The sequence below is a fragment of the Episyrphus balteatus genome, chromosome 1 (genome assembly GCF_945859705.1).
Source record: "Episyrphus balteatus chromosome 1, idEpiBalt1.1, whole genome shotgun sequence".
NCBI lineage: Eukaryota > Metazoa > Arthropoda > Insecta > Diptera > Syrphidae > Episyrphus > Episyrphus balteatus.
In genome coordinates, this window is record NC_079134.1 from 161,112,770 (window position 1) to 161,254,802 (window position 142,033).

A 142,033-nucleotide genomic window follows, 5' to 3' on the forward strand; every position below is an offset into this window, starting at 1 on the left:
GTAGTTAAAAATGGTTCGAAGAAGAAGGTGGAAAGTGAGAGTTTGGTAGAATACTTCGATTCGAACGCTATGAACTACATTATGTAGAAAAAGTCACCAGTTTTCAACTTAACCCCCGTTTTTCGCATCAACAACTGTAAAATCAGTTCTGGTTGCATTCAGTATTCATCAATTTATTTAAATGTTTATTAGTTTATATGAAATTGAATTTGTAGTCAATTATGAAACAATTCATTAAAAACAAGAATCAGGTCTAATTGATTTTTAAAGAGCACTGGTTTGTTCAGAATTCCAAACATGGTGAAATTGAAATTAAAACAATCAGCATTTAATTAATCTTTTAAAAACAATATTAGAAATAAATGATAATTGCCTCATTCACATTCATCGCTTTATTTCTAAAATTTTGCAATTTCATTTCAAGTGAAGTATGAAAATAATAAAATGATTTAAAATGTTAAACATCGACAAAATGGTACTTCAACCATAAATCACACCCTGCCAGTTGTATAGAGTATTGTTTAACACAAAGCAAATAATGTACATTTAAATTGTAAGTCGTCCTGGCCAAGCACAGAAAGCACACACCATCAATATAATCATGTTTACCTTTAAAGCTTCTTGGTTGGCCATTAATTAGTGAAATACATTACCGTTCTGGCTGTCTGATGTTCAATTTGCCACAGACATCTCGCCACCACTCGCTGCTACCATGAACAACATCTCTAATTAGTTTGAACATCCTAATTTTTTGTTTATGAAAGCAGAGAGTAACCTGTAAATTGTGTTTACACTAAAAGCAATAAATAACAATTCTGTTGAGGTGATTGAGGTGTTTGCCTTAATTAATGGGAATAATATTACTTGGAAAAGTTAAGTCTACATCCATCCAATTGTTGTTATACAAATGTATAACTGGCAGTCGTAAAATATCCTTTTTTGATTAATATATTATTTTTTTTAATGAAATATAAAGTGCTCATAAAAATTACTAAAAATTAAGAAAGAAAAATCTGATTCATTACAATTTTAAATCAATTAACTGGTGTTCTTTAAACTTTAGAACCTTGAAAATACAAACACCTTTTTTTATTATTATTGATTACAATTTTTATTTGATGTTCACTTGAAAGTGGTTGGACAGCGAGTGCCCATTATGCCGATCATTTAAAGGTACTTTGCCAAAAATGACAAGTCAGCATAATGAACACTCAGCGCGTGAGACTAAACATTGAACTTTTATTAAATGATCTTATTTCGTCTGGTCTCACGCAGAAGTAGGAGTTGGGTGGAAATATGATATGGTAGGAAAGGTAAAAATGGGTGATAGAATACAAAAATACATAATTATACTTAAAAAGAACACAGTGGGAACTGGTAAGAAATCATTTCCCATCGTGTCAGCAACAATGCAATGTGATAATACTATTGGTCATATGGTTACTTAAAATGATACTAAAAATGTTTACTTAACATACTCCCCCCCTTTGAGGGATCTAATCCCTCAAAAAAAAAAATTTAAAATTGTGTGTCTATTTCAAAACGAGGAGCGCTTCTTCTAGGAAGTGGTTTGGGTTTTCTTTTTTTAATAAAATAAAAAATAATGAAGCCAATCATTGTAAGGAATAATATGAAGCTCATGCTATAATGATGGTAATCGTGCGTATTTATAGAATTTGCCCAGGTATCATTATCTAGGTCTTTATCAACTTCACTAATTTTGCCTTTTAAATCTTCTATCTCTTTAAAATTAGTCTCATTGCTCGGGGATGTTATGATGTTCATATTTTTCATCGGAATTTTACCTTTAATTGACTCAGAAATTTTAATAGAGGGAACAAATGAGTTTTTTAAGGTGGTATTGCTAAAGACTCGACCATTTATCACTATGTGTGGAAGTTTTAAAATACATGGTATCAAAAATTCTATAAAACCACTGTCACTTAGGGTAAGACTTTTTGTTATTCCTTCACACACCAATAAACCAGTTACAGCCTCCTTAAGAGCAAATATCCAAGTATTGGAACTTCTTAGGCTTACCCATCGATCTTGAGAGATGGATCTCGTTAAACAACAGTGACTTAAAGCACTACTCAAATGATTCAGAAGCGAGACTTCACAACTTATACCGCTGTCTCGATGAATCATTGTTGGTAGTTGTTGGTTACAGACAAAATTTTTCGTTGAGAGGAAGTGGCATGATGATAGCTGATTTTCTGTTAATTCAAAATACCTATCTCTTGTTGCAGTGACTGCTAAATAAGGGGATGATAATTCTATTATGAAACTTGAATCATTTTGAAATAGAGGAAACTGAACTAAATTAAAAAGCTGAAATTCTTGGTTATCAACCAAAGGGATCATCATTTCAAATACTATTGAGTCATTAAGACTTCGTCCTTTAATAGATGACAGCTTAAAAATATCTAATACAGATGCTGTCGGAATGTTAAGATGGGATGGAATGTTGTTCCGAATAATTTGGAGCTGTTTAGTAAATTGTGACGGCGAAATAAAATGAGGATTCATTTTGACATTATTAAGACTAAGAAGAACGTCAAGTAATGTGTCTTGCACTCTTTCGAGGTTTGAAATTGACAAAATCAAATATGAAGTTAATGCAGAAAAGCGCTGACTGACATCGATTATTTCTTGATGCTTTTCAATGCTGTTTAAGGATTTTTCGAACATGGTTTTAAAACCTTGATATTGCTGACTGAGTTGCAGATTATTTCGTTTAAGCAGATTTACGGTTGAATCTGCGATTGAGCTCTGCTTTTTAAAGAGATGCACGAGATGCTGTTCATCTTGGTTGACCAAAGAGATTTGGTGCTGTATGTCCTTAGCATCATCTTGATCCAATACCCCAAATAAGCTATGTGCCACGTTTCCTATAAAATCGAAAGGAGATCTAGCAATTCTTATCCTTTTATTGTAAGAAGTATGATAATTATGAATGAGGTCATTGTTTGATTCGATTGCTATAACTCTTTGTTTGAGAGCTGTTACTGTAGGCAAACAGTACGGATTAATTTTCAATTCATCTAAACAAATATTATCCATTCTCTGTAAATAAGTTTTCACTTCTCCTAGCTCTAGCCAATATGATGATAAATTATAAAATATATAAATGTTCCAAAAACTATTAACGGTGCTCGCACTACCTATATCTTCAAAATAAATCCCTGTGGGATGGTCAAATTGGGTTATTCTTATTGGTTCGGTATCTGAAGAGGCAGCTAATGGAAACAATAGCAACATGAAGCATAATAATGATGTTAAAGAGTTAAGGAGGTATCTCCCACTTCTTAATCTCATCAGGGGTTGTTTTTTTATTGGGATTTGTGCAGCATCCTTTTGCTGCTCTTTATGGTCAATCGGTAGGGGACAAAGATTTTGAACAGCTCGTTGATATGTGCCGGTTTCAGTCTTAACATATGCCACTCGTACTAATCCGTCTGTTCCCTTGACAACTTCGATTACACGTCCGAGCTTCCATTTCATTGGAGGCTGGTGTGCATCTTTTAAAACAACCATTGTTCCAGGTTCTAGATTTTTGGATTCCACCTTCCACTTTAATTTCTGTTGAAGAAGATGGAGGTATTCATTTGACCATCTTTGCCAAAAATGCTGCTGAATATGCTGAATCTGACGAAATTTGTCTAATCTTGAGATGTTATGATCAGTTATGTCAGGTTCTGGAAGCGATGTCAACGGAGCACCAATTAAAAAATGACCGGGAGTCAATGCCTGCATGTCATTAGGATCTGAGGAGTTAGGTGTAAGTGGGCGTGAATTCAAGATAGATTCAATTTGAATCACAACTGTGGAAAGCTCTTCATAAGTTAAAGACGCTTCTCCTAAATATTTTAACAACAATGTTTTTGCGGATTTAACAGCGGCCTCCCAAAGGCCTCCGAAATGGGGAGAACGTGGTGGAATGTGTTTCCAGTTAATTCCCATTTTTAAACAATTTGAATTAATCGATGATTGAGTTTCAGACGAATCAAGAAAATCTTGAAAATCTTTTAATTGGTTTCTTGCCCCTACAAAGTTTGTGGCATTGTCACAGAATATAGTATGGCATACACCTCGTCTTCCTATAAATCGTTTCAAGCAGTTAATAAATGATTCAGTAGTAAGGTTGCATACAACTTCAATATGAATAGCTTTTGTTGAAAAGCATACAAATACTGCAAGATACGATTTTGTTGGAGTTTTCCCTCGAATATTATAATGTGTTCGTATTGGCCCACAAAAGTCCACCCCTGAATAATAGAATGGGCGAGAAGGTACGATTCTTTCCTTAGGTAGATTACCCATTAATTGATCTATGGATTTGGGTTTCGCACGGAAACATTGGATGCATTTAGAAAGTACCTTTTGTGTTTCTCTTCCTACACTCAAAATCCAAAATTGTTGCCGAGAGATAGATACAAGTGTTCTATGGGAAACGTGTAGATGTTTTTTATGTAAGTGATCTAAGAGTAATGTGGTAACTATATTATTTTTTGGGAGTAATATTTGATTTTTTGCTTGGGAAGGAATTTCAGCATTTTTAAGTCTTCCACCCACATGTATTAACATTGTTGTTTTATCAAAATATGGGCTTAACGAAATTATGCTAGAGGTATTGCGGAGAGGTTTCCCTGCCTGAAGTGCCTTATACTCTTCGGGAAAAACACTTAATTGAACAATCCTCCATAACAAATGCGTTCCTTTCTGGATTTCTTCCGCGGTTAAAGAACCAGTTCTTCTGTTTCCTTTGCAGCGAATATTAAAATTCATCATGAATCTATAGCAATGTGCAAAAATTTTCTGCAGTGTAAAAAACGAGTTTTTATGGTTGATTGAATTTATTATATCATTTTGGATTGACATATTTAGCACTGTCTTTGGCCTTCGATGCCCAGAGATTTCTTCTGGAATCGAATACTCCATTTGTATACTTGAAGTTTGTCTTAAAAACTCAGGGCCATTGAACCAAATGGTTGATCTTACAAGATTGGGCATTCCTAACCCACGCGATATAAGATCTGCTGGATTTAATACTCCCTTTACATAATTCCAATGATTCAAATCTGATTTAGATTGGATTTTTGCTACACGATTTGCTATATATGTCTCCCAAGTATAGGAAGGTGCCTTTACCCATGTTAAAACCGTTGTAGAGTCGGTGTAATAACTGACTGATGTGATCGTCCTACTGATTATTGGAAGGATTTTTTGCACTAATTCCACCATTAGGACAGCCGCCTGAAGCTCTAACCGAGCTATAGTTGTCGCCTTTAAGGGAACGACACGAGATTTTGAACATAACAATTGAACAAAAACTTTCCCTTCATTATCAATAGATTTTAAGTAAATGCATGCGCCATATGCGCTTTCACTACTATCGGAAAATGCATGCACTTCTAATTTCGTAGCTGAGTCTATTAAGATAAGGCGTGGGATATTAATTTCACACAAAGAAGAAAATTCTGATAAATAGTTTACCCACTTATAAGCCTGTTCTTGAGGCAGATTCTCATCCCACAATATCTTAGATTTCCAAAGTTCTTGTAAAAATATTTTTCCTAGTAATATGGCTGGGCCTATCAATCCCAAGGGATCGAAGAATTTTCCCAAGTCGGCAAGAACGCGGCGTTTGGTAATCTTTAAATCATTGGGTGCATTGTACTTGTAGCAAAATTTGAATGTGTCTTCAATTGGGTCCCAAACCAAACCAAGGGTTTTAATGACCTCCGACTGATAGATTGTTAACATTCTTTCTCGATCTTGCATTGGAATATTTTCTAGAATGCGTGGATCATTTGAACAAAATTTGGTTAAATTAAAATTTCCTTGACTTAATAATTTTATTGTTTCATTGAGAAGCAACTTGGCTTCCTCAAGAGAATCTGCTCCTGTTAGGCAGTCATCCACATAGATATTTTTTGTAATAATTTTTGATGCATTAGGATATATATGTTGAAAATCATCTGCTAATTTGACCAAACATCTTGTAGATAAATAAGAGGCAGACGCCATTCCATACGTAACTGTGTTGAGCTGGTATGTTCTTAATGTGCTCTTAGGATCTGGCCTCCATAAAATGTGCTGATATGCTCTATCCTTTGGATGAATGAGTATTTGACGATACATTTTGCTAATATCGCCAGTGAATACATATTTATGTAATCTGAAATTGGCTATAACTGAAAATAAATCTGATTGGACTGTTGGACCAACCATGAGGGTGTCATTAAGTGAATACCCAGATGTCGTCTTTGCAGAAGCATCGAAAACCACCCTGAGCTTTGTTGATGAGCTCTCGGGTTTAATTACACAATGGTGTGGAAGAAAATAATTTGACTTTGGTATGTCAAGCTCTTGAATTGCAGTCATATGACCTAGACGCTCATATTCCTCCATGAAGTTTGTGTAACTTTCTTTGAGGTCTGCATTTTTTTCTAGTTTTCTTTCTAATGAATAAAAACGCTTCTTTGCAATTTCTTTTGAACCTCCTAATGTTTGGTTTGGGTCTTTCTTAAATGGAAGTCGTACTATGTACTGACCCTGGCGTGTTGTTTCCACGTTATCATTAAAATGTTTTTCACATTTAAATTCTTCTTCGCTGTAGACCTTCGATTCAACTTCAAAATTTTCACTTTCCCACAGTGATCGGACCATTTTATCTAGTGTTCTCAGACTAGGTTTTGACACTGAATGACAATGAGAATTTTGGGAAGAATCTACAGCGCTTCCTGCTAAAACCCATCCTAATCTAGTATTCCGCAATAGAGGAAGATTGTTTGAGATTTTAAATTCTCCCGGCAAAAGAAGCTCAAAGAATAACTCTGCTCCAATTAACAAGTCTATGCGGTTGGAACTAATTGTGTTAGGGTCAGCAAGAAGAATATTGGAGGGCAATTGCAAAGTTTGCCTATCCAGAGATGCAGTTGCCATATAATCACTTATTTTTGGCATTATACTGGTCTCAATAGTTCTTTTATATGATGAAGTTCTGGATTCTAAATGAACATTTATTACGAAATTGGCCTGACTTTCCCTGCCTCCAATTCCGCTAATCGGAATGTCCTTTCTTCGCTTTATGCTCCCTAACTGCTGGGCTAGGGATGTTGTAATAAAATGTAATTGAGATCCCGAGTCTAACATAGCACGACAAGGAATACGCGTTCCTTTTGAACTCACGACGTTCACAATCGCCGTGGCGAGATATACCTCGCGACCCTTTAATACGACCCCTAAAGAATTGTTATTATGGGACCCTGAAGGAAACTCACCCACCCGACCAATAATATTATCACACTTACCGGATGCTGGGTTTTTTACGTTGACATCTTTTTTATTTGGATAGTGTAGTAGAGTGTTGTGTTTCCCGTTGCAAACCTTGCATCTACGTTGCTGTTGACACGATGGGAAACGATGTCCTTGCAAACAGTTGGTGCAAAGTTGAAGCTTCCGCACCTGCTGATTGCGATCCTCAACTGAAAGATTAATAAATTTTTTACAATTAAAGATCTTATGATTATTAGTTTTACAATATGGACAATTTGAAACTTCCCTATTTTCAGATGCGGTGGTTACCGCTTTCTTCCTTTCATCTGATTTCACCGTCTCCAGGGCTTGGAACCTGCATTCGACAAATTCCAGTAATTGGGTTAGAGTTGGTGTTATTCTTGGTGCTTGTAGGGATTCCTCGAAAAGCATTCGGGTGTCTTTGTCCATTTTTTCCAGCAATAGATGTACAACTAATGGGTCCCATCCACTGGTGTCATAGCCGAGATTGTTGATGGCTTGAATGACTTCCTTTGTTGTATCATGCAGCCTCTTGAGACTTCTGACAGTGTCTACGATGGTATTTGATTGGAACAATCGGCTTAACTGAGCGGATAACAGCAACCGCTTGTTGTTGAACCTGTCAACTAGAGTGTTCCAAGCCAATTCATAATTGTCATCAGTGGCATGGAAATGTTGAATGAGGTTTTGGGCATCTCCAGTAAGATTTGTCTTTAAAAAGTATAATTTTTGAGCCGGTGCAATTGGTTGGTTGTGCACCATTTGTTTGTATAGATCGAAGAACTGCGGCCAATTAAGATAGCTTCCATCGAATTTGGGTATCTCAATTTTTGGAAGCTTGATTGTTGTTGCTCGTCCTTGATTCATTTGAACTGTTTCAGCTGGCAATGTATTAGTTGGTAGCCAGGTGATCCTCAAATCTAATTCATCCTGGAGCTCAAAGTAAAGCTGTATATCTTCTACAGCTGCATCGCCTCCAAGTCGTCTATATGTTGTTGTTATTTCATCCCAATTGGTCATTAGGGTTTTTGTTTTTTGGTTAAATTCTTGCGGTAAAGTTTCCCGCAATTTCAATGGGCACTTATTAAGACCTCCTTGAAATATTTTGCAGAGTAATCGGAATTTGCTATCCGTAGTCATCCTGTTGACCTTTACACTGGTGTCATCTATTAAAGTGGGCTTTATTGTCAGCCCTGGTGGTATGTTAAATTTGGAAATTGCTGCGGTAACTCCCTCTGAATGCCCTGCTGGGGGCTTAACGGCTGCTGGTCCTAAGAGGGCTTCTTTTAGCTGCCCCGGCTGAGGATGGACTGCTGCGGTCTCCTCTATAGCCCCATCAGATTTTTCTTCTTCCGCTACTGCAAACCGCTTGATGATGTCATCTTTCATTTGATCATGAATTTTTTTTACCCCATCGTAAAAACCTTTAGTGAAGTATTCGTGTTCAGTTACCTGCGGATAATTGTCTCTTATCTCGCTATCAACATTGTCGAATACTTCCCATAATTCATTTAATCTTGTCCACCGCGCATTTAAATAATCCAGGGTTTTCCTTCCTGGACCATCCTTTCCGTAATTGCGAGCAAGTGTACAGATTTCTTTTCCTACAGCTTCTTGCTGATTGGTAAGTTCTTCAATTGTAGCCACCATTTTAATTATTTTTTATATTGAATTGTTAGTAATTGAAAAGAACTTCTTTTCTTTTTTTTTTTTTTCTTTTTTAGTCTTCTTAATAACGACTCACTTCACAACACTGTTTTCTTTTATTTTGTTTTGTTTTATTAATTTACAGGCCACTAAACTCTTTTAGTAGGTCCTGTCACGGTCGCCAAATGTTCTTTAAACTTTAGAACCTTGAAAATACAAACACCTTTTTTTATTATTATTGATTACAATTTTTATTTGATGTTCACTTGAAAGTGGTTGGACAGCGAGTGCCCATTATGCCGATCATTTAAAGGTACTTTGCCAAAAATGACAAGTCAGCATAATGAACACTCAGCGCGTGAGACTAAACATTGAACTTTTATTAAATGATCTTATTTCGTCTGGTCTCACGCAGAAGTAGGAGTTGGGTGGAAATATGATATGGTAGGAAAGGTAAAAATGGGTGATAGAATACAAAAATACATAATTATACTTAAAAAGAACACAGTGGGAACTGGTAAGAAATCATTTCCCATCGTGTCAGCAACAATGCAATGTGATAATACTATTGGTCATATGGTTACTTAAAATGATACTAAAAATGTTTACTTAACAACTGGTTTAAACGGTGTAAAATTGACTTATCCAGCAATCAAGTTGGGGATAGTTAATTTTTTTTTTTTTATTCCTTGGAAATGGCCTTTATTACTGATATAACAGAAAGACTAGACATGACATAATTGAGATGCATTAGCAAAATCCACAAATAAATTGATTTGATTCTTTTATGGGCTAACCATAAAATATAAAATTAATAGACATAAAATAGTAAATAGAAAGGTCACAGTTCTAATATTGCCAAATAATTATTATTAAAGCATTGACATGAAACCAATTTGAGTTTTTACTATCTTTTTTAGGGTTTCTATTTTGTTTTTTTATTGATTAGTGAAATTATTAAAAATTTAATTTTCGTAAGACTCGTAGAAAATATGTACATATGCTCTTATATTAAAATTTTTTATTTTATACACCATCATTTTATTCCCTCTTCAACTGCAGGAAAATTAAAAATTTAAACATATGGCGTCCAATTTCAAACGCTACAGAATAAAGATGCACAATTGCCTTTTTTTAATTTTTAGGTTAGTTTTCGTGTTTTAAATTCTTAAAATAATATTTTGATAACGATACCAAAAAAGTACGTATACACCGTAGTGAATATTTTTGTTGAACGTATTTTTTACATTTATATTTTTATTTATTAAGGGCTTTAAGAAATATTTTTATTGATTTTACTGGTTTTCCCCTCACCCTTTTTGACAGATAAAGATGATTTAAAAATATTGACGAATGAAATATAGTAGAAATATAGCTTTTGACAATAAATAAAATTATTTTGGAATTATGAGTGAAATTGTGCACAACATTCACAATTTCACAATTTTCCTGAAAATAAAATTTAAAAAAAATAAAAATTTTGGAAATTCGAAAAAAAAATATTTTCAATATGGCCACAATAGTATTTATCGCTTATAAGAAACACGCTTATAAGAAAACCTCGCTTAAAAGAAACTCGAACAAAATCACCGTGTACTTTACCATACATTTTAATGTTGAATTATATGTTTATAAGAAACACGTTTATAAGAAAAACACTGATAAAAGAAACATTTTTCAAACCACGGACTTTCTTGCACACCCATAAAGTTGGTTGGATTTAAGAAACTTTCAAAAAAATTACGAAACTAAAAAAACATGAGCCCTAAAGAAAAATTCAAAGCAACCTGTGCAAATGTCATTTGAGTTTGACATTATTTGAAGAGAATTTCAGTTCAGTGGTTAATTTGTTATTTGTTGTGTTTGTGTTCTTCATATCCCTGCTGTGTTTACCTTTGCTAAAAATGTTGCTCAGCAAAGTACTTTTTAGTGCATCTGAATCCATTAAAAGACATTTTTTTTTATTGAAGAAATGGAGTTGAATACAAGCAGAACAACTTAGCAGTAGATACTTCAGGCCAAAGGAACACAGCTAATATTTCACTTAAAACTAAATTGATACATAATCCTTGAATAAATTAAATCGGGAAAAAATAGAAAAGAAATCTGTGAAAAATATAAAATAGCTACATAATTATGTAGTTATATAATTGGATTGAATATTTAGGCGAAGATAAGTTTGTAATACTACTGGGTCATGGTATAAAAAGAGACGGTATGATCATTAGAACAAACTCTGTATCGAGAACTGTCAAAACTTAAAAATGGCTACTTAAGGTTTTGACAGCTGCCTATTGAAATTGTTGTTGTAATCAAATTTGTCTTGGAAATTATTTGTTGCTTTTGACTTTGCCAAGTATAAAACGTCAAAACCTTATTACCCCATTTTGTAAGATGGCGGCTCTAATGATCATACCTTGTCTTTTTATACCATGCTACTGGGTAGTAGATGTGTATAAGAAACTTGTTTCTTATATCCGTATAAGAAACTTGTTTCTTATATCCGTTCTAAGAATATAAGAAACACTCGGTTATAAGAAACAAATATTGTGCAATTTTTGAGTTTCTTATAAGCGTTATGTGCTGTATAACAGTTTTTTTCTACATAGAATTAAATAAAAAATCAAAAGCTAAGCTTTGTAAGGGTTTTTGTTCAGTGGGTGTATATAATTTTCTTGGTGATCATCATTTTGAAAAATATCGATGATAAAAGATACATCAATCCATTTCAAATCAGAGTCAGATTTCTTAAGAAGGACTTAAGAACTTAAGAAGGACGAAATTATTCACTGACTTTGGCAGTGTACTTACTTTTGACAAAATTGAGTCTAAAAAAACAATAGGTATTAGAAATAAAAGAATAATTCTGAAAACTACTCTGTCAAAAAACAGATCTACCAGATTAAACTGAATTAACTTGAAACTAAAACTAAAAAAAGAGGACTCGATCGCATGTACTTGCTTTAATAGTAGAAATTGTAAGGCTTTGCATGCAAACATTCATAACAGAAGAATTAAAAAAATAAATAAAATGAACGTAAAAAATAATTGGTTTTAAAAATGTGAAAACATCTTTTTGACCTCCATTCGCATTCGCATTCGATTTACTGTTTTACAGAGAATTTTTTGATTTCTTTTAAACCGTTTTTTCTAATTTATTAATAGAACTTTTCAAACATTTTTCAAAAAAAAAAAAAATTAATGCCATTCTTAAGAAATTATTATTCTATAGATTAAAAAACAAATCATCGACTAGTTTTCAAAAAAATTACGAATAGTAACTATGTATATTGCAAGTAAAATTTGATTATCAAAAAAAAAAAATTGAAATCTAAATTCCGTTTGGGAAGAAATTTATGTCGTTTTCGATTGGCAGACCGGAAGCGTCCGGAATCATCAGTTAAGGACTTTAGGAGAAAGCCCAGAAATCTAAAAAACGGTTCTATATAGCAGGTACCGTGAATAATGGCTGCAATTTTTTGTTTGTTGTTTTCAAAGTCGGTTTAGGAATGATAAAACAAATTATTGGGCTGTCTTGGGATTTGAACCTCAGGTCTCTGGTTCAAAAGACAAATCGTTCAACGATATAACACCATGACACACCAAAACTAAAAAAAATGTACGTAAATACGTTTTGTTTAAAGTATCCAAAAATGTTTTCAACAATATGATACAAATACCTTAAAGTAAACATATCTTCAATATCAAAATAATGAATCATTTCATGAAATTCGAGATGCTAAAAATTCAACATCGTTAGAAGGTGCATATCCATCTTCACAAAAAATGTCAATTAACATTTTTCGCAATTTCTCCATTTAATTGAAAGCAAAATACGAAAAACTTGTCCTCAATTAGTATACCCATTTTCAAAGGTAAACTCTAACGAAATGTTAAATGCACACAACATTTCCTCTCTCTCTCTCAGGGTGTAGTCAATTAATAATACCAAACCTTTCCACAAATAGCCACTGGTCATCCTCTCTCTATATAAATCAATAGGACAAATACAAGAGAGAATGAGAGAGAATGGCTTTAAATGAACACAACAATTTTTGAGACCCTATAAATCCTGTTCGAATCCTCTTATTCTTCATGATGGATGTGCGTGTTTAATGCTTGGATAGAGCTACATCAATTAATTCACACACAAACTCGGTCGACAGCTTTTTAGCCTGCAGCAACTATGTATAATGAAAAGTGGTGTGGATTCATCCCTGTGGAGTCCGAGTCTCTATATTCAAAAATACCCAAAAATACCATAGACAGAAAATCTGAGAAAGACTTGTATTTGTTTCGTTTCTATGCGCCTCCTGACGCAATTCATACATTTCCAAAACGAGCAGTACAAACAGAATTGAGAATTGCAAAAACCCAAGAGACCAGTCCACCGAAAAGTATCAGGCACTTCCTTGGTTTTAGTGGATGTTATAACATCATCGATAGCTAGCAGCTATCAGTTTAGTACTGAGGTTTGTGTGACTGTCAATAAAGTGCCGCACTCCATGTCACCTCCTCCAATTTGGACGTTTCGTGTGCGTCGTTGGAAAAACCCTAAAGGTATACAAATGAAGCTTCGGTACTCAGAAGTTGTTTATTTTTAGTGCGATGGTCGTCGTTCATAGTCATATCTTGGACTGCGTGCAATAAAAATGAGAGACCTTGAGGACGAACTTATACCTTCTTAGTTTCCGAGTATACTTTTGGGTATGGGACGAGTTTAAGCCAAACAGTTAAGAATCTCTCTGTCTCTGGTGATGATGGTGACAAGTGACAACTCAACGACCGATGACGACGACCGCACATTAGCATGCGCATTAGGGTGGGTCAACAAAAATCGAAATTTTTTTTTTTTTATTTTATACTCCAATGAGTGTAATGAGAAGGTTCTTTGCTTCGCAAAATTCCATTTTAACATCAATCTTCTAGTAAAAATAAATCGACTTTTTAGCAAACTTCTTTACATATTTTTGTACAAAATTTAACGCTCTAAAATAAAGAACTTGTACACTTTTTTCGTTTATCTAACCGTTAAAAAGATATTTGAGGTCCAAAAATCGATAAAATCTTTAAAAATTCGTTTTTTTTTCATAATTCTGTAGCAAATTGAAAAATTATAGTAGTCAAACGGGAAAGACATAAATTCTTGTAGGAAACAGATTGCTCCACAAAAAAGGTCTTATTAAAATTTGTTTTATCAATCTAACCACTTGAAAGATATCCTGATTAAAAATGGAATTACGCTGCATCACCACTGCACCACGTCCGCAATATGACCAAAAATGTGTAAACCGCCGCGCTGCGCCGCACCATTTCATTTTGTATGAAAAAAATCAGTTCACCACCGCCGCACCACGACTGCACCAAGCCTGCGCCATTTCATTTTGAATGAAAAATTCGGTGCACCACCGCCGTCTGCACCATGATCAAAACTTTTACTCTCGTACTTATGCAAATATTTAAGCCGTCTTCAAAGTAATTTTGAGCTAAGCAACAAACATGACTTGGTGGTCGAGTGGTTAACCCATTGGATTAAAAGTGCTCTGGATACTCGGGTTCGAATCTCTTTCTCGTCGGTAGTTTTTTTTTTTTATTTTTCAATAATCCAAAATTATTTAGTATGGTGCACCGAATTTTTCATTCATAATGAAATGGTTCGGACGTGGTGCAGTCGTGGGGTGGCGGTAGTGAGTCGAAATTTTTCTCCAAACGGCGGTGGGGCGGCTGTGGTGCGGCGGTCAAGATTTTTTTGATTTTTTTCTTTAAAAATTCAATTTCTATTTTTACTCGGGATTCGAGGTCAAAGTTACAAAAATTAACTGAAAAGTCATTAAATTATCAAATTGGCAAGATGTATTCTTGTAGGGACTTAAACAATCTACAAAAAAGTCCTTGGCATCAAATTAATTGCCGTTTAGAAGATATTCAATATAAATCGCAAGAAAACTATTGAAATCAGTGAATGAAGAATTTTGATTTTTTTTTTCGACCCACCCTAATGTGTATTCTGTATATTGTGTATGTCAACACGAATAAATTTGACTTGATAATGTCCCGTCCGGTGTCATTAATATTGACCAGACCACAAACAGGTTTCTTTCGTAGAAAAAAAAGTTGGACAAACCGGACAGGTTGTCTTCTTCAAGTTTGTCCTCCTCTTCTAGATTCAACTTTAACTCCGGTAGAAGAAGAAGAAGTTTTAACTTGTTTTTTTTATTTTTTTCGGAACCATCAATTTCCATTCATTTCATTATTTTTAAATTCAATTTTGATGAGATACAAATTGACTTTGTGATGATTTAACTTTAAATTATAGAAACTTTTATGAGTCACATCTAATTTTTGTGCAAATTTTTTTATGGGTGCTATAGGTTAAGTGCATAGAGGAGATACTGGTAAGAAACCTTATAGGAGTACAAAAGTGTCTTAATGAGTTCATAATTTATTTTTATTAGTGCCATAAAAAAAGTTTTAGCTAAGCACTTTTGATCTTGTGGATTAGCAGAGTTGCTGTTGTTCGCATAAGAAAAAACATAACTTTAATAGCTTTACCTATTTACGAGGGCTCTTTCATAATTGCTTGTTGTTGGAAGTGTTCCAATCAACTTTTTGGCTGTAATTCAAACTTTTTGTCACAATTTATTTTCTCTTGGGGTGAGGATAAATGTTAAGTTTTTATGGAGAGGGAGGAATAAAATAATATCTTTTGGAGAGGAAGTTTATGGGTACATTTGTTTTTGTATGATTATAAGCTATGACTTAGAGAAAAGATGCCAGATTTCATTAAGATGTCAATTTATAGAGCTAACAATATGATAGGGGGCATATGGAGGGATATATGAAGATGTTGAAGAAGTTTTTAATTAATTCTAGGAATGAAGAAGTAAAAGTGATAAGTCAAAAAGAAGACATTTAGACAGAGATATAGGTCAGAGTTTATAGGAAGTATATGTTTTATTTATGGTAATTGAGTAAAAATAATGAATATGCAGATAGAGTTTCTTGAAAATGAAAAAAAAAATAATATTTTGGCTTTTGATTACGGCAGAAAGTTAGGCGATAAAGCTTGGATTATGTATGCGAGAATCTTTGATTGGAAAAAATATATTTTCATTATTTAAAGACTCTTTCGAATTGATCCATATCAAGTAAATTGCACTACTCTGTAACATGTATTCTATTTATACGAAAATTTCTTTAATTTAGCACTGATTTTTCAATCATCAGTAATACTATCAATGAATGTCAAAACATAAAAATTGATATTCCTAGTAGAGTAACTAAAGCAAATTATTAGGGAACCCAGCCGAACAGCTCTGATTTTGACGATTTTTTTTTCAAACGTAGGTAATTAAAAGTATTTTAAAGTCTATAAATTAAAAATTGCCGATGTTGCCGTATTGTTTTTAATTTAAATTTTTTTGAACAAAACCATTTTTTTTTGCTTAAATTTCATAAAACAAATGATAGCAAAAGATTTTCTAGGTAATTTAAGGAAACAAAATATAAGGTAGTAAGGGACAATCTTCCATAGTTTAAGCGATAAATGCAATTTTCTCACAATCTGACTTCAAGCACAAAAAAAAAATATTTTGAAAACAACGGCAACACCTACAATATTTTAAAATACATTTTTAAAAAGCCAGAAGCTCATTCTTATCTCTTAAATTTAAATCCACTAAATTTAATTAAGGTTTTTGAAAAAAAAATGGTCCTCAAACTCAGAATTTAAAAAAAAAATGTTATTAAAAAATTTTAAAATGACTTTTTTTCAAACTTTTTCTAATAAAATATGAAAATATGAATTTATTTAAAAAAAATTTTTTACCATAAATATTATCAGTTGAATTTCGAAGCAGAAAAGTTAATATACATCAATATATATTTTTCGATAAAAACTGAATTTCTGCATTGAAATAATTAATTCTCTTAAAGACTTTGGTAAATAAGAACTTTCAATTTTTGCTATTTAACTTTCAACAGTAAGGGTTATTAAATGAATAAAAAATAATTTTATATTTAGATGTTGAACTTTAAAAAAAAAATAATTTACATTTTTCTACAAAACTTCTATTAAAAAAAGTTCTTCGAAAATGAAATACTTTTTAATTTTTTTCATAAACCGTAATACATATTGACATTTTCCTTTATAATTTCAAATTATAATAAATGCGGCCAAAAAATTTTGAAAATAAATGCATTTTATATTACGAAAAAGTTTTAAAAACGACATGCTAAAATTTTTTCAATTATTTTTTTTTTTTTTTTAATCTGAGTTCAGTTACCATTCTTTCAAAAGCCCTTACTTCAATTTACTTAATTTTAATTTTACAAATATGACTCAGCTTTTAGCTTTTTAAAAATGTATATTTAAATATTGTAGGTGTTGCGGTTGCGCTCAAATATTTTTTTTTGTGATTGATGTCAATTAATGAGAAAATTCCAACAACACCGGCAATTTTTAATCTATAGACTTTAAAGTATTTTTAATTTCCGACGTTTAAAAAAAAAGATTATCAAAATCTAAGCTGTTCGGCCGGGTTCCCTAATATTGCCAATTTTTGAGCTTTAGTTACTCCACTATTCCTAGCAATAAGCTCTAACTGAGTTTATCTGACTATTGAAAAATTTGCCCATATGGCCATAATGTAAAACAAACCTAAATTTCTCGAAAAAACCTAAGTTTTGTTGCTAGGAAAACCTTTGTTTTGTTAAAATCAAACTAAAATTTACATATTTCGCTCTAGTTCAATTTCGAAAACTTTTAGACAATGAAAGAGCATTTTTTTAAATAACAAACCAAAGTTAAACCATTCGAGTTGGCTTGATCCATTAACCATAATAAATGACTTGATACGTTAATTTTTCCAACTACTAACCAGTGTTTTAGTGAAAGAGTGGCAAAAATTACAAAATGATAATGTACTCCATAGTGTTGATAAGACTTACATTTCTGAGTTCTGTAAGGCTACATTGAATCAATTAATATTTGATGTTTGAAGAACTGAGGCTTCAAGACAATAAGATAAACATATTTTATTTTTTTCGTTCCCAAAATTATTTGAAATGCACCAATGACGAGCAATTGCTTGATCATTACTCTTATGGTAAAAGTAGCTTAGAATGTTATTTTCATGTAAAAACAAAAGTAAAATAAATTTGAAAACTGTAAAAAATGTTTTAAATTTATAATTTAACGATTTTATGGTCTTTTTTCACCGAATTTTGTGTTTGGAATAAAATATTTTTTTTAAACTTATGCCATTTCTTTAAAAATCAATATTTAAAAAAAAATCCGTACGTACTTCACTGGAGAATAGTATTGTTAAGCTCCACACAAGCTCAATCGGTTAAAAACTGTAGGAGTTAGTTGGTCGCCCGATGGGAGCACATGATTTTGCTATCGTCCTGAACTACGCTGCCATTTACAAAATTTCACATCATTAAAAAATTTCACATTAGCCTATTTTGTTACTTATTGATATACTTTAACAAACTAAACAAACTCCAAAAGAAAATATGTTTCTCCTTTGTTTTATACTCTGATGAAAATGCTACTCGATTTCGTGCTTACAAAGTGTTATTACCCCTTAAACAAAAATTCAAATAAACAACGTTACCACAATACACACAACAATTTTAATCAATATCGTAAAAGCCATTTTTCAGAAAATTTTGTTTTATTCCTTTTAGAGAATCGGAATTTTTTAATTTTTTTTAAATTTTAGGATCTATTTAAATGAAAAATGAATTATTTTAGGAACCTGGATAAAAATTTTCAAAAAAAAATTGGTATGCCATTATGAATAAATTATTTATTATTAATCCACAAAATTTCAAGAAAATTTTAACAAAATTGATTTTTCTACAAAAAATAGTTTTTTTTTAATTTTAAACTTCATAATTTTGAAAATTGTAATTAATAAAAGACTTTCGTACAAAAATTAATTCAAATCGGTTAAGTCGTTTACTAGAAAATCAAAATTCAAGAAAACAGTTTTATGGTTGATACCTAGTTCTAATTTTTTTTTAAACTATGATCATTTGTGTGACAGTAAACGTATTTTTTTAACCAAAATCTTTAGATTAATGTTTGAGAAAACCAACCTTTTTTCATTTTTGTCATCCTACCGCATTCATATTTTTTCGAGTTCGATTTTCTTATGAATCCTAAACATGCCCTATAATACCTTAATCGCAGTCAAAAAAAAAAAATATAAAAAAACAAATATGTAAATGAAAGTCCAAGTCACTCTTTGAGCTGCTTCAAGAAAAACGAACCTTTACTTAATGGTATTTATTTCTTGAAACAATTGAAGGAGTAGGTATTAAATAAGTCTATTAACTGTTTAAATGTTAAATTACAATCAGTTTCATGCTATTTTTTTCTTTCTTTAGTACTGACTTAGTGGCCTTTATAATTAAAATCACAAAATTAATTTATTGAATAAAGCCTGAATAAGTACATTCATACAGTTAAAAGTGTTTGCTGTTAAAGATTTGAACTAAAATTCAAATTGAAAACTTCACTACCTTGCCGACAGATACGATTGCATTGCAGTAAGCACAATCTAGTTATTTCATTGGTTCGAGTATTAGCTTACCATTTTTCGTTCAAAGTTTAGCTTCGTTATAATTCGTTTAGTTTGTATTTTTTAATTTAATTTAAACTTGAGGCCATTCAAAATATATTTTTTTCTTGTAAAACTTGTATCAAATGGAACAAATATTGGATTTTCGTATATATGGATGTTAGGGTGGGTCAAAATACAATTTTTTGGATTTTCAAAAAGGCTCAACGATTAAAAGGTGCTAAATGGTTCTGTTAGCTTATAAGTAAAATTTCATTTCATTATTTTAAGCCTAAGTGCCTCCGGATTGTGGTTTCATTTTTGAAAAAAGCTGATTTTTGCCTAAAAACCACATACGCTTTGCTTAATTTATTATTATCTCATTTCTTATACAAGCTAATTCAAGAGGATGTGCCAAAAAGCTTTAGCGTGTAGGTTGGGTCGGGACAAGAAAAAAATCGTTTTGAAGGGGGTTAATATTTGCCCCCGTTTAGCCAAGAGGGGCAATTTTCTAAAAAAATGATTTAATTAGGAAAAAATATTATTAAAAATCAACCGTTATACCTACAACAACATGTTATACCTTTTTTTTTGAGCCGAAAATCTCTTTTTTATTTTGCTTTCAAATAAAGCTGTTTTATAAAACAAATTCAAAATTTTGAAATTTTTTTTTTTAATTTGCGAACTAATTTTTTTTCAAAATTTTATGTGATTAAGTACTATTTAAGTTTTCAAAATTCAATGCTCTTATTTGTTTTCAAGCGAAAACAGAAAACCGGATGCAAAAATGTTTTGTCGTTTTTGAGAAATTAAAAAAAACCAAAACTACATTTTTCTAAGACTTGTTAATTGATTTATGAAACATTATATATTTTTTTTATTATTTTTAAGGGGATACCAAGCCTCCAAGGCAGAAAATCTGAAGTATGAATATGTTTCCTTTGCATTAACTACAATTCTACCAAGTTTCAAGATTTTAGGGTATTCAGAAGTATACTTTTTAATAATTGATATTAATTCAACCAAAATGGACGGTTACCACGCCCCCTGAATGTAAAATCTCAATTTTTCGATCTTTTTCTTTGTATGTACTTCACGATCCATGACCATTACAAGTTTTTATGAAAACTAGAAGTTTGCCATAATTTTTATCATTTGTTAGTTAGTATGTTAGTGAGTAAATCAGCTACTCTTTTTGCGACTTTGGAAAGCCTTTTTCTCAGAACCTACTAATCCTACGTAGCTGAAAGTTTTTGAGGCTTGATTTGGACTATGTTAACAAATAAAACGAGTTTGAAATGTTTGACATTATTGAAACAAAAGTTAGAATGGTTCGAAAACAGCCTGAGTTGTTTCATAAGGGTGTAGGACCAAAGTTCATAGAGAACTTGGCTAGGCAACCGGAGGCAGAAGATAAAGTCTGATTATAACCAAACTTTATATTATTGTTTTATTTACAGTTTGGCACCTTTTCATCACTGTGCCCGTAAAAATATCAGAAAAAAAATGTTTTCCCTACATTTGTGACCCAGCCTAATGTATGTATTTGTTTTTTAAATTGAGAATGTAAATGATAAATTTACTTACTTTTTAAATGAACGCACTTGGGGTATTTCATTCTCACGGATAAAGCAATAAATGATTATATTCTACTCAGAAATTGTACAAAATTTGCATTAAATTTGATAATGCCAGCAATAGAATTTGTCAATGAATTTAATTATTATTTAAATGAAACAAAAACACACATGTTTTGCATTTTTATAAAATTTATTCAATATATATAAAATAATACATCATAAAATGTATTCTTAAAATTTACATATAATAAAATAATTAAAATTAATAATATAAAATATTGCCAAAAATCCATAAAAATAAAATTTCAAATAAAATAACAAATGTTGAGATACACAAAAATTATGTATTCACAACCCAAAATTTAGTCAAATAAAAAATATTTAAATATTTATGTAAATAAAAAAAAAAAATATTTTATATCACTCAATTTGAACTCACTGAACTTTTTTTTTTTTTTTAATTTGATAAAACTTATAAATAATAAATTTTATTCTTAAATTTAATTCTTTTTTAATTATATTATATTTACATCTTATTCAAATTGTCACAACGAAACATTTTTATTAGGCAAATCCCATCAACAAAATCTAAAACGGTTGATGAGTGTTTAACTCCGCTGTGAATAAGAAGAAGATTTTAAATTTGAATAATTAAAATGATAAATATAAATTAATAATAATAAATATTTCATGAGTTTCGACGATGGAAATTTTTTTTTTTTTGTTTTTGTTTTGTAAATGAATGTCAAGACTATCTGTCTCAAAGTCTGTGATGTTGTGTTTTCTGGCAAGAAATGACGACGAACTTATAAAATATAATTTTGATGTGAGTGTGTTTATTTTTTTAGTAAAATCCATGATAATATTTTTTCTCATTTTGATTATTGTTTGTGTGGGACAAAATTGTTTTTCTCAACCTATCACAAAATTTACGCAGAATATCATCTTTGTGTATTGGGGCCTGTAATTAAAGGGATTTCAATTTTCGGTCAGAAATTGGAACATAAAATTTAGTATTAGCTTGTGTATATTTATAGGTGTACTGTACAAAATTTACAAGTATTACAATTTTGTCAGAGGAAGAGGGAAATTTGTGTGTTGTGTGCTTGAATTGAAGGGAAAATTGTGCTGTATCATTATCTAAGTGTAAATAAAGGACCAAAATATAGTTTATAATATTAAAGAAACGTTTGGAACAGCTAAGGAATAATTACATAAATGTTGAATATCAATATATATTAGGGTGTTACTAATTAAGCTTTTCCTGAGAATACAAAAAATTTAATTTAGTTTAGATGTTAAATATATGGCTTACTCGAACTCGAATGCAACAAAAAAATGTCAAAAAATAATAGTTTTGTTTTTGAAGTGAAAACTTCTTTAGTATCGTAGTGATTTGAAACAAGATGAAACGAAAACGCGACACGACTTTAACTTGTTATAACTTTTTTGTTTTGATAGATAGTTGAATGAAATTTGTACTGTAGATAGGTAATTAAATAAATTTTAATTGTACAAAATTTCATTTAATTTCATATTCAAAATTCTGAGATAACGGTAAAAAGATGTTCTTTTCCTACACACGTTATATCTTTTGATCTAGTGCGCATACAAATTTGATTGAACTTTAATACGCATGCTGATAACATAACCTTTTATTTGATATATCACACATAACGGTACGTGCTCTACAAGTTACACAATCTTAAATTGAAAAAATTGAAAAATACCTCAAAACACCTGTGGAGATCTGTTGCCGATGACCAGCAACCAGTGTAATAAGTACCGTAATCTCAGTCTGGAAATTCGACATGGTTGACTTTAAAAAATTCTAACTTCTCTTTGAAATGAGATTGATACGTCATATGAAAGGTGAAACAATAAGCTTTCAGATGGTATAAAATTTTGTGCTGGGTTAGGGAAAAAATGCATTTAATAGCGTGTTTTTTCGCTTTTTTTGATGAAAATGATTGTTTTCAAAAAATTATTTTTATACTTTTTGTGCATCATAAAAATTTTAGTATGGCTTTATTCTTCAGAATATTTTATAAGCTTTTTAATGGTGTAATTTTTTGAAGTGAAAACTTTGTTAGTATCGTAGTGATTTGAAACAAGATGAAAAGAAAAAGCGGCAGAAAAAATCAATTTATTATAACTTTTTTGTTTTAATAGATAGATGAATGAAATTTTTACTGTAGATAGGTAATTAAATAAACTATTATTGTGCAAGATACCATTTAATTTAATATTCAAAATCCTGAGATAATGGTAAAAAGATGTTCTTTTTCTAAACACGTTATATGGGCACATTACAATTTTATTTAAGTTTAATACGCTGATAATATTAACTTTCATTTGATATATCACACATAACGGTACGTGATTTACAAGTTACAAAATCTTTAATTTAAAAACGTGAAAATACCTCAAAACACGTGTGGAGATCTGTTGCCAATGACCAGCCATTAGTCAGTGCAGGAAGAACCGTAATCTCAATTTTAAATTTCGAGATGGTTGGCTTTAAAAAATTCTTACTTTTTTTGTAGGCATGGTAGAAACATGATAATAGGTGAAATAAAAAGCTTGCAGATGATAAAAAAATTTATTATTATTTAAGTTATTAGGTTGTCATATAAAATATATGGATTTAAAGATGATGGAATAAAATAAGGTACATTTTTTCGATTTTTATTTCTTGCAAAAAAAATAATTTTTAAGGTTTCACTTCTACCACGTGTGAATTGCACACATGATTTTTTTTTTTTTTTTTAGATTTTGAAGCTTTTATTCCAAAAAATATTTTTTTTTTGAAGATAATGATACTCTTGGAGTATGAGGGGCTTGTACCAATATGCTCCAAATCCATATCTGAGATCGAAATACATAACTTTTGGTGGTACTCAAATGAGAACCTAGTGGGGTCAAACGAATTGAGATTCAAGACATCGTGTAGGTCTTGTTCTTTTAACATATACCCGCCAATTTTTTGTTGTATTTTTTTTTGCCGTTGTATAAGGTTTTTCGTCTCTGATTTTTTTTTTTATTTTTAATGTTCGCTTTAGTTCTAGATATATTCAAAGCTTGTTTAGGAAAATGCTTTAAAAAAAAAAACCTGCAATAATCTTTATGTCACTCATTTTCTGCAAAAACGTTCTACCTCAAAAATCCTGACTTTTAAGTTAGCATACTATTGCTGATAAAATTGAAAAAATTGCTTCTTTTTCTGTGAAATGCGAAAAATTACAAATGTTTTTTTTTGTTAAGCATAGTTTTTGTTAAATGGTTGGTTTTTGCAGGCCATGAGCCATGATCTACATTTTCTTTAAAAAATGCATATAATTCTGGTTTTCTGATCTCGAGTTCTTCCACATTATCTGAGGATATTAGACTCTAATTTAGAAATATTGGAATCTTAAAGTAAATATCGAGGCCTTCCCACCAAATAATCGTAAGCGTAAAAAAAAGTCATGTCTTTATGGAGAACATTTGATTGAAATTTGTTGAACACTTTGAGCGAAATGTACACAATTTGTTTTCAAAATTTTATCAACTATTTTCAAGAACACCAACATCGTAGAAAGTAATAAAGATTTTCTGTAAGCTCTGTTGTCGCTTACGATAAAGGCGATTACGATAAACTGGCAGCAAAGGCTCGATATGATACATAAATAAAAACGGTAGTTTAAAAATATTTCGAAAAATTTTAAGCCGAATACTTCGGCAAATCAAGCTAAAAGAACAGTTTTAAAGAAAATTTGAGCAATGTAACTAAACATTGAATTTTAAAGTTTTTTTTTATATTTTCTACGGAGATTAAAGTATCAATTAATATTTTTGGTTATAAGAAGAGTTTTTAAGAATTATGAAAATCAGTTTGCGTTGTTTCAAGATGAAGTTGGAAAATAATACAATACAAGGGTAGACTTGCCTATTTTCGGCCGTCTCCAGTTACCGGCCACCTTTTGAAAAATCGTTATAAATAGTGTTTAAATGGTTTTATTTCAAATTTTCGCTCGTATGCTGTTTTTACATATAAGAGAACAGCATAAGAGCAAAATTTTGGAATAAACCCTACGAAACGATTTTTCGAAAGGTGGCCGGAAACTGGAGTCGGCCGAAATTAAGAATACATTGGGCACGTTCAGGAAATATTAGGGACTAAATATTTAGGCAACGTCATTTTCTGAACGGAAATTTGAGTAAATTGAGTAAATTAGTTTGGATACACCATTATTGTCAAATTTCGAAATTTACTTGAGAATTTTACAGATTTAACTTAACTTTAATAAATAAATATTATTATTTATTTATTTATTTATTTAATTATTTCTTTACTTTCTTGCCTAACTTTCCAGTCAGCTTTCCAATAAAATTACCTAAATTGGAAGGATCTTTTTTGATAGTTGACCAATCATAGACCGAGAAATTACTTGAATATTTAGTCCCTAACGTTTATGAACCTGCCCATTTTCTTGAAGATATAAGTTTTGAAAGGAAAGTATTTTTTTATTTTATTTTTTACGAAGGTTAGAGTAGTACGAGTAGTTTAGAAACGAAGAAATCATGTTGTGATAAATAAATTCTATGTATATTTACATTCATTAACGACTTGAATTTTTTTTTTTTCAAAGCTATTACACTATACCTGTGGCTGTGGCACTGCTCCTCTTAACATTCCTGCAATAAATTCAGCAGTATTGGCAAATTTTTGCGTTATACGATTTATAATATTTAAAACTGGATTTTGTGTTTTCAAATAATATGTTGTTGTTGTACTAGGAGTTGGATGATTATTATGTGTCCATGTGTGTGTTGGATTTGATCCTCCAGATGTATTTTGTGTTGGCTTGGATGAGCCGCCAGAACTTGGTGAATTATTACCATTATTGTTAGACTATGAGAAAATTTAAAAAATAAATTTTGAAAACAATAATTCCAAGAGTGTTTGTCGTTTTTCTCTGTATTTTCAGACGAAACATCAAATGCATAAAAAAACAAATCAAAAATTTTGTAGTTAAGTCTCCGGACTCTTATTTCTCGCTTCTCATTTTAAAGTAGATATTGTTGAGAATGGAATTCCAGGATAAGATATTAAATTATTTAAAGTTAAAGAAAACTATTGAAAACAAAATAAATAATTTAGAATATGTTCATATAGACTTTTTAAAATTAATGTTAGCTATTTTACTTATTATTTTTTTAGTTCTTGAAATTTGTACACCTATTTTTTTTTTGTGATGAAATGAAAGATACAGAGATGTTTTTGAAGGTAGATTTTATTTTAAAATTTTACAATAGTTTATATTTTTGAAATCAAATAGAGTGAAAAGGATATAAATTTACAGCTTTTATTTCATTTTTACAAGAAAATATGATAGAATGCGAATTTTTTAAAAGTTGGTATCAAACAAAAAATGTACAATAAATTGAAATTTAAGCATTACTACATAGAATATAAATTAATTACAATGTTTTAACAAAATAAATGCAAACAGAATTATATAGAATTTAGTCTTATTTTGGCAGGATTTAAATAAAGCGGAAAAGGTCTAACCTACTTAGATATGAAAGATCTCAATAGCATTATTAACTATAGTTTAAGTTCCTACAAAATTTTGTTAAAAAAATTCCAAGAATAAAATGCTCAAAAGTATTTCAAACTTAGCTTGAAGTAAATTTAATGAAATGTTTTTTTTTTTTTTTTTAATTTCTCTGAAAGAAATATAAAATAATAGTAATGTTTTAACTATGAATTTTCGACGGAACATTTGATAACATCACAAAACAAAAACAAGTGTTTAAATGAAAATGTTATTTACGTTCACCTATGTAATTCAAAGAGCAAAATATACAAAAGGAAAGTAACTACATGAATTTTTTTCTCATTTTGCTGGCAAATGGGTTTAAATTCATAAACAAAATTTAAAAATAAATAAAAATCTTTGTAGAGAATTGTTGGCAGTAACTGTCACCTAATGCCTATTAGGGACGAAAGGAAATAAAATCGATTAAAAACAAATCGAAAATTGTTGTCAGTAGGCAATAATCAACAATTTTCAAACTGAAAAAAATTATTGGTGTTATTGAAAAAGCTTCCAGAATTTGTTATTGAATTTTTCTTTTTTATCATTTTTTTGAAGCATTCTTTATAATTCTTTAAAAAAAACATCTTTTAGAACAGAATTTTCCACAATGGACACGAAAAGAATAGTCCGTGGGGTACCACAAGGTTGTATTCTAGGTTCAATATTGTACTTTTTGTTTACACACGATAAACCTTAAACCTTATTTTTCTGTAGTAAAGGAACATTTTGATTAAAGACTGTCTTAAAAAACTAAATGCTCAATACATTGTTAAAGCTTAAGTTTTCTCAGGTGTTAAAAGATTAAAGTTTTTTAAAATATTTTCGACTTGTATAGTAAAATCGATTCACAAAACGTTTTTGTGTGGAAAATATATAACCGTCACTTCTTTTACGGATCCCTTAAGTATGCAATAACTTAACCCAAACCTATTATGTATCAACTGAAAATTTATACAGCTACTTCCGGTGGATAACTATAGTACTAAAATCTAAAACTGTGATCAAAGAAATCAAAAGATTATGCATAGTTTTAGGCCTTTTAAGAGCCACAAATGTTTTGAATTCAAATGCTTCTTGATTGTTTTTTAGAAATTAATAAACGAAAAAGGTGTAAAACTTTTTTTTTATAATATTTACAGACGTAAGAATAACTTTTTTGAAAATTTCAATGATATTAATTGAAAAATAAACTTCTGTCTAATTGAAAAATAAACTTATTTTATTACAAGAAATGGTAGGTTATATAAAAGCAGTAATTTTCATATTTACATGGAATGATTTTAAAAAAATCGAAAGCCAAATCTCTAAATCAGCCTTATCAAAGTAACGGGGAATACATCTAGACGCTTTGTTATCCAGTTTATCTCGTTAAAGAAGCGATCGTTTTCCTGAAACTGGGTGAGTCCTAAGTTTCACGAAAAAGAAAAACTAATTAAACGAAGCAAAATTATTCACAGGCAAATATGGTAACAGGTAAGATAGTAGATACACTGAGAAAAAAAATAAATTGAAGTTGAAACGTCTTTGTTTCAAAGATGAACTATTTTGATTTATGTGACTTTAAGAAACGAAACCATCAAAAATTAACCTTTTTTCCACGTTGATTTTAAAATGTTCATCTTCAACGCAAAATCATTTCGAATAATAGTTAAATCAATGTAGTTTTCATTGATTTTACGTTGTTTTATGGTGGCTTTTCTCTCAGTGTAGATAGTCTGTTAATAGTTTGGCTATGTTTAAAAAGATTTTCGTGAAACTTCTAGAACATCAATTTTATGATGAGTCCTTAAGACTCACCCAGCTTCAAGTTACTTTGGAATGGCCGAGAAAACTTAATTTTACAGAAAAATTTTAAATATTATATTTGCACTCGTTTTAATCAGGTACAAAATCAAAACTATAAAACCAACACCGATAAATTATTTGATATGGCAGTTTAGGGAAGGAAGTGCGACTTATAAATTGATTATAATTTATGGTCGCTAACAATTTTAATAAAAGAATTTATTTACAAATAAGCAATTTTAAGCAGGAAAAGAGAAAATGTTTGCTTAGTTTCAACTTAATCAGCCTCTTTCAGCTCGATGTATTCATTTGTAACAAAAAAAAAATATAACAATAATATTGTGAGAAACCTTAACCTCTCAAAATAGGCTGAACAAAATGCCTAACTTTCAATTCTTTTATAGCAAAAATTGTTGGCAATATGGCAACCCTAAGACGAGGTATACGATTTCTTTCAATAGTTTGTCTTTTATTTGCATTTGATGTTTGATCGGTTTCTGTTATTACGGATGGTCTCCTAGATGGCGCTGAAGTCGCACTTGGAGCCGATGGCTGTTGTTGTGGCTTCTGAGGTTGTTGTGACTTTGATGGCTGTTGTGGTGCGGGTGCTGATGGAGCTTGAGTAGTAGTCTTGACTGTGGGCTTCTATAATTGAACAAAAAATTAAAAATCCTTTACAATATTCACAACTTTCAAAACTTACTTCATAATCATAACCATCTTCGTCATCGGCACCAAAACGGTTCAAGATTGCTGGCAATTCCTTATTGTCAGTTGATGGTGCTGCACTTGGCTTGGCTTCTTGTCCTTGTGTTTGGTTATTTGCACCTTGTCTTGTTGGACGCTGCGTAATATTTATGCTGAATGATGAGCCCTTTTTGTTTTGAATTTTATATTTTTGAAAATGATTATACTTAGTTAATTTGCCAATTGGGGGGATTTTGTGTTAAAAATTTTTGTTATGGGTACAAATTTTGATTTATGGAGGTTGAATTTTTGTATAAAAATGGGTTTGAAGCTGAATTTTTGAAATGAATAAATGAACTAAGCTTAAACCTGAAAAAAATAAGCATGCGATCAAAAAGCTCCAAAACTACATTTTCCTAATAAAAACAATTTCCAAGCATTGAAAATATTTATATAAATTATTTATTATAAAATGGTACCTTAAATATTTACAAAAATCAACATTTCTAAAAAATATAATAACCATATTCCAGAGCCAAAAACTAAAAACTAATATTTTTTTTTTGAAATTCCGCCAAAAAGCTTCTACGAATATATAAATAAAATAATAACTTTATAAATTTAATAACGAAAATTTAACCAATTCATCCGAAAAATGGAATATTTGCCAAAATGCGCGACAGAGGGCGCAACAATAGCGATCCATTATCAGGGAAAGAAATGAGTCGCAGTGATAATGGTTGATTTGAATATGTAAATGGTTGACGAGTCGTTGATGTGGACGAACTCGCTGTTGTTTTGATCTTATTTCTATTTAATTTCTTGTGAACTTGAGGAGGATTTACCTGTGCTTGTTCTCCTAGAAAATTATAAAAACAGGATAATAAAAAAAAATTAATTCGAAATTTTTTCAATTTGTTTGATGATTCTGGGTAAACTTACCAGCTTCAGAGTCACCACCTCCGATTGAGTTGAATTTCTGATCCCGCAGATATTCTTCAAATCGTTTATTGTAATCTCCTGAAGGATCCCATCTTTCTTGAAGAGCCTTATAATATTGTGGATAGTCGAAATATAATGCAGTAATGACCTTCAGAGCTACTTCCTTTTGACTTGGATGGCAACGACCACATTTTGTACGAAGGGCTTCGGGAAGAATTCCTTGAGATTTAAACAGAAATAAAATTAATTTTTTACCAGTCCAGTCTTGTATTTCAATTAATTTTTGTCAATTGGACTTGAGCAAAGAATGTAAGAAAAATCAATAGATAACTGAAACTGAAAAAAATTGAAAATTCATAAAAATCACACCTTTTTTAAAATGCTATTTCAGAGACTTTTTAATTCGAAAGTTACGATTCTTAAAGATTTTTTTAATGGTCTTTTGAGCAGTAGCAGTAGAACAAAAGTAGAGAAGGCCTCTATTAAAAATAGTAATAAAACTCTTTTTTTAAAGAATATATCAAGAGAAATTGAGAAATTTTATAGGAAAATTTCAGCATCCCAAAGACATAAAGATAACTAGATATCAAAAACAAAAACCTACATCTGAACGTTCCACTTTAAAACCAAATTTGAATAGAAATAAGAAAATAAATAAGTCTTTTTGAGACTTTTTCTTTTTAACAATTAATGAAATTATAAACCATTTTGAAAAAAATAAAAAAAAAATAATTTTTTTAAATTTAATTTTCGTTATCAGTTTATATTTCTCATTTTAATAATTCTGTTTTTAATTTTTTTTATAGTATCTCTTTACATAAAAAAATGAATTAAATTTGTGACTTTACAAAAACAGACATATCTGTATAACTTATCCGTAGATTTTTACAAAAGTAATATTTCTTTTTTTTTTCAATTATTTCTTATTGATGTATTTTCTTTAAATACGTGAAAAAAATTTTTACAAAAAAGTTATTTTTAGAAAAATGTTTCAACTTTTAAATTATATATAAGTGTAAGTGTAAAAAAAATTTTAATTTTTGAAAACAAAAATAGAAAAAACTCCGTTTGGTACTAACTTGCGTTTATTTTGAAATGAATTTTAATCTTTTTAATATTTATTGTATTTATTATTTATAACTTTTATTGTTTTCCTGTATATCTTGTTAGATCCTGATGATGGCACTTGTTTGCCGAAATATAGAGATCTTTCACAAGAAAAATATCGACATTGAGTTTTATTTCGGAAAAAAATTGGAGGCTAAACAAAACAGCAACAATAAAATTTATTTTATGAAATAATTTAACTCTTTCTTTGCTGTTTTTTTGTTTACAGCTTTTACGCTGCTGAAGCAAAATCTCAATGAATGACAGCGAAAATTCTAATGAAAGATTTTATCATCGAGTATTTCGTCAATGCGAAAATAAAAAATAACAAAATTATTTTTTAAATCCAGAAAAAACATCAGAATATGATATGCATGTATTTAAACCAAAAAATCATTCCTATAAACTTCTTTGTATGTTGTATGTACATTGTATCATTTTGACATTCAATGAATAATGGTTCGGTATTTAGTTCATTATATGTATTAAGAGGGTCACTGTGGTGTATGTGTGACTTTTTTTTTTTCTTAACCAGGCGGAGAGGCCATTATTATTTTTTTAAACTGTTTAATTGAGTTATTTATGCAAAGTCTTTCATACATATATCATGCATCGCTAAGGGCCAGTTAAAAGTTTTTAAAATAAACTAAAAACTGAAAAATTCCTCGGTTTTGCGTGAACTCACCACGAAGCTATAAATATGGTTTTACTCGACTCATAACTCACTTAACAACATTCGAAAATGCTAGTTCGTATTGTGCAATTCTTTTGCGACCGCAGACAAAAGTTTTCAAATGCATTTCAGTTCCAAATTTGTTTTAATTTTGCTATATATAAAAGCATTTGTATTAAAAAAAAAGTCAAAAATTAAAACTGTCTACGGGACTTGCATTTAAAAATGATATGGAAAAAAATTATCAAAAAACGTACCTTATCTCAAAAATAGCTCTTTAATTAGTTCATCAAAATCCTTGGAGCCATTTGGGAGTACATTTTTAAAACGAGTACCATAAAAAATAAAAAAAAAATTACTTTTAAAAATTCCAATAAAAAATCGATTAAGCGGAAAATCATCTCTTAGTATGAATTCTTTTAAGTTTTTTCTTGAGTGTTAATTGTAACGATCATGACTATAGTAAATTTTGCATTTGCCTTTTTCATGTACCCACGACTAAAAACTATTAATCTTACAGAAATTCGATTTAATTTTAGCCAGTTATGACTAAATGCTCTTATTATCATTATATTTTGCAAAAATACCTCTTATAAATAGAAAAATTGTATTTTTGTTCCTATCAAATTTTATTATTTTAATTACTAAGTATAAAATAGCTCCAATGTTCGTGATAATTAGAAGTAAAACCCACAGAGTATTCATTAAAAGCAAATAACAAAGAGCATTTTCATTTTATTACTCGACATCATCACACCTTTGTGCACAATTTACAATGATTGATGTGTGTAATTTATAGGCGGTAGTAGAAATTAACACTTGAATTTCACGATTTTCGTATTAAAAAAAAAATAAACAATTATTTTCTTTGATCATAATCGTAGTGTATTTCATGTAATGAATAAATAATCAAATGAAAAAGGATTAAGGAATTAACTTTTACGTAAGTTGCAGATTAATATATATTAAAAGTTCAAAAGAATTTGATAGTGTTTTCTTTGAGCAGTGTCGAAAAGTTAGCCCGTTTTTTCAATTAATTGAAAATAGTGTTAACCTTAAACACAATTTTCTTCAATTTTATCATTTAATTTCAAGAATTTTGAATTCTCTTAATTTATTTATTTATTTTAGGTAAAAGTTTTTTTTTTTTCCTTGGCAGACCTATGTTAAACAACTTTCAACGTTTAATATTCATGATTTTTTTTTTCTTTTCTGTTTTGACCCTCTGTCTTAAAAGGCGTGTTATCGGTCAAAATATAAATTAAAATTGACAAGAAAAATAACTTCCCATCGCGTGTTTGGCGCCTAAAACCTTATAACATTCAAAACCTTACAAATATTAAAAAACAAATCGATAGAAAAAAAATTAATATATCACAAATACATAATTTAAAAGTAGCTTAAATTCCGGAAGGCTACGGCTAAAGGTCATTTACTAAAGTTATAATATATGTATTTCATTTTATAAAAAAAAAAAACTTTACATTCTTAAGAATTTATTTAATTATTATTGAGAAAAATTAATAAAAAAAAAAATTGTCAATATTGTCAACATAAGGTCAAACAGTTACAAGAATATTATCATACTCACTTTTAAGTGCTTTGCCTTCGGGAGCACAGGGCTTCTTATTAAGTAAACATTCCACGTAATTTGTCACCAACCTCGGACTTGCCAAAATTGTATCAATATCTAAACGTTCGTATCTGGAATGCGAAAAGAAAAATCAAATAATAAAAAAAAAAAATGTGTCATGATTAATGAGAAGATCTATCAATCATCAATATTTTTTTGGTTCAATCGTTTGAAAACAGTTGGACGACTTCCCGCATTATCGCCGCTTTAAATTAGCATTTATGTTAATTCACATCGATCATAGGTAAAGATATATATTTTTTGTTTTTGTTTTGGAGCTAATGACCAACAATCGATTCGGTCGGTTTATTTTGTAATCCATGTTTCAACATACGACTCGGTCAAGGTCAAGGAATAATGAAAATAAATACAACTATGAAGCTAAGAGGTTAAAGAAAAAAAAAATAAACGAATTTCACGAGTAATAGATGTGGGTTGTCGGTCGGTATTTTGGCCATACAAAAATCATTCGTGCGGTACTATCTTGATTAAAGATCAGATGGTGAATTTTAACTTGGAAAAAAGTGGTAAATTGTTGAAGAAGTTGTTTTAAATTGTAATCTTAGATTGTGGGAGTTTCTGTTTGTTTGATCTTATCAATTTGTTGAAGTTAATTGTTTTGTAACTAAATACAGTGAGTCAGACACGTTAGGTGTCTTCGTAATATTATATTCATTTGATCCTAAAAAATGATCATGGAAAATTGATGCTGTTTGTCCTATATAATACGCATATAATTTTGAGAAGCGTATAATTTTGTGCTTTTAAATTGAATTTCTATGAATCGAGAAGTAATAAAATTTTATTGTAGTGCAATAAAAATGATTTTTTTACTTCCGGATCAGAAAAAAAAGATAATGATTTATTAATTTTGTAATAATATTTATGATTTGGTTTTTTGGTCTCAGAGTTGTAAAAAAATTACATTTAAATTTGCATTCGCGACTGGTTTTTCTGAACAATGAAAACACTTTTTATGAGTACCTATTAGGATCTCACATATGAATTAAAATTTTTTTAATCAAATTCAAATAGCAATATCTTACGTTCTAAATTCAACTCTGAAAACTTTTATACTTTATAAGAGGACAGATTTTTAAAATAATAAACCAATGTCAAACCATACGAATTTGTTTCTGTTTGTAATTAAAATTAAATTTTTCCGAACTATTAAACAATGTTTTATTGAATTACGATTGTAATAAACAAAAATTAAGTAGGTATGGATAGGGAAAGCAAAATACTAGTCTAAAGTACCTTTGGGTTCTTAAAAATTTCACTACAACTGCATTTATGCGAAAATCGAAAGTTTTGAGATAAACCAGCAACCAAATTTTGAGAGCTTTTAAATTTTAGTGTCAGCATACTACTACTCTAGTATTTTGAAACAAAACATTTCAAGAAACCACTTACGTAGATTCATACTGGCAGCACGAACTTGCTCCTTAAGTTCAATTAATTTCCTTCTTAAAGGAATCAAAAAATTTTTGTTCATCTTTTCCAACAACAGAAAGCCTTAATGAAATAAGTTCTTGTTTCATAAGGCGAAGAAACCTAAATAAATGAATGAAAAAATAATTTTGCTGTTTTTGTTTTCCCCGCAAATTTTTTATTTTCACAGCTCAAAATTGAAAAATTGACAAAAAAAACCTCGAGATTAAATAGAATCAACTTATTTAACGATATAACTCAAATCAATTTATATTGGGCTTAAAGTCTTGTTCTTACTTATTTCTTAACATTTAGTATCTATTAGAAAAAAAGAGCAAAATGGTTTTCAAAAACTTTGTGATTTTTTTTTTCTGTGAAGACTTTTGTAAAAAAAAAAGGTCCCACAATCACCTCATCAAAAAGATTGTTGAAAGTCATTACATCTAAATTCTGGAAAGATAAGCATTTTAAAGTAAACCAAAATAGCCAATACAGTATTTAAAAGAGAGATTATTTCCCACTTTCTATGTTGCAATTAAAATAAGACCTGTCGTGAGTTATTTCAATTTTTTCATGGAAATAAATCCGCATTTGAAATGTAAATTTTAATTATTTAAATTCATTGGTTTTGATAAGATTATTTCAATAATGTCAACCAGTAAAAGTAAGTGATTTTTTAAAGAGAAAGACTAAACCAGTAAAGTTTTCAGTCAAGTCAATATTGTTGAAAAGTTTAATTGAATGAAAAATTGTAAATAGGCTAAGAATATATTTTGTAGCTAAATAAATAAATTAAAAAAAATATAAAAGTTTAGGAGGTTTTTATCTGACGAGACAATTATTCGAAGACAAAAAGTGGGATGGGTTCATGATTCAGACTGCAAGTCTCCCTACCGTAATGATGGGTGACAAATCAAGAGTAAAAATATTCATATTCTACAGGGGTTCAAATCAGCGTTGCCACAAAGTGCCCGATCGGGCCATTTGGCCCTTTATTTAATATTTTGGCCCTTTGCCCGGGCCAATTAGAAATGGCCCACGAATCCAAATTTAAGTAGATTTACAGTATCTTGCCATATTATTAGGCCCAAGCGGAAAAAATACAATTTTCCGGTTCAGTTTTTGCTCAGTTTTTAAAGTTTTTGTCGAAATATCTTGAATTTTTTTGTCCCATTTACTTGCACATATCATGTAGATACGGATTGACTTGAAAAAAGTTTAAAAATTCATACTTTTTGATAAAAAACGTACAAAAGGGGATAAGCTCCAAAAAACGTACCCTATGGAATTCACGCCCGGATAATTACCAGACCGGTCCAATACTTAATTTATTGTACCGAGGAATAACGTGACATTCTTAACTTTATGGCAAGGACCCAATCTTGCATAAATATAGAAGCTTCGAGCCTCGAGCCTATTCCGAAATCGTAGAATCAAAACGTTTCCAAGCTCCTTTTTTGTGTTGGTCTGGAGTTATGGCGTTTTCCACAATATAAAAAGAACCTCATCCTTTCTCTGAAATAGTACAACAGCCAATAATGACCAGAGGATGTTTTTTTATTGGAATAATGTACTTTGAATAGCTGTGCTGGTCTGGTCTTATAAAAAAGAAAAAGACTAGAGCTTCTATATTTATGAAAGTTGCGATCCTTGCCATAAAGTTAAGAATGTCACGTTATTCCTCGGTACAAGAAATTAAGTATTGGACCGGTCTGGTAATTATCCGGGCGTGAATTCCATAGGGTACGTTTTTTGGAGCTTATCCCCTTTTGTACGTTATTTTTATCAAAAAGTATGAATTTTTAAACTTTTTCAAGTCAATCCGTATCTACATGATATGTGCAAGTAAATGGGACAAAAAAAATTCAAGATATTTCGACAAAAACTTTAAAAACTGAGCAAAAACTGAACCGAAAAATTGTATTTTTTCGCTTGGGCCTTATAATATGGCAAGGTACTGTATCTTCATATCGTGCTTAGTAATAATTTGAAGGTTTTACAAAAGTAAATATAAATCATCGCGATGCATCGCAACTACAATGTGTTTCCACCACAAATAAATAGGTATGTAGGTATACTGAATTCATTAATTTATCGCGTTTAGTAATTTGATTTTTCTCACGTCAGTTCTTTTTATTTAATTTTAAAAAGTGGCTCAAAGCTAAAAGATGTCTTTGAATTAAAAGTTTAAAATGTACATCTGTAATTTTTTTTTTAATTTCTTTTATAAACTAATAAGATTTAACATATTTGTAGCCAATAAAGCCCTTTTAAATATTTATCAGGCTTTTACATCCTAAAATGACGTTTGTCCCATACAAAAAACGTCATTTAAAATTTTAAAAGCCTGTGAAATGTTTATGAAATGCATTAAACAAATAAAACAGAATAAATACAATTTTTAATAAAATGCAATTTTATGTATCAAGGAAAAGTTTGTTAGTTAAATATTTGGCCCAAACTTTTGTCAAATGGCCCTCAAAAAATTTCGAAATGGCCCTCTGCTTTTTTCTTCGCGGCAACGCTGGTTCAAATGCAAATATTCATGCATGTTACTGTTTTAAATTTGTCAACTCCATTTTTATTTAGTTTAATGTGATGAAAATACAGACTTTTCTATCATAGTAGTACCAAAATACTCTATCTTACCAAATCAAAAGAAAATATTTAGAACCTCTACTGGGACCTATCTAAATAAACGGTTTGTTTTACCTACATAACATGACTTCTGACGCTTTAAGAAAAAAAAATCAATTTCAATGGGTAAAAAGGGGATTTACCTTCTAGCAAAATAGTAATCAAGTAATGACGTATTTATTCAAATTTATTTATTCAAATTAAATAATACCCGAGTAAAGTCATTGAAAAATTGGCAAAATTTAAAACACAATAACTAACTTGTGTCTGACTACGTTTTGCTTATACCAAATAGAATAAATTTAATACTCTTGGAAATTTATTTTATTGTTTTTGCGTGGTATCGAATGGATTTTATTACTTTGATAAACAAAATCTTGAATTTTTAAGTTCAAACGGATATCCACCTTAATTTTTTTATAAATTTTATTCCAAACTACAAAAAAAAACCTGAGTTTCTGCACGTAGAAACAACTTAAATGAATATTTTGTCAAAATCTAGAAATTCATAAAATTCAATTTTAAAAATGCAATCAAATTTTTCACTTACCTTGTTGTATATAAACTATTGCTTATGTCATCTTGTGCCTGTGTAAAGTCAACAATTACAAACAGCACGCTACACACAATTGTTATCGCCTGCATTATTGCGTCTGGTCAAATTAACAAGACTCTCGTATTTACATAAAAAAAAAAAACAAAACGATTCAATGTAACGCCACTCAACGTCTTTTTCTGTTCATTTAAAAGTCAATTCTTCAAATCTGTAAAAAAAAAAAATTACATAGAAAATTAAATTAATTAGAAAAGGCACTCGGGCGTATGAGTAATATTTTTATGAGATTTTTCATTGTCAATGTCAACTCGTGTTTCTTGTTGAGATTTAATGAATTTTTTGGTTTTTAAAACGGGGCATTAAGATCTGACAAGTTCAAGGTTAGAAGAAGGAATAATTTATATTTATGAGAGCCCTGTACCAAGTACCTACCTGTCTAGAAGCAATTAGTAAAAAAATACAAAATAATGAAACTACTGTCACGCCTCACGCCCAACAATTATAATGCTCATTGAAGTTATTTAAGTGAATAAATAACTAGTCTTCAACTAAATGCCGGTAAAAATAATAGCTTTTAGAATCTAAATACATAATTATAGCCGGCATTTTAATCCAAAAAATGACAACTCTTTTAATATGAATTTTTGCATTAAAATTATTTCTTTGTTTTTATTTAAACACAAAGAAAACGATTTTTTTTAATTTTTCAAGGTCGGGGAAATCCTGAATTGCACTTCAAGACGTAATTAAGTCTGACAGATAAAAGACAGATAAATATTATGGAGGCATCTTCAGCATATTGATGAGGGTGATTAATTTATTGCAAGTTGAAAGCTTTTGTATATTGACCGGTCTGAGGAGGACTGTTGTAATAATAACCTTGTAATAATAATCTTGATAATTGCAGGTGTGAAGCTAATAATATATGTATAATGTTCAATGATGGATTGCAAGTATTTATTATATAAATAAAAAAAAAAAGTTGATATATTGTATAAATGTAATTTTTAAGTTGAGCCATAAATTTTGATAAGCTTGAACTTAACAGTGATTAATTATTCTGTTTTGTTTAGCTTCTGTTTGCTATTATTCTTAAATAACAAAGAAAGATATAGATATGCATTAAAAGTGGCACCTGTAGAGGTTAAGTGTTATTGAAAAGCTCATTATGATAAAAATATATATATTAATCAAAGTCAATTTATTGATTATGGAATATGCATATTTATTGCACAATTGTACCAAATTCAATCGTATTCCAGGTCCTTGAAAGTTAATTTTTTTTTTTCTGAAATTAATGTTTAGTGCTCAACTAACGCTGCCAAAAAATTATGCAACATTTGTATGCCAAGAGTTTTGATAGAATAAATCTGTCAAGAATGCTTATTCGTAAAAATGTAATAATTTTTCGAAATTTATTCTAACCAATTAGCTTAGTCAAATTGTAACTGAAGTGGAAAGCCTTGATGTAATTGTTTTAACTTTACCTTTTGTGCCTAAAACTAATCTGAAGAAATTAGGTACTCATAAATTCCAAAAAAAAACGTGTTTTTTCTTTGGCGATGCTTGAAAAGTGATTTTATTTTACAAAGACTTTTAAGGATAAATACATTTTTGTGTACGACTTCTGGTCTCCGCTCTAAAGCCCGTCGAAAAAACCATAGAATCAGAACTTCTAACAGAAAAAATAAAATGCACGTACTTGTTCTTATAGTGAAAGTAACTCTAATGTTAAAAATTTTTACTGAACATTTTTTATTAGGAAAAATTTTGAATTTGATATTTTTAAAGAATTAAAGGTGTAAACAAAATAAAATCTGTTTTTATAATTAATTAAATACTGTTTTAAATGATATTTTACACAGAACCAAGTACAATTTTTATAAAATGAATGTTTTAACGTTTCTGTATAAAAATTTAGGTCGAAATCTGCTTTGTCGTTAACGAGAAATTCATAAATTAAACGTTCTTTGGCAGGTACCGTTAATAACAGTACAAAAAATATTTTTTTCATTTCCAAAGAAAACTTTTATGTGTTAAACTACACACAAAAATTTTAATCAAAATCGTTAGAGCGGTTTTTGAAAAAAATTACCTTTCCTATTTTCCTTATATGACAGGTAGGTACCGTTAGTTTTAGTCTTTTTTGGCTTTTTCCATCTTCGTAATGTCATGTAAAACTGTTATCTCGAGTAGGATTTGTTTTACGAATCCTAAACTTACCCTATAGAAAAATGTAAGTAAGATGTAAAAAGTTTTTAATTTTATCTTTTTTTTATTTTGAATCTGGCATCCCTATGTATCTATTGGCCTACACTTTTACCGACTATTTACCTTGCTATAGTAACAAGTTTGAGCAACTTATTCGTACGGCAACATTTAACGGCACGAAAATGAAATACAAGAATATAAATTTCTATTCATAGAAAAAGAAAAATTAAGATGTTAATTTGATAAAAATTACATTTAATATTTATGTATGTTCAAATGGACAATAAAAGAAAAGCCTCACCTTAAAATCATCTAAATTTAATCTTATCATCTTTTTAACTTGCAAGTTTATTGTGTATTTGCTACTGCACATTAATTTATATAAAATTATTGGTATTTAGCACGATTTTATTACGTAGTAATTTTTAAAATAATTGCTGTTTTTGTTGGTTGTCTTGTTTTCTTAAGAAGATTAATTAATCAATTGTGTTAACTATGAGAAGCCAAATGCTAAAAGAACAAGTTTTTTTCTTTCTTTTAATTTAATTTATGTCTATAATTCCCAAAAAAAAATTTTTTTGTATTTATAAAATTATTGATTATTATTTTGATTGTTTTGCTAAAATATGATAATTGTGTGGTAAAACGAAACACCTGCCAAAAAAAGAAAAGAAGTAGGTAATAATTATAAAACTTGTTTTTAATGATTTATTTCGGTTGTGGTTCTTCAAAAAACAAAAAAAAAAAATTAAGAAGTTAACAAGATAAAAAACAAAACTTCAGATCCGTCAAAATGGGTTTCCCAAAATTTGATGTCGTTGCAATTTTGAATCGGCACCAAAAGTTTGACGTACATTGAAATTGTTTTCAAAAAAATAAAAAAAAATATTTCAAAAACTTGATTTAATGCTAATTGAATTAGATGCCCTCCTTAGGCTTTAACTTTGTTTTAAGAAACGAAACATTGCTCAAAATATAAAATTAAATTCCTGTATTATTGCGTGTAACTAAATGCATTTATTTATTTGCCACTTTACAACAGAAATACAAAAAAAAACTAAATCCTTTAGCTTTAATTGATAAAAATCTCACATATGAATTAATTTATTCCCCGAAAGGTGTGGGTGAACAACACGCAAATTTCAGTATAGCATTAGAAATTACTAAACAAACATTTCTTTAAGTCAGCTTTCAGTAATAATTTCGCAGCTGATGAAATATGAATTATAATTTCTTTCTCACGGCATAAAAATGTACCTTTTCCTTACCTATTGAGTGTTAAACTATTGTTTCTTAACAATAGAAATTAAATAATAATAATTCAAAAATTGTTAATTAATAATATTCACATGGGTTATTATTATTACGTTAAATCTTAGAACGTAATCCGATTAAATTATTATCCATAGATTCAAAATTTTTTAAAAAAGTATCTTTTACAATTTTTTTTTTTTTTTGCACTTGACAAAACATTTTAAAACGATAAAATTTGTTTTAATGTAACTTCAAGTATATAGCTACCTAAAAATTAAAAAAGTTGTAGGATCGAAAATAGGTTTCGATAAATTCGTTCTATTGTACTTTAAAATAAACTTGTAGAATTCAGAACGGAAGTACTCTTTATGGGATTGGTGAATTTTGTATCTTTATTACCTGTCATTACAATTGACTACAACTTTGCGTGCATGTTTGCAAAGAGGCCATTTGGCTTTTCATATAAACATACATCAGTTCATCATGCTTTTGTCATTAATATTGAGGGCTTAATAGAGCCATTGTGAATCAGTAGGTTCGTTTTAAAGCTTAGTTTTTTTGGTTTATGGTCTCCTCCCCTTTGACCCTTTTTAAATTAAAAATTATTAAATTATATACAAATTATCCCAAATGAGTACGAATTGTTATCTGGTCTATAAAAAAATAGTTTTATTATTAAAATATGCTCGAACTATTTATTTTCAATTTTCTTTATAGAGAAAAAAGAGAAAAATGGTTGTTAATTGGCTAAATACATGTACACTCGGTTAACGTTAGTTGATTTGATTTTATAAGTACATATAGTAGATTATCAAGATTTTAAAATTATTCCGACGCTTGAATGTATAAACAACAATTATTAAGATAAACTGTCTTATTTAAAAATTCCAACACCTTAGACTTAAGATGTACCTACTCATATAGTTGTCGAATTGGCGTAGGTTTAAGTCCGAAAGTTTAATTGGTTTAGATACATATATTTATGGTCAGTGGATTAATCTACTGAATGTTTTTTTAACAAGCAGCTTCATTAATCTATAAAGTACGAGAAATCTGAAAGGTGGCTGTCAATAGTTTAGCTGGTAGAGAAAACATGAACTATAATATTTATATTTTACCCGCATTTACCTTCTGCTTTCTTATCGTTCTTCCCATCTTTAATAAATATATTTCAAATTTGTTCTTAAGTTTTTGACTGAAAATACATACATACATATGTATGTATTTTTTCTGAATAATATTTTGAGATGTCAAGAAAAACTTAAATAAATTTTATAAGTAGTACAGTTCAGTCTAAAGTAATATTTATTATCAACACTTGTAATAATTTAGTACATTGCTCCAGTGTCGAACACTTCCAAATTTTGAAGTTGTGCATGAAACGAAGTGGCTGAAGCCACGACACAGTGGCTTAACTTTATACAAACTCTATAAGCAGATCTTTACTATAAAATTCGTATTTATAAAGAATTCTAAAGGCGACACTGCCGCACACTGGTAAAAAGGGACTTTTTAGGTGGACATTACTCATAAACTGCATTAAAATTGTAAATTATCTACTACAAGTGCTGAGTATATGTTTATTAACTGTAGAGGATTATTTTCTGCAGATTTTAAATTATTAGCTAGTTTCTACATTTCACATTTACTCGAAATAGAATTGAAACATGTGTTTGAAAATTATCTTATTGATTTTATTTATTTTTGAAGTTATAACTAATAAAAAAAAACTATTGCTGCCAGTAAACTCTTTACTTTACTTCTGCTTCGATATCAGCTGAAATAGTTTCGAATAGTTTTCGATAAAAAATTAACAAAATTGATCGAAAAATCTATTTTAATCGGATTTTCTTTTTTCATTTAATTTTAATTGATTTCTGACACCTATTGTGCACACAATCCAACTTCAACTGGGTTTCGATTTTTATCATTAACCATAAAATATATGTAGGTACCTATATTTCTTAATAGATAAAAAAAATATTAAATTGGTTAAAAATTGACGAATCTGTAGTTTTATTTTCAATGTCGAAGTAAAGTCAAAATCGTGCTTTTTGAAATCATTTTGAATGCTTGAAAGCAATATTGATTTGAGAAAAATTAGGTTATATACCAAAAGTTATGTATTTCTAATTCGTCTTAATAATTATGATCAAAACTACATATTTTTGAATAACCTAAATCCATTTGAGCTCATGCGCCGTTACTTGTGTCACTAAAATTTAAATCACACTCATGGGGAACCACAGCATAAAACTGGTCTGAATTTTTTTTTCTTCTTTGGGCTTAAAAGTCATATAACCCATTTCTCAAAAAACTGAAAAGTTCTCATTATCAAAACTTTTAAAAATAATCTGTTCATTCACATAGTTGCGAACATCAAAATCCTTTTCTTGAGCGGTTTGTTCTCTCCAGATTTTAATTAAATCATTCCGTAAAAATTAAATTTTCAACGAAAATTTCCAATATAGCACGCTTATGGTTGTGTATGGCTTCAAATATTACCGTTGTGTAATCTATATGAATTACTCGTCCGGACAACGAAAACCGGAAGGTGGGCAAAGGTGGGCAAAAAAAGTTACAGAACTTCAAAAATTGTATAGACTCTTAATTCTATCAAATGGTTCTCCAGTGTATATTGGGTATTGTTAACGAAAAATTCTTTAAGTATTGCATATACACATATAGTGCTGACAACTGTTGACAATTCTCAAAAAAAATAAACTCGGTTGAAAACAAACAGAGCTAAAACACGTAATCTTAAAAAAAATTGCATTATGTGCAAAGTCCTGGAATCATCTTTTGCTTTGAAAAGACTGCTCTGTTAAGCTGGAGAAATTTTCTCAAATGAAATAAATTGAGTGGTTTCATAGTTGTCAATCATTCCTTATAACTGTGAAAAGTCCATTTTTTCTCTTAATTACATTCAAATTTCAGCCAAATGTCCACCTAGATGGATCATTTTTACCACTGTGTGCCGGCGACATTGTTTAACATATTGTTTTCTTGCGATAAAATCAAACTTAAGAAAAAGTGGGCTTGCAATTCAATCTGTGTGTCTGTCTCTATCTTTAACCTACACACGGTGGTCCTGAAAACGCGGCAGGTTTTATAAAAATGGATCCCAAAAGTAATGATGCAGATTTGTTCGAAATGATCTCAGGATTCCAAATTTGTAAATTTCAAAATCGTACCTGATCCCTTTTTTTGAGTTACAGGCATTATACATTTGACTTAGAATGGGGCAAAAAAAATTAAACAAAAAACAAAAGCACATTATAATGTCCTAAACCTTTTTGCAAAGCTAAAATATACTCCTTGAATTTGGTGTTTATTTTAAGTTGATTGAGTAAATAGTTTTGGAGAAATTTAATTTTAAATTTATTATTTAAAAAAAAATATTTTTTTTTTCTTTTAGTTTATTTTATTCATTTGTTTTTAATAAAGGGTACATTTTTTTACACAAATCAACGCTCTCATTGATTTTAAGTCAAAAACAAAAAACCGCATGTTTAAAAGTATCTTAGTTCTTAAGATTTAAGGAAAAATGTATCTTTTCTCCAAATTTGTTTAGCTATTTTTAAATTTTTTTTCAAATAAAAAAAGAATTAGCCTCAAATATATTGGAAAAAAAGGTCACTGTAACACGCTGCTGATCAGGACGTCTTCTTTTTTTTTTTAAATTAATGAGAAAGGTCATTATGGATTCATGGAAAATGGCTCTTACGATGAAAATCGAGAAACGGTTTTGTGGTCCCTGAGGACCTTAGCTGTAATGAAATCTATGTTATGTGGGATATTTTTCTGATATACGTAATATATAACTCTTACATTTCAAAAATAGTCCTGAAATATTCAGAACGTTATTAAAATAATTTAAAAAAAAAATTAAAAAAAAAAATACAAAATTAAAAAAATGGCAAAAAAAAACATTTAAAAAAAACACCAAAAATTAACAAAAAAAACCTCAAAAAAGGAGCCAAATTACCACTACGTTCTTGGGGTTGATTCTGAGTCACACTAAGGGCGGTTTTCTTCACTATTGCTCAACTTGAAGCAAACTCGAGAGTTGGCGAACTTGAGAGTTGACATCAACTCGGAGGTTGAAACAAAAGTTGAACATTTGTTTTCTTCACTTTTTTTTCTCAACTTCCAGTTTGTAAAATATCCCTGGAATATTTGTGACAGTTTATACTAATACTGTCAGTTTCAAATTCCTAAAAAACAATCGAGTATGTCATTTTAAATTGTTGTTCTGTATTTCTTGTGCAATTTTTTTTATCAAAATGTCAAATTCATTTTAGGAATAAATTTAAATGCATTTTGCTTTGCTTTTTTTCTGCAAAAATGAATTTCAAAGGAATAATTTTTTTTGTGTAAAAGTGTGTGTGTATGAGTGTATGTGCGCGCAAGAGCGATGTTGTCTGGATGTAAAAAAAAATCGATGCAAAATGTGTATGAAAATTCTTTAATGAATAATAATATTCTGCGATTGGAAAATGTGTTTCCATAAGTTTAATTCTCAATTTGTCTATGAAAACAGAAATAAAAAAGTTTTTGCCACGATTTAGCATCAAAAAAATATGACATTTCACAGAAAACTCTCAGGTTTGCTCCCTCACCTTCTACTATTTTCGGAAGTTGATCAAACCAGAAGTTGACCAACTCGAGAGTTGAGAATCTAAAGTTGAAACTGTCAACTTTGAGTGAAGAAAAACAAAATCACAAGTTGAGAATAAAAATCCTCAAGTTGACTTCAACTTTTAGTGAAGAAAACGGCTCTAAGTGTGATTAGAACTTACAAATCTGTTGATTAAATAACCATTATACAATTTTTTGCTTAGGAACAAATAAAACAAATATAAAAGTGCCTATCTTTTTTTTCCATTTTTGAAAAACTAGAATAGTTTTTTACATTTATTTTTAAGGATTTGACTAAGAACTAAATAGAACAGTCAATTTTGAAAAAAAAACTTGCTACAAGGTTCAAATTAAACAAAAATAAACTTAAATACAAAAAATTATTTTCTTTTTTAAATTTTTACTTTGATATTAAATTTCTCAAAAACTATTTACTCAATTAACTTCAAATAAACATCAAATTCAAGGAGTATATTTTAGCTTTCCAAAAAGGTATATGACATTATAATGTGCTTTTGTTTTTTGTTTAATTTTTTTTCCCCGTTCTAAGTGAAATATATATATATATGAATAATGCCTGTAACTCAAAAAAGGGATCAGGTACGATTTTGGAATTTACAAATTTGGAATCCTGAGATCATTTCGAACAAATCTGCATCATTACTTTTTGGGATCCATTTTTATAAAACCTACCGCGTTTTCAAGACCACCGTGTACAAGGTGGGCAATTAAGTAATCTGCTTCAGATTTGGTATGTTTTGGTGATTCCCAGAGGTGAAATGTAATTTTTTAATGGTACCTGCGATATGATAAAATAATAAAAGCTTATTTTTTCTCAAAAACTAGAGCCGTTTTGATTAAAAAAAATTGTGTAATGCCGCAAATATGATTAAATTTTTAAAATAATAAAAATATTTTTTTTAACTATTATTATTTTTTAGACCAAAAATTTGAAAGTGTAGGTATATAAAAATACCATTTTTTATAAAAATTTTGTTCTTAAAATTCTTTCTTGTAAAAGATACTGTATTTTAAATTCAAAACCGTTTAAAAATATATTTTTTAGTTTCAAAACAAATTTCCTAAACGTGCGAAAAACCGAATTACAAACATGCAAGAACTACATTCTAGTAACGATTTTTTTTTTCTGTAACAACATCATCATATAATAAAACGGCAAACACTTATTTTGTGGTACAAAATACCCAGCCCACAAAAACGGAAGGGGTATAAATTATATACCGAACGATAGGAAATTTTATCTAGATGTGCAGAATGTATACTTTATTTATTTTTTTTTTTACTGAAATAGATAAAAACAATAAATTAAAATTGAGGAAAAAAACAAAAACAAATGTGCTGAACCACGCCCTTTCCCTTCTGGAAGTGGAAACTTCTAAAAGCAAAGACGAGAACCTTCGAAGACATTCTCGAATTTTGAATAAAATTAAGTGTTGCATATTCTTAGTAGTAAATAAAGTGATTTATATAGTGTGTTTATTTGAGCATAAATAAAAGTTACAATTGGCACTCGAATTTTGAGTGCGGGGTCGGCTAGTTTATTTTATTTTGTTCTAGTGATATCATTCGACTTAAAGTATAAAACTTATGTTAATTAGACGTGCGTTCTGTTTCTTTTTTATAATACGTATCCCATTGTTTTTCTGTTAGCTTTAAAAAGTTTAAATTATCGTAAATATAAAAAAAAAATAAAAACAAAAACAAAATGTTTTACTTTTTTTATGACGCAAAAACAACCAAACTATCGAGTTTACAAACAAAAACAAAAATCTATGAGTATTTAAAATATATTTTATTCAAGCTTGAATTATATTATTTATCTAAGAATGATTTGTGTAGACATTATACATACAAACGTAGATTGGATTGAATGCATTGCGGAAGACATTTTGAGAAGGTCAAGCTAGTATATGCCAGCTACAGTTAAAGTTTAATTTAATCTTCACGAACCTGATAAATTAAAAAATGTCTGTGTTCTTTTTATTCTGCTTTTAAGTATTATTTTTCATTTTCATTAATTTATTCATAAAAATAAAAAAAATAAGACAAACAAAAATTGACTAAAAAAAATCAATTTGACGATACACACACCAAATTAGCCTTTTTAATCACCTGAAAGAATCACCTAGTTCTAAGCTTGGATTAATTTAAATTTTCAATGTTTGACATTTTTATTGATCATTTTAATCGGTTATCGATTAAAATTGATGTCAGCTTCTCCATATTATAATCATGTGCCAATTAAATATTCAAAACGAATATACACACAATTTTAATGCATCTCTTTCACTAGGTGAAGGCAAATGAAATAAACAAATCGGCTTATGCTGTTTATTGTTATTTTGCTATTTTTTTTTTCTTTATTTTACGAATAAAAAAGCTAATAAGTATGCATAAATAGTAAATAAATTTGTATTTTATAAATTAAGTTCCTTGAAACATTTGTTTATAAAACTGATTTAGATAAAATTTAAATTGACATAGCATACAAAACTATAATGCACGAGTTCGCTGGAGATGAGGCTTTGTTTTCCGATAATTAAAAAAAATTGAAAATCAACATTTAAATTCATAGATATCTTATAATAGCTGCATTGCTTTGGGAATATTTATCTGCTGCTAAGTACTTAAAGCTGCTTTGAAGTACTTTTTCAGTAGACCAAAAGTAGTTCAAAGTAATTTTAAAGGTGCAGGGTCATAAGTACACGGGCCAAAAGTCTACGGGCCAAAAGTCCATAATGGACTACTGACTCACTTGGGTGGGTTATAAGTCCACAAATCAATTATGGACTTACAACCCACTCAAGGGTGTCAGAAACAGACAAAAAAGTGAGCCAGAACTCCATAATGTCGAAAAAGATGTGGAATGTGCTTAAAGAATATTAATTTGTAAATTGTAATTATTTTTCAACAATATTTGTAAATTGATTTTTTAATTTTTTTTTATAATTTTTTTTTTTTTTTTGAAAATTTTATGTTATGTTTATGTTAACTGACTCGAGTTTTGTTTGTAAAGCTTATTGAAGTAATTTTCGAAAACTCGCACAAAGCAAAGAAGAACAAAATTTTGTTCAAAAGACGAATAAAAATTCGCGCGAACTTTTATTTTCACACCTCAAAATTGGTTCTCCCGTGGGCAAATTTTTTTTCCGCTTCGCGTTTGGCTTCTGCAATTTAAAAAGATTCTCATGTGAGCAAATTTTTTTCCTCTTCGCGTTTACCGAGTTATAACATAAACATCTTTGGTGTGCGGTATTATCATACAATTGGCAAAACGGGATTTTTTCATTTAATGTTTTCAATGTTTATTCAAATGTTTTAAAAAGCTTTTGAATAATTGTATATTTATAAATGTTGAAAATTGAAGTAAAACTAATTTTTGAAAGTTGGTCTCATTTCACTTGGACTAATTTCATGACACCAATTGAACATTTAATGAAGAAACTTTCGAAAATTGACGATTGTTCCAGTTTTGAATACTCATTAAAGTAATTTTCTAAAATTCACTCGAATTTAAAAGATATTTGATCACTTTTTTTTATAAATGTTTTGGAGAGATATTGCGCAAAAAAAATTAGAATATGAGAACTCAGCCGCATAATGAATTTTTGCTTTCTAAATTTGTTATACATTTTTAATCGATGGGCCAAAAGTCCAAAGGAATTTTGTGTGAACTTTTGACCCACTTGGGTGGGTTGTAAGTCCATAATTGATTTATGGAGTTATGACCCACACAAGTGAGCCAATAGTCCATTATGGACTTTTGGCCTGTGGACTTTCGACCCTGCACCAATTTTAAATACTAAGCAGTAGAAAATGTTAATATCAAATCATTTTAATTTATAATCATTTTTCAATTGACGATCAAATAAACGATAATTATGTCAAAAAAAATTTTAAAAAATTGTATGAATCTAGTAGATAGATAGATGTTGGAATGTGAAACACAGAACTTTTTTAATTTCAATTTCATTTGCAAAAAAATGCACGACTGGCTCCAACTAACTTGCTGTTATCAGTTACATTGTTAAGATTTATTATGTAAATATTCATAAAAGAATAATTTAAATTTAATAATATACAAAAAAAAACTCTAAAAACTAAATAAAACGTCTTTATTAATAAATTTTACGAAAACATCTCTTTTAAAAGGTTTTGATTTCTAAACGAAGAATGCTATTTGATTTACATCATAATAGGGAATTTTTAGAAAAAAAAAAACTATTTGAAAGTTTTTAAAAGATATCAAATCTTTTTTGGGCAATTTCATTAAAGGAATTGTTTTTTTTTTCTGTTATACATAGATGGCTTATAATAAAAATTATTTTTAAAATTTACACTTAGCTAATTTGTATAAAAAAAATTTTGATAATTTGAAAACTTGAAAAAATAGTATAATATTCTACCTTTAAAAAATTTAACTGTTCTTGAATAAAAATTTGTGTTATTTAGTTTAAGCCTTTCAAAATAATTAAAAATCACTTCTGCTCTCTAGATATAATGCTGAAAAATAAAATATACATTTTACTTAATTTTCTAAGTTTCAAAATAGAAAATCACCTAATTAGACTATGAATAAATTAGTAACTATCTAGTTTTGTGTATATTTTAGCAAAAAAAAATAATAAACAAACATTCTAATCTATGTTTTACTTTACCCTCCGTGAATGATTTTAATTCGATTTTAAACAAGTTCTAAAGACCATGAATCGATTTTGTTTGATAAAGGGTCCATTAGAATTAGCTATGCTAAAGATTAGTTGACTGTGTGAAGATGTTATTATTTGATTAAGACTAATAGAAACATGGGAGACATCTCAGCAGTTCATTATTTTTATTAGTAAATTAATACAATTTAAGAAGAAGATAAATCAAATGAATTTCCGTGATAATATTTCAACTTTTCCTTTTTTTTAAGTTGTTGTGACACCCAAGATTACAATTCAAGAACAAAGGTTGTTTTTGAATTTTGTCAAATCAATCATTTATCTTAGAACCAATGTCAAAGTGGATAAATAGTTAGTTGGACTATTAGTAAACAAAGTCCAAAGTTTTAACAGTACCAAATCAATTAAGTCCTTTACTCCTCTTCAAGTGTCACAGTAATTTAGTAACTCACTTGAGTTTTCTAGAAGAGCCATAAACGAACAACTTCCTCATATTTTCTCGAACATGTTTTTATTTTTTGAATTCATAGCTCGATTAACACAATTAAATTAAACCAAAATTGGCCAAAAGCCTCTTATAACTGGTTTGGAATATATAATATAGATTTTGTTTAAGAGAGTCGACCTTGTTATGAATTTGCGTGGAAATACAAAATTCCACCTGTCAAGTGTTGATTTTTTTATTTCTTCTGACTTTGTGATTGTTGATAGCCACTTGAGTGGTTTACTCAATTTTTGCCAAAATTTACTTATTTCTGATCAAATAAATGATTTTATTTTTGGCAAAAAAATAAATAAAAACCAAAAAAAAAAAACTGGAGGTCTTTTTTTAAGTGTACACAAACACTTTGGACTATTGCACTACAAATGGCGTATTATTGCAAAATTTACTGCAAAACCATTGAACTCCGGAAGCTTTAGAGAGACACGAATTTGAGTACGTACTAATGTTTGCCCTGAGGGTGACTCAATTGGAATATTAAATTATTTATTGAATACCAAGAAATGGTTATGGTTGGACGACCGAACACGACGCCGAAGAAGAAGAAGTAAAAGTTATTGACTTTGGTATTTATGCTTGGAATGACAAAAAATGTACCAGGTATTTTATGGCAAACAAAAAAAATATTTTTTTGGTTTTTGAGGGTATTTGGCGCAAATCGAGAAAAGATCCAAAGTCAACAATAACAAAAGGCAGTTTCGTTTTTTGTTTTGAATATTTTGCATAAGAAAAATAACTTTGGGATGAGTTTACATTGCAAGAATTGGCTTTGAAAGAAAAAAAAAAAAATTATGCACAAAATATTTGCTTAAGAGGTGCCCTAATAACTTTTACGTGCGTAGTTTTAAATTTGTTTTGTAAATATTACTATCCATTCATTTTTTTAACCCATTCTTCTGATCGTCATTTTAAAAGTAAAAAGACTTTTATCAGAGTCATTAGGATCATTTTTTTACAAAAACAAAAGTTAATCTTGGTGATTTTACCTTCTTTGAACTTTTTTAAATCCTTCCAAAAAAGAAATTTTTTTACTTGATAAGGCAATAAATTATTTTATTAATACCCTTCTCTTACAAAAGGTATCATTTTCAATAGTTAAGCTATTTAATTGATGATGATAGGTAATTAAGCACCAAGCTTTTTTTTTATATAGGGAAGTCATAAGGCAAAACATATCCTCCGGCTTTGCAAAAATATATCTGATTTTTTTCATACGAAAAAGATACAAAAATTTCAAACTGACAAATTGATTATGATTGCAAGTTCAGATTTTTGTAAAGTAATTCCTCATTAAGATTTTAGAAGATGATAAATCGACAAGATTTTAAACATAATAATTGAGTGAAGAAAACATTAATGTTACCTAATAACCTAATTTGCATATAATTGGCCAAAACAAAAATAATTCAATCTTGAAAATTGAATTTAGCTATAAATTAAAATATCAATAATAACTGTAAAATAATAATATAACAATATGACAAGGAAATACAATTTTGCCAAAACGAAATATGTTTTTTATTTTACTATAAACACTTCGGGTAAGGTCGTCTCAAATTTAACACGTGTTTGGGAGTTATTAAGATGTTTTCTATTTATATAAAAGATTTATTTGTTTACATGACATAAGATGAAATATATTTTTTGTTTTAAAATGAAAAGGAATTTTATTTGTTGTTTGATATAAATATATAACACACTTATCATTGAATCGTGTTTTTATTATTTAACATGATCTTAAGAACACGAGTTTGAAAATATGATCTTGAACAAGGTCAAAGATTTAAAAATCATAAAAGGGTCATATGAAGTTATTTCAAACAGTATAGGAAATTAAATAATGTGAAAAAAACTAGTACCCCAGTTATCTACGGTTAAAAGTCACAAATTTTAACTTTTCGGATTTTGATATTCAGTTTCATTAGATTCCAAAAACATTAATTAACTCTTTCCTAACAAAAACTCATATGGGTTTTGTTCAGAACCCGGAAAAAAAAATAGCAAAACCCCGAAATTTTATAAGCCCGAAATCTTAAAAAAATCCCAAAAACCCAGAACATCTAAAATCCCGAAAACATTCTGCACAAGTCTAAGGGCTAATTTGTCCACACTCGATTATCTCTTAATCAAGGATTTTTCTTGAAATTATCCATTGTTAAATGATAGCCGAGTGTGAACAAACTGACCCTTAACTTAATTAAAGTTCGATATTATAATACTTGTTGGAAGAGAACTTTGCTTTTCCTTCAGCTTTTTTTTTTTTTTTATTTCTAACATAACGATAAAAATTAAAATTCAATTCTATTAAGAGCCGATTTTTCCATCTTCTAATAAACAGTCAGTTAACTGTTCGACGAATAAATTTATCAGGCTTATAAACAATCGGATAACAACATTGAATTTTTCAATCAAAAATAATTTATTCTACAGAATAACAAAAAAAAAAATTGTCAAATTCAATAATATTCAAAACTAAACGTCTTTTTTATTTATAATTGTTTTTGTTTTCTTGTGTTCCTCTGTATTCTTTGTCAAAATTATTTCAAAGCAGCTTTGACAATTGACACAGTATTTTTATTGATATTATTCCTTAGAATAATTTTTATTCGTCTCTGAAAGAAGCAGATAGTTTTATTCATAGGAATAAGCTATATCTGCCTGTTGAAAAAATGATTTTTTCTCTATCAGGAGAATAAGTACCTACTAACTGACTGTTTAACTGACTGTTGAAAAATTGGCCCTAATTCTATTTGAATCGCGTGTCTTAAAACCAAGTAAGGTATAATAATGAACCTTCCTCAATGTTTTGAATACAATGTAAGTATTAAAACTTAATAACCATTTATATTAAAACTATCATTATGTAGTTTTTCTAACGTCACAAAACTAAATAATACATTCACACACTTTTTTCATACAGAACAAACATAGGGTGACACAGAAAATTTATATTTTAAAATATCCATTATTAGAAAAATAAATTGCACGACTGGGGTCGCACGTACTTGCTCTTATGGTAAAAGTTAGTCTAATTTTAAAGCTTTTTATTCATAAAAATAAAGGAAAATTTAAAATTTGATATTTTCACGGAATTTCATAAGTGGTGAAAAAAAAAATAAAATCTGATTTTATAAATAATTAAATACCGTTTTATATGATCTTTTACAAAAAAATAAGTATGCCATTTTATTTCTTGTATAAAAAGGAATTTTCAGAACAAAATTTTCGAAAATCGTTAGAGCGGTTTTTTTAAAAAATAATTTTTTATATATAAAAATTTTCTAACATTTATCAAAAAAAAACTTGGTATGCCATTTCGAAGAAATAATTAATTTACACCTAAAAACGGAATTTCAAAATTTTTCACCGACCCGTTTTCAAAAAATTCAATTTTCAAAAAAAAATTTTGAAATATTTTTAAAAAATCCAAAAATGTGTTTTTTTGAAGAATTAAAATTTTTTTTTAAAAATAATTGCTTAAAGTTTTCTGTTTAAAAATTTTGGTCGAAATCTGTTTTGTAGTTTACGAGAAATTCATAAATCAAAAAAACGGTTCTATGGCAGGTACAGTTAATAACTGTAGAAAAAATATTTTTTTTATTTCCAAAGAAAGATTCTATGGCTTTACTACACACAAAAAATTTAATCAAAATCGTTAGAGCCGTTTTTGAAAAAAATTAACTTTTGTATTTCCGTTACATGACAGGTACCGTTAGTTTTGGTCCTAAAAAAAAAAATCAATTTCTCCTCTAGGGAATCACCAAAAACTGTTAACTACCAAGTTTGAAGAAAATAGCTCCAGTAGTTTAGGCTGTAGCTCGAGGTTCTTACAGACAGACAGACAGAATTGCTGGACCCACTTTTTTGGCATTCTCCATCATCGTAATGTCATGTAAAATTGTTATCTCGAGTTCGATTTTTTTTACGAATCCTAAACTTGCCCTATAGTACCTATATCGCAAGTAAAAAATGGAAGTCAAAGGGGTGAAATTTTTTATTTTTGAGCGTAACTCTTATTGGTTTATCTTATTTATTTAAATAACTCATAAAGTGTGCAAGAAAATAATTAATTACTATTTCAAATTTATAGCTTTTAATTAATTTATTCAATTTTATTACAGAATACATTTTATAATATCAGCAAACACCCTGCACTAAGTTACCTACAAATAGGAACCTACATGTAACTTAATTTAAACTGTTAAATAAATTACCGGCCGGAAAATGTTGTTTATATAGTTTTCTCTCAGCAGTGGAAAGTTTAGATTTATTTCACAAAATGCTCTCATGCTTATATCAACCAGTTAAACCAGAAACCTGTACCTACACAAATTCTGGATTTTAAGTAGACGTACTCGTACGAAGTTGCACTTTTATAGCTTCCTAGATGTCTATTCGATTTTAAATTTATTACCCCATCAAAACATCGTAGATTTGAATAGAAGATATGGGTAAATAGATTCTATTTTGACAACTTTAACGACTCTTCTAAAATATTTTTAATACTAAGCATTATGGAAATGCAGGTGTTCATTGATTGTGCATGTGCACCTTAAAGTTGCATCAATTAATCTCATTTTTATCTCATAGCCTAACAAGAAACCTTTTTAAAGAAGAAAAGAATAATAAATGCGACATTGCTAGCATCAATCTAATGAAAGTTGTGAAACATGCGAACCTCATTATAAATCTAACAACGCAACATCTTTTGAAAAGCCATAAGATATTCAGTATTCAGACACCTGATAGGAACATGCAACACAGTATGATTGCAACATGTCTGTCTAAATTCTCATTCCAAATAATTTGCATCTATGTTCATGAATCTGTGCGGTGTGTAAAATTGGCACGAATAAAATGTCAACGGTATTAATTAAAAATAAAAATCTGCAAACTATCTATTTCTACTTCACCAGCATTCTGAATCTGTATAGACCGCCTTAACACATAACGACCATGACATGTGGCTTTTGTTCTAATTAAAGTAGACTGAAAACAGTGGGACATGAACATATTTTTTGTGCTGTAATTTGTTTATACCAGTCACCAATTTTTTTTCGACAAGAGAAGCTTTTTCTGCCAATTGGTATAAGAACTGGTCTAATGCCAACATATCTTAAATAAGAACTACCTTCTTGATATTTTGACTTTAATCACAAAATCCAACCATAAAGTCGTCTAATTTATTCGAATGATAAAGTTGTTTGCATTAGACCAGTTTATACCAATCCTTAATATAAAACACTAGTTTTGTATTTTACTTCTAAACAAACTAAATTGAATTCAAAATTCCCTTTATTAGTAGTTTTATTCTGTATACCAATCATCATCACTAACTGGTATAAAATATTGTTGTTTAGCCCTCTTTTATAATAACATTTCAAAGGGCTAGAAATAAACTAAAAAACAAACTACTAAATCCCCAAGTAGTAAAACAGCGTTTCAAACAATCTAAAGTTAAATGGTATAGACCAAGCTATGCACCACAAAAACTTTCTTCAGAATAATTTATACCAATTAGAGATTATGGTTTTATTTATGCATATATCGCTATCTAAAAAGCTTATTTCACGATAATTCCTTATTGGTATAAATAATTCTAGTTCTAGTTTGTTTTTTACACTGTTAACCCTCATTGGTATAAATTAGTCTAAGGTGAGTTTTTGTGGAGCATAGCTTGGTTTGTACCATTTAACTCTATATTATTTGAGACGCAGTTTAACTACTTGGAGATCGTAATTATTTTTTTTTTATTAGTTTATTCCTCTCTTTGCAATGGCACTCCCACTGTTGGTCTGGTGCTGGTAATTTTATCTGAAACTCTGCATAATTTTGCAGTTTTGTTGAAAGTTGAATAAGATCGATGCAAAGAGATATTTTCTAAGTGATCTTGTTAGCTTGCGTGCCACTTCGCTGAGAGGTATTTGAAAAATGTGGTTCTATTCAACTCTATTTCTCTTTTTTTGTGGTAATTATGTTATTATTGGTGAATAACCTTTTGAAGTTGATGGAGACACCACTTTGCTTTAACCACGCGAATGGTCGTGGGGTGGATACCCCAATTAGATGGTTAGTTGTCAATGCATATTTATTTTTAAATGTTTTCATTTTATGTTCATGTCAAAGCTAAATAATGAAGGTTGTCGCAAGTCATTTAGCAGAGTCGAACTCTGTGATTATATTCTTAAGAGATATGCCTACTTTTCAATAGATTGGTGTCATTACTTTAAATTACTAGCAAAACCAAGTGGTCTGTGTAATATAACAGCTGATCAATGTCAACCATTTTATTGAAAAACTATTTTATAGTGGTATAGTATCTTGTTTTGTATGGTCAGTTTTTTTTTTGGTTTGAAATGAAGCACACACTCATGACCTTGTGCGTTGATTTTGTTTCCACGAATGGAAAAACTTGATTTTAATTATGATTTAACATAATATTTGTTATTCTTTTTTTTTTACTCAAATTTCTTTGAAAGCTTGTCTATTTTTTCGTTTAGTGAAGAGCTACCAAAATTGAAAATAACATAGCGCGAAACCTGATTTGTGTTAAACTGTAAATTAGTTTTGGATAATTATTACTTTTATTTTTTTAACTTTTTTTAATTACTTCCTATTATTTTGTTTTAAACGACAAAACCATGTAAAGTTAAATTAATTAAGAACTTAAAACTTGTTATTTTTGGCAGTCATTGAATAAAGATGTTACAAATAATTTTTAATTATTTAATTGAGCCTACAAAGAAACATTTAACTTAACAAGTAGATTTTTCAGCATGATGGACTAATGGCAATTTTGATTTTAAGTTTATTGTACTAAACTTGTTGTGTAGTAAGCATTTTTTTTAAATTTTCATAAGAAAATGGTTTTGATCTATAAAACGAAATATATCATTTGATATTAATTATAAAAAGTATAACATTGTTTTAGCCATTAATTTCTTATTTATAAAATTTTCAAGGTCTAAAAATTATAAAAAGTTTTTTTGTGTCATATACTTGAATTTTAAACGTTTTACATATATATTCAAAGAAACTATTAAACAAAATTTTGTTCTATTTTTTAAATGTTTGTAACATAGTTTTGATAGTTGGAATTTTTGAACTTCAATCAAAATATGGAATATATACCTTTTTTTAAAATATATTTAAATGACTTCGGATAGGTAAAAAAAATCTATGACGCCACGTTTTTGAGACATAAGACGTTCAAGATGAGTTTTTACTTTCGAAACGTTTCGTCATAGACTTTGACTCCAGATCTTAACTTAGAATTTCAAAACTTCGAAAACTGTAGCAACAATATATGTAACACAAAGTAAAAAAATGGTAAGAGAAATATCAAAATTGTGCTAATTAAAAAATCATAAAATAGAGGTTAATAGCCTAGTAAGGTTTACTAAATTTGTACTTTTTGACTTTGTTTTCAATATTTTTGATTTTTTTTTGGCATTAAAAACAAAAACAGTTAAACCTAAATCCAAGATCTAACACCTTTTTTATATGAACTAAGCCAAATTTCTAACGCTTATTCTTTCCCCTTATTCTGTCCGCTATTATTGAGCCACAATTTTGAAAACGAAAAACAAAGTTAGCAGGTTTTTCGTATTCTCCAATATTCTTCAATTTACCTAGGCTTTTCATCAAGAAATGGCCTAGAAACAGGGGCGTACACACTATTGAGGCAAGCGGGGTAGTGAAATAATCTCAATATGCAAGTTGACAAGTGATAACAAAATTATGAAAGCTTCTGCATGTGTATACTAGGGTGGTCCTTATTTTACTCTTTTGCTAAAATTGAGTGCGACGCCCTCAAAATCAAATCCAAAAAATGATTAAAATATAACCTATTTTTTTTTTCATATTTTTATTTTTAACCCTTCCTGGCCCTATTTTGATAAGAAGTTACTAGAGCAGGGGCGATATTCTGTGCCCAGTGTTGGGTAAATGGTGGATGTTTGATCATTCGTACCGTATGAAAGTATAAAAGTAAAGAGGGCGCCACTATTTTTTTGATGAGGCTATAAACTGTCATTTCTTTCCTTTAGAAGCAAATGATGAAATATCGAAAAAAAAAAAAAAACTTCTTGGAATAAAAATTTGAAAAAATTGGTGCATTTTTTTCCGAAATTGGAACTAATCTTGGGGGCGTCGCCACTTTTTGTTTGCCTTAGGACCACCCTAGTGTGAACAGTAGCACACAAAACTTATAGGTACAGACCGTGCAATAATGGCCCAATGAACGTCGTAAGTTTCTGAACACGAGTTTTCAACGTAACATTGTCAAAAATGTTAATGTTAAAAAATAGCCGAATTTTGTATTTTATTTTTGGCAAAAATGTTCTTTCACGGTCTTAATGCTTACCTACGTATAAAATTTCCAATAATTGGAGTAAAAAATCATTTCTGTCATTTCTGTAGGACTAATGGTTTCCATAATATTGCTATTCAAATTTTATCAGTTTCGTCGTAATTGATTCAATGCTGGTTTTAGTACAAGTACCCAGTCAGTTGTGAATTTTGTTCAAATTTTGTAAATGCACAAAAGTGCACTAGGACATTTTACAAAAAAAAAAGTGGAGAAAAAAGAAAACAAAAATAGAGCCAAAACAACGTTAGAAAACAATGCTACACTGAAAGAATTTGCTATGAACTCCTTAGATCAAATCAAACGTAAATCCAAATTCTACTACTCCACTGTTGTACTATTGTTTGCAAACATTATTATTTAATGGAATGCATTTTTGTATACCTTACAAAAATCTTTTTCGGGTGCATTTTTTGCAATCGATTTCAATATTTGCATAGACTTCTATCTTATTTTTTATACTGACTGAAAACTGGTTCCTCGAAGGGGTTATTTAAAATTTAAAATAAGGCGAATACATTGTTTTTTCCATGGCATCGTTGATTTTTTGGTCAGAAAATATTATTTTATCACGGATTCGTGAAATGGTGCGTTGTCACGGTGCAAAGTCCAAGAGTTATCTTTACACAATTTGTTATCTTTTTTTTACTGATTTTCTACGCCATTCATCACATATTACTCACATAATACCTTTGATTGTATTCGATTTTTAGGTGATTTTTTTTTTTTTGGTCAAGTGGAAGCCGCCATTCTTAATATATAGTTTTGTAGCAACATTCACGGAATTGAATTATTGAAGGAAAATATCAGGCCTTTCGGAACTACTCGTATCGGTTAAAATGGACAAATTTTCATTAAAACAAAACAAAATGAACCAAACGCTTAGCTATGTTGTAAACATTTCATCAAATTGGAGTTCTAAACATGAGTCTAGTTTTAATCAAGGTGATATAAAATAGTAACCAACATAATTATATTTTAGTTTGAATAAATTTAAATAATTTTGTCGTAATAACCACTTACAGTCATTTCTTTAAGAACGATTATATCGACCTTACACTTGCTGCATATTTAACTTTTTGCCCTAGTTTTATGATGGATTCCAATAAACCAAAAACTGGTATTTAAGCTAATACCTTCGCTTCACTAATAAGATCAATTTTTAAATTATTATTTTTCTTGAATTTAAAATATAAAACCAAAGACCAAGAAAATAACAAGATAAAATTATTTAAATTATCATTAGTGGGCATATATGATTGAGGCCATTTTAAAACCACACATTCACCAGCTATTAAACACATTCAACACTTTAGTCTGACGCCACACGATAAAATTCAACAAAATTCACACAAAATCTCCAAAAAAATAAATTCAACGAAAATCTTTTAAATACATATGTATCTAAAAACAATAATTTTATATACAAATTCAAAGTCTTAAAGATAAAGACTCAACCGTCACTCTCAAACTTTGACCTTGAAATTCTGATGATGATGATGATGATGATGTGAATTCAAAACATATATCGCAACATTCGCACTGAGTTTTTTTTTTCCAAAAAAAAAAAATCAAAAAAAAACAACAACAACAAACAAACTGGCCGACTGGCATGTGTTGCCGCCACCGGCATTTAAAGCATACAAAATGCAGTCCACATCTTGCAGCCAAACATGTAAATCAAGGTAGACTTAATCGATTTTTGATATAAAGTGTGAATAGAGGTGTTAGTTTGGCTGAGGTATTGCAGCCAAGTTAATGGACAGAGATTTTAATGACTTCAAATCCTTACATTCCTAAAAGGATATGTAATAAAATTTTAGATTTAACTTAGGGTATTTATTGCTATTTCAATAAATAATAAAAAAAAAAAAAACGTGGCTTTATGGTCCAGTGCCTTCTTTCCAAGCCGGTAAGCTAGAACGACATTATTTATTGTAAAATTAAGGTAAACAAACTGCGACGGTAGTTATTAGCAACAGTGTCTGTTAAAACTATTTATATTAAAAAAAAAAAAAAAAAACAATTTTGAAGAAATTGATATTTAAAAAAAAAATTCTTACACAGAGAAAAATATGACCCGCTAAAAACTAACAGATTGCCATATTGTTTTACCGTCCATACATTTCATAAGGAAATCTTATTAAAATCAACGATTAATAAGGTTTTTTTAAGGAGATTTCTTATTATTTTTATAGAGAAAATCTTATTAAAATTTGACTGAAAAGCTGATTTTTTTTTGCAACTTAGCACTAGAACAAAAATCGCGATCAATATTTTCATGGCAGGTTGGTTCAGGTGGTAAGGTGGGCGACTAATGATTTGAAGTCTCCAGTTCGATTCCCAGCCTGGTCATCGTTTTTTTTATTTTTTTGCAGATTTTAAAACAATAAGGAAAACCCGATTGTTTTAATAAGGTTTCCTTCTTGGATGAAAACCATAGAGAAATCTTATTGTTTTTGTTCTATTTTATGTGGTCTATTTTTCTCTGTATACAAATAAATATTATGCAAAAATAAGCATCATTTTTTCTCAAAAATTCTCAAATGTCATTTAAATTTGTTGATATGCATAGCTTAATAGTTATAATCACATTTTGATATTTATTATTAAAAATAGATGTTTTTGTCCTTGATAAACAAAAAAAAAAAATAAAAAACAAAAAATGACGTTAAAGGTCATTTTGGTCTAGACACAATTAATAAACTTCAAAATATAAAGAAAACAAACCGTTTTAAGCTGAAAGAGTATGACAAAAAAAAAGACGTCACAAAGAATTTGATCGGATTGTTAGATTGGTGTTTTCTGATGAATAACATACATTTTTATTGAATGCTTGAATTAACATAATTCGTGGAAAGAATAATGCTTCATCACACTATATACTATAACAATAAATTTTCAATGAAACAAAATTAAAATCCATTGATATAAGTAAGAAAAGAATAAAAATGTGACCGCGGAATGGATAAGCCTTCTGAATAGTGATTGGCACTTTTGTTCTGTTTTCGGATGGATGCGTTTTGGGTAGGGTTCAATAGAAAATGTTGTACTTGTTTCTGGTTGAAGATAATGAGTATTACTCAGCTACTTTAAATAAAGTTTAGTCGATTAATACCTACATATTTAACAATCTCCTCAAAGATGGATTATTCTTTTGGGTACGCGAGTTTTCTAAACAATAGTTTAAAGCTTAGCTTCGGATACTTTTTGCAAGTGTTGGTAATCTAATAGACGAAGTATTACTTTCTTAAAATTTTAAACTTAAAATTAAATTTAAAAGAAAAAAAACAATAATCATATTTTTATATTAAAAAAAAAAAAAAACAAACAAATTAAACTGGATCTTGACACGTTTCTGATGTCAAATATTTATCTGGCATTACCGCTTTAAGATTTAAAAAAAATCACAAAATTTGTATATTGGGAATATCCAATGCATCATCATTCATCAATCATATGGTAGATTTTTTAAAAATTCCAACCGAATTTAAAACTGTTAATTTAAATAATTCTACGTCTTAAATAAAAATATATACCGGATATAAAATTCACCAGTTATAAAAAATGTGATAAGTCAACTTTAACTCGATTCATATCCAAAAATAAATTCTTCTCATTGGCGATAATTAAATACAAAAAAATCATTGGCGTCAAAAAGATTTATTATTAATTTTTGGAAATGTACTGAAAAATTTGGATTTGCAATTTTTTTTTTTGATTTTTTATATGGTTGATGCATAATTTCGATGTATGAAATAAAAATTTTAACTTACATTAATGCGCCATTTACACTATCGGCAACCGGATAGTAATTTGTCACACGATTGTCAATTGGTCTTGTCATATTACTAGCAATGAATGAGCAGGTTCATTGTTAAGGCATTATTTAAAAAAAAATAGCAAAGAATTTGTAACAAAAAAAATGACAAATTCTGTTTAAAAATACTCCCAAGTTGTCACGTGGTCAATATCGGTGTGAAATTTTGAGATGACAACACAATAATGTCTAAATCTTAATTAGATTCGTTTTTGGTTACAATTGGTGTATGTGTAACATTTTTTAAAACATTTTTTATTGATTTTAAAAAACTTTATTTTGGTAGAAAAATAATTCTTTTAGTAGAAAAATAATGAAAACTAATAGATTTCCTGTGAGTATTAGTACGACGACGTAGTGGTAGGTTGAAATTTTGCATTTGAAGTGGCAGTGTAAGATATAATACATAGATGTTCTAAATTTTTAATAGGGAATTATTTATGTATGATTGTCTGGTATCAATGTTTCCTTTAATTAAAAACTTGGCTGTGGGATCGCTAGTTTATTTTCAATTTGAAACTTTTGCAGATAATTAAAATGCAGTTTCACCAACAGATGTCGATCAAAAATTTCCCTCAATCGATTCTACTATAGAAACATGTATACATTTTTAAAACGGTTTTATCTATATTTAAAATATTCAGCCCTATTGTGAGTTTCACGTGACCAAGATTGCACCGGAAAAATTGAATTTCACTTTGCCCCTATTGTAAGTTCACGTGCTTAAAAATCCTGCTATGTACATATTTTAAACTTTTTTTTCATGTAATATGCGAGGTAGTCAATAGTTCTTTTCACAAATTAATTTTGATGAAGAACAAGAAACCACATTAGCTAAAAATGTTAATTCCCGCCAGGGGAAACTCGCAATAGCTTTTTAAATTCCGAGCGAACAAATAAAATTTCGCGTGGAAAAATTTTCACGGAATTTAAATAAAAGATAAAATAAAATATTTTGTACCAAGCTTATTACAACAAAAAGCTTTTTTTTTCAATACAAAAAACATTTCTTTTATCTTTTCTCCAGCCCAGTACTGACATGCATATGTGCCCTTAATTATAAAAGTGGACTAAGTCACTCCTAAAAATGGCCTCAAATCTAGCCTTAAAATAATTATTATTTAAGGGGTAAAGTTTATTTGAAAGTCAAAGACCTCTTTTCGATATTAAAATCTATTTGTGTAACTGATCGTTCGTGCGAATAAAATTGTGATGACTTTTTTTGACTCAGGACAACACGTCTTTGTACACCCCAACTCACGACAGCGCGATTCAACCCATAGCCCGACTCAAGATAACCCGACTCATCGCGACTCGACTCAGGTTGAGTTCTTACCTGAGTCGAGTTGCGATGAGTCGGGCTATCTTGAGTCGGGCTATGAGTTGAATCGGGGTGTCGTGAGTCGGGGTGTACAAAGTCGTGTTGTCCTGAGTCGGGCTCTCTTAACACTTTTTTTTGTAGGTAATATTACACTCAATAAAAGAACAAAATATTTTTCTTGAACTTCGTAACTTAAGAGTTTAAAATCAATAAGCGTGTTTTTTTACTTTTGATTTCTTTTTCCTTTAATAGGTATCTTAAAAACTATTGACCCTAGAAGAAAAGTATGGATTTTTTTTTGTTTTTAGTGGATGATTCAATATCAGCCAGCCAGATTTTTCGACTTCCAGAAAATAAAGAAAATCCGTGCTTGTGTGCTTCAGGAGGCCGAAAGCCAACAGCTGCTGCATTCTTTTACCAGCACCCTGCAGGGATCTGTTTTTGCACCGACCACCCGCCGGCAAAGCAGACTAGCGCAGCGCCACAAAACGGTTAGTTCGAAACTGGGCTCAAAAACAAACTTGTAAGGATAACCATTCCTAGATAAAAACAAGTTGGTAAGCTAATGAACGAGATTAACTTAAACATTTGAAAAGCTACAATTACGTCAGTTTTAAAACGGAAGAAAAAAAAATGATTAAATAAAAAAAAAAAATGTTTTATTTCCGGTTGGATTCGAGAGAAAAAACCTCCAATTTCGTTAAATAATTCAACACACTTTATTTTTTTCATTTATTCAAGATAAGAAATCCACATTCTTCGCAACACCCAACAGAAAGCAAAAAAAAATTGATAAATAAAATTTAAATCATTTCACGTCCTCAGCTTTCAATGAATGAAACAAAAGAACGACAAGTTATAAAACGTACAACAGTCCAGTTGAATTTTAAAACTACAATAATTATTTCGAGTTACTCATTCGGGTGCCATATATGCCATAAAGAGGTCTCATAAACGGTAAAGTAATTTAATTATATTATTTTTTTATTTCAAACTTACATGTGAAAAAGTAACTGACTTCAATATGGTTAGTGTGTGTTGGATCACTTTCTTCTTTCAACAGCAAAAAATATAGACAAAAAAAAAACAAATAAAATTGTTGCAAGAAAATTTCACACAAAATAAATTGTTTATTTAAAACAATTTAATCACGATTTGTTTATTTGTTTGATTAATTAATCAAATTGGCAAAAAATTGGCAAATAACAATTTTTATCATGTACCAGTATCTTATGTCTCACAATCTTGTATATATTTTTTTTTTTTTTTTTTTCTTTAAAATCTTGTTGATCCACAGTAAAAAAACAACAAGAAAAACCAACAAACTTGTTTTAAAACCACGATTTCACTATGTTTGTTTTATTTTTAAAATTAGAAAATCATTTAATAAAATTCAAAAATCATAAAAAATCACTTTCCACACTGACCGATTGATGTCGAAAACAACAAATAAAAAAATATACAAAAATAAAAAAAAACAATTCAAATTCTTCGGCGAGTTTGAGGCTTAATCAAAAAAGAGCGACGATCGTTTACTATATTTTACCACAACCGATGGTGAAATCTGACTGAAAGTTCGTCACACTTGGAAGACGTCTTTATTGGTAATACTTGTAGAGTTGTTGAACAGTAGTGAATGGAATAGTGACCATCAGTGGAATAGTGTTGTAGAGGTTTTTGGAACTAATACTAAGTCTAAGGCTTGAAGCATTTCCAAGTACCCAAGACCCAATAGCTTTTAACCAGCTTAGCTCTATGCAGATACAAAATATGACTTAGTGAATTGTGGATCGTATCTAATTCACTGAGATTTCTCTCGATCTTATTGTTTTGATTTGATATTATTTTTTTGTTTTTAGTTTTGTTTTGGTTCCTTGATTCGCGTGAGAGTATACATCATTATTTACAGTGTATAATAGAAACTGTATCTATAGATACAAGATTTGTAAACTTTTGAAATTCGAAAGCCGGTGTGGAATTGTATTTCATTTATAGCGAATGTACGTCTTGTGAGACCGTAACTGAATACGTGTGTAAAAGTTTTTTTTTTATTATTATTTTGATGGCTCTGGGTGATTGTAGTAAGTAAGATATCAAGATCTTATAGCTTCATGCTGATGGCTGCTGGAAATAACGTGAGAGGTGGTGTAGCGATAAATCACGTGCTGAGAATATTCGTGATTGATATTGGATTGTAATAAATTAGGAATTAATACGGAGAACAATTTTGTTTAAGGTTGTAAAGTGAACTGAACTGGACACGAGATCTTTTTGATCTTATAATAATCACGACCTTTAATTGATTGCAATATATTTTACAAAGATAAATATGTATTTTATTTTCAATAGACGTTGGTAAGGCATTCTCTATTGACAGGTGGATTGATTTTGTTGTTTCTGCATTTTAAAAGAAATTTGAAGGGAAAGGTGACAAAAGCTAATACAAATAATTTTTCTAAGTAAAATTATGGCGCTTATAAGAATTAATGTCCCATTTACACGAGTTACAACTTTCCAGTATTTATTACCATTTTTTTTTTACAATTTTTGTTGTCTTTTAAATGAAAGTTAATGGTTTCAAAATCAACAAAACATTAGGAAAAGCGATTCTCTGTTGGCATGGTGGAAATAGAGCAAGAATTTGAACGGATTACAAAATTAAAACATTTTCAAATACCGAACGAAATCGATTGCAAGAAAATAGAAGACTTGGTTTCCCGAGAAAACATCTCTATAAGAACTTGAGTTTTTTTTGGAATTTTGTTAGTTCTGAGTGCCGAATCGGCAATAATGGAAGACAGTCCATAAAGCGTCCTCAATTCAAAGAACTGAATCCCAAATATGCAAAAAAAAAATGTTTCTAATAAAATTCTGCATTCATAAAATTAGGCAATTTAAATCTTTTATGAATATGCATTTATAGAAAAATATTGAAAAAAATATCAAAAGTATTCAATGGCCCGTTTTCGAAAATATGATTTTTCAAAAAAAATATTAATTTTTGTAAGATCATTCGTTAACGTATTGACGTTTTATGTCACTTTCTTTCTGTACTCATTAAATAGAGACAGCAATAGTTTATACGATAATGTGTGATCGTTATCATATGCCGTAATTCGACCCCTCATTTATGTATACTGAGGTGATATTAATGCTTTTGCCAGTCATTTAGGAGATAGTCGGAAATTTAAAAAACGGTTCTATAGGAGGTTCTGTTAATGACGATTTATGACATTGTTATAAATAGATAAAAAGAACTTGTCTAAAAAGTAAGACTTGAATTTTTTAATCAAAATCTTAGGAGCAATTTTTGAGAAATTTAATTTTCAAAAATTTGTATATGACATTGAACCGTTATATAAAGCATTGGTATTACCTACAACTTTATTTTAAACTTGTTTTCAAAAGTTAATTTATATTTTTTTTTTTTATTTTTACTCTTAAAATGCATTTTAACAAAATAAATTAAATTGCATAGGTAAGAAAGAATTTTTAGTTAAAATTTACAAATTTGTATGGATACAAAAAGTTTTTAAAAGACCATCATTTCTTTTAAGTTCGCATGCTTTTAACATTTTTTGCATGGAAATTCATTGGTTTTTCAGGTTTATTTTGTAGGAGAATTCTAACCTAATAGTAGAAAAAAACGCATTTTTTTATTTCTCATCTATTTACTTTAAAATTCAATTAGATGCATCAATTTTATTTCAATTTTTCATACATGTTCTATTTATTGAGCCGTATGCATAAAAGGTAGCATATGCTTTTACTAGTAAATTTTAATAGTATTTACTACTTTCCATATGCATAAAAAACATAGTAAATACTGGAAAGGTAGTATTTAATAGAAGAATAGTATTTACTAGTTTTGGATAAATTTTTGTAGTAAATACTGGTTTTGGTATGCATAAAAAACTAGTACGAACTTTTACTTTCTAGTAAAATAAATTTTACTTTTTCAAAAGGAGGAATTAATTTTTACTTTCTAGTATTTACTGCTAATTTTTCAAGTTTCTTAATACCAACTTGAACATTTACTAGTAAAAACTTTCTCATGTTAAATGCCAACATCATCAGTCGCGACTTTACTTTCAAAGCAATCGGTTTGCAGAGGATTTATTTCGAATATAAAAATGGCAGCATTTTTCAATTTAAGATTTGAAAAAATGTATAAACAGCGAAGAACGCCAGCGAATAATAATTTTAAAATGCTCTACCGTTTTGAGAAAGATAACGTTGAGTGGCTAAGCGAATATTTTATGGGTAAGATATTTTATTGAATCTGATAAATTTATCTATCCCTTTTACAATAAAAAATCTCAAGGTTCTCAATCTGAAAGAAGGGGAGGAGCAACGTGAAGTAAATTATGTGTACTAAAATTAAAATGCTTTTTTCGGCATTTGTCCTAAGCGCATAAAACTCCTTAACCGCCTTAAACACCAGTTGTTATTATCAACAATTTATAATACAAAAATTTGTTAGAAAAGAAGAAAATTATAGAACGTTAAAAATACAGAACAAAAAAAAAGCACAGCATTCATGTAGACATCTAGTATATACTATAACTTTCAGATGAACTAGTAGTATTTACTGGGATGAATCCAGTATTTACTACTAGTTTATACTAGCTAGTAGAAACTAAGGTTTATGCATACCGAATGTAGTAAATACTATTAGTTTCAGCTTCTACTAGTAGTACTAGTATTTACTATAAACCTTTTACTACTAGTAATTACTTTTTTTTATGCATATGCCTCATTATCTAGACTCTAGATTCTATTTTTTGGTTAAAGCAATTCAAAAGAATTTTTTATAACACTTAACATTTTTGTCTAGTTTCCTTTATATTAGATTCTGTTGCCGATTTTATTTAATTTTTTTCTCGGGCTTCCTTTTAAGAATGTTTTTATCTTAAATTTTTGAACTCAAATGTTTTCGCATAAAGAGAATTCAATGAAATAATCGGTCATTAAACTCTTCAAGAATCTACAAATTGAATCATTTTTAAATTCACATATGTGATTCTTAGGTTCATATTTTATACTCCCACATAAAAAATAATCTAAATTAATTATATTTTTTTCGATTCCTATTGGAGTGTGCAAGTCTATTAAAAAACATAACAACAAGTATTTCAATAACTAATATGGGTGCGTTCATTGTCAATGTCATTTGTTAAGTTTAATAGTTTCTAGAAAATCAGCAAATGCAAATTTATTAATTCTAACATCATCAATTTGTCACCGATCGCGAATGTCAAAGATGATATTTAATCACGTAAGACTATACTTCAATGTTTTGAATTAAACATATTCGATTAAAAAATAAATGATCTACAATTAATTAAAGAATAATTGTTTTAATATAAAGGTGTAACCATAGTTTAGCAATAAATATATGTACTTTTTTTTAATTTCATCAATAAATTCAGTAGTTTTATTTTATTTTTTGTTATGTGATCTGGCTTGGAGCCATTTTTTAAATTTAAAACCGTTTAATTGATATTAATTAAACACATTTAATTTGGATAATGAATGATTTCTTTTTGCAGAAAAGAAGAAAAGACTATTAAGCTATTTGTATTTTCGTAGCAAATTTCCTTAAAGTTACCATCTTCAAAAACACGAATTTTATGACTATAAATTAAACTAAAGCATGATGTATAAACAAATAAACAACACAAAATTTAATGCAAAATATAGAATAACATACGTCATTATACTAATTAGTATGAGTTTTTAAGATCATAAAGACTACTCAACTGCCACGTTTTTGAAATCGTGAGCAATTAAACGAAACTAGTTTCATTTTAAAGATTTGATACATTATTTTTAAAAGATGATGTGGAGTGTAATTTAAATCATATACATTAAAAGAATACAAGTTATTAAATTTGTTAAAAACATAATTCTTGCAAGTTATTAAAACATAATTATGGTCATAAAGAAATTAGTATGAAAACTTCTTATGTCATTTATTTTTATGGCATCACTTATCAAAATTATATTCTTGAAGATGTTCTCACGAGTATAACCTTGAAACAGGAAATCATCATCATGATGACTATATTCTAAGTGTATCACAACTTAAAAAAAAATGTTAACAAAAAACCATGTTTAAAGAATCTCTGCAATTATTTTATATTATAATAGGTAAGGTACCTACTTTAAGTAGAGTAATATCGACGAAACCTTTAGAAGTTTACAACACGATTTTTGTATTTAATTTTTACCGATTAAGAAAAATGAATTACTCTTAACTAAAAGAAAGTATTTTGTAATCGAAAAACACTAGCAAGCAAAATCTTTTAAAATCATAGACGTTATGCGTCATTATTATAAAAAAAAGTTCTACAAAGTTCGAACATCAACTCTTTTGTTTAGAGGCAATAACAATATAATTTATATATTTATTGAGAAAAACAGGAATGAACATAAGGTTTATTTATTATATTGCAGCTTGAATGAAAAAACGAAAACAAGAAGTGCATAATTTTTTAAGATTTGGCCAAAATAAATACAAGTTATTGATTCGCTTCTGAAATCATGTGGGAGTTTTTATGTGTCCTTTAAAATAATAAACTTCGTATTGAAATGGAACTTCATAAACAATCCTGGTAAATTCCATTGATCAGTTTTTTTTTATATTTCGATATACTAATTCGTATTGTTGTTTAACTTGTTCTAATAAAATAAGGAGTGGATGATTTTTGTAGATATTTTATTGGCATGATAATGTTGATAGTAAAAATTCCATTAAATTTATTATTTTGTTTACTTGATTGCTTTAGGGTTGTTCTATCTTTGATTTTATTATTTAAGATGTTTTCATCGAAAGTACTGACTTGAAGAATTTTTATTTGAGTGTACATAAAAGTGCTTACACAATAATAAGGTCAAAGTTTCTTTTTTAAATCAACAAATCAGGAATTATTTGACAATAACTAATTTTATTTTTAAAAAGCCTTTTGGTACCTTGTACTTTTTGTTTTATGGCATAACAATCCAAACAAAAAAAAAATTCGCATAAGAACGTCGCAGTTTTTAAATTGAAAATTCTGAATCATATGAACCTCCTTCAACTGTAGCAATAATAACACTGGTCAACAAAATTTAACTTTTTTTTTGCCACAAGAACCAAAATATACTTTTCTAGTAGTTTTTGGGGTGCTGAATCCGAATCTGAAGTCAGAAAAATTTGATTGGCCTCCGTTTTTGAAATATTACCGTTATAAAATGCTAAAAAACGTCATTTTGGCTGTTTTCGAGGTTCTGTTTTAATGTGGGGTAATTCATTACAAACAAATTTGTAAAGGTGATTATAAGAACAGATATTCTTCTTTCAAAAACTGTTTAAATCTTTCCGATATCTCTTTTATTGCTCGAGATATCTTAAGTTTCAGTTAAAAAGCTAAAGAGAAACTAAATTTAATCTAAAGTTTAAGTCACTGGTCACAGAATTTTTGCCACAAGAACCAAAATATACTTTTCTAGTAGTTTTCGGGGTGCTTAACTCGAATCCGCAATCAGAAAAATTCTATTAGCCTTCGTTCTTGAAATATAACCGTTATAAAAAAACTTTTTTTTGTATTTTATAACGGTAATATTTCAAAAACGAAGGCTAACAGAATTTTTCTGATTGCGGATTCGAGTTTAGCACCCCGAAAACTACTAGAAAAGTATATTTTGGTTCTTGTGGCAAAAAAATTTTGATTTGGTTGGCCAGTGTTGTTTCTGATTCAAAGACCGCTACTTAAATTCTAAATATCTCGGGCATTAAAAGAGATATCGGAAAGATTTAAACAGTTTTTGAAAGAAGAATATCTGTTCTTATAATCACCTTTACAAATTTGTTTGTAATGAATTACCCCACATTAAAACAGAACCTCGAAAACAGCCAAAATGACGTTTTTTAGCATTTTATAACGGTAATATTTCAAAAACGGAGGCCAATAACAATTTTCTGATTTCAGATTCGAGTTCAGCACATCAAAAACTACTAGAAAAGTATATTTTGGTTCTTGTGGCAAAAACCTTGTTGACCAGTGTAATCTCATTCCTTTTTTAATAAAACAAACTTCCGTACGCATAATAATAAAAACTGTATTTAGCAATTTACAATAAAATTCCAGATGACAACAAAATTTAATGGTTGTGACTATAAAATAAGAAAATCAATAAGAGCTATAAGAGCTACATATAAGCTATTTGAATCGGATTAAGTTTAAAAGCGTAGGTGTAGTTTTTTCTTCTGTCACACCGCCATAAACCAATGGTAGGTATAATTTAAGTGGATTTATTAATAAAATATAGCAATTTTGATACTTAATGAGTTTGTCAACGCTTTGTCATTGTTAATTAGCTTTTTAATTTTAAAAAGGAAGTAGACGGGAATTTATTTTATTATTGATGTTAACTTAAAGTGGCTTAAGTTCTATTTCCTTTTGAATTAGATAAGATGCATGCAATAAAATGTTTATTAATATGAAGGTTATTAATTCAATTGTCAATTGAAAATGTTTCCCAGTTCAATTGAAAAATGTTTCAGAAACTGATTTATAGACCAGTGCCGATGCCTTCAAAAACATTAAAAAGTACAAAAAAATCATAGTAGGATGAAACCCATTGGAAAAGGAGGGGAATATGATGAAAATTAAAGGAAAAATAAATTACGGGCGAGCCGAGTTCGGGAAGTGAGTGGGTTGAGTTTTTAGTGGTAAAAAATGGTATATCTTGATTTCCGGCAAAACTACAAATCCTATAGAAAAAAGTTGTATGGCAAAGTTGTAGGTAATAAAAAGATCTACAACTTTTGTATCAACAATTTTTTCACATAACCTAAAAATTTATGTGAAAAATTCAAAAAACCGAGTTTTTGGTTTTTTATTTTTATCTTTTTCAAAAACAAAAATTTTTCTACGAAATTTGGTGAAAACTTACCTTATTATGTCCCAAATACACTGTAATTTATTTGATTTAAAATATTAATTTTTTCACCTTATTTTGACTTAATACCAAAAAAATACCCTAATTTTCAATCGAAAATTCACGTGTCAAAATATCAGCTTTTTTCAAAAAGTCGGTGGGCATTTCGTTCGTCAAAATGTCTATTTTCTGATGGTGTAAAAAAAAATTTACATTAGTATACTATAGAACATGTTCTAGTAAAATTCAAAAAATGAAAAAACCTTGAATTCGAAAAAATTTTTTTTTCATTGTTTACAATTTTGGCCTATTTATTCAAATTTACACTTTAATTACTCAAAAAACGTAAGATTAATCAATGTTACATGAAATCTTACGTTTTTTGAGTAATTAAAGTGTAAATTTGAATAAATAGGCCAAAATTGTAAACAATGAAAAAAAAATTTTTTCGAATTCAAGGCTTTTTCATTTTTTGAATTTTACTAGAACATGTTCTATAGTATACTAATGTAAATTTTTTTTACACCATCAGAAAATAGACATTTTGACGAACGAAATGCCCACCGACTTTTTGAAAAAAGCTGATATTTTGACACGTGAATTTTCGATTGAAAATTAGGGTATTTTTTTGGTATTAAGTCAAAATAAGGTGAAAAAATTAATATTTTAAATCAAATAAATTACAGTGTATTTGGGACATAATAAGGTAAGTTTTCACCAAATTTCGTAGAAAAATTTTTGTTTTTGAAAAAGATAAAAATAAAAAACCAAAAACTCGGTTTTTTTAATTTTTCACATAAATTTTGAGGTTATGTGAAAAAATTGTTGATACAAAAGTTGTAGATCTTTTTATTACCTACAACTTTTCCATACAACTTTTTTCTATAGGATTTGTATTTTTGCCGGAAATCAAGATATACCATTTTTTACCACTAAAAACTCAACCCACCCACTTCCCGAACTCGGCTCGCCCGTAATTTATTTTTCCTTTAATTTTCATCATATTCACCTCCTTTTCCAATGGGTTTCATTCTACTATGATTTTTTTTGGTTTCAAAAATTATCGACCCTGGTCTATTAGTATTTAAAGAAATAATGGAATTTTGGATTATTTTTGTCCGATTTTGATGATTTTGTTTTGGTATTTAAGAATGTTAAATGTTTACCCGATCAATGTTGCTACTTGTTGGACTTTTTTTTTGTTTAAATAATTTTTTTTCTTTAAGTAAAACATCATTTTTGTAAATTTTATAAATTTTAAATAAAAAAAATCATAAATGGTATGGGTTTATTTTTATTCATATTGTATTTATTAAAACAATTTCTTGATTTTTTAGTTGGCCATAAAAATGTATAATTTGAACCTATCCGTTAATGAAGTTAACTTTCAATTATTTCTATCTTTAAAATTAAAATAATAAGAAGTTAATTTTCCTTTAATTAGTTCAAAGAAACGCAATACTAGACTTTAAAAGAAAACTGTTAAATTAAATATATAAGATCAGATAGCCTGCACGAGGTATGACAGACTCTTATAAAAATCACAGCCTGAATAAACTGTTAAATTTAATCTTTTTTTCTCATTTTTGTAACTCAATTAATTAGCTTTAATTTTCCTTAATGACCTATTCAAAGATTTTTATTTGTTACATTAAATTTTGTTCGTCTTTTACTAGAGAAAGCTTTGAGCTTCTTTGAACATCTATCCAGGGTGCAATGTAAAACATGAGAATAAACACAATTACGTACACGTACGACTTATTTACTAATTAGGTATCTTCTAAGAAGAACTTAATTAAAAAGAGCAAAATATATGTACGAACATCTCGCTAATTAATATCATATAGAAACTTTTCTTTCGTTGATGTTGATTTCTTTGTGTATAAAAGAATTCCATTGAGTGGCATTATATCCATTGTCTTTGTCTAGTTAGAATTTTTACTAATTATTATCTACTTGGACGTACTTGAATACAATATCATGTTAAATGAGAAAAATATCAATTTAATTACTTTTGAGTGTGTTTTATCTGATTGCAGATGACATAGTTTTTTAGTTGGATGAAAATTGAGAAGACCTTAACCTTGTATAAAGTTAGTTCTTGAAATTTAATTAAATTCTTTAATATACATGATGATGAGACAATCAATTAAGTTCAAAATGAATTTGAAGTAAAAAGTTATAACAATTTTCTTTATGAATTTAGACTATATAAATACTTTTAGGCCCATTTGCTGAAACGGATCTTAAATCTTTATGTGAAACATAAACCCATAAGTTCTACATAATCGTTTGCACGAACTTCAATTCGTGTCATAAATTCGTCTAAGTTTAACATAACTTAGGGGCAAGAAATAGTAGAACATAAGGATTTAAGGTTCTACATAAGAAATTTTTATTGAGAAAAAAGCCATAACATCCCTTAAAAACGATTTTATTTATAAAATTAACATCAGTTATTAATTTAAGAATGGTAAACTCACTTTTATAAATGTTAACCATGGTATAATTCGTCGCATAAATGTTTAAAGAAGTATTTGTCAATTTTCTGTCACTTTAATTGTGACACACAAACACATTTGTAAAAAAACTTCATCACATGAATATTTTTTTTTATTAATTCAAACACACATTTTTTGCCACTTTTACTGTATTTAACTAATTTTTGCAATACAAAGCCACAAAATAACAAAATTGTTGAAAAATTTCAGCTTAATTTCTCAAAATAAATTTAAATTAACTGACGTTTGTATCGATTTGACATTCAAATCTGAAGTTCTCAGCGATTTCTCGCATGAAAGAAAAACATTGCTAGGTTAAACATAAATATTTTTTAACAACTTAGAATAAACTTAATAAAACATAAAGACTATGTTCGACCTAGCTATGATTCAAATTTATGATCCGTATGAGCAAATGGGCCTTAGAATAGGAAATAAGTTCACAATAATATTTTTAAGAGTTTAATGACCTCATTAAAAACTATTAAATACAAATAACTCAAATTGTGGTAATGATTGTCTTCATACCAAACGGTAAATTGAGTATGTTAACCTAGTTAATTTTCCCATTGTCAGAAAAAAATATCAAATTAATCATAACAAAACCTACTTTAACGTATTTGAATAGAAAACCACACTCATTTGTACAAATCAATATAAAAGAAATTGGGGGGTTCTAAGTTCTTTATGATATCTGTGATGTTCATCAGCTTAATTTGTTACGTTTAGTATTGTTACTGACATTCGTCATTAAAATATAAAAGAAATATGAACAAATATTTCGTAAAAAGCAATTTTGAAGTAACTAAACATACAAACGATTAAAAACAAGGGTGCTTGATTTTTGAGTTTAAACAGGCTGATAAAATTCGGGATGAAGGTTTTTAGACAAAGCAGGGACGAAGAATTCATAAGGTTCTTAAAAATATTTTTGGTGATTTTTTGATGGGTTGAGTTGTGTGTGAGAAAGGTGTCATAACAGCTGTCACACATTTTTTTATTTTTATAAACTTGGTAAAAAGTTGTTTGTTATAAGAACTAAGAATCAGCAGAGAATACAAAATTATCTTGAGTGAAAAGGGTGTTTTTTTCTTAGGAAATGATGAGATTCAGAATTAGTACCACAAAAACTGGGAAGAAAAATGTTACACCAATAAAAATTAGTAAAAATGTTTCATTTATAACAGAAACCAAGAATCTAAGCAGTCTATAAAAACATTTTAGGTGAAAGGGTGTTTTTTTTTTTTGGAAATAAAGGAAATCCGCTATAAATCCGATAAAATCATTGGTATAAAAGGTACCCTTACGAAATTAATTAAGAATGTTGTCTTTTTCATTTGAATTACGAATAAAATAAGTTAATACATTTTTTTCATGTGAAAGGGTTTTTTTTTAGTACCCTATTGAAATTCAGCAATTATGTTCCTTTTGAGATTAGAAACAATAATCTAAAGTGTCTATAAGAATATCATGGTTTAAAGGGTGTTTTTTTTTTGGGTGAAAACAAAAATTATGAACCACCCTAATCAAATTTGGTGAAAACTTTGAATTTGGGTGAAAGGGTGGTTTTTTCGAAAAGACAGTAAATTCACCCTTCCACCCAACCTTTTTTTAAAGACTTTTTTGATCCTTGGTTCTTATCCCAAAAGCCAACTTTTTGCCAAGTTTCATGAGGGTAACAATTTTTTTTAATGCCTACTTTACTCTTGTACCTAATTGAGAATCTAAATCTGTCCCAGTGAGTAGATTTCAATATGAAACAATCATCATCTCAATTCTCAGCTGTTGGTTTTAGAAACTTGCCAAGTTTATGTTGATAAATACCTACTGAATTATTCTGATTTTTAAAGAACTAGACCTTATTGTACTTTTTTACCGACTTCCAAAAAGGAGGAGGTATTCAATTCGTCTGTATTTTTTTTTTACCGACTTCCAAAAAGGAGGAGGTATTCAATAATTCGTCTGTATTTTTTTTTTATGTTTGTTACCGCATAACTTTGGACAGAGTGAATCAATTTTGATAATTCTTTTTGTATTGGAAAGCTAGTGGCTGCAATATGGTCCCATTTCAATTTCGTTCAGTTAAAAACATAGGAAATATTATCAAACCGCGTTTTGAATCATGGAAGTCGGTTTTGTTTTTTTGATAAAAATGATTATTTTTTTTTTGTTGTTGTTTTTTTGTTTGTTACCTCATAACTTTGGACTAAGTGAATTTTGATAATTCTTTTTGTATTGGAAAGCTGCAGTGTCCCTAAAACTTTGTTTCGATCCATGGAAGTCGGTTTTATTTTTTTTTTTTTAATGATTATTTTAATTTTTGGAATATTTTAATTTCCTTAAAAATAAATTCTAAAAAAGTCTTTAAGATTCCACGAATCATCGAGGATGAATATTGTTCGGATGCGGCCCAAAAAACAGACAATCCCAAATTATATCTTGCATTAACTAAAAATACTGTTAATAATATACGGCATGCTCAGAATAATAATGGGTCAACCCCACTTCTCTATAAGTTGGATATTTTAAGTACTTAAAAATAAAGTGTTTGTTTTAATATTAAAAATAAAAGAAGAAACACATTTAGGTTGTGATCTGTGAAACATTTTTTTTTTTTTTCAAAAGTTCCTTAAGTTGCTGAGAAAGAGCTTATCAAAGTTCAAAACTTTCAAGTGGACTTGACCCATTTTATTATTCTGAACGCCTTATTTCTAGATGACAATTTTTCCAATTTTCTACAAATCGGAGCCTAAGCTTGGTACCTACATTCTTGAAACATGAAGAAAGTATTACGTAACCATACCAAAATTACTAAAAAATAAAATTTGTCCAAATACTTTCATCACTCAAAAAAAAATAGCACAATTAATAAAAAAAAACAGCCATATGACTGAATTGGGCCATCAGATTCAACATAACTTAGGTACTTACCGTCCACTTAACCTCTTTAAACTTAAGCCGTTGCAAATTATTTTCATTAGATAAAAAAATGTTAACCTGTCAAAATAATTATAACTGACCATTTTGTTACTATATGGCATTGAACCTTTCAACAATAACAGACAGAAACAGTTGACACTAGAATAATAATAAAATAAGGTAAATAACCTTTTTCGGAAATGTTTTGTCAACAAAACCATTATCCATGCGGAAACTTCTCGCAAAAACTAAAGGTACCCCAGGTCAAAAACATTTTATAATATCAAATTCCAAAAAAAGGCTTAAAATTTGACCTACAAAACTCCATTCACAGTGTCCAAAAAGAGGCATTGATCGTAACCTACACTCTTTTTCTCTTATCAAAAAAAAATATCTAACTTGACAATCTATTGTATCTCCAAATATATTTATTCACTTTATTTCTAAAATTCAAATAAAAAAAACCAATTCAAGCTCGCCCACAACTGTGTCGCCAAAATTAAAGCAAAATTTGAACTTAACCTTGAAAAAAAAAACAACTGGAATCTTTAATTTCCATAAAAATCACAAATAAAATACGAACCACAAAAAGTTAATAAAAAAAAACTTTTTTTTTTGTGATTAGATATGCCATAATATTTACCGCATTGTCATTTAGAAAAAAATTTAATTAATTTTAATGTCAATTGAATTCAGTAAGTTGGCCAATGTTAAAATGTCAATTACACGCTACTTAAATCACCGGCCATAAACAATTAGCCAGAAGAAGATTACAAAAAAAAACAATACCTTCCATCAGCGACAACAGCGCCATCAACTCCACCTATAGAATAAAGATGAGAGAATACCTACAACAATTTGTGCCCAAAGATGGAACAAACAAGCGCATACATTTTGTATATAAAAAAAACCTTCCACATTTATGATGAGTTTTTTTTTAACATTTAATCATAAAAAAATGTTAATTGTTTTGACGCGTACTTGGTCAATGGTCTGGCTGGGCTAAAGCAGGGTTGTAAGAAGAACCATACTCTTAAAGTACATTTTTCGAGGTGGGCTTCATGGTCGGAATTGTCCCAAGTACCACCACCGGTTTCTGTGAAAATAGTGTTGCTGTCAATAGCAATCATTTTCGTTGTATCTTATAAACCAGTCGACATGTTGCGAATAATAAAAGACCTGTTTATAATAGGTATTTCATATATGGCGAGCACTCAACCACAATAACCCTCAACGATCCTAGACTCTAGAAAAAAGTTTCTAAAAGGAGAAATATTTTAACACCGCATTGAAAGAATTTCCATTCAGGTGCAAGTACACGTGGTTTTTTTACTTATTCAAAATGACAGGTACAAAATATGACCAATGTCATTTCCTTCGACAATGAGGTGAGAGTCAAGGTTCCAATGGCCTAGGCCCTAGAGTATTCATTACCATAAGAATCAAGTCAAGAAACCTAACAATAGCCACATCATAATGGAACTTAATTTGCAACTCAAGACTGATTGCAGGTATAAATCTTTTTATTTGTTTGAGTAAGGACGTGGAAATTGTGCTTATGAAATGGTATGTAATTTAGGTAGGTTGGTAACTTCTTTAAAGCAAATATTTGGATCCACCTTATGTGGGGTATTCATCATGTAAAAGGTTTTTTCTTTAGAACTCTAATTTATTGATTATAATATCGTTTATCGACTTGGCCTCCCTGAAGAAACTGAAGATTTTTATTTATCTGGTGTCTTAACTTTTTGAAAGCTACATTTAAGTTACATTGGAGTTGTATATTTTTAAATAAAATTTATTTAAATTCTAACGACAGACACAATGATCACCCAAGGCTTGAAAATAAGCTTTTAACACTTGATATTGTCAAGCTTTATTATTTCATAAAAGTGTAAGCTTACCTTAAAATGGTTGATACATACACTATTTGTGCGTGATTAAAAAAAGTGTAGAATGAATTTAGGCGTTTAGAATTTGTACTGGTACAACAAATATGAATTTTTTAGCTTTAATTAATTCCAACTTAAAACTTTTTTTATTCAGTGGATAATAAGAAAAATGAATCTGTAAAAAATTAGAATCCTGGTCTTAACATAACACTTAACTGTTTTCGAACAAATACCATTGTTTTTGATAGTTTTTCAGTCTATAATATCCTGATGTGTTTCAGTTTAAATTGTATATTTTTAAATAAAATTTATTTAAATTCTAACGACAGACACAATGATCACCCAAGGCTTGAAAATAAGCTTTTAACACTTGATATTGTCAAGCTTTATTATTTCATAAAAGTGTAAGCTTACCTTGAAATGGTTGATACATACACTATTTGTGCGTGATTAAAAAAAGTGTAGAATGAATTTAGGCGTTTAGAGTTTGTACTAACTGGTACAACAAATATGAATTTTTTAGCTTAAATTAATTTTAACTTAAAACTTTTTTTATTCAGTGGATAATAAGAAAAATGAATCTGTAAAAAAATAGAATCCGGGTCTTAAAATAACACTTAACTGTTTTCGAACAAATACCATTGTTTTTGATAGTTTTTCAGTCTATAATATCCTGATGTGTTTCAGTTTAAATTGTCATATCTTCCTATCTAAATGTTCTATTGACTAATAAATATAAATATGAAAATAAGCACATATTCTAGTAGACCTAAAGTCATCTGATTTTTAATACTTGATCTGGAATGGATTGCCTTAATCATTTATAAATATTAGCTAAACAAAACAATTTTATAATAATTTATTTTAATATGTGAAATTTTGAAATGAATAATGGTTATTTTATTGCGATTTTTAGTCAAAATTTTAACGATACTAGAATTGCTGTTTTCAAGAAGTCTTCTTGGTGCACCATACACCTACTTCAGTTAACTCACTTTTTGCTTTTTTTCAAAAAAAAAAAAATATAAACAAATTAAATTTAAATTCAATCGAATTTGCAGAATGAATTAAAACCGCATAATAAAGTGATCGTAGCTTAAATTAGTGGTCTATTGCAGATTACGATTTAAAGTAACAAATTTTTCTCCACAAATTTTTAATGTTAGTTTTTAGAGAAGGTCTATCTCAATTTTTTTTTTTTTTTCTAAAATCTATTTTAATTTTGACCATTATTTTGTACAAATGCACTTATAATAAAGAATACAATTTTGAAAGAAATAATTTTTGGATATTTAGGAAAATTTTTAATTATATTTATTTCTTTTTATAAAATTTTCGAAAATGGGACATTAAATTTTTTGGAAATTTTTGTTTAATATGTTGAATAGTAATTGGTATACCATTTTTATTTTGATTTTTTTTTTTTTTTAAGAATTATTTAGAAAAAATTATTTTTTCTAAACGGCCCTAACCATTTTTTAATTTTCTTTCTAAAAATCCATCTGAATAAAAGAAATCGAATTGCACATTTTTTTTTGGAGCTCAATTTAATTTTTGATTTTTTTCTCAGAATTTATAATTAAAGCCCTTTGTTTATCATGCATCGATTCCACACCTTCTCTGTGAATGTCCTGCGTTTTCTCAAAGACGTAGACTCCATTTGGGAGAACTCTACTATAAAAATCCTAGTGAGTTGCCAAATATAGACATAGGTAGTCTCGCTCGCTTTATTAGAAGCTCTAAATAGTTCAACGAATAGGAAGAAAAAAAAAATCATGTGTGTAATTCACACGTGGTAGAAGTAAAACCATAAAAAATCATTTTTTTGAAAAAAAAAAAAATTAAACCATTAAAAAGCTTACAAAATTTTCCTAAAGAAGAAAGCCATACTAAAATTTTTACAATGCGCAAAAAGTATAAAAATAATTTATTGAACACAATCATTTTCATCAAAAAAAAGCGAAAAAAACTATTATTTTTTTCCCTAACAACCTATAAAAAATTTTAAACCATCTGAAAGGTTATTGCCCAAGCTCAAAATATATATATATATCAGGTCTATGAGACATCTACAAAAAGAGCTAGAATTTTTTAAACTCGATGAAATTTCATCAAAAAAAGCAAAAAAAACATTTACATATGTATATGTTCTCATGCTATTAAATCAATTTTTTTGTTTGACACCTACAAAAAATTTTATTTTATGTGAAAGCTTGTTTCACCTTTCATATGACGTATCAATCTCATTTTAAAGATGCCTACTAGAGAAGTTAGAATTTTTTAAAGTCAACCATGTCGAATTTCCATACTGAGATTACGGTACTTCCTACACTGGTGGTTTAAGATTGTGTAACTTATAGAGCACGTACCGTTATGTGTAATATATTAAATAAAAGGTTATGTTATCAGCATGCATATTAAAGTTAAATCAAATTTGTATGTGCACTAGATCAAAAGATATAACGTGTGTAAAAAAAGGACATCTTTTTACAGTTTTCTCAGAATTTTGAATATGAAATTAATTGAAATTTTGTACAATTATAGTTTATTTAATTACCTATCTACAGTACAAATTTCATTCATCGATCTATTAAAACAAAAAAGTTATAACAAGTTAAATGTTCGTGTCTAGAGCCGTAGGAAACCGTATGCATTCGTTACTTAAATGCGGGTATTCACTTCAGTAACGAGTAACGAAACGTTACTGCCCAAATAATTTCGTTACTCGTATGTTTCGTTACTAGTACTGAACAAGTAACGAAACATGCGAAACATACGAAACGTGCGAAACATACGAAAAATACGGAACATACGAGTAACGACGATACTCCAATTCCAATACCAATTTGGATTGGATATACGAAATGCGAAACGAAAACAAAATGGTACACTGCATTTGTCGTGTGCGCATTATTTCGCATCTCGTATCGGTTCGGTATCATCATTTATGTATTTTACGATTTTGTTGTTCTGTTTTTGTGTATGTATATCAAAAGGGGTAAATAAGAATTCTGTTTCTTTCTCTTTCGTACCTGTTTTTTATGGACATGTGGGAGTGAGATATGTGAAAGTGTGTTTGAGTGTAGTGTAGACACATTCCAATTAGAATACCAATTTGGATAGGTATACGAAATGTGAAACAAAAACAAAATGGTACACTGCATCTGTTGGGGCGTAGCCGTACTTGTATTCTGTTTTCTCCTTTTGTAATTCATAAAAAGAATTTTTCTTTTCCTTTGTTTGATTTGTTTAATTTATTTTATTCTTTCATTTCAAACAAATAATTACAATTTTGGTTTTAAGTTTTTGTTTTTTTTTCTTTTGATTTCAAGTAGGTACTACTTTCTTGCTTGTGTGTGGTGAGGTGGTGTCTGACATGAGTGACGACAACTTTGAATGAGAATATGGAATGAATTTGACTGAATGAAATGATTGAATGGTTTTTTATTTTAGGTTGGCTGCAATGACAATTTTTAAGTTTGGACCGGGAGGAAACGAAACATGGGCGTGTTCGGGAATGAGGATAATTTGCGTTCCGCAATTTTCCCTAAAACTGACTACGCTTTTTACGTATTCGTTCGCGGTTCCCCCCGGTAGAACATTCTGAATTGAACAGCATTTATCGCATCTCGTATCGGTTCGATATCGGTATCATCACTTCATCACCACGACCCAACCAATCTGTTTATGGCCTTTGTGTTAATAGTTGATATTTAGCTTAAGAATGTACAAAAGTTTTTTGGTTTTTCAAAAAATTTGTTTATTTTCGGTGCAAAATTTTCAACACAAAAAAAAAGCAGAGAAAAAGAGGTTTGAAAATCACTCTCAATAGAAAAAATAAATGAAAAATTGTTCGACATGGTTGTATTGAAGTGTTAATATTTCGAGATCTGCGCGTTGCACTTTTGAAATAAAGGTCTCTAAAGAATTGTGATTACTGAAAGAATATAAACAAAAAATTACCCAAGTTTTGTCTAAAAATTTGGAAAAAAATCAAAAAAGTTTCCACGTTTGATTAAAAAAAAAACGAAAAAAATTCAATATAGCTACCTTTAAACTCTTATTACATGAGAATGCCGCAACTAATTTTAATGTTTATGACCTTAAAATGTAGCTTAGATTATAGAAATTGTTTTTGGTTTTTTTCAAAAAAAAAATTTTTACACCCTTATACCAATGTACGAAACATACTTAAAATACCAAACATACCAAACGTATCAAAGACATGAAATATACGAAATGTACGAAACACACGAAGCATGCGAAAGTAACGAAACATGCGAAACACCCGAAACATACGAAATATGCGAAAAATGCGAAACATACGAAAGTAACGAGTAACGATATTATTGATGCGGGTACTAGTATCAAAAGTAACGTATACATGCGGGTACTCATTTTGTCGTTACTTTTACAGCCCTATTCGTGTCGCGTTTTCGTTTCATCTTGTTTCAAATCACTACAATACTAAAGAAGTTTTTACTTCAAAAATATCAAAGATTCATGGTGGTATCACAACGGACCAATCATGTTCTAAGTGTATTAGCTCTCCTGTTGATAGACGTTAACCTAACCTAACTTACTATTCAAAAAATAATAATCACAACACTATATTTATTTAAATGCAATTTTTATTATTTTTACATCCAAGAATAAATTTTGTTCGACTCTGTTTAAAAAATACAATTTTTTATAGAAGGCTTTCCTGTCAAAATAAAATCAAAGAATATTTAAGCTTGTTAATCAATAATAATATTTGCTGTCCTACCTGTCTTACCGTCAAACTTATTTCTCTGATTCCTTTGTCCCTTCGACCTTCTGTTCCAAGTAGGCTTTTCGATAACTTCCTTGCGGATCGTATAATCTTTCTAATCGTTCCCAATCCTGTGGTTTGTTGTCGATTAGATAATGTGTCACCCTCTCCGAACCGATCTTCTGTTTCGGTGTGCATTTCACGCAATCTGTTGACACCGCGTCGGGAAGAATTTCTGAAAAATTGAAATGGCGATGTGACCGCTTAATCGAAACAGTAATGGAAGTTATTCAATTTTTTCTCCAGTTCCACTTAGAACCTTGAATCTACCTTGCAACATTTTTCCATCGGGTGTACAAGGACCTTCACGAGCTAAACAATTTACATAGTTCTTTAATAGACGTTCACTACCAAGTATTTCATCGATATCGATGTTATCGAATTTTGTATCGTAAGTTTCTCGAGGAGTAGTGGCTTCTGCTGAATTTGTAGTAGGATGGGATTGAACTAATCCTGTCATCAGGAACAGACCGAAAATAATTGCACGACCGAACATTGTTTTAAAATATTACTTTTAGAAAATTTAAGCTGAAAGGGCTTTTATATACTTGGGTGGCATGTGGTTTGATTTTCTAGTAATCAAATTACGATAATCGGTTCATTGTTGAATGGCAGAAAATTGAAATAAATTAAAGTAATGAAATGATTGTAGTTTTTAAATTGTTCCTTTGTTATTTTTAAATTTCGATTGACATGCAACAATTATGACAAATTTAAGAAAATCTATAAAATAAGTTGTAACTTTGATGTTATTTTATTGTTAACATTTTTATCGAATTTTGTACTGTTGAATGCTTAAAAAAAATTCAATCCTTCAGATGTGTTTTATTGCCGTGACCAGGATTCGAACCTGGGTTACTACGGCCACAACGTAGGGTCCTAACCACTAGACGATCACGGCTATTGAAGGCTGTTGAACATTTTACATGTTGCCACAATTTGTTTCTACCAAACTAGAGCAGGTTTGAATAAAAAAATATATATTATTAATCTATTGCTCGCTTGTGTCTGCATGGTCAAGTAGTGGGAGAAGATTTTTTTGTTCATCTAGTTTACCATTACCACCACTTTTCTATGAAAAAGACTTTTTTCTCTTTTGGTACTTTCAACTGAAACCATTATATTTGGATACACTTGTGCGACGGACGGCAGCAGGTGGTATAAGCTTGGTGTGGAGCAATAGTCTTGGCAAATGAGATGGTCCATTTATTGAAACTGAACCATAGGTTAATTAAAAGTTCACATAAAATGTTGGTTATATTTCGTGTTCTATTGTGCGAGAAGTTGACAAGATTTAATCTGAAAAATGAATTTGTTAAGTTCTTTCTGAAGGAATATAAATCAAAAACAACAAGCAGCGATTAAATCTTAAGCCAGAATCTCAAATCTAACATCACGTGTTTCTAAAATATTTGAATGTCAAATAGCCATTTTGATCCTTCGCAAACAAAATCTTGTTTGTAGAGCTTTTTTTTGTCGGCAGATGAATCTCTGTTTGTTTGATATCATTAATTTATCTTCCGCCAGTCAAATTGAAAAACTGCGAATGAAAATTTACTAAGGAACGTTAAAACGATGGATTTTTGTTAAAAAAATATTTTTATAATTGAAATGACTACAGTTGACTTCCTCTAAGTCGAACCTATCTCTAAATCGAATTTCGCTCTAAATCAATTTTTTTTACAAATTTTTGTACCAAACCAAAAGTTTGAGGTAATTACAATTTTCCTCTAATTCGAACCAATTTTCGAGCCTCGTGAAAATAATTTCATAAGATGAATTGAATGAACCGGTAAAATAGTTTTTAAAAAATAAATAAACACCTAACAAAAAAAAAATAGTTTTCTTTTCAAAAAAAGTGATTCTTTCGTTGAAAAGGTGTTTTTTTTTTCTGTTGGTACCTTTCACCAAAAATATTAAAATATTAAATGTTAAAGTTATGATCCCCTCGTCATTGAGATCAAAACTACGCTGAATCAAAGGAAGAAAAAGATCATATTTTCTAAATGGATTTTGGTTATATTTTAACTGTTGTGGGCCATTCAACATTGCTTTTAATTGGCAATAACTTTTCTTAGAGCAAATAAATGGACTTGACTTTGATGTCATCAGATTAAGCATTAAAAATTAACTTTTTTACATTAGCATTTGTCATATGATAATATTTCATATTACCCTTTAACCAAGCCGTTTTACAGAATCTTTTGACCCTTTAATTTGTATGCAAAAGTGTAACAATTTTTTTCAGTCTAAAAACAAATAAAACCAAAAAATAAGTTTGAAGGTTCATTAAAAGCAATAATATTATCAGAAGTTTGAAAATGTATTTGTGATCATTGGGTAACTATGTCATCTGAAAAAAATTAGATCGCTTAGCAAAAAAAAATGTGGGCCATTCCATGAAAAAGTAAGCAAAATTTGGAAGTGGAGGTAAAACTTAAATCTAAGTAGTCAAAAGTCTGGCAGATTAAATTCGAGGCTTTATTTGGTAGGTATTTGCGGCGTTAAATCAACGAGTTTTCTAATCAATGTGAGTAGGCTAAATTAACGTGTTTTTTTTTTCAAATATAAGGCCTGATGACCTGTCATATTCACTTGTTCTGATTACCAAAATTGTTGTGCGACAATCATCTTATCACCATGGATATTTGTACATTATGTTTAATGAGTTACAAAATTCAAAAATAAAACATGACTTCGATTTTCCGTCTTACCTCCTTTATTGAAAGGGTCTCAAATTAAGAACTGATTAGAATTAATTTTATAAACTAAAATAATTGTTTATGAGTTTTGATATCATATTAATTCAACAGGTAACTCTTACATCACAATTAGACTGGTTTTATCACTTTGTCACTGACCTTTCTCAAGAACATCAAATTACCATACCCAAACCATCTTCATCAACTTAATTAATTCAAGAGCTTGTTTTTTTTTTCTATTTAAATTTGCTCAAAAATTAAAAATCACCCCATATCGTCTGCCCCACCTTCTGTTATCAAAAATAAAAGTCAATACACAATAAACATGACAATTAATTACCACACTCCTCACTTCTAATTGACAGTTTTATGAGTTAAAAGATCAAGTCCATGGTCATTGTGTTTTTTGTGATCATTATCATTTTAATAATATTAAAACATTTTTAAACATTTATAATGTCAGGTATAATAAAAGTAAAGGTAACGGCTCTTACACAACAACTTCAATGGCACCAAGCACAACATCACGAAAACTTACACAAGTTCCCCTTGTTTTTGTTTTTATTTTTTATGGATGTCAAAAGTATCATACAAGCTTTAACCAAAGACAAGCTCTAAAACCAAACCAAGTCAAGTCAATCTTATGTGCCAATATACATTTATAATTTATTGCCATAGGCGGAAACGCAATCAGGTGCAAATAAATATAAAAAGCACCCATAATATAATCCCCCTCAAGACTCTTTTAAAATTGTAAGCTTCATCTGTCAACATAATATATTGGTTATAGTAATTGACACTTCTGACACTCGAAAAAAAAATATAATAAATAATCCAACAACTAGATTTTACATGGTGAGAAACTTGAGACGAAGGATAATTGAGAAGTGAAAGCAGCTTTTGCGTGCTATTGCGCAAGAATATATGCAATAACTTGAAGAGAAAAAAATAAAAAAACAAAAATTATTAATTTTTTTTTCTCATTTTATATACAAATATTATACAAAACTTGTTTTATTCTTTTATCTCATTTTTGTTTTCATTCAGTTTTTTTTTTTTGCACAATTTAGGTTTTTGCCTCTTAATTTAGATTTGGATTTTTCTTTTATTTAACTTATACTAGAAAAAAAAGAGAGCGAAGACAATGGATTTTCTAGCCTTTTTTGTTTTTTGTGAAAATTTTACAAAATTTGTTTTGTTTTTTTTGGATTCTCTCTTTATAATTTTTTTTTTTAACTAAGCCTAATTTTTTTGTTTTGTTTTGATTTTTTTTTAGAATGAGGGTATAGAGGGAGTATTAGATTTGTTGTTGTTATGTTTTTTTTTTTTTTTGTTTTTAAATATCACACACAAGACAATTTAGAGCTTTTTTAAGCAACAAAATGAATTTAGAAAAAAAACAGGAAACTTAAGCCTTAACTCCAAGTTGCTTAGCTTCGTTTTCGTACTTCTTGAAGTAAACACCATCGGGATCGTATTTAGCTTGCAGAGCCTTCCATTGTTCTGGTTTGTTTTCAATAATGTACTTCAAAACACGTTCAGTACCAGCACGTTGTTTCTCACTGCACTTGACACAGCCAGTTTTCAATGCATCAGGAAGAACTCGTTTCAATTCACGACCATCTGGAGTACATTTGCCAGATTCCATCAAACAATTGAAGTAGTTCTTGAACAAACGATCTGATTTCAAGATTTCTTCAATATCAATGCTATCGTATTTGGTTGTGTATTTTTCTTCAGCGGCGACAATGGCAATGGTCAAAGCCAACATTGCTACGATGAGTACCTTCATGGTGATCTAGAAATGAAATTAAAGAGTAGAAATTAGTATTTTTTGAAAATAATGATACAAAAATAGGAAAATCGCAATTTAAACTTATTAACTTGAAAAATTGTTCGTCAAAAAGTAATGTGAACTAAGTTAAAAATTGATGAATAACGTTTTGAAAACCATGGTATCAGGTCTTATTTTGATCTAAAATTAAATTTTTTTGAAGTTCCGAAAACCACTTTAAAAGTAGTAACAATCAGAAGAAATAATTTAAAAAGTGTAGGTGCACGTTTTATCAGAGTTTTAAGAAATTTCAAAAGTCTTAAAATAAGATTTAACAGATGTGTTCGAAACATAAGTTTAGTTATTTAAATCACAGTGATAAAAATCAAAGCAATAAAAATCATAGTAAAGAAATCACAGTGACAACAAAAAGTAGGTAAGTGTAAAAAATCGCAGTGAAAAATATCAGAGTTCCAAAAATCACGGTGACGAAAAAGCACATTGCCAACATAGAAATCGTTAAATTATAGTTCCAAAAATAAAAGTGATTTTGTGGCAAAAATCTAGCAGATAAAAATATTAGGAGCAAAAATCACAGTGACAAAAATCACAATATCAAAAATTATAGTGGATTTTGAAGAAAATATGAATAAAAACGACACAGTAAGAAAAATCAAACACTACGGTTAAACACTACGTTGAAGAAAAAAACAGTGACAAAAATCATATGGACAGAAAAAAAACATTGATAAAAATGACAGTGTTTGTCACAGTCTAAAAAAATCATAGTGATACAGTGGACAAATGGACACAAATGACAATAGAAAAAATCACAGTGAAAAAACGACATGGGAAAAAATCATATCGACAGAAATAGCAAGGATAAAATGAATACAAAAAATAAAGACATGAAACAAATAACAGCTTTAAAAAACATAAGTTCAAAAATCAAATATAAGACCGAACGAAATAAAAAAAAAAAAAACAATTGGAATAAAGTTGAACTTTGCGCGTTCAGGTAGTGTCAACTACATATTGTTTTAAGGCCTTCTTGGCAACTGAACAAATTCAATAAATTAAAATTTTGGAATTTGCCAAATCACCAAATTAATTTTGTCAATATTTTTGTTCTCAAAAAGTTTTCTTTGACGTTTAAGTACAAACAAATTCAAGTGTAGTGGTCATTGATTAATATATTTAAGGTGGTTTCCCAGAGTTCTTGTGCTAACAAAATTGCAAGATTTAAATAATACAAATTACTTAATTACATCTCAAAACAATATTTCCCTTTGAAGTACCACAGGACAGTGTATTGATATCTATACTTTTTAGTTTAAGGACAAATGTACTTTGTAAATCAAAATTTAGTGTTTTGGCTTGTTTTATGGAGAATAATTTGTTTCGTAAATTTAATCAGTTAGTAAAAATGGGTTATCCATTTCTTAGAAGTACAGCTGATTTTGTCAAAAATCCACAAAATACGGAAATATCTTTGAAAAACTTAAAAAAAGTTTAATAAAATAAAAAAAAAAATATATTCAAAAATATAACGACATTAAGAAAATAAAATTCATATTTTTCTTGTATAAGGAAAACGAGCATTGCTTTTGAAAAATAATCAGAAAGTATTAATAATTTTCACAAATTATTCAACATTATCTTTAAATCAATTTTTTTTTGTTTGAAGATTTAAATTTTTTTTAGTTTTGCTTTATTAACATCGATTATAGAATTTTCATTTTTCGCAAATTAAAATTAAGTTTTTGAAGCATTTGAAGTTTTCTTGAGTTTTTTTAAACTTTTTTTTTACCAAAAGTTATACAAATAAGGCATTAAAGTTTTATTGTTGAATGGTTCATTCAACAAAGAAAAAAAAATCACAAATGAACTTTGTATTATAATCAGCTCTTATAGAACTTTGAAACAATGCACTCAATAATCATCCAACATCACTATCATACTTCAACAACTTCCACTAAGTGTATTTGTTAGCAATGAATTTGAAATAACATGTTGCATGATTATACAAAATAAATAAAAAGTTTGCTAATACAAACAAAACCATATAATCAAAGTGTTAATGCATATACAATCAGAAAACTCAAATAATTGAATATTTCTTGGCAAACGATATAACTAGATATTATTATTTTTTTGCTTATAGATATTTAATTTTCCTTATAGAAGAAACGTGAAACGAATCTCACAATACTGATTTAATTCCTTATGTCATCTATAAACACACTTCACCCAGTTTCACTTGAAATCAATAAATAAATATATTTACGAAAAAAAAAATAAAAATTAAATCACTTTAAAATTGATTTTCTTTTAATCGAGATACAAATAAAAAATAGGACAAAAAAAACAAAAGAGTTGAGCAACGAACTTGATTTTCTTGTTAAGTATTTACGCAGACGATTTTAAGTCTCAAAGAAGCAAAACAAAAAAAAATTTACTTAAACTCACCAAATCTAAAATCACTTTATGTAAAAAAAGGAAGGAGGGAAATTAACGGTATGTGTGTGCTATCGAGTATCGATGAACAAACTGTTGTTAAGACGCTGCCGGCAGTGGGCTTTTATAGTGAAAACTTTTCCAAAGAGTACAGAGATGTAGATGCCGGACAGCAAGTCACACAGTCGTCATAGTTGTTGAAAAGCCCCCTGTGTTTTTTTTTTTTTTTTTTTTTTTGTGTACATGTTTGTATGATTGTTTGTTTGGAGCTTAAGATGTTGGGTTTTTTTTTCCACACTCAGCATAAAATAAACTTAATAGAGTAGTTGTTGTTTTTCTTCTCTCTGTCTCTCAGTTTTAAGCGTGTATATTTCCATTCATTATAATTATTTAAAATCATTGTTATCGGCGTCATCATCATGTTATTTTACTCTTACTCTCTTTGATATAGGAGGTTGTGATGTTTTGTTTTTACACGAAGCTTTGTGGTCTTAACGTCTTAATTGTCATCGCCATAAAATTATATGAATATAGTTCAGTATTACAGACAGTGTTAAAAGGGCAAACATACACTATTTAGAGGAGAGGAAAGGGGGCGTGTTTTTTTTTTTTGTATTTGTCCTGAAAATCTTCCATAGTAATAATTCTGAGAAATAGTTAATGTTTTCGTTATTTTAAATATTAACAATTAACAACTTTTAATGATGTGCTGTTTTTTTTTAGTATTGCAGATTAATGCCTTTTTTAGAGATAGAATTGGTCACGATGAAATTGATGGTCATACGTTAAGTTCCAAGAAATACCCACATATGTGATTTTAATTTGTTTATTTTTTTTTCAAGTTGGAATAATATTTGTTATGCTGATTATAGAGTCGGAAAAACAAACCAATGTGCAAAAATTAAATTATAGTTACCTTGTAATAATGTACTTATATCATCAACTTGAAATTCTTGATAATAACCTCTTTTAAGTCACCAGGCATTGAATATTCCGGATACATAATATAGAACATTTGAATTGACCTTAACTTAATTTTAAAAAATTGATAGTTTTTTTCTTAAAAACCTGGTGTAAACTCATTTTTATGTATAAAAAAAAACTTAAAATATATAAATATAAATTAAAAACTAACTGTGATACCTACTTCATTGGTGGCAAAAGAAAATGCAAAGTAACTTCATTTGCCGGTTTTTATTTATAATTCATATTGTTCACATAATCATTAATATTTAGTGGACTTTTGTCTATCAAAACAAAGGTTAAAAACAAATTAAAAATGGAACAAAAGTAAAACCCTAAAAATGCGAACTTCTTATCATTCTTCCATATTCCATAGTGGATGCTATATATTTTTAAAATGAGAAATAGTATGAATTCAGACTAGTTTTATTAAGTGGAATACTTTACCCCACATTTTTCAGGCAATCTCCATAAAAAAAAAAACACTTTTTATACGACTGTATTGATTGGTTAAACATAAAAACAAAAAAAATCACTGGTAACAGTCTCATTTGTTTAATTTCGGTTTAGTTATATTTTAAAAAATATTAAAGGCTCTTTTAAATACGTTAAAACTGGCCAAACTCAGAACATTTAAAATAAAATGCACGACTGGGGTCGCACACGTACTTGCTCTTGCAGTTCAAAGCACTTTTATGTTAGTCTCCTTGTAGATTTAAAAAGCTGGATTTAAATTTTAAAAAAGTTGACATTGGGTAAGAGCCGGCATTTAGGGCAAAATTTTGTTAAATGAAAAAAATTTTTTTTGTTATTTGACTTTTTTGAGAAAAAATAAAAATGCAGTTTTATTGCCACTGCTTTAAATATTACGTATACAAAGTTTAATCAAAATCGTTAGAGCCGTTTTTGAGAAATTCGTAATATCGTATTTTTTCGTATGGGAGGTATACGTTCTAAACGAGATATAAAAAAACAAAAAAAAAAACAACTTTCAGAATTCCATAAAAATCATCTGTACCAAATTGGAAGAAAATCCATCCACCCGTTTAGGCTGTGGAAATGTGTACAGATGGACGCACAGACGCACGGACGCACGGATGCACGGACGGAATTGCGGGACCCACTTTTTCGGAATTCTCCATCATCGTAATGTTGGTTTTGATTAAAACCTCAATTTTTTTTTCGACACGAAACCAATACTTGCCCTATAGATACGGTGACCATATTTCTGGAAGCCAAACCCGGGACGGATAAAAAATTCGTTGGATCGCTTTGAAAATATTGATTTTTCAAAAAAAATTTAAATTTTTTTTAAATGAGTTTTCATAATTTTTCCTTTTTTTGATATCAAGATTTCCTAAACGATTTTATGGGAGCGTTTTTGTTGAAATCGTTTAAGTCGTTTACGAAATCAGAAATCAAGAAAATGGTTTTTTAATAATGTCTGTTAATAACTTCTAAAAAAATATTTTTTTAATCAAAATCGGGAGAGCTGTTTTTTAACATTTTTATTTAAATGGTTTTGAAATTGTATGAACTTTAACACACCATGTCCTTAAAAGTTTTGAAACTTATCTGTGTTCTTTACTCTTCCATATGTTGTTCTTTATTCGAAATTTTTTCTGGTGTACTAACCTGACAAACAGAAGCTGGAACTAAATAATTGAGGAACATTTAAAAAAAACTAAAGCCTAGTCTAGAGGCAAAACGAAAATTTTCATACAAAACCAGCACAACGAAAATTTTGCCTTTCGTTGCACAGTACGCAGCTTAGGCAACAAAATTCTTACCTGTGCTAGAATTTATGGAGAGTTTTTAATCGTTTTTTTTTTTTTACTTTGGAGACTTAGAAAATTTTTCGTTTTGCTTCAGCAGCGTACTAGAAAAATTTTAATTTCCAACCACTGTTTTCTTGTTTTCCGTACAAAGTATTTTAAATATTGAATACAAAAATCAGAGAATGTGCAAATACGGGACTATCACGGGACAAATTACAAAATACGGGACACTTATACGTCCCGGGTTTCTTAAATAAAAACCCGGGACAAGCTGTAGAAATACGGGACAGTCCCGGGTAAACCGGGACGGATGGTCACCGTACCTATAGAGCAAGTAAAAAGTGGATAGATTTTGTCAAAATAAAACAAATAAATTAATTTAATTCAATAAAATGCACGTCTTGGTCTTATAGTAGCAGTTGCTCAGAATCTACATATATACTGTTTTTTTGAACATTTATAAATTAATAATTCTAATTAAATCTTTTAAACAAATTTTTAGAAAAAAAACATAAATTTGCTATTATATTGCGAAAAAATCGTTATAAAAGGTTTTGACCTCCAAATAAAAGGCAGTATGCCATTTGATTTCTTATGTAAAAAAGAATTTAAAGAACCACATCAAGTGGATCATCATTAGTGATCCACATGTGAGGTGGTTTGCCTGGTTGAACTCAGAAAGCCTAGATAAGCCTTCCGTCCCTGGGTTGCATATTTGAAAAAGAACCAACAACAACTTAAAGGTTCTTAGACCAATCTACATTATTTCTTTTATTTAATATAGTTTTTATAATGCATGGTAAAATTTTATTTTCACTTACAGGCATTTTAAGTACCCTTAAGTTTGAACAGGGCCGGTTTTAGGGGGGGACAGCAGGGGCCGTCACGTGCAAGAATTGAGAGGCCCCCCCAATTTTTTTTCCATTTTACTTTTCCAACGGCGCTCGGAAGGACAATGGTGTCCAAAATCTTCGTTCATCTTTGAAGAACAAGGCGCCCCCATTTGTTTTTTGCCAAGGAGCCTTTATATTTAAATCACTAAATAAAAGCTGGTAATATGGAGATGGAGTGTGTTTCTTTATTTTTCAGGATATGGAAAAGAATAGACCGACGAGACGAAATAGTTTATGAAGAATATCCAGACTGTAATGAATAAAGAAACAGAACTGGATAGAAAAGAATATCAATCAGATATTTACAGTCATATTTATGTGTCAAAACAAAATTTATATGTATTCACGAAATGGGTTATTTGTAAAATATTGTAAATACTTTAAAGAATTAAATATGTATGAAGATTTAAATTTTTATTGCAAATAGGTGCAACGTAAGCATTCTTAAACTTTCGGTATTTATTATTCTTATTGTCCACAATTTTCATTTATTTCAAACTAGACGCGAGACCTACTCCCGATCTCATTTTTCAATTCTTGTAAAATTGACAGCTCCTCCATTTCTCATAAAAACTACGTTTGTGTGTGAGAATTGAAAAATATGTCGTTTTCGATTAACCGTCCGGAAGTGTACGAAATCAATGAGAAGCATACTGAAAGAGAATTTCTCTTCTTGATTTCAAACCAGAATTCACTCAAAATCACTGATAGCCCAGGGAAATTAGTAATTTAAATCGCATTTTTCGCGGGACAAAATTTTTTTCATGGAATGTGTTCGGGTGGTTGTCCTTATCATAAAAGTCAATTTGTTGGGAAAATTGGAGGTTGGGAACAGCCGCCATCTTGGAAAAGAGATTGGTAGCGTTTTTATTGAATAGCTCCATTGTTATTCATTTTAACAGAAAATGACAAAGGTAGGACTTATTAACAATAAAATTATCTAAACAATGATATACAAAACAATTCCGTGAGTTGATTAAATAAAATTTTATAGTTGGTCAAAGTGCGGGTTTGTTTCGCAAGGTTGGGACAAAATGACATTTTTTCATATATCTGACGAACTTTTGATTTGTTTGGATAATTCTTCAAGAATGAATTATAGTACTTATAATTACCTATAAAATGAGCCCACAATCGTTATTGTAACCATCGTATTGTAGAAGTAATCTAACTCCGAAACTCTCCATGTACTAGTCAAAAGTGAGAAAAAAGCTAGTTTTTTGCTAGTAGGCCGAGAAAATTTTGGGAGTAGAGGTATAACCAAAATATAAGTACGCAGTTTTGTTGCCATACTCGTGTTAATGTCGATTTCAAAGGTCAGACAACTCTAATTTTGGGCTTTATACGGTTTTTGGGGGGTTAAATAACGTAAGGTTTCTAGTTAACGTGAATGGGCTAAATTTATACTATTTGAAATTATAAATATACAAGCTGATTCCCTATTATTTTTCCTAAATCTAGACACCCCAATCTTGAGGATGTGACCAATAGAACTCAAGATATAAGCCGTTTATACGATTATGTTTTAGAGGCTTTTTTGTTTCGATTTTTGTTTGTTTATTTGAATTGAAAAGCCTGATATGGTTAGTTAAAAAACCTTACATCGTGAGTTCTATTAACCCCATAGCCGAGATTAAGGTGTCCAGATTTAGGAAAAATAATAGAGCATCAGCTTGTATATTTATAATTTCAAATAGTATAAATTTAGCCCATTCACGTTAACTGGAAAACTTACGTTATTTAACCCCCCAAAAACCGTATAAAGCCCAAAATTAGAGTTGTCAGACCTTTGAAATCGACATTAACACGAGTATGGCAGCAAAACTGCGTACTTATATTTTGGTTATACCTCTACTCCTAAAATTTTCTCGGCCTACTAGCAAAAAACTAGCTTTTTTCTCACTTTTGACTAGTACATGGAGAGTTTCGGAGTTAGATTACTTCTACAATACGATGGTTACAATAACGATTGTGGGCTCATTTTATAGGTAATTATAAGTAATATAATTCATTCTTGAAGAATTATCCAAACAAATCAAAAGTTCGTCAGATATATGAAAAAATGTCATTTTGTCCCAACCTTGCGAAACAAACCCGCACTTTGACCAACTATAAAATTTTATTTAATCAACTCACGGAATTGTTTTGTATATCATTGTTTAGATAATTTTATTGTTAATAAGTCCTACCTTTGTCATTTTCTGTTAAAATGAATAACAATGGAGCTATTCAATAAAAACGCTACCAATCTCTTTTCCAAGATGGCGGCTGTTCCCAACCTCCAATTTTCCCAACAAATTGACTTTTATGATAAGGACAACCACCCGAACACATTCCATGAAAAAAATTTTGTCCCGCGAAAAATGCGATTTCATGCCCATATTTTGACTAATATGATATTTATGTCGTTTTCGATTGGTTCCACTTAAGGATTCACTCATTCTGAGATCCAATAAAACAGTCTGAATCGCTTCTACTCAATTCTGAAATTTTATATCTGTATATTGGTGAATAATCAAATAAATTGTTTTAATTTTTATTTTTTTTTTTTTTAGTGGCGCCACGTGCAATCTTGCCCAGGGGCGCTGGTAGTGCTTTAACCAGACTGAACTGAAACATACAGTAGATACTCTAAAAACATCTGTTCGAGTTAATTTTAATTGTTAACAGGCTTGTTTTGCTATTGTTTCATGGTTCCACTAAACCAAAATCAAAAGTATGTACTTTGATATCTTTCAAAGACCGAGCACCGAGGGCGTAGTTAGTTCACTCCGTTCGTTTGTACTGTGTCTCTGTCTACCTGGACTTATATACTTTAGGGATGTCTTTGGTAGAAGTATTCCTAGTTGATTATCCCAAAACACTTTGCATGCACGCTCTTTTATAAAATTTTAATGTCTGATTAAAATTTGAGTTTTCCAATGAATGTGAGTATGCTAAAAAAAGATTTTAATTTCTTGAGTTATATTGATTGCATCATGAAGATTGATATCTTCATGCTTAGGGGAAATGTCAAAGCATCAATTCTTGTATTTAGAATATGAAACAGTGTGAGTTTAGCCTATTCATACGAATTGGAATACTCACGTTTTTAACCCCCTGAAAAACAATATAAGGCAATGATTCAAAGCTGCAAGACTTTTGAATTTGTAAAGAGAACGCATAATGCTACAAAACTGCATACTCAAATTTTGGTTATATGATGGTATCAAATTCATAACTAACCATGTAATGTGGCAAATATAAACAATAATTAGAATCTAATTAGACCTTTGGACCACATGTTTATTTCTTGTAGTTTTTCTTAGTTCTAAAAATTGAAAAGTCACGATTTGTATCTATGCATATTATTATTTTCATAAGCCTTCACCATGTAATTACTTCGCCTTTAACCTCATCTCATCACATTATTATTTGTAACCTTAATGATTGATGATTAAAAATTAGCTTTTTATAATTTGAATTTATTGTATTATTTACAATCTAACGATATTTTTTTCAAGAAAAAAATCTTTTTTTAAATAAATATCTTAAGAACTAACAAGTGATAAGGAGATAGCTAAAGTTCATCGAAAATTTTATGAGAGAGACTTCAGATGGTTTCATCTTTCTTATCAATTTAAAAAAAAAAAACTTATTTATTGAAAGTATAGTGATGGACACATAATTAAAAAAAAAAGACTGAATGCAGTATAAACAAAACTTTGTTACCTTTATTTAACTTCCTCTCAATAGAACTACTTTAAAATTCTAAGTTAGAGTCATAATTTGATTTAACATGGCTAAGATAAAAACTGAGATTTTGATGTGCTTTTAAACTTGATTTAAAGTCTTATTAAATTCGTGTCATTTTAAATGTCAATTTCTTAAGACAACCTTGAAAAAAAAAACCAATTAAACTTAAAATTCAAATTATTTAAATTCGGCAAGTTGCTATAGCTTAAACATATCTACTTTGTGAATTTTATTAAGACAAACAAACCATGGTACCATTTAGAGACACAAATTCACATAAATCACGTAGTCATATTAATATTATTATTTATATGAACGTTTTTTTACCACCCACCAAAAGAAGAAAAAATATTTTATTTTGTATTTATTCAGAGAGAAGTGTGTTTACCTCTTGTTATTGTCAACAATATAATTAATATATTTTTAATACATTGTTTAATTTGAAAGAAGAATATCTACCAAAATAATAGAAATTTATTCAATATTTTCCATAACAATGAATACACATGACTAAAGTATTAATTTAATTAATGATCTTTCTCTAAAATTTTGTATAGAAGAAAACTATACGACTTCAAACCCTGGCATTTGCAAAATTAAATTCAATAGATGTCATGATCTTTTTGGGCAAAAAGTCGTTTTGGCTGCGGGGTGATTTATCTAAAGGCAGTGTACCATTGAATTAATTTGCAGTAAACTCGAGTGGTGTATAGTGTGTTAGTAATATAATGTTCCCTTCAGTGCTGTCACCACGCATCGCAGCAAATGACAATATTTACAGAATTATATAGTTTCCATTGTACACAAGTTGCGTCTACGGACATAAAGTAGGAGTTTATTTTTCTATTTTTGCATGTTATGCACAGCTGAATTAAATTTCATATTAATGTTTGGTTATTAACATGTATGTAAATTTATTTGGTTTGCATAATCATAGCTAAAAGTTAAGCAATTTCATTGAATGTATGGTGTAGTTTAAAATTTAGGAGGTTTAGACGGATGCATCAATAATGTACTATATGCACATGAAAGAGTTTAATTTAAGTTTTGAGTATAGCCTTAATCATTTTTTTAATATGTACGTGCAATCTCTAAGTTATTTAATTTAAAAAGTTTTTAAAAAAAGTTCACTGTGGTGTATACGTAACAATTTTTTTTTTTTTTTTTTTTGAAAATTTGTTGATTTCACTGGTCGGCAAAAAACAAAAAAAAGTCGAGAGCAAGAAATGTGAAAATTGATCTTAATTGACTTTAGTGCGCTGAGTTCAAAACTGTTTACAGATTTATTCTATCACGTCTAGTTTTTGAGCTACACTAATCACTATTTTCGCTATAAACTCCCAAAAACTAATTTTTTAATTAAGTTCTTTTTGATGTTTAGTCAAAAATATATATTTTTCCGTAATATGTTGCTTTTTTAAGTCTAAATCAAAAGACGCAAACTATAATTTGGTTCAAAAAACCATTCATTACTTTGGAAAAAACAAGCAAGATTTTGAGGTATTTATTATAAATATCTTTTTTCAATACCTTCGAGAAAAAACAATAATTTTGAAAAAATAAGGAGATACCTTAAGGACATTTTAATATGGCGTTTCGAGATTGCATATGTAGTTTTGCAAAAAAAAAAAACTTAACGGTGATTTAATTTGACGTCAAATGTGCCTACCCAAAAAACGCGTTTTTAACCTGTTAATATTCAAATATTTCAAAAACGTGATGTGCCAGTGAAATTTTGACTTCGGATTCGAACTCAGCACACAAAAATCCTTTAGAAAAGTAGGGTTTGCTTCCTGCTCTATTTTCGTTGCCGACCAGTGTTTTCTTTTATGTTCAATCATTTTTATAGATCAACAAGTCAAACATTTAACAGTGGAAATTGAAATTCATAAAGTCTTAGAACTATAATTTTTTCCCGCCAAAAAAAAAACAAAAACTAAAATATCCAAACGTAAGCTGTAATGATCTTTTGAAAACAAGTCAATTTGGTTGCTAATGTTTATTTTTTTAACTTTATATAATATTTAAATTATTACTAGAACAAATTTTCTGAGAAAATATAAAGGAAGAAACAATTTCCAGTCTTAAAAAAATCAACAAAATAGTTTTGTTATTACTTTAATACTAGTAAACTTGTTTTTTTTTTTTTTATTTGTTATTCTTTTATGCTTTCCAATTTATGCGTGATGACGCTAAATAAGCAAATTTAACAAATATTAGTGTTTAAAAATTCAATATCAAGGCTAAATGAGGACTATAGGTGATTCAACAGAAAACTCCAGCATAACTTGTTTTTGTAATTTTTCTTGTTCTGACGTACTATGAATTTTGTTAATGTTTTTTTTTTATAAAAAAAATTACTTTAAACAAAAACAACAATTTGCATAACTTTTCGATTTTATTTTATAATTTATCTTACTACAGAACATCTTTTATAATAGCTGATTTAAATTGTTTTTGATAAGAAAAATCAAAATTTTTAACATGTTAAGAAATCAGTTGAGCCACCTTCAAGCAATGATTACAATTTCGTTGCATTTGCTGTACTGATATGCAGGCGCCATTTAATTTATGTAGATACTTATTCAAAAAAGCCTGTTTATTTAATTTTTTTTTTCAATGCTTGACTGTGACAACGTTACGAAAGTATCACTTACTCAAGGAAAAACACAGCTGATACAACCCGAATAACATAATCACCTGCCTTCGTTTCCTATCGATAATATATTTTTAATTACAGGGTGTAATCTACAGTTAAAAATTGTTAAGTTTTTAATACAATCATTTTAACATTTCTTTCTTGCCATTGGGTTAAAGATAGGTAAGAAGGTTGGTATGTAAGTCAAACTAAAATCTTCCACCACTTATTAGCTGGAAGAATGAAAGGTTTAAACTAAATTCTTTTCCTAGTTCTGTTGTTCGTTCTTGTATACTTACTTTATTTCAAGCTTAGTTAATCCAAGCTTAATTGATCTAAATTTTGTTTTAATGTTTCAAATCATAGTTTTCTTAGTTTCGTTAATTAGGGCCAATTTATTCTCTCTCCATTACATTTAAAGTCCTCATGTTTAATTAGAAAACTGTCAAACCGCTTACAAATTTTTAAATTTCCTGTTTTAAATGGCGACTTTAAATTTAATAGAGCGTGAATAAATTAGGCCTTATAGTTTTTCATTTTCCTCAGTTTTTTAATAAAAATCTTCTAACCGTTGGACAGTTGAACTTTTGTAAATATCATGGGCATTTATAAAAATAATCAATATAAAAGAAGAGAAGAGACAGTCTACAACCAATGACTAAAATAAAATTACTCCAAAGATATGTACACCTATTTACAACTTAAAAATAAACACCCTGTATTTATTTGATGCTGTGTTGTATATCCAGTTTAAAATTCATGAGATAAATTAAATTAATATTGACATGAAGATTATGTCTTACGTCAGGGGTAAACTTCATTTCAAGTAGCTCTGAATTTATTTATTTATTAGTTAATCGGATCAATTTAAATATAATATTTGGGTTAACGTGTATTTAAATATAAGTACGTTTGCATGTTTATTTAATTTAAAATTATTTGCATTTTTTAAATACTTTCAATGAAGTTGTTATTTTCAGAATGAAAGTCTATAAAAAAAAGGACGACTCATAAGAAAATAAAATTAAACATTTTTATCGAACTGGATTTGTGCTTGTAGTACAAGGTTAAATGAAAGTTATAAAATAACTTTTGACTTGGAATTGCAGGGATGACATTTTTAAAGTTAAAAACTCAATAAAAAGAATCGAAGTGGTATAAAGGTACCTATATTAATTGTTGGAAAAAAGTGATGGTTCAGTCGAAAAATACATGTCCCAATGAAACTAAACGACCTGCTAAATTGGGCTTACAGCAATGTTGCCTAAGAGTATTCATATATGACCCTAATTTATATGAGTATTATTTCATTTTACTTATAGTAATCAGCTCATTTCGACACTTAAATGACCTCTTAGGAACAATTAGTATTTGAGTCCGAAATCCATCCATTTGTTATTGTTTTATTTTAAAAAGTTTTTTTTATACGCACAGATTTCGTACACAATTGCAAAACTAGATTTCATATTCTATTTGAAGTGGAAAATCTGAGATTTTTACACAAAAATCTCAAAAGCAAATAGAAAACGACATGAGACTTTTTCAATGAAATTTGTCTTATATATGTTCCCCCAACGTAACCCATACAAAAGTGGCTATTTGTCCTTTAAAACATTTTGATAAATACAAAAAAATATCTGTAAATTAAGTGGTTTTCAACTTAACCACTTTTATTTATATTTTAAATAAAAATCAGACAAGACTAACAAGCAGCTATAAATATTTTTAGCGATCACTGATTCAGTCAGTCTTAGTAATCTACAACCTATTCACACTTAATTTATTTACGCCCTTTGCTAGTTTGAACTTTATATTAAAAATAATAATTATACCCATTAGGTTAGAGGTTAGAAATTACTAGACAAAATATGTTAGAGTTGAGAATTGTTATAGAGTTCTTCTAGTTCCATTTTGTTCTAAATTATCTTTATTGTTTTTTTCTTATCTTTACAACAATATAATCTTAGATCAATACATAAATTAGTATCAACACTTTGCAAGCTACTTACAAAATTGATAAATAAATAAAAATAAAAACACTTCCATTCATTAAGACTCGTTGAAGTCAAACAGTGAAAACCCCCATATAATCAAAACTGATTTCTCGGAACTAACATTTTGCCATGACTTAGTTGTTTAAGTTCCGTGATAATTAATTCAAAGTACATACTTTAGTATTTACATGTGCATTGTGCAGGGTGTTACATTTATCTATTATATCGCGAAGAGCATTTTTATCATCTGTTACTTTAAACCATTAGGCAACTAATCGTGTTCTTTTGATTATTTCTTCTAAGGATCTTATTAATTTGTGGAGATAGGCTGGTTTTGTGTCGCTAGAAAATGAATGGTGTTTTTGTGAGTTTTCTTACATTTTGATATAGTTCGAATCGAACAGACAGATTGGTAATGGTCCGAACACAGCATTTATATTTTGTGTTCAGCCAACTGTTTGCACCATTTCCTTTTAAAAAAAAATAATGAATTACATCAAACTACTTCTGTAAGATTTTATAATGAAAATCATCAATATCAGAAAAAAAAACACCCTGTTTATTAATCACTTTTGTACACACAAATACACACTTAAATATCATACAAACCATCCTCATTACCAGATACAAATCGTTTAGAGTTCGATAGTTAAGTGCTAAGTGATGCTAAGTAGTTAGATGGTGAGTAACTCTGCCTAGCCTTTTCAACTAATAGAATGTTCAATTTTTTTTGTTTGTTTATTATTGTTTGCATAAGTGATGTAAATCGAGCAACAACTTTTTTATAATCGAATCTAATTTAGTAAACACAATTAGTAACACACTGCTATGAATTAATATTTTTTAATTGATAAATAATTAAACGGTGCTACTGGTTTTGTTTGTTTATAAATTAATTCAATTGAGTTCTTATTGTGTTTGAAAAAAAAAAACTTTTTTTATTGCAACACGTTTAGTCATACTTGTTATGTATGAGTAATTACTTAAGGTCGCAAAAAAACTTGTGAAAGATCAAGAAAAAAATTATTACGTTCACGTGTGGTAAACAAATTAATCTAATATTTAATTTGGAATTTGTTTTGATGAAAAACAAAACACAGATTTGGGATATGTAGTGCCTACACGTGCTTTAAAATTTGTCTTAAAAACGCAACAATCCTGCATAAACATAAGTTTATATCTAAAATACGTGAAGATGAGGCCTTTTAATCACAATTATGAAAATAAAAATGATAGAATGAATATGATAATTAATATATTTAAAGAAACACAATCAAACTGGCAATAAATAAACTTTAATTTTTAATAACACTTCAATTTATTAAAAATAACTTAAGTGTGTAAAGTGAAAAGGCTCATAATCCATTTGTTCAATAATATCCAAAACAACAACAACATTTAAAAGCCTACATCACTTACTTTTATTTGATGTTTAAGTAAAACACTTTACAAAACAAATTTGCAATTTCCTTGCATCATTTCTCTTGAACTCAGCTATATTTACTTTTTTGTATAATTGTGAAGGAGAAATTGAAATCAAAAGTGTTTTTTTTTTTACAAAATGTTGACTTTAAATGTTAACAAAATAAATATTTTTTTATTTTTTTCAAAATTCTGCTAAAACAAAAAAGTCAATATTTGAATCTGGATTCGCTGAATTCTCTCTTTGGTGTGAAGTGTGATGATGATTGATGGTTGAATAACCATTTATAACCTTATCTTAATCATTTTATTAAAGTTCAAAGAAATCTCTCAGGCAATAAAATTGGAAACGTATGCAACACCATCATCTTTTAGGTTAAGAACATTGACTTTTCTCTATTGTCTTTCGAATTTTTCAACCTAAAATCCCATAACTATTTATTCTTTTTCAATTGTTTAATTATGCTGTGAGTAAAATTATTAATAGCAACAATTGTATTATTGTCTTTCTTATATTATCTAGGTAATTACAAAAGCTTTCATTATTGCGTGTACCAACAACAACTAAAAAAAAAAAAAAAACGACAAAAAAAAGTTCGCTACTCAACTCTTTTGTTTATTCATAAAATCGAATACAAACCAACTATACGTCACACAATATTCTTTTTCTTTTTTTTATTATTCTAGAAATAGCTGTGGAATAGTTTATTCTAAATGGAAATTTTATGCAATAATAATAATTTCAGGGTTGAATAGGTTTAAATTTTTTTTTTCAATATATGAGTACAATTTTAGTGCTTTTTTATTATTTATAAAATGGTTTTTGGGGGTATCCCATCGTCTAAGTGTCTATAAGTGACAAAACAAAATTTCAAAATGCGGAAACAAAAATAAATAAACTGGTTTTTGGATTTTCGGGGAATCGAAATTTCCGTTAAATAAAAAAACAAGTTGAATAATATTGATTAAGAATATTATATAATGGGCGATGAATTGCATATTTTTTTTTTTAATTTGAATATTATTTTTAAGTTTTTAATCAAATTTTGAATATTAAAATCACAAAAGTATTTTTTACAAATATTCTAAAATATGAATACCAGACAAGCTGTCTATAATTAATAAATTAAGTCTACCCGGATAAAATGGTTTGATAAAATAACGGAGTTCATCATGATTTGTTCATTAATATTAAACTAAACGAAACTAAATATTTAGGTAAACGCATCACAGTTGGGTTCTAATTGCACATAAAATAACTCATTATTAAGTGTTTTGTCAACAATTCTAGTAAATATCCGCATAACACCTGCTCAATACTTTGAACAATACGTAATGATTACCAACTACAAAAATCCAGTAAATAAAAGTAAAGTAAGACTTAATAGGTACAGTTAAAGTATTTCAAAAATTAGAAATTAATCAACAAATTCGCTTAGATTTTCAAAACAAAAGTTCCACATACACCACAGTGACCTGCTAAAAGTAAAAAAGTTTTATTTTTTTAAAATGATTTCAATTCGATTTGGAACGAAAGTGAAAAAAAATGTAGAATCTACCTTCAATATACCTATGGTCAGTCTTATGCTATATCTACTAACTTAACACAAAACTTAAACTCAGAGTTTTCTACAAACCATTCCTTGGCAGAAAAATTTTAAAATTTGTTAAAACCTCACAACCTGGTAACCATGTTAAAAATTCTCACATCCAAATAAATTCAAAATTTAGATCACGTCGTAGTAATTTTTTTGCCATTTAAAGATGATAAAAGGGGTTTTTTTTCTATATCGGAAATCACATTATTTAATTTTAAATAAGTATCAACTTTATGTAGTAAATGAACTTCCCTACCTACATTAGTATACAGTGTATATCTAGTAAATACAAATATCAAATAACTATATTTACTTCCTTCTAGAACTTAAGTTAGGATAAAGGTCACCAATTCATTAACAACAAAGTATAAGCAACATATCCGTAATTGCCACACACTACTTGAATTTTCTTAATTTTTTTTTTTAATTCGATTCTCGTTAAGTATTCATAGGGGGACGTCTGTATGTTGTGGTGAACAATTACAGAAGTCAGTTGGATTAAATGTGGTTGCTGTTGCTAGATTGGATTGATCAGTGTGCTGGATGATTGATCGGAGCATTGCACGGTTAGCATGTAATTACTACCTTAAAGTCTCTTTCTCTAGATCTCTTCAACAAGTCGAGGTAATTTGTTGTTTACATTATTATTATTGTGGATGGTGATGATGTGGCCTTGACCATGCACATCAATATAAAATTGCATTTAGCCGGTAAATACTATGTTCATACAGAAGCAATACGAACATGGTGGCTGAATAATGATTAAGGGTTCTCATTTTTTTAAATTATTGTTATTAACATCTTTTCGACTTTCAGACATCACAATGACGTAAATGTAAACCAATTGCGTGTAAAATAATGCAAACTTAAATCTGACGCTTATAATAAAGGAGATGATTTCATGCGTGATGAGTGAAACCTTTGAACTGAACTCAACTGGAAAATACCAATTCTGTCCTTGAAACTTGATCCACTAGTGAATTGGTTGCAGTATTGCCATCTTAAATTATAAAAACAATTTTTTTACTTTACTATTGTACTCTCATTTAATACATTTTTTATATATGATTTCTTATTTTTGTTATGATTACATAAAATACAAATTTGCAAAAAAATAAAATAAAATGAAAACTTAAAAAATGAAAAAAAAAAAGAAAAACACTCAGTCCCATAAATCTTCATATTTTCTAACAGCCATGCTGAAGTTTCAAAGTTTGAATAGCTTTCTTAATTTGCGTGCAAGTATTTAAACGCGATGTTATGCCCAACGAAAAGGCTACTCTTAAAATTTCCTTAGCATATTCTTGCAACAAAACAGTCATTTCAACAAGATTATCCACAGCTGTAGCTGCAACAGTTGAATTATCATCTCTTAAACATTGAATGTAAGCATTAACCGCACAGCGATTGACATCAGGTCGTCCTGGATGATGTTTTAAATGACGAATTAGGAGAATATAGGCATTTGAACGAATTTGTGCACTGTGGGAAAATATCAACTCCAAAAGGCGATCAAAAAGCTCACCCAGGAAAGAATATCTCTTCGAGGTGAGACTTTCGATTTCTTGTAATGGTCCCAAAATAGTTTCTTCAGCACTCGAATGTCGTACTAGATTAATGAGGTTCATAAAATGAGGGGAAATTTGTAATTGTCTACTTTGGGGGCCAGCTAGAGCAAACGATGCCGCTCCTCGAGACTCAATATCAAGCTGTGTGGCTTGAGGTTGTGCAACAGCGCCACCACTTCCACTCGCAGATGTTGAAGGTTCTTCATCTTTGTTATCAGTACTATTTTCTTCTAAATCAAATTCTTGCTTAACTTCATCTTCCTTCAATTCACTTCCTGAAGCTTTGTGCTTTAATAATGATAAACCCTGAACAAGTTGATGCAGATGAGCTAAATGACTATTCTTCGCAGCCAATTCTTGAAGAATTCCAGTGTATTGCTCAATAAAACTCAAAGCACTCGATGGATTTGTATTGATATAGGCTTGCAAGAGTTCCACAAGCTTCACTAAAATATGATATGCCTCCTTCGCCCGACTGTGATGCTTAAAGAATGTAAAGTAACACTCCAGAGCTGATTGAAGACCCATTTTATAAACATCATCAAAAAGCATTGGTTGAAGAAGCTCTAGAATTCGAATGACCTGAATGAATCTCTGAATATGATGTTCATCACGAAGAACTCTCAAAGCCATATGAGCTTTGCCATGTAAAAGCGATGAAAGAACACCCAATTGACGAAGGAACAGTGCTGGATGTGAAGCTGCTAGCTTTCTTAGTAGCAACTCAGTGTCAGTGGATAAAGCTTCGTAGTCCTTCTTTGATTGCAAATTTCCCAAACAAGTTATTAAATAGTTGGTAACCTTGTCAGCCTTACATCCTTTCAGACCTTGCAAATTAGAATTATAGACCTCTTGACGTTCATTGTCTTGAAGAAATTTAATTGGAGGATTCATAAGATACATTTGCTGAATGAACTTTAGTTTCAAACCCTCCGGACAAGGATACTCAGTAACAAATTCAATCAAAGCTTGCAGATGGACATAACGTGGTTCCCGAATAACTTTCAAAAGCAAATTCATTCGAGAACTTAGTCTTTCGGCATAGGCATCTGGGCCATTTAGTTCCATTTCTCGTACACCCTCTTGCAGCATATATTCTGTGAATACTTTACCCTCCTCAATGTCCAATTCTAAAATAATTTCTGTTTGATCATGCTTGGAAACAGCCTTATCTCGACCTTGCCACAGTTTAGGATTGTTAATTAATGCCTCAATGAAATTCAACACCGAGTTGCAATCAAAATTCTCTCGATACTTCTCGAGGAGGTAACTAACTGTCTCATAGAGAGTTTCCCAATTAGCCTGATGACACAACAATGATAACAAATAAAATCGAAAATCATCCCGATTCCTCGAGAACATCACTTCAATCTGAAGAACTTTGTCAGCGGTTATAAGTTCAGCATCAACTTCTGACAACCAATCTACAAGAATCCCTCTCCTATCATACCCAATTGTAGTCAAATCACTAGATTTTGGTAAACATTGTAAAGTTGTGATGATTCCATCAACTAAATGTGATGTTTTCTTGCAATCAATCATATCATTGACAAACTTCCTTCCTTCTGATTCCAATTCAGTGACTCCAGCTTTATGAAGAAGCTGTAAGAAGTTTTCTTTTTCGGTATATTTCTGTTCAGGAGCTGCATGAATCTTCTTCGAAAATGATTGCTTCCTAACTTGCAGGATTTGGAGAAGAGTTGCATTATTCAAATTCGGTTGCAAACTTAAATTATGAATGATCTTGTCCATTACATGCAACATAAAGTCATAATCTTGCAATTGAGCAGGGATGTAGGTTAGAAGTGCCCTGAAGAATGTACATGCGTGGGATTTTTGGAATATATTCTGAAAGAAACAAGGTCCACGAGGAGACTCCACAAGTCGCATTAAATGTACCAAAGCCTTGTTGGAGGCATGGATTTGCATATCTCTCTTTGCCTTCGGTGTTGCTCCATCACGTTCCAAGAGTTGATGAATAAGCTTTCTAAATCGATATGTATTTAGTTTGTTCAGATTTGGAGCTCGTAGTACCATTTCAACAATTTCTTCAATTTCCTTGGAACTCTTTGATGAACTAGAGGAAACAGCTTTCTCTGGAATTGGTGCAATAACTTGGAATTGATCCAAATTCACAGATTCCATTGTGTTCACTTGGGTCTTGGGTGGATCTGGAACAGTTTGTGAGTGTGAATGCAATTCCAAAGCCTGTACTGTTATATGTCCATTTTTAGCTCCACGAGCTTGTTGAATCTCAATCAATTGAGCCAGATAGGCCTTGTTTAAGATGGCATTCTTAACTGCATCAAATTGTTCAATAACAGCCCGATCCAACAATGCCAATAGCTTCGACATGGAACTAATTGGTGTACCAAAGTTCTGAACAAACAAAACAATCTGATCAGGAGTCAAATCATACATAGCAGCTTCAACCAGAGTTTCGACGGGACTTCGAATCATCTTCAATTTTAACCAATCTGGAAGCAATTGAACAGCTTCATTGGTTTCTGGTAGATAAGCTTGTGGAACTGGTCGCCCTTGAGGGAACCAGTAGTCAAGAATGGGTATCGAATCGGGTAGAGTTATCGAAGAATGTGTAAGAAGTATAACAAAGGCATGAATGATATTCAAATGCAATGGAAGTTGTGCTCCATCATCAAAATGAACCATCAGCAAATCTGGATATTCTGTCCATTCGTATGGTTCTCGATGTTCTCTAAGTTTTATGATGTAATTGTTAAACATTACAAAGATGCAATTAAGTGTCTGTAAGCGGCACTCATCCAATGCATCCGAGACCTTTCCAGCTAGAGGGGAATCTGGTTGTATCGGAATAATGTGTTGAAACATTGTACTTCTTTCGACAATCAACTGAGCCATGTCCATGACGTGGTCAAGCATATCAGTGACCGGATCATGCAAAGTGTGAGCAGCAATGAATTGAATGTAAACCATAAGAAGTTCCGGATTATTCTCAATCTGACATGCAGCTCGTAGTTGGGGAATAATTGAAGCTCGTGCATGGATGAAATGTGGAACTTGGGGAAGCGAGCATAGAAGCCAATCTTCCTCCTCGTCGGTGGTATTGAAAACTTTCAGAATCATCTTGATTCCACTTAAAGCCGAGACCCTTGACTGCTTCACAGTTGAAGCCAGACGACGAAAGATATAATCCAAAACTTCACAAACAGTTTGCTTTTCAGAATTCGGGTCTTTTACAAGTTGCCTGAGATAGTTTAAGAGCTCTGCATCTCGACTATTTTCCTCACTGATTGTGGCCGAGTTTGAGAGCAAAAACTCACAAAGACATTGAACTGGTAGATGATTAAAGTCTCCTTCACTGTTTTGGACTAAATCTGATAGCCATGGCATCGACTGGGTGGTTCCTTGTCTTTGGATGATATCAAGTAGCAAATCTGGTTTGCGACTTCGACACAACAGGTGACCCAATTTGAGAGTCTTATTTAAATGCCTTAATTGTTCCAGAACTGCAGGAGGTACTCGTCTGGCTGCTCCCATTGGATCCATAAGCATAACTTGGGATATGAGAATGGCATTTTCTTCTGTGATGATTGCTTGAGAGGTTTGAGCTGCTAGATGAGTCTCAAATTCGATGATTTGGTCACGTTCAAGAGTCATAAGCTAAAAGAAACAATCAAAATTAATCTCGAGAATCTCTTTTCAAAATTCTACCTACCTGAAGTTCTTCCTTTGCAACAGGTGTTTCATTTAATTGATTTGTAATGCACATCTCCATAAGCATCTTCATTGTTGGATAGTGTCCCCAGCAAAAAGCTCCAAAAGTCGATGGATTATGAGCAGAAATCATCAACATAATGATCCAAGCTTTCCAATACAACACTGTAATGGCTAATTTTGGTGGTTCATAGTTTTCTGGAAGTTTGATCTTTTCTGGGTGATGATACTCTGCCATGCTGAAGAGGAAATCAATAATGTCAAACTTATTGGCCTCGACAGCTGGACAATCCATGCTTCTGAGTGCTGAAGCTCTTTTAATAGCCAGTACAATTACTTCAATTGTATCAGGAATGGTAAATGGGATCTCTTTTGTTATTCCAATAAGTATAATTCTCAAAAGAGAATCTTCATGAATTGGAGTTTCGGAAACCATTCTTAGCAGAGTTACTCGTTCAGGTTCTGGTGGCCATTGATCGCATTTTGAATACTGTTCGGGACTTTCTAGAAGTAAAATCTTATGCAAAGCTTGACTGTAGTCGAGACCGGGTAACTTGAAAATCACCTGCACTGACTCATACATCCATGAGAGTGCATCCAATTGAATTTGAGACATTTGAGCGTAGAAATTCAAAAGTATTGGATTACTTTTCATATCACGTCCATTTCGTAGAGAAACATTTGCCTCACGGACTTGAGGTGAGACTGTTAGCAACATGCAGAGGCATGTGAGATCTACCATTGAATGGAAAATTCGATCTTTGTATTCGGATTGTTGGATAAGAGGTGTAAGATCTGGGCGGCTGGTGAGGAATGCTTTACAGAATTCTACTATGTTGATGTCGTAGCGGAGCGTTCGCACAAGTTCTCGAAGAAAGACACGCAATGTCCGTAGACAGTCTTCGCGTTGCATTAGAAATTCTTTGTAGATTTCGGCTAGATGACGTGCTGATTGATCCGGTTTAGTTTGGAACATGGCAGCTGTAAAAAAATAAAACAATATAAAATTAACTGTTAACGAATTAACGACTATATTTTGAATTCTAAATGAGAAAATGAAAAAAAGTGCCGATAAAAGCAAAAAACAGGGGCTCTGTAAAAGTGCCTTGGTAATAAGAAGATAATTTGGACAGGAAGTCTAATGAAATAAAAATTCAACGAGTGAGAATACGCATGATAGGTACCTCAAGTACAAAGTCGTTATTATAGCGATTTTTACACACATTTTGATGGCGCCGACAGGTGGAATGACGACCTCAATGAAATTGGGGTGGGCAACTGAGCTACCTAATTTAAGGATCATTCTTAAAAGCTTGTTATAAAATTTTCACTCTTATTTTGCAGAGACGAGTCAACACATGGATCTAATATAATAAGCTCGATTGGCCATACGAGTATCTTCGTTTTGAAAAGTTGTGCAAATTCTTTTTTTCTTAAAAAAAAAAAAACTTTATGCCATGTTCGTAGGCTTAAAGTCAGCGGTTGATAGACAGGGTCTATTTTACAAGCTTTTTTACAACGGTATGTCAATATAGGTTGGCAGAGTCGTCCAAAACTTGTACATGGATACCTGCAGTTTAAAACGGGGAAGAGAGTAATTTAAAACGGAGTCAGTTGTCAGGAAAGGTTGCATGAGCGAAAGCTTATTTTTATTTGCTTTGTACATCGATAGTCTTGTAAACTCCTTATCCAGTGGCATCGAATGCGCTGCTTTAAGCAGACGTAATCATGCTCTGGGTGTCTTCTCCAGATTAATGGCAGCCTACGGTCAACCTTTTTTTTTCATTATTGTAAGATTTGGAATCTATTAGTAAATTGGACAGGAATTAGAAACTCGGTCAACGACCAAAGGTATTTTAATGGCAAATTCGTAGAGGTTTTAAGGAGTTCTTTACAAAAACTTTAAGTATACAGATGCATTTGAAGGGATAGCCGAGTGAAGCATCGTAGAGTAATTGCTTTTGTAATAAAAGAATTGTAATAAAAGAATTGCGCACAGCAACAAATTCTGAGTTTTTGAGGGAGTATCAGATCAATATATTCCCAACTTTAACACAATTTGAATAAAAAAAAATTATTTTTGAGATTAAAATAGCGACACCAAAACCTTTAAAAAACAAAAAGTTGTTTTTTAATTTGACTACTCCTTTAGTCCGTTTGACCAGTAAAGGTCGAGGTTTTAAATAAAGTTCAAAAATAACACCAAAAATCCTTTTTTCTGTGGTATTTTCACTTTATTCAAAAAAAAAACATGATGAGGCCAAAGCGACCTTGCGATTCAGTGTATCGAAATAATTGAGTCGTTATATTTGAATGTGGTATAAGTCACATTTTGTATGCTTTTCAAAAAATGTAATATTTTTTTAATGAAGCAAAACAATTCAACGGATTTTTTTGTAAAAATATAAAGTAGAGTAACTCACACATATAATGGATGCAATATTTGATTAAGAAAAGAGATACGGTTCAAGTGCCGTTAGTTTAAAAGTCAATTTAGTTTTTTTTACATGGACTTATAGTATTTCAAATATAATGACTCATTTGTTGTTGTATTTGTTGTTGAAATAAAATTTACTTCCATTTACTTAAATGCATTATAATATCAAAAAGGCAATATGATACAACGTTCCAATACGAAGTAAGAAAAAAGGTAGGCCCAAAAACTCCTAGAACAAGCAAATGCAAAAATACCAGTATTTAGTTGGCCTCAGGAATGGAAAAATACAAAACCGGGATGCTTGGCGCCGATTTTTGAAGCCAACCCGGCGAACCCCACATGCGGATAATCAGTGTGATCTTGACATCGAGACTATAACAGGGCCGAGAAAAAGGAAGAAGTAGACGGATCATAGGCGGATGGCTTGTGAAAAGCAGATACATGAGAGAGTTAAGATCTCCTCAACGTCGAATTCTTAAAGTGCCAGATATAAGCAGAATGATCTGTTTTTTGTCAGGCATTAGAATAAAGTGCGGAAAAAAAATTACAAAAATGTTTCTATTAGTTTTTGGTGAATGATTTGAAGAATGATTTTATATTGCTTGCGATACACGGCATAACTCGCCAAAATTAAATGTTGAAAAAGTTACATTCTGTCCACTAATTTCCCTTCAGATCCATAAGACTTATTTTATGAAATTAAAATGAAAAGAAAATGTATTAATATTTTTTTTTTTGTATTCCAATACTTACCCAACATTCCCATATTATTCGGATTTCTCGCATTTGAAAGTTCATTCTGAACAACATACTTCAATGTTATCGGCAATATATCAGGTTGCAATTGAATCATCTCTTTTAAACACATCATATACACATTAATCAAAGGTTTCGTCTTCAATCTCATCTTAACCAATGTAGCCAGTACCTCATGATCTTTAATTGTTTGACCAGTTATATTGAAACAAATATAAGTCAATAATTCCTGAGCTGGTTTCATTAACTTCCCATTATGAATCCATAATTCCAATCGAGTTATACACAAAGACCGTACCTCTCCAAAACCAGAGGTGGTACAAAGGAACTTCAAGAAATTCCTAGTATAACAATCTTGTTGTTGTCTTTTGTTCAATTGCTCTTTTATAGCATCCATTACATATTTCTCAACTATGTGACCACTCGAACCATAACGATTTTGCAAAGCACAATCGAGTTTCAAATCACAGGCTTTCAAAGAATCCCCATGCATTGAATTGTCATTTGAATCATCATCAATTGCAATCGTGGCATCTCTTTGAGTAAGAGCCGTCAGTTCCGGTTGGAGCATATTTTTTGGCGGAACTCGAGTCTTAAAAGCCAAACAGATATTCTCAACAAATGGAGCACAATACTCATTATCCGCCCAAACTCTTTCATTGGCCGCATCGTCGATATAAGTTTTAAGAAACATCTCAGGCCAATGGCGTTTATCGTGATATCCTCTAGCCAACAAGTTGCAAGCAACAATGTGAGCCAAAGGATGTGATCGACTCTTAAAAGAATGTTGACTTTCTCTTTTAAGAATCGAAATCAACGCCGAAGTGACAATGTCATTACAAAACAACGACGGACGCAATTTGGCTAAATAAAGTAAAGCCAACGTAAGAACATTATCATTTTTAGTTCTCTGAGAAGATAACAATTTTATTGCTCCACAAACATAACTGACAACAGAATCTGAATCTTGTTGATCTAAAGCAGTATAAACAGTCTCAACCAAGTCAACCGGTTCACATTCGATTGCCAACTGTTCCCATGGTTCTAAAACCGAACTTGAACTACTACTACCTTCTCCCGATAAACGGGGTACATTTCCAATACTTCCACTTAATTTGGGTTTCTTTGCAACATTACCCAATGAAGTGGATGGTTCTCGTTTACGATCTGAGACTCCTTTAACCGCTGACATAACCTTATTTTTGTCATCGCGATTTGTTGTAGATTTTGTGCCCAATGCAAATAGTTCGCTGCCCATGTGTGGAGCACCGATTTTGGGTTTGGGTCCCCTGGACCCACCAATTTTATTGCGGTCCATGGGCGGTGGATAAGTTAATTTCTTTAAATGTTTATTTTCTTTTATTTATGGAGATCAAAATTTTATTTGATAATAAAAACAAAATACGTAGAACTATACAACTTGTCGTGTTGAGAGAAAAATACAAAAACCAAATGAAAAATATTTTGACAGTGATGCGTTCTTTTATTCGACGATGTTAACTATTGTTAACAATAGTTAACTTTCATCGTTCCTAAAGCCTGGTACCGGTACGCTGCTCGCGCTAAATTTTAGCTGAGATAAAATTCCCATACAAGTTATCGATAACTTGTATGGGATCCATTTTATCTCGGCTAAAAATTTTCGATAATTTGTATGGGAGCTAAAATTTAGCGCGAGCAGCGTACCAGGCTTAAATGAGAAAAAAGTTACAAAGTGTAACATCGTGACGTCACAACATCGTTCCTAAATCCAGTGTTGAAGTGTCAAATAGTTACATTTTGTTACTTTTTCCAACTCAGCTTCTGGACTTGAGTTTCAATGTTAATAGGGGGGTTCACATTGACTAACTTACCGGACAGACCAGCCGCCGTTTGGTCTGATCTAATGCTGTTTTGATAGTGTGAACACCCATCCGACGACCTGTCCGGTTTGCCGGATGGTTTTCAAAAAATTTTGATTTTTTGGTGGTCGGACGGACATGTTAGTCAATTGAACGACATGTCTGTCCGGCAGACAGTGATAATCCATTCTCTTGAATTTGAGAGCAGAATAGGTGAAAGATACATTAAAAATAAGATGAAAAATGGGTTTTGATGAAAATTGTCTGATGAGTGTGAACGAAAAATATAATTCAGCCATCAGGCCAAATGACAATCGGTCTGTCCGGTAAGTTGGTCAATGTGAACCCCCCTAATCTGTCAAACACAACTAAATTGGGAAGAGAGGGGATGATGTGAGAAGAGAATTTCTTGTTTGTTTCCATATTTGAAATTATTGAATGCATATTTTTGTTTCAATTTGCTTAGAATTCAATTAAAAAGAATTATTTCAGTAACAAATTAATTTTTTCTTGTTTATTCATTCATAAAATTAATCTCAAAAATTTTTCTTTTGACAGATCAACAAAATGTAACATATAGTCGTTCCTAAATCAAAGTTAACATTTTGTAACAAAAAGTAACAAAAACAAATACAACGATTTTTTTGACATAACAACAATAGTTAACATTGTTCAATAAAAGAACGGACCACAGACGTAAACGTTTAGGAAATCTAGTACAATTTTTTTTTCTAGGGATGGGATTTTTTTCGATACATTTGATAGAGAAAATTGAGTTGGTTATTAAGGGTGTGTAAGCAGATTCGTTTATTTTTTATTTGGTTTGCAAAATATTTAAGGACGGTTTTTTATGAATAGAATTAAAACGAAGAGTTCTACAGAATATTTGTGAAATGTTTGCTGGTAAATTTCTCAGGGCTTAAAACCTGGTACGCAAATCGAGCTAAATTTTAGCCGAGATAAAATTCCCATACAAGTTATCGATAATTTGTATGTAATTCATTTTAGCTCGGCTAATTTTTTTACGATAATTTGTATGGGAGCTAAAAATTAACGTGATCCTGATCTGCGTACCAGGCTTTTATCAATATATTGTTTGAAATAGTGCCAGTATTATCGATGAATTGTATTGAAAATCCAAAGCAGCCTATTGATCCAACAAAACAGAATAGCGCACACACGCGTTTTCATTTTTGAAAAGTTCTGAGCATCCTACTTCACAGGAGCTCAAAGTGTTTGACGTTTTTCTCATTCAGCATACGAATTCAAAGCAAAACAAAGCACTATTTTGCATTGCAGAATTGCAGTATTGTTTTTTATATTAAAACCCAGCAAGCAGATCGAGAATTTTAGCTCCCATACAAATTATCGAAAATATTAAGCTCGATTTGCGTACTACATATCGCTGGCTGAGAATTATAGGGTTGTATGTCAACTCACCTTAGTTTTGAGAAAATCGATCTCAAATTTTTTTAAGGCTGGTTTTTGGATAAAATAGTTACATAGCAGTAAAGTATTGATGCAATCTTATAAAGAACCCTAAAAAAATCATAAAACCATGAAAAAAACATTAATTTCACCACAAAAAAGGATTCTATGAGCATTTTTAAAAAATGACATAGAACCTTTTTATGAAAAAATTTGTAAAAAAATTTGAAAAAGGTTCTATGTTCAACATAGAACCTTATAGTTATAAAGAGCTTACATGTAATAAATTCATTTTATATGAAAAAAGTGACTTCATCGTGAAATAGGCTTTGATTTAATTTAATTTTATTCAAGTTTTGCACAAAACAGTCAAAATCTATTTTAAATAACAGAACAAAATACCACAAATCACGTTGTTCCATTTATAGAAAACAACAATTCCTACTTTTGTTGAATTAGGTACACAGAAAAAAGACATGCTAAAAACATTTAGAATTTGTATTAAATCAATCGGATTTTTGCATGTTTTTTTGCCAGAAAGACAGTCGTCTTAAAACAATCATCTACGGTACAAAATTTATGCCAAAAAGTTTTTTTAATCTTTTTATTTTAATAAGTACATAAAATTAATGAAAAATCATCATTTATCTACACTTAAATTTTCTTAAGAAGAAAATTTTTATTAAAATGAAGTTCACTTTAATTTTAAAAATGTTTAAACAAATTTTACTTATTTTTATTAGAAATCTTATTAATTTAAGAGGATTGGATTTTAGACGAGTATCATCTTGATTCTAAGTTGCTTATTTGTCTCTATGTATATGTATAACGTAAGTAAATTTGCTTCAAGTTAGAAAAAAGTTTAATTCGATGAAACTTTTAATAGAAATAAACTAATATAATTGTAAAGATGAATAACGAAGAGTTCACTACGGTTAGTAGAGTAAAATCTTGACCTTTGAAAAAAAAATACTGAATTTTCCAAATACCACTAGAAATTAGTTAATTTTTTGTTTTTTTTTTTTTTTTGGGTACTAAGGTGACTTCTTTTATTTAAAGTTAAGGAATCTAAGTGTTTCTTTAACTTTTGGTTTATTAATACGAACTATGAAATTCCCAACCTCGATTATGAAAAAAAAGTTTTCAAAAAATCACTTCCAATTCTTGGCACACAAAGAACATTATTTTAATTTAATTATGATGTAAGAATATCTAGGTTATGAATTATTGCAAAAGTTAAGGTTGGATAGTACAAATTTTTTGGTTTAAAGAGTACAGAACGAGATACAAAAATTCTTTGCTGCTAAGCAAAAGCCCGTCCGCTAACTTGATAGTCGATAGTTGATAGTCAAAAACGACGAATTATGGAGCAAAAACGTCGTTTTTGGCTGTCATTTATTGACTATCAAGTTAGCCGACTCCATCCCTGTTGTTCAATACCAGCAAAAACATCAAAAGATCTTTTATTTTTACTTTAGTTAGAAAAAAGATCATTTCCATAAGATTTCATTTTGAAAAATTTGCATAAAAAAGTTTTATGTAACTTAAATCAATGTATTTTTTCGTTTGAAAAAATCAGTAAAAAGGTTCTATGTTGCAATTTGAATAACATAGAACCTTATTATATTAATACATGTATGTGAAATCATGAAAGTTGTATGTCTTTTTTACCTGTGCCGTCGCCATTATTTTTTTTCTATTTTTTTTTTTAATTTTATCTAAAAGCCGTTGAAATTACGAAAATTTTGGTGTATAAAACTCATTTTTTGTATTTTGTATGAAATACACCCTTATAATTCTCAGCCAGCGATATACTAAATATATTACCCAAAAGTATATACCAAATGCAACGACAACAGAAATAAGAGTGAAAGCGTGTCAAAAATACTTCATTGCCTCGACTCAGTGATGCCCACAAAAGTTTGAAAACCAACATTAAACATGCGCAATGCCATATTGTATCATATGGGTATACCTAACAAACGAAGAAATACAGAAATAACCGGTGAAATATGTATGTATAGATCTGGGTCTACACTATGTAGGTTGATCAACCCGTTACATATTAAGCTTTCATAAGGCTCAATGCAAGCTATTTTTTTGCTTGCATAAGAAGGACAGGTCTTATACAAATCATTTTTGCACAAACCGGATAACTTGCGTAGGATGTTATAAGTCTTAGGGCCAGTTGTACAAATATTTAATCCGTGGATCAACAACTTTTATCTTCTGAAACCGGTAATAAGGCTAAGGTTTGGCACTGGTTCAAGGTCCATATATGCAAAAATACCCACATTCATACTTGAACCGAGGTTGATCCACATCTAATTCGCCGAAATCGGCGAGTTAAATTCCTGAACCAAGGCTGATCCATATTTGTACAACTGGCACTTACAGAGGTTGTTAGGGTAGAGTTGCCTATTTGCGGCCGTCTCCAGTTACCGCCCAACTAGCACAACAGCTTCTATAAATTGAGATCTCGCAGGTTCTGCTTTGTATACAGCTTGTATTGAGCTTGCTTCAGAATTTACTTGCTTATAGAAGTTCGAACTTTTTTAACAACTTCTAATAAGTTGTTTAAATACTGTTAAAGAAACCTAAACGAAAAAAGTTTGTTTTCGGAAAAGCCTGCTTAATGAATTTATAGAAGCTTTACAGAAATTACCAAGTTTAGAATTTGATTTTTGGTTTTGATATTAAGTCTGTTCAGCGAGGATTTTTTCTAGATCAGAACAGGACAGGACAGCACAGTTTCGTGAGAAACGTCAGATCAAGTTAGAACAGTCATTTAAACGTCAGTTGTCAAAATAAAAAAAAAAAAAACAAATTGTATTTGTATATGAATTTTTTGCTTATCGGTTTTCGTTAGTTTTATATATTTTTTGAGTTTTTACTGCGGAAAATATAATTAAAAATTGTTTTTAGTTAGAAAAATATTCTCACAATTAAATCAAAACAAAAACAAAAAATGACAGCTTTGCTTTTGACACTTCTCACACATCTGTTCTAACCTGATCTGACTCAAAAGCAAGAACAGAAAATCCTGTTCTAAACTGTTCTAGTTTTGTCAATGAACAGGAAACTAGAACAGTTCAGCACAGAAAAAATCTCAATGAACAGCAAAAAGCTGTACTTTTCTGCCAAGAACAGTCCAGCACAGCGTCAGTGAACAGACTTATTGAATAATCTAGCTGGGACACTTTAGTTTTGAAGCCTGGTACGCTGCTCGCGCTAAATTTTAGCTGAGATAAAATTCTCATACAAGTTATCGATAATTTGTATGGGATCCATTTTAGCTGAGATAAAATTTTTCGATAATTTGTATGGGAGCTAAAATTTAGCGCGAGCAGCGTACCAGGCTTGACATTGAATAATTTAGCTCCGACATTTTTTGTTTTGACATTTCTGCTATTTGAACTGATTAAGGATGGCAGAGTGGGTAGAGTGGCGGACTGCCACCAAGCAGATACGAAGTTCGATTCCTGGGTGTGGTAAAAAAATTATATACTTTTAAAATTATTATCAATAGGTATACTAAAAACTAATGGAAAAATATTTATAATTTCAGATCAAAAGATAAAATTCACGATTTAAAATCAAATAAGCTTTGAGATTTGACAGATAGCTTCGGCAGAGCTTGTATAATTCTTTAAAATATGTCTTATCGAAATTAAAAAAAAAAAAAAACTACAAAAACAAAAAAGAATTCTTTTTTAACCGGTTTTAAATCATGAATTTTATCTCTTGAAGCCTGGTACGCTGCTCGCGCTAAATTTTAGCTCCCATACAAATTATCGAAAAATTTTAGCCGAGCTAAAATGAGTCCCATACAAATAATCGATAACTTGTATGGAAATTTTATCTTGGCTAAAATTTAGCGCGAGCAGCGTACCAGCTGGGCTTGATCTGATATTATAAATAACATTCCATTCGTTTTTAGTATATCTATTGATAATAATTTTAAAAGTATATCATTTTTTTACCACTACTTGGTGGCAGTCCGCCACTCAACCCACTCTTAAGGCTTGGCCACACCGAAGGGTACATGCGGTAGCGGTACGGGTACTTGTATGAAAAAAATTCAAAACTGACACATCAACGTTCAGATGTGGAATTTTTTTCATACAATTACCCGTACCGCTACCGTATGTACCCTTCGGTGTGGCCAAGCCTTTAAGGCTTGGCCACACCGCAGGGTATGCGGTAGCGGTACGGGTAGAGGTAACGGTACTTGTATGAAAAAAATTCCAAACTGACATATCAACGTTCAGATGTGGAATTTTTTTCATACAAATATTGTTACCGCTACCCGTACCGCTACCGCGTACCCTCCGGTGTGGCCAAGCCTTTAATCAGTTCAAAAAGCAGAAATGTCAAAAAAAAATGTCTGAGCTAAATTATTCAATGTCAAAACCAAAAAGTGTCCGAGCTAGATTATTCAATATCAAAACCAAAAATCAAATACAAATCTTGTTAATTTCTGTAAAGCTTCTATAAATTCATTAAGCAGACTTTTCCGAAAACAATCTTTTTTCGTTTAAGTTTCTTTAACAGTATTTAAACAACTTATTAGAAGTTGTTAAACAAGTTCGAACTTCTATAAGCAATTAAATTCTGAAGCAAGCTCAATACAAGCTGTATAAAAAGTAGTACCTGTGAGACCTCAATTTATAGAAGCTGTTGTGCCCGTTACAAATTAAGCTTTCATAAGGCCCAATGCAAGCTATTTTTCGGCTTGCATAAGAAGGACAGGTCTTATACAAATCATTTTTGCACAAACCGGATAACTTGCGTAGGATGTTATAAGTCTTACAGGTTTAAGGTTTAGGTTTAATATAATTTATTTAGCAATCTTGCTATTTAAAACTTTTTACACCGTATATCAATAATTATTTTTTACAAAATGTTTAATACAGTGCTTATATCTTAATAAATTAGTTTCTATTTTAACATTATCAGGAAGATTATTGTAAATTTGAATACCCTTATAAAATAGCATATTTTGTGTTCTACAATTTCTAAAAAATGGTAAGTGTAAGTTATTATTATTTCTTAGGCTATATGGACGTATTTCACTTCTTGTTACAAGTCTTCTTTGCAAATAATTTGGCATTAAGTTATTTTTTACTTTAAAAATAAATATTAAGGTATTCATGACAATTTTTTGTTTAACAGAAAGCCACTTTAAGGTATTTAACATATAACTTATGGATGTATAACGGTTACAGTACAATATTGCTCTCATTCCCTTGTTTTGTAAAATTTGTAATTTGTTTATCATTACTTCAGATCCCAATAGTAATATTGTTGGACAATATTCAAAATGGGGTTGTATAATGGGATTGTATACTTTAATTGCCATATCCATACAAAGTTTTCTTCGTATTCTACGAAAAAAACCGATTTTTTTGGCGATTTTTTTATGAATCATCTCAAAATGTTTTTTAAAATTCAAGTTACAATCTATTATTACTCCAAGGTATTTGGTTTCTCTAACACATTCAAATTCATTTATTTTGCATACTATCTTATTTTCAGGAAGTATCATTATTTTAGTCTTTTCAGTATTTAATTTTAGTTTATTCATACTTAAATAATTTTTTATATTTTTAATATCTACCATAAGTTTTTTAACACAGTTAGTATAATTATTATCCTCAATGTAAAAAAGGCCATCATCGGCAAACAACTTTAATTTGCAATGTTGTAAAACTTGTTTTATATCATTTATATAGAGTACAAACAATAACGTACCTAAAATTGACCCTTGCGGTACTCCAAGGTCCGAACTTAATTCTTCCGAACTAACCCCATTAAATTTAACAATTTGTTTACGTCCTATAAGATATGACTTAAACCAGTTGAATTCAGTTCCTCTTATTCCATAACCATAAAGCTTTCTTAATAATATTAATCTATCTAAGGTTTCGAAAGCTCTCTTCAGATCAATAAAAACCGCCGCAATTTTCTTCTTTTTATGTATTATCTCCTTCCAATCCGCAATCACATAATTAAGAGCTGACTCGCAAGAGTGTTTCCGTCTAAAACCAGATTGTTCCTCGATCAAAATATTGTTTTGTTGGAGATATTCTTCTAGTTGAATTTGTACAACTTTTTCTAGTATCTTTTCGTACAATGGTAGCATGTTAACTGGTCGAAAATCTTCACATTTGTTCGCGCTTTGAATTTTTTCGATCGGAGTTATGACCGACGTTTTCCAAGTATTTGGGAATTTACCACTTGTTAGGGAATAATTTATAATGTTCAATAGAGCAGGGCCCACAATTGTAAAACTATCTTTAATCATTTCTTTGTTCATAAAATTAAAATCGTTTTTATTTGGCATCATTTCCACAATTTTTAAAAACAGCTTTCTATATTCACCAAAAGATTTGTCCATTGCACATTTGGTATTTCTTTATTTATTTCGATTACACTTTTAATAAAAAACTCGTTAAATCTGTTAGAAATTGTCTTATTATCTCTTATTTTATTACCCTGAAATTCAACACACTTAATTTCAGACACCGATTGGCCCAGCACTAAAGTTTTTAGTGATTTCCACATCTGTTTTTGGTTACTAGCACCATTTAATTTACCTTTTATATAATTTCGTTCTTTAACTTTGAGATTGTTTTTATATTCGTTTCTGATTTTTGTATATTCGCGCCAATCTTCAAGATTTCCCGTTAGCACAAATTTAAGGTGACTTCTGATTTTAGCAGATTTTTGTGCCCTTAGATCACTATCAAACCAATGTTGGTCTGTTTCTTGATAGCACTTTTTTATTATGAATGTGTTTACTACTTTGAGTATTTCCTTCTCAAACTGATCACTATTTTCATCACTTAAAGGCTTGGCCACACCGGAGGGTATGCGGTAGCGGTACGGGTAGAGGTAACGGTACTTGTATGAACAAAATTCCAAACTGACATATCAACGTTCAGATGTGGAATTTTTTTCATACAAATATCGTTACCGCTACCCGTACCTCTACCGCATACCCTCCGGTGTGGCCAAGCCTTAAGTTAACCAAAGTTCCAATTGTATTTATTTCGCTTTCTCTAATTTTTTGCATACATTTAAACTTATCATACTTTAAAATGTTTATCGATCTTGAAGTTGTATTTTTGTTTACGCGCACTGGTACTGTAAAAGTTATTGTCTCATGATCACTTATTTTTAATTCATTTTCGACTTTGACATCAATTAATTTTATATCGGATGATACGTAATCCAACAACGTTCTCGAACTCGCACTTATTCTTGTAGGTTTATCAACTGCTTGCGTACACATATGTTCTATAAACAAGCACTCAAGTTCCGTTTTATAGTTCGAATTTGTTAACCAGTCTATACAGAGGTTGTTACCTATAAGATGTTGAATTAATGCATAAAAAAAAGATTTCATTGAATTTCATTTATTTTTGTTTTAGTTTTCTTTTGCATTTTCTACTTGTTTTTCTACTTATTTTATTTTATTTTATTTTATTTTGTTTTGTTTTGTTTTGTTTTATTTTATTTTATTTTATTTTATTTTATTTTATTTTATTTTAATTTTTTTCTATTTTGTTTTTTATCCTGAGTTTTTTCCCCATCCTTTCAACAAGAAATTTTTTATTCGAAAAAAAAACCATCTGGTCACCCTCATCATAACTCCGAATGATAACAAAACTATTCCTCTCCTTATCTCTTCCACTATTTTGTGCAAAATATTTCTTATCACTCTCTCGCTCTTAATTTTGCCAAACAAAAGTTGACATTTCGCCGAAAATTCACAAAAAAATCACAAATTTTGTTCCTTCCATTGCTGCTGGTTCGCTTTTTATGAATTGTTCTTCATTTTAAAATAAACAATCAAATCAAAACCATCGACTGTATTCTCTTATTTAAATCTATTTGTTCATTATCTATTGTTCTACTACACAAATTTGGCCCCTAAGTGAGTTCTTATTATCTATTTTAATTTGCTTTATTTTTTCTTCTGTTTGCGTCAATTCCTTATCTCTTCAGAGATTGACCTTAAACTACTTAACATCATCAATGAATGATGATTATGATGAGGATGACAATTATCGATTTCCTTCTTCGGTCCAATTTTAGTAAACCAATAAAATCTCTTTTTAGAAAATTCTCCACTATGACCTCTAATCCTGATGAATCTCTCCAAAAACAAATCGATCTTTGGCTAAAATGGGACAAAAACGAAAAAACCCACAGCGAAATCCAATCTCTAGTTGATGCCAAAAACTGGACAGAATTAAATCGTCGTCTAAATAATCGACTAACATTCGGAACTGCCGGCTTGCGTGGTCCAATGCGAGCTGGTTTCAATTCCATGAATGATTTGGTTATCATTCAAACTGCTCAGGGTTTGTGTGAATACATTAAAAATGAATTCCCTAATTCAGAAGACCATAAAAAAGGTGTTGTCTTTGGTTATGATGGTCGATACAATAGCAAACGATTTGCTGAATTATCTGCCTGCGTTCTTATTAATCAGGGAATTAAAGTTTATTTGTTTAGTAAAATGGTTCCTACACCTTTTGTGCCATTTACCGTACTCCAGTTGAAGTGCCTTGCTGGTGTAGTTGTAACTGCATCTCACAATCCAAAGGAAGACAATGGCTATAAGGTTTTCTGGGGCAATGGTCCACAAATTATACCTCCCCACGACAAGGGTATTCAAAAATGCATTGAAGCCAATTTGACTCCTTTGGAGTCTTCTTGGGATACTTCGATTCTTGAAGGGAATCCTTTGTTGGTCGATCCCTTTGATAACATGTTCCATTTGTACTATGAAACAATGCTGGAAAATATACCTCCCCAGTTCCTAAAGTTGAACCAAGAGAGCGATGTAAGATTTGTCTACACGGCGATGCATGGAGTTGGATATCCATTCATTGAACGTGGATTTGAGGCTGTTAAATTGAAGCCAGTTCTTGCAGTTGCCGAACAGAGAGATCCTGATCCAGAATTCCCAACTGTCAAGTTCCCGAATCCAGAGGAAGGAAAGTCCAGTTTGGAACTTTCGATTAAAAAAGCTGATTCTGAGGGAGTCACTATAATCCTTGCCAACGATCCAGATGCTGATCGTTTGGCTTGTTCTGAAAAGAATCCTTCCACTGGAGCATGGAAGGTATTTAATGGAAATGAAATGGGTGCTTTGTTTGGTTGGTGGGCAATGAAGAACTTCCAAACACTTGACCCAAATCTAGATCTCTCCAAATGCTATACACTTGCTAGTACAGTGAGTTCGAAAATCCTTCGATCGATGGGAGCCATAGAAGGCTTTAAATTCGAGGAGACTCTCACAGGGTTCAAGTGGATGGGTAATCGATCAATTGAGTTGATGGAAGCTGGGAATAAAGTTCTTTTTGCATTTGAAGAAGCTATTGGTTTTATGGTTTCGACAGCAGTTTTGGATAAAGATGGTGTTAGTGCTGCTGCTCATCTTGCTACTATGGCTTGTTATCTTAAAGCCACCGAAAAAATTTCACTGACAGAGAAATTGAAGAAGATTTATGAACAATATGGTTTCCATAGCACCAAGTGTTCTTATCTCTTCTGCTATGACCCACCTACTATCAAAAAAATCTTCGCCAGAATTCGTAGCTTTGACAATGGCAAGCCTGCGACTTATCCAGAGTCTATTTTAGATGGGGAATTCAAAATCAAACATGTTCGTGATTTGACAAATGGTGTAGATACATCACAGAGTGATGGGAAAGCTAAGTTGCCAGTAAGTTCGAGTTCGGAAATGATTACATTTACTTTTGAAAATGGCCTTGTGGTTACGTTGAGGACAAGTGGAACTGAACCGAAGATTAAATACTATGCAGAGATGTGCGCCAAACCAGAAGAAAAAGATTGGGAAGAATTGGGTCGTCGAATGGATCGTATGGTTGAAGCTATTGTTGAGCAATTTTTACAACCAAAATTAAATAATTTGACACCAAAGACAGATTAAGAAGCGGAAAAACGAAAGTCCTAAGCTCAATAGCTGAATAGAGGCGTACTTATATGTTTTTTTTTATACCATTCCACAGATAGGTGATGTTTGTGTAAAAGTCCATTCCCCTTTACCCCCTACCTAATCCTCATTCCATAATTTGTTGATAATATTAATGTTGTTGTTTTTCTTTAATATTATTATTGAACAATTTTAAGCTTGTGAATATCCTCAATTAATTTAAAACAATATAAAATTAGAAATTAAGTTAACCATAACCATGTTTGTTGCATAAATTGATGTTTTTTTCTTATTGTAACTTAATTTGTTTACTTAATAAAAAAGTTTTTTTAATTGTGTACTTAATGCTGATTTTTTTTTTTTATTTTAAGTCTCAGTACAAATGGTATAAAAGTTTTAGGTTTTTCGAACGGGTGGCTAAATGAGGTATAAAAGACTCATATCGTCCCGTTTCTGCTTGAACCTCGTAAGTACATTTTTTTAAAAGATTTTTTTTTCTGTTTAAAATTGCTCTAAAACTTACAGATAGAATAGAAACAAAGGTTTAAGTGTAGAAATAACTTAATCAATATGTCTTAAACATAAATTAATTTCCCTTTGTTCAATTCTTATTTTTAATTTTGAGAAAAATGTATATTTATTTTAAGAACTGAACAAAATTTGCTGTGTAGATACGTGGTTCAGGCAGAAACGGGACGATATGGAGAGAATCACCAAAAGTACTTTGCAAATTTGTTTTTAGATGGATATAAGGGTACTCAACCTGTTGAATCGTTGCTTTCCTACATTACCAGGTACGCTGTTTCAGTATAGGGATCGTTTTGAATGGTGATGGAGGGAAAACAATTCGTATGACTTCTAACAAAAGTCCAAAAACTCTTCGTATTAACACCTTAATTTTAAATTAAAATTAATTATATTTTCATTGATAATAGACCAGTCAAATAAGAATTCACATCTTTATTTGTTCGTTATATAACTTTTATTCAAAATTTTGATGTTATATAACTTTTATTCAAAATTTTAAAAACCTTGTGTACGCAAGTCGTGATTTTCAAGACTCAAATGGGAGATGCGAATTCAAAATTAAACCTATGAATTCAAGGAACTTTTTATTGAAAAATCCAAAGCGACTAAAATCAAGACAAACATACGAAATTTGTGGTCATTTTTAATATTAATGGTCGTGTGGTATCAGTATAACAGTTTATCACCAAAAAACCGTAAGATGCAGTAGTACATTTGATTTGATTTGACTTGAATATTTAATATGTTATGTAAAACAACAACACAAATATTTGATAAACGTAAATATACGGTACATTTTTTTATGATGAGTATGGATGAACTGCGTGGGATGAGTATCAAAAACTTTTCTGAACAGCATTTTGCAAGTATCAAGTATGGTTGTCGATTCATACATTGGAATCAAGTGTCGCATATTTAAAAGACGCTTTTATCTCCAAGTTGAACTTTGAAATTCAAGACTTGGGACACTAGGTAAGTTACCATTATCCACCGAGATATTATTCATGATATTTTATAAAAAAAAAAAGCTTTTCAAACTTTTTTCAAATTAAAATTTGGTATAACATTTTAAATACAGAACAGCCAATATCAATAATATTCAAAAGGTTCATCAAAATCGTTAATAAGTTTTTTGGTGATGGAACAGTTTTGACTGATTTTTAGCTTAGTAAATTACTAAAATGGCAAAATTTTAAACGATTTAGTAAAATGCTTTACTAAATCGTTTAAAATTTTGCGCCATAAATTTTTTCATAAATTTTTTTTTTTTTATTTATAAAAAATTTTGAAAAGAAAAATTAGTATGCCAATAAAAAAGAAATATTAATATATAGTTAAAATATAATTACATATTAAATTATTATGATTAAAATATAGTTTCCAAAAAATTCGATTTCTCAAAAAAAAAAAAATCAATTTTTTTTTATTCCAAACATTATTTTAAAATACTTTTCTAAAATAGGTACGTTTGTATACAAATATGTATATGCATTGAAATCGGTCACGTTTAAGAGAAAGTCAGGAATCAAGAAAACGGTTATAAAGTATTACAAATTGAAGTGAACACTGCAAATCGGCCGCTATGAATTCTGGTAGGATAAGAATAGCGTGCTTTGGTTTGTAAATTAATTAAATTTAGAAAAGGAATTTTTAATGAAGGTTTAAAAAAATTATTAGTTCAGTCGCAACCCTTTAATATATTTATTCTTTGTTCCGGTGTCGATGTCACATGAATAATCTGCGGTGTCACTTTTATTTGTTTTTATTTAATGCAGGTACCTACCATTACGAACGGTCCAAAAAATGTTTGTTTTACTTATCAAAATTAGGACCTTATTTGCATTGCCACAGGAAATGCATTGTTTCTTAATCAAATTCGTTAGAACCATAGAGAAAAACAATCTTTTATTTTGGTCGCATGGCATGTACCTTTAATTTTGGTCCCAAAAATAAAATTTCAATTTTGGTCTGTTTGAAAAAAAATCGCTTCAGTAGTTAGAGCTGCAAATGCAGATAAATACAAACTTTTATTATAATTTTTGAACAACAACAACATCTTGAAGGTGCTACCACCAAGTGTTTATGGCTAGAGTTACAGTACGGTTTCACGGATGCCAATCCGATCATCAGACTCCTTTTATTGCATTTTGTGTGTGGTGCTTTTATATTCATTTATAGCCCTATCTAAAAATTGTACATATGTGCCCTTAATTATGAAAGTGGACTAAGTCACTCCTAAAAATGGCATCAAATCTAGCCTAAAAATAATTATTTTTTAAGGGGTAAAGTTTATTTGAAAGCGAAATTGCAGCAAATAGACTTCTTTATTGCTCCTCTAGTGATTTCATAAAAGAAATATCATTAAATCGTTATAAGAAAATTATTATGTAAGTTTTTCTTCAACCAATGCAAAAAGTGACTTAGTCCACTTTCATAATCATAGGCACATATCTGGAACTGCAGCATTAAATATTGGTAACTTACCTAAGATTGTTTCTCTTGTTTCAATCGTGGGAACGTTTATTATTTGGCATGGACTTTAAATTTTATCAATCGGAATTTAGCTGCATTTTAAATTAAACATTTATTGGTGAGAATCCGAAACTCTAATATGAACAAAATGCATTCATAAGTAAGTACTTCTAGATTTTCGATATTTTTTAACGGACTACTAACCTGCGTCCGACAAGGTTTTTATAACACAAAACAAATCAATCTGTTGATGTCCGGAACTCGAATCTGATATTAGAAATATTCTATCGGATCACTTTTTTGATATATGTACATATTAGTGATTTCTTCTATAACAACACATTAGAACAGTAAACAAAAAATTATATAACCCACTTTTTTTTTGGAATCGCGTTTTTATATTCGTTTATTTTTTTTTATTATTTTATACATTTACATTTTTCTTATTTGATGTAATTGAATTAAATCGAATTAGTTTAATTTTTTTGTTCTCATATCTTTTTTACCATGTCTTTGAATATAAAATTAAAGCTTCTTAATTTTATCTAAGCTAAGAAGTTAACAAAAGTACAATATATCGCTACGTTTTTTCATTTAATTTGTTTTTTAAATCTCTCTTTAAAAATTAAAACAAAAAGGAAGAGCTTCGCCCATGCAAACCGAGAATTACACATTTACACCCAATTTATATGAGATTTCGTTTTTTTTTTCGAAATTCTAGAAAAAATCCATATCACCACAATTGACATCGAGAAAATCATCATCATAACTCAGTAGTTCCGGTTCTATCGGAACATCCTTCGATGTAGATGGTTTTTCGGGACTTGGTTCGCCACAAACTTCATTTATGGCATGTGACTTATATTCTGGGCTATGTTCTTGGCCAACTGGTGATGGAGGCGGGTTTGACACTAAAAACGAAAATAAATCAGATTAAATGAATAGGGACATCTAAGATAACTTACAAGTTGATTTAAGTTCAGCTTTTAATTCCGAACCAAGATACAATTCTTTGCGTGAAGTTAATGCTGGTAGGTTTTTCTCTTTGGCGCTCAGTCGTTTCTTTAACTCTTCCACCTTACGATGTCGTTTTAAAGCTTGAACCTCTTTTTGGGTTCTAATCGCTGTTTTCCTTTCGTCGTAGAAGATGAGTTTGTGTTCGTCGGGAGTAATACGTTCGTGGTTTTTGAGCAAAAATAGAAACACACCTCCAGGTGTGCGACGTCTTTTACCATTCTACAAAGGAAGATGATTTATTTATTTGTTTATTTAGGTCTATAAGTATAACAACTCTCTTAGACTAGTAACAAAGATATTTCTTAAGAATAATTAATTAAAAAAATACAAGCAGTAGATTTATCATTAACATAATAAGTGATTTGAAATTATTTCTGCTTTGATTAAAATCGAATGCATTTGCATATTGATTGAATTTAACGCAAGAATTTGTTATCGGCTCATTTTGGCCATAGTTTGTTGCATATCGAGAAATATATAAGAAAACGTTGCTTCTAGGTCTTAAGGCTCTAGAAGGTGCATTTATACCGAAGAAGGCTAAAACAGGCGGACATTCAATATGGTTCGTTAATACGTCTCTCACAGAATATTATGTTATTCTACAAGATAAAGGCTTTAAACCAATTAGTAGGCTGTCATAAGGTGGCATGAAACAAGACAAATTCAACTCCCGAAGAGCAAATTTAGTAAATCAATTTTGAATTTTTTCAATGCGATTATAATCTTTTTTGAAAAGCAAGGATTTAAAATTACATAACAATATTCCAAATTAGGACGACCTAGAGCTACAAAAAAAGTTTTTAAGGTATACGGATCCCGAAATTCATGAGAGTTTCTAAACAAATATCCGGACATAGCAATAGTACTTGTTGATTTGTCGCAATGAGCCAATGAAATTGAGTTTTTTGTTTATTTGTTCTAAATTTTATTGGAAGGGATTAAAACAACCCAAAGGTATCCGGATACCCTCGGTACATGAACGTACCCAATATGTACACTAAAAGAGAGAGATGTAGATCAAAAATGACCTCCAAGTCTTTTTGGGTTACAATTCTTTGCAACATAACTCCACCCATCTTATAATCAAATAAAATAGGCATGGCGGACCTCGAAAAGGACATTATTGAATTTTTTTTTTCAATGTCTTTGTAAAAATTTAAAATGTCAGCAACTGACTTGATTGACAAATTTGTACATCGTCTGCGAACATTTAGCATTTTGCAAAAATTAATAACTGTTGGAAGGTTATTAACGAACATTAAAAATAGAAGGGGTCCAAGGTGAGTCGAAAAGCTTCGCCGCACGGCATAAATCGACTCGTGAAATGTCGAAATAGTGGTTGTGCGTGACCTAATAAGGTTTTATTGTTTTCTATTAGTTTAAGATGCTAGTTAAACAACGGTGAAGATTATTTCAAAAAGTACCATAACTTTCCCATTGGTGTTCTTATAAAGATTTTTTAAGGAAAAATTAATTTATATTTTTGTTCATCACCTTTGTTATCTTTAATGTTTTTGTGAATTTCTGGAAAATTTATCATACAAATCATTAACTGGAGTAAAGTGTAATTAAATGATGATATTCAAATTTTAAAAAACAATGGGTGGATTCAAATCGCAAAATTTGATCGAACATACCCTAATAATTATATAATGAATGTATCCTTTACACCAGACATGGCATGGTTAAAAAAATTAACGAAGTTTGAATGTGATCTATTCTCACTTCAGATAAAAATGTTCCGGGAGTAAAAAAAAACACGAACGGTGGTAAAAAAACTGCAAAAAAATACTCATAGAAGAATAAATGTTTATTTTGTTTCCAGTTTCGGTGGATAATTAACAAGATAAAGAGCTAAAAACGGTTATTATTTGTAATGTTAGGACAGTAAATAGAATGGTTAACAGTTCCAATCAGCTAAAAACGCCGAATTTTGAAAAGACACCACAACTAAACCAAGAACAGAATTTTAATGCGATTGAAGTTTTTGAAATCCTATACCACATGGAAAGTTGAAGTGTATTCAATCTTCTTTGATGGCATCAACTATTTTAATAACTTACCAAATGGAGTAGAGAGTGAAAATAATTTAAATACATTAAAAAAAAAAAAATTGTGTGAAACACGTAAGATCATAAGTATATGAAATATTAACAATTAATAGTACAGTCGTCGGCATAATTATTTTGACTTATTTACAATTCTCGATCTGATAAGAATAATTTCTAACGGTTAAACTTTATATAGGTTAAGTTAGTGGCTATTTATTAAGTATGTTATGGTGAATCTCATGGTGGTCAAAGTAAGTCATATGAGTGAAATTTGGCTTTCAGGCAGCTTTTTTTGTATTAGAAGTGCTATTTTTTGAGCGGCATAAGTATTTTGACCAGCATTCTTTTTCAATTTTGGTAAGGTAAAGTAATGTATCAAACTGTTGAACATGTTAAGGCTCAGATTCATAAAAAAAATTGGAAACATTTCGCAAATAAATATTGAAACTAGGGCATTTATTGTTACAAGTTAAAATTCCCGTTACCTGTTAAACAAATCAATGGAGAACTGATTTGTTTGCGTCAAAGTATGTCTTAGCTAATAAAGAAACACAAGAGTACGAGTACTGAGTAGAATCAGCCATGAATCTGTACAAAACAAAAAATTACACAAAAAAATAAGACAATTTTTTTTTTTGCGTAGTTCATTTTGAATCCCAGATTGAACCCTTATATCATGGAGTTGGAAATGAAATCCCTAGGGAAGAATTCCCACGAGACTTAGGAAACACAATTTTGAGACTTATTCAGCAAGAAAAGAACTAGTTAACCTCTTGAAAGCATGTTGAAAACTATGAAATTCGCAAAAAAGCCTAATCTTATTTAAAAGATGGGTGCTCTTGGCTTTAGCCAGCATGGTATGCGAAAACTCTATAATTATTATTTCTTGGTATTTTTAAATCAAAAAACATTTTATTTTAATGTCCCTGATGAGCTAAACTATCATTTTTGCGTTCTACAAAAGGAGAAACCATTTGGAGCCCTACTTCATAGTTAAACAAGAAGTATGTTAAGGCATAGAAGAAGATAACCTGCTATGATGCTATTGAACTTGAATTTCAAATGTGAAGAATGGTAACTTTTCTTGGTAAATTAATATTGAAAAAACTTAATTATCTCTCTTAATTATCTAATATTTGTATACGTATTCTGATGAAAAGGTGTGTAAATTATAGAAGATTCAACAAATTGTGAGCGATTACACAAATAACTGCTAAACCAACAAGTCAATAACATACTTACCAATATCATCATTCCCCCATCCCTTTCAATTCGTTGTGCTTCTTTGAATATTTCAACAGCCATATCTGGACCTATGGTTTCAACTACCCTCACTTAAAGGAAAAATTTAAACTTAATTAAAAACATTTTCAAGGCTTCTTAAAAGACTACTCACATAACAACTCATCCTTTTCTTCAAACAATTTGTTTGCCATCTCCCGGGCGATATCCTGCGGAGGTCTTCCAATAATAGGTTCATCTAAATCCAAAATAAGTCTGGGTTCATTCGAGTTGTAGTCCGAACTACTTTCCGATGGTCGATGTGATCTTTGTCCCAGACGACTTTTAATTCCCCCAGCCCGCGAACGTTTGGCTTGTTGATGAAAGTCATTCTCCGAGTGTTCGTCACTCGAAGTGGATAATCTTCTTTTAAGAGAGTTCTCTCCATTTAATCGATACTTTAAAGTGTAATCATAGTTTTCGACATTTCTGTCCGAACGTAAATCATGTCTGACACCAATGCCACGCATATTTTCTGTCAGAGTTTCTTCCTGCAAACTCGAAGCCCAAATATCGTATTTTTTGAAACGTGCCTTCTTTTCTTGGAAATCATTGTCAGCTTTAACTCGAAGGAGAACTGTACGCTTTGTCTTTTTCTTTCGTGATTTTTTAGAGTTCTCTCCAGCTTCGCCGAGTTTATTAAGACAATCATCTGAATCGGAAGTAGATGAATCGGTTGGACCAAAATCAGAGACACTATCTTCGATAGCTTCTTCCATTTTAATGGGCACATTGGTTGTAATTTGTGGAGGAATTGTGGATTCGATTGGATCAACGCCGCTAATAGAAGTTGTGGTTGTTCCCGGTCTTGGAAGTGGTGTATAGCCTTCATCACTGTCTGATAGCTAGTTTATTTTTTAATGGCAGTCAATAATGGAGAGAAAGATTATTAGGATTTTATATAAACTTACTTCTCCATCTTCTAAATCTTCATCAAAAGGTTTTAAAATTTCTTGGTCCATCATTTTTGTGTTGCAAAAAAAATATAAATCTTGAAAGAAACAAAAAAAAAAAAAATAATACCACTGAATTTGCGATATTTGACACTTTGACGCTTTCGGACATAATTCGGAGTTCATTGGTAGAGTAGTGTTCAATGAGGTAAGTTTTAAAAGGGATATTTTTGAAGGGATTTTTTTTTTGTTTTTGCTTTAAGGCTTGGCCACACCGGAGGGTATGCGGTAGCGGTACGGGTAGAGGTAACGGTACTTGTATGAAAAAAATTCCAAACTGACATATCAACGTTCAGATGTGGAATTTTTTTCATACAAATATCGTTACCGCTACCCGTACCTCTACCGCATACCCTCCGGTGTGGCCAAGCCTTTAAGGCCTTGGCCACACCTTTAAGGCTTGGCCACACCGGAGGGTATGCGGTAGAGGTACGGGTAGCGGTAACTATATTTGTATGAAAAAAATTCCACATCTGAACGTTGATATGTCAGTTTGGAATTTTTTTCATACAAGTACCGTTACCTCTACCCGTACCGCTACCGCATACCCTCCGGTGTGGCCAAGCCTTTAAAACTTTCCCTAATGTTTTTTTCTTGAATTTTTTGATTTGTACTTTTATTAAGGCTTGGCCACACCGGAGGGTATGCGGTAGCGGTACGGGTAGAGGTAACGGTACTTGTATGAACAAAATTCCAAACTGACATATCAACGTTCAGATGTGGAATTTTTTTCATACAAATATCGTTACCGCTACCCGTACCTCTACCGCATACCCTCCGGTGTGGCCAAGCCTTTAAGGCTTGGCCACACCGGAGGGTACGCGGTAGAGGTACAGGTAACGGTACGGGTATTTGTATGGAAAAAATTCCAAACTGACACATCAACGTTCGGGTGTGGAATTTTTTTAATACAAATATCGTTGCCGCTACCCGTACCGCTACCGCGTACCCTCTGGTGTGGCCAAGCCTTTATTTTTACTTTGCTATAATACCCGATGGTATTTTTTCGTTAACATGAGTTCGCTGTTGAATTTGGAGACTTTAAAATTTTTCGTTTCGCTTCAGATGCGTACTAGGCTTTACTGCAATTGAAATATAAAAATTAAAGGCTTGGCCACACCAGAGGGTACACGCGGTAGCGGTACGTGTAGAAAAAGTTCCAAACTGAAGGCTTGGCCACACTGGAGGGTATGCAGTAGCGGTACGGGTAGCGGTGAGGGTACTTGTATGAAAAAATTCCGAACTGACACATCAACGTTCAGGTGTGGAATTTTTTTAGTACAAATATCGTTACCGCTGTACCGCATACCCTCCGGTGTGGCCAAGCCTTGACGCATCAACGTTCAGATGTGGAATTTTGTTCATACAATTACCGGTAGCAGTCAGGCCGACCTGACAGATTGGTGCCCATTTTTGAAAAACAAATTTTGACAACGTTCGGAAGATATTAGGTGTTTTGTTTTTTATTATTTATTATGTTAAATATGGATCACGCGGGATAATAAAAAAACGGCTACTAGCTTATTAAGGCTTGGCCACACCGAAGGGTACATGCGGTAGCGGTACGGGTACTTGTATGAAAAAAATTCAAAACTGACACATCAACGTTCAGATGTGGAATTTTTTTCATACAATTACCCGTACCGCTACCGTATGTACCCTTCGGTGTGGCCAAGCCTTTATATGTGTACTTTGGTTCTACCAAAACCAACGAGACATTTTGGAAAAAAATAAATTTTACGCGTCTTCTTTAGGTAAGCCACAGATCGCGCAAATTAGCTCCCATAGAAATTATCAAAAAAAAATTAGCCGTGCCAGAAAAAATTACAAAAATTGTTTTTGAAGTAAAAAACTAAGGTCCAGTTGTACAAACGTGGTTCAACCTCGGATCAGGAATTTAACCCACCGATTTCGGCGGATTAGCTGTGGGTCAATTTCGGTTCAAGCATGGATGTGGCTATTTTTACATATGTGAGCCTTGCACCAGTGCTAAACTGGACCCTTACCACCGATTTCAGAAGATAAAAGTTGCTGAACCACGGATTAAATATTTGTACAACTGGGCCTAAGCTTTCTGCATCATTAAGCCTGAACTACATCAAAACACAAAAAGTCAAAAAAGTAAGAAAAAGTAAACAAAGGTCAAAATATAAAAATCACATGTATATTTCCCTGACATCTATTGTAAAAAAAATTAACTATAAACTCTCTTGTTTTTGAAGTTTTGAAATTTCAAATAAAAAAAAAAATTAAAAAGTAAAAAAATTACAGTCATCTCCATCTAAGTCGAATTGTCACAGGAAACGAAAATTGGTTGGAGTTAGAGGGAAATTCAACTAAAAGGAATCTATTTAAGGCTTGGCCACACTGGAGGGTATGCGGTAGCGGTACGGGTAGCGGTGAGGGTACTGGTATGAAAAAATTTCCAAACTGACACATCAACGTTCAGATGTGGAATTTTTTTAGTACAAATATCGTTACCGCTATACCGCATACCCTCCGGTGTGGCCAAGCCTTTAATCTTTTTGCTGCAGGCGGTTTCATTAAAAACGGTAAAACAATTTGAGTTAGAGGCAAATTTGACCTAAACGAAGCACGACTTATAGGATATCGACTGTATTTGAAATTTCAATTGTTTGTCAAAAGATCTTTTTTTCGCAAAATGACAGGAACTATGTGATCGAAGAGCTCTGCCTTACGGAAAGGACATAAAATATTGTTTGAGTGTATTTGTTTTTAAAACTTTGTGAAAATTGAAAGCTTGGTCTTATTCAAGCTTTTTGAATCGAATACTTTTTTAAAATGAAAGAGATATACAAACAAGCTATTAGGGGGAAGAAGAAAAAAACATCTTGTTTACTTTTTTGACTTTGTGTTTTGATGTAGTTCAGGCTTTATTTAAGATTTATCACAAAATGCGTTTGAAAATGTTCACTTTTTGCAAAAAGTGGCCGTTGTAGTTATGCCTTTTCTCTTTGGCCGGCGTGGCTACACAGTGTTGTGCCCTATCACGTTCTAATTTACATTTTCTAGGAAAAAACGTCAAAAAGAGGAAAATCTTCATCCCTTTTGCCTACAACCTGACTGGTTAAGGCAATTGAAAAATTTACGTGAAGCCAGGCACTTTTATATCGAGTAATGCCGACTTTTCGTGAGTCGATTTTTGCGGTGCAGCGAAGCTTTTCGCCGTAAAGCCTAGTACGCAGCTGAAAAATTGTTTAAAGGCTTAACTACATACACCACTTTTTGAAAAAGTACAAAAGTGAAAAGATTTTTTTTCTGGCTATCGGAATTGTTTGGTGATAAAGAGTATACAAATTGTTTTTAGACCAAAAAATAAGCTTTCTGCATGATTTGTTTAAATTTTGCATCCCGAAAAACTATTCAAACATGCGTTTGAAAATTTTCACTTTTGTACTTTTTGACTTTTTGAACCAATGTAGTTAAGGCTTAAGTCTCCAAAGCCAACAGAGAACATGTTAACGAAAAACTACCATGTTGAATATTAGGTGTGTTTTTTTGTTTATCTATATAGATTTTGTGCAAAAAAACGACATCGGGATTTTTGAAATCCATGCAAACATTTGGCACCACTGTACATATACTTTGGCAGCTGTCTGTCAAAAATGTTGCTTTTGTTTTTTTTTTATTTTAACTCCGAAGTGGAAAGGCCATTACATCCATGTTGGATGCAAACAAAAATTTTCATATGGCCATGGCATCCATGTTGGATTCAAAAAAATTGTTTTTTCACAAAAAACCAAAAATGATCTGTATATTCTTAGCTACATTTTAAGACCATGACCATTAACATTAGTTGCGTCGTTCTTGTGTTATAAGCGTTTGAAGGTAGCCATATTTAATTTTTTTTCGATTTTTTAAAAATCAAATGTGAAAACTTTTTTATTTTTATTTCTAATTTTTCGAAAAAACTTTGGTAATTTTATATACATATCTGTTCAACAATCTTATCAGGATCCATTTAAGACTTTTGTCTGAAAAATGCATTGCGTATATCTCGAGATATTAACATTTCAATGCAACCATGTCAAACAAATTTTTGATTATTTTTTTCTATGAGAGTTTT

The 142,033-nt window shown here is 30.1% G+C and overlaps 5 protein-coding genes, 2 long non-coding RNA genes and 1 other non-coding gene across 10 annotated transcripts; 3 read left to right on the forward strand and 5 right to left on the reverse strand.

Annotated features, from left to right (window-relative positions):
• Positions 1-21,567: 21,567 nt before the first annotated feature.
• Positions 21,568-66,604, reverse strand: LOC129907085 (putative uncharacterized protein DDB_G0285119). Of its 3 annotated transcripts, none has more exons than XM_055983155.1 (9): positions 65,941-66,602; positions 38,131-38,344; positions 33,471-33,583; positions 30,100-30,318; positions 30,003-30,016; positions 29,174-29,344; positions 28,978-29,115; positions 25,746-25,994; positions 21,568-21,717 (listed from the first exon to the last, which is right to left on the reverse strand). In XM_055983155.1, the coding sequence occupies exons 2-9, from the start codon at positions 38,223-38,225 to the stop codon at positions 21,709-21,711; spliced, it is 1,008 nt and encodes a 335-aa protein (XP_055839130.1). In that variant the 5' UTR covers positions 38,226-38,344; positions 65,941-66,602; the 3' UTR covers positions 21,568-21,708. The 3 variants fall into 3 exon arrangements, with proteins under 3 accessions (XP_055839130.1, XP_055839111.1, XP_055839120.1); XM_055983136.1 differs by lacking the exon at positions 21,568-21,717 and adding an exon at positions 21,842-22,061 and having other exon boundaries at positions 65,941-66,604; XM_055983145.1 differs by lacking the exon at positions 21,568-21,717 and adding an exon at positions 21,845-22,061 and having other exon boundaries at positions 29,174-29,314; positions 65,941-66,603.
• Positions 65,132-66,209, forward strand: LOC129907109 (uncharacterized). The gene is made up of 3 exons (XR_008770964.1): positions 65,132-65,193; positions 65,250-65,498; positions 65,683-66,209. It is a non-coding gene; the product is annotated as an uncharacterized LOC129907109 (long non-coding RNA).
• A 19,185-nt stretch (positions 66,605-85,789) lies between the features above and the next one.
• Positions 85,790-93,065, reverse strand: LOC129911665 (uncharacterized). The gene is made up of 5 exons (XM_055989535.1): positions 92,937-93,065; positions 90,104-90,491; positions 86,262-86,495; positions 85,947-86,194; positions 85,790-85,883 (listed from the first exon to the last, which is right to left on the reverse strand). Exons 2-5 carry the CDS (start codon positions 90,483-90,485, stop codon positions 85,869-85,871), a joined length of 879 nt encoding a protein of 292 aa, XP_055845510.1. The 5' UTR covers positions 90,486-90,491; positions 92,937-93,065; the 3' UTR covers positions 85,790-85,868.
• On the reverse strand, positions 86,821-86,892 carry Trnah-gug (transfer RNA histidin (anticodon GUG)). Its single transcript has one exon. It is a non-coding gene; the product is annotated as a tRNA-His (tRNA).
• Positions 93,066-108,180: 15,115 nt separating the features above from the next.
• Positions 108,181-109,104, forward strand: LOC129921340 (uncharacterized). The gene is made up of 2 exons (XR_008773501.1): positions 108,181-108,569; positions 108,762-109,104. It is a non-coding gene; the product is annotated as an uncharacterized LOC129921340 (long non-coding RNA).
• Positions 109,104-117,836, reverse strand: LOC129921339 (integrator complex subunit 1). The gene is made up of 3 exons (XM_056003139.1): positions 116,400-117,836; positions 113,211-114,190; positions 109,104-113,155 (listed from the first exon to the last, which is right to left on the reverse strand). The coding sequence occupies exons 1-3, from the start codon at positions 117,718-117,720 to the stop codon at positions 109,133-109,135; spliced, it is 6,324 nt and encodes a 2,107-aa protein (XP_055859114.1). The 5' UTR covers positions 117,721-117,836; the 3' UTR covers positions 109,104-109,132.
• Positions 117,837-127,457: 9,621 nt separating this feature from the next.
• LOC129905638 (phosphopentomutase) lies at positions 127,458-129,929 on the forward strand. The gene is made up of 2 exons (XM_055981167.1): positions 127,458-127,613; positions 127,799-129,929. Exon 2 carries the CDS (start codon positions 127,812-127,814, stop codon positions 129,639-129,641), a length of 1,830 nt encoding a protein of 609 aa, XP_055837142.1. The 5' UTR covers positions 127,458-127,613; positions 127,799-127,811; the 3' UTR covers positions 129,642-129,929.
• Positions 129,930-133,310: 3,381 nt separating this feature from the next.
• On the reverse strand, positions 133,311-138,041 carry LOC129906350 (phosphorylated adapter RNA export protein). Its single transcript, XM_055982083.1, has 5 exons — positions 137,905-138,041; positions 137,109-137,838; positions 136,955-137,046; positions 133,610-133,880; positions 133,311-133,555 (listed from the first exon to the last, which is right to left on the reverse strand). The coding sequence occupies exons 1-5, from the start codon at positions 137,956-137,958 to the stop codon at positions 133,362-133,364; spliced, it is 1,341 nt and encodes a 446-aa protein (XP_055838058.1). The 5' UTR covers positions 137,959-138,041; the 3' UTR covers positions 133,311-133,361.
• Between the last annotated feature and the right edge of the window lie 3,992 nt (positions 138,042-142,033).

Excerpts from the sequence above, each read along its gene's own strand:
- LOC129906350 (XM_055982083.1), bottom strand. The coding sequence starts at position 137,958 with ATGATGGACCAAGAAATTTTAAAACCTTTTGATGAAGATTTAGAAGAT. Across the intron at positions 137,047-137,108 it reads AGAAAAGGATGAGTTGTTAT|TGAGGGTAGTTGAAACCATA; the intron begins GTGAGTAGTCTT and ends TTTTCCTTTAAG. Across the intron at positions 133,556-133,609 it reads AGCTGAACTTAAATCAACTT|TGTCAAACCCGCCTCCATCA; the intron begins GTAAGTTATCTT and ends TTTCGTTTTTAG.
- LOC129911665 (XM_055989535.1), bottom strand. The coding sequence starts at position 90,485 with ATGAAGGTACTCATCGTAGCAATGTTGGCTTTGACCATTGCCATTGTC. Across the intron at positions 86,496-90,103 it reads GCAACTTGGAGTTAAGGCTT|TTAAAACAATGTTCGGTCGT; the intron begins AAGTTTCCTGTT and ends AAAAGTAATATT. Across the intron at positions 86,195-86,261 it reads CGATGGAAAAATGTTGCAAG|CGGTCACATCGCCATTTCAA; the intron begins GTAGATTCAAGG and ends GTTTCGATTAAG.
- LOC129905638 (XM_055981167.1), top strand. The coding sequence starts at position 127,812 with ATGACCTCTAATCCTGATGAATCTCTCCAAAAACAAATCGATCTTTGG.
- LOC129907085 (XM_055983136.1), bottom strand. The coding sequence starts at position 38,225 with ATGCAGGCGATAACAATTGTGTGTAGCGTGCTGTTTGTAATTGTTGAC. Across the intron at positions 33,584-38,130 it reads AATAGTTTATATACAACAAG|ATACGAACGTTTAGATATTG; the intron begins GTAAGTGAAAAA and ends TTCGCATTCCAG. Across the intron at positions 22,062-25,745 it reads GAGCAGTGCCACAGCCACAG|GCCCCAATACACAAAGATGA; the intron begins GTATAGTGTAAT and ends CTTTAATTACAG.
- LOC129921339 (XM_056003139.1), bottom strand. The coding sequence starts at position 117,720 with ATGGACCGCAATAAAATTGGTGGGTCCAGGGGACCCAAACCCAAAATC. Across the intron at positions 114,191-116,399 it reads GAATAATATGGGAATGTTGG|CTGCCATGTTCCAAACTAAA; the intron begins GTAAGTATTGGA and ends ATTTTTTTACAG. Across the intron at positions 113,156-113,210 it reads TTGCAAAGGAAGAACTTCAG|CTTATGACTCTTGAACGTGA; the intron begins GTAGGTAGAATT and ends TGTTTCTTTTAG.